Source organism: Mauremys mutica, chromosome 5, assembly GCF_020497125.1.
Source record: "Mauremys mutica isolate MM-2020 ecotype Southern chromosome 5, ASM2049712v1, whole genome shotgun sequence".
Taxonomy (NCBI): Eukaryota; Metazoa; Chordata; order Testudines; family Geoemydidae; genus Mauremys; species Mauremys mutica.
Window position 1 is genome coordinate 21,636,730 of NC_059076.1, and position 121,896 is coordinate 21,758,625.

Genomic DNA, 121,896 nt, shown 5'->3' on the forward strand with positions numbered 1-121,896 from the left:
GCTAAAACAATGGGGGCCTCCAACCAAAACAGAGGCACCATCCAAAACAAAGGCACATGGGAGGCTGCTCAGGAATGTGAGCTGTATGAGTGAAGGGGCTTTGCTGGGTATTGTTTTGAATCGAGGTGTTCGCCTGCATCAGAGAGGAGACCAAGACCATGATCACAGATGCTGAGAGAAAAGCAGCTGAAAGCAAAGGACACAACCTGGGCAAGCCCTGGCAGCATGGCCCTGAGGAAAATCCTAGAGGAAGAGCTTTTGAGGCGGAGAGCTGAGGCTTGGAGCTCTGAGCAAAGATACAATTTCCTCTTTGATTCCTGCTGCTTTGTTCAGGAAACCAGGACTTAATATGTTCTAAATAAACAGGATTGTGCCAAAGACATACCCAATTCAATCACCAATTTCTTTTTCTGCCTGGAACAACTCACAAGACCCCAAATTTCTGCCTAACTGCTCGGGTCAAAAGCAGGATTAATACATTTAAAGTGGAGGGGGCAGGTGACAATTCCAGGCTGCTCTTGCTTCACCCCAATGCCCTTTTGCTGCTAGCAGAACACTGTCTTTAGGGGGTCTCCTCTTCAATTATTTTAACAAGGTTATGGCCTCCGGACCCCCACTTTACATAATCTGGTACCTGTCCACATTAGCCCTGCCCTCTGCAAATATTTATAGCATTAGCACAGCTCTGGCTCTCCATATCCCTGCTGTAGGTCACCAGCCACAGAGCCTATCTGCCATAGCACGCACATGAGGTTCTCCAGCACCTGCTCTTCATTCCTGTCAGGCAGTCGCATGGTGTGTGTGCTGCTCCACCTATGTGTGCAAGAAAAGGATGCAGCTACCAGTGCCGCTGGTGATGGATCCTACCAAAAAGTGCAGGGCCTGGTTAGCTCTCCAGCCCTCAACAGCAGGGCAATAGAGCAGTATTGCTGTTGTAGGCAGTGCCGCAAGGCTCACTCTTACTAAACTCTTCCTCCCTCTCCACATTTTTCTTCTTTCATTTTCCTGACCCCTCATTGATCCCTAAGTGATGGAACTACCACATCGCTCCTTGCCAGGGAGGCTTGGGAGAGGGGTTGTGATACACTCCCATACGACCCATTATGGGGTTGGCTACCAGGGGATCTCTCAGCGGTTGCTGTGGCTGCAGGCGCCACGAGCTTTCCATGCTCAGAACTGGAAGGGACCTTGAGAGGTCATCTAGTCCAGTCCCTTACACTCATGGCAGGACTACGTATTCTCTAGACCATCCCTGACAGGTGTTTGCTTCTTATCCTAACCTCAGAGGTTAAGAACAACAATTTTTCTCCCTCCTTCTAACAACCTTTATGTACTTGAAACCTGTTATGTCCCCTCTCAGTCTTCTCTTCGCCAGACTAAACAAACCCAATTTTTTCAATCTTCCTCCATAGGTCATGTTCTCTAGACCTTTAATCATTTTTGTTGCTCTTCTCTGGACTTTCTCCAATTTGTCCACATTTTTCCTGAAATGTGGCACAATACTCCAGTTGATGCCTAATCAGTACGGAGTAAAGAGGAAGAATTACTGCTCGTGTCTTGCTTACTATACTCCTGCTAATACATCCCAAAATGATGTTCACTTTTTTTTTTTGCAACAGTGTTACATTGTTGACTCATATTTAGCTTGTGATCCACTATGACCCCCAGATCCCTTTCCGCAGTACTCCTGCCTATGCAGTCATTTCCCATTTTGTATGTGTGCAACTGATTGTTCCTTCCTAAGTGGAGTACTTTGCATTTGTCCTTATTGAATTTCATGCTATTTACTTCAGACTATTTCTCCAGTTTGTCCAGATCATTTTGAATTTTAATCCAATCCTCCAAAGCACTTGCAACCCCTCCCAGATAGGTATCGTCCGCAAACTTTAAAAGTGTACTCTCTATGCCATTATCTAAATTATTGATGAAGATATTGAACAGAACTGGACCCAGAACTGATCCCTGTGGGACCCCACTCTTTTGCCCTTCCAGCATGATTGTGAACCACTGATAACTACTCTCTGGGAATGATTTTCCAACCAGTTATGCACCCACCTTATAGTAGCTCCATCTAGGTTGCATTTCCCTAGTTTATGAGAAGGTCATGTAAGACAGTATCAAAAGCCTTACTAAAGTCAAGATGTACCACATCTACTGCTTTCCCCCTATCCACAAGGCTTGTTACCCTGTCAAAGAAAGCTATCAGGTTGGTTTGACACGATTTGTTCTTGACAAATCCATGCTGACTATTACTTATCACCTCATTATCTTCTAGGTGTTTGCAAATTGATTTCTTAATTATTTGCTCCATTATCTTTCATCAACATCATCATCATCTATCAGTCAGTCAGTCTTCCTCACGATCATGGCACGTACCAGTTGTCTCCACTTATTGTTGAATACGTACAGGCCACTTTGAGCCCAGCTTAGCCAGGGGAACAGTAGCCAGTTTGTTGTGCTTTCGTTGTGGTGAAGCAGTTCAGGGGCCGTCCGCCTGTGATTGCATTTCAAAGGCACGGTAGCCCATTTCAACCAATTAAAATGAGCACTTTTATGCTGAGAGGCGAGACTGCAGGCTCTGTGCAAACAGCTCTTTGCTCTGGAGTGTTTAAACGGTGTGATCTAGTGCTGCCTTTGTTTGGTTTTCTTTCAGTCTCGATTTTCAGAGCGGAAAAACGACCGTGAATATAAGCTGCTAGGACTGCAGTTTCAGTTGGAATCCTCGGGCCCTCTATTTATGTTATTTCCTCTCTTTTTTTGAGGAATCGCGACAGCTCTTTCCTCTTAGACAGGGATGTTGGGCTAGGTCCACACATAGTTTTAGATACCTACCTGCCAGTTTAGACACCTACGTTCAAAATTTAGATCCTCAAAACCCCCGCGAAGTTGCCACCTAACACTAAATTCTCTAGGCTCCTAAATTTCCACTAGTTAAGTCCCCCAAGTGCCTACATTTCTGCTAGTGGGCCTGTGTCCTCAGCCGCTCCGCACCTCACACCTAAACCCCAGGGGGATTCTCAAACTAGGCACCCTCCCACCTAATTTACCCGCAGGGCCTGATCCGGTAGGCGTGCTCCAAGCATGCCTAACCCACACAAAAGACAGCCCCTTGCACCCCGGTGGTTACAGCACCTGAGATGTGGGAAACACAAACACTCTGCCTAAGCAGGTACCCAAACCCAGGTCTCCCACCTGAGTGCCCTAATCATTGGGCTATAGGGCGAGTCTCTCTCCAGTTCTCCCACTTTATATAAGCTACTTAAACATTTCTTGGAGCAGGGACTGGAACCTGGGTTTCCCCCAGGAGTGCAAGTGCACGAACCACTGGGCTATGGAGTAAATCTCACCTCGCTCGCTAGCCCAAAGTTGGTGACTAAGCCCTTTGAGGGGCAGGGCCTAAGCATTTCCTACTGGCTAGTTTAGGGAGATTCCTGCTCAGCATGCTGGCGTCTGAGTTAGGCACCTAACTCACCCAATGCATCGTACAGGAACCTGAGTGCCTCAAGTTCCACTGGATTCCACTGGCACCTAAGCCGATCAGACACTGCAATGCTGAGCCTACGTTCTCTTTGTGGATTTAGCCCTGTGTCTTTCCACAGCACTGTTTCAATGCTACTATAGTACACGGACTTGATGCTAATGGAAGAAATTGGTGCTAGATTATGGCAGTGGGGCTTTGGGCTACAGTCCTGCCATGTTGTCCTTGCGGGATGGAGCCTTATACCCACATGGGTATAAGTCAATGCACAAGTACAGTGACAAATTGCAGGATTTCAAACCAATTGCAGGATCACATAGGGTTGCCCTAGATGGCTTCCGGACCAAAAGTCCGGTTATGATGGGATGGGAGGAAGCGCCAGATCATGAACCCACACCAGCCGCTGCTCAGCCGGGGCAGCCTCCTAGAGAGGATCCAGGGAGCAACAGTGGAGGGTGGGAAGAGGTGCAAGCAACAGGGGTGGAGCCTTGGGGCAGGGCGCTGGAGGGAGGAAGAGATGGGGCAGGGGGAGGGACCTTGGGGGGGTCCCGTTACCAGCAATTAGAAAGGCGGCAACACTAGGATCACAGCCTTAGTGTGTAGAGTGTATTGTATACAAAATGCCTTTATATGGTAGCAGAGGGAGAGGCTTCCTTAAGGGACATACCAAGAGGGGAGATCTGAAGACAGGGGAGCTGCTGAGAGGGAGAGATGTCAGCCAGCTGTTACACATGGCAGAAGCTGAGAGAACGTTCTTGCACCAACAGTAGTGACACTGTGCAAAGGGCAAAGCGGAGAACAGTGGTACACAAGGAAAGGGAAGTGGGAGAGGACGAGAGAGAGAGAGTTTAAATTTCCAGGATCTTTCCTAATATGCAAACCAGAAGCCAGTGACTTGCCAGGCTCTGAGTTATGTTGTGCATGTGTGCAGATGCTAGTTATGGGAATATTCCACAATCAATAGACAGAGTGTTTTTGTTTTAACATCTTTGTTAACAATCTAGAACAAAATTAAATGACATACAAATTATAAACTACAGAAGATGCTAAATTTGGAGGTGTTTTAACAGCAGGGAGGACAGAGAAATGCGAAGGGACTTGGGCAGGATAGGAACATAGATAATGAAGAATAAAATGAGATTTAGTCTGAAAACAAAAAGCAAGGTAATGCATCGGGGAAAATAACCCCAGACAGGGATATTCAATGGGGAAAAGAAACCTGGGAAGCAGCAGCCTGGAAGAAGGCTGAGGGATGATCATTGACAGCAACTAAAATATTCTGAGCTTGCCATGTGATATGGCAACCAAAAACATCCATGCAATTTCGAGCTGCAGACATAGGGCTATCATGTCACACACCTGGAGAAGCAGCATAAACCAGATCAGCTGAGTCCTTTAAAAATGGAGTGGATTGGAGGTGAACAGCCTAAAACATTAGGGCCATATATTTCAGGGGGCTGAGCGCCCATGATCAAGGCCTGATTTTCAAATGAGCTCAGTACATTGGGCATGGGGCTCTTAGAGTCATAGATTCATAGAAGTGGAAGGGACCTCGAGAGGCCACCTAGTCCAGTCCCCTGCACTCAAGGCAGGACTAAGTAATCTGGTGTTGTGTCCACTGGGTTGGGTGCCAAGCATTTGCGAAAACCTGGGGTGAAATCCAGGTTCCACTGAAGTCCAGAGCAAAATTCCTACTGACTCCAGTGGGCCCAAGATTTTACCTCTGGCCCTTAAGTAGTTGCCTGAATGGAAGCGGGGCTCTTTTGAGACAAATCTGGCCTCTTTAGTGGGTACTGATCTCCTAAACTTCTGACCCTGGACTCTTCTGAAAAATCTGTCCCCACCGTGTCCAGTTAATAGGCATTTACTATTGGCTGAACCTGAACATTACATAATGAATGTAATGAACATTACACATCAATTGGGATCGTTACCTAGTTCTAAAATAAAGCTAGATAAAAATGTTAGTGCTTTCACCATTCTACCCTGTGCCAAAATGGACAAGTATCAACTCTGCTGGCTCCTGAAACAGATGAAATACCTGAACATCCTTCTTAACGGAGGATTACAAAACACTGTAACAGATAACATCAGTCCACACACTGCCAAGAATCAAACATAACCTAGTTACATGGAGGAAACTGTAATTCTCTCTCCAAGGGGCGAAAGACAAAAGTTATAAAAATAGGAGTTGTGAGACAACTCAATTACGCATTCACAATGTTGCCATTGATAATCTGTAAAACATGTTTTAAAATAATGAGTAATGTCATGTGATCGTTCCTGTGGGATGGTAAGAAGCCAAGGCTGCATTAACTATACATCAATTGCCTGCAAACTCCCTCTTCTGCTGAAAAATACAAGCTTGCAGATGCTACAGTAGGAAGATACGGAATATCAGTACAGGAAAACAGTGTCAGAACCGGCTCACCCACTCCCATGACACTCTTTGATAATGTTTTAACAGCTAGATCAGTGGTCCCCAACCTTTTCCGGGTGGCGGGCACCAGATGACAAGCCACCGAGGACTGTGGCTGGCGGACAAGCATCCGCCGAAATGCTGCCGAGAAGCGGCAACGTCGAGAGGCGTTGCCGCCGAAAATCAGCGGCATTTCAGCGGCGACGCCTCTTGGTAATGCCGCATTTTGGCAGCATTTCGGCGGATGCTTGTCCGCTGGCCAGTACGTGGGTGCACATAGATGTCCCGGCGGGCGCCAGGGTGCTCACGGGCACCGTGTTGGGGAACACTGAGCTAGATAATAACCCTAATGTTGCAGTACTACAAAGGGAGTGGGTAATATTTTCAAAGCATCTAAGCCACAAGCAGGGGCGGCTCTAGAAAATAGGCTGCCCCAAGCAGCCGTGCGCAGCGCCGCCCCTTCCCCGGTCCCGCGGCCGGTCCCCTCTTCGCGCGGCTCCGGCTGAGCTCCCGCAGGCATGCCTGCTGCTTCTCGGCTGCGTTTCGGCGGATGCTTGTCCGCCGGCCACAGTCCTCGGTGGCTCGTCATCTGGTGCCCGCCACCCGGAAAAGGTTGGGGACCACTGATCTAGCTGTTAAAACATTATCAAAGAGCGTCATGGGAGTGGGTGAGCCGGTTCTGACACTGTTTTCCTGTACTGATATTCCGTATCTTCCTACTGTAGCATCTGGAGCCGCGGGAAGAGGGGACCTGCCGCAGTCATGCCTGCGGCAGGTCTGCTCGTCCCGGGCTCCGGTGGACCTCCCGCAGGCATGCCTGCGGCAGGTCCACCGGAGCCAAATGCCGCCCCCCAGGGAAAGGGCCGCCCCACGCGCCTGCTTGGCGCGCTGGGGTCTAGAGCCGGCCCTGGCCACAAGAGGCACCAGTCCCATTTTCAGCACTGACTTTGGCATTCAGCATTTCAACTCCTTAGTCCCAAGGAGTTGAACTGTGTGCTTGGAATTCAAAAGTGATTGCAGCACAGTCCCATTTTCAAAAGCAACTTAGGCACTTCTGAAAGTATTACCTGGTAAGTTTATATTAGGAAATTGAACAACTATCTTTTAGGCTCTGATTCAGTGAAGTACTTAAGCATATGCTTAGCTTTAAGCACATAAAATAAAGTCAAATTACTTTAAATCCTAGCTAGCCAGAGATTACATATTATTTATTATGGAAAAATGAAATAAACTCACTTTAATCAAATGGGAAGAAAGATTAGAGGAACAAAAACAAATAAAGGCTTATTAGAGAACTAGAGACCCTCCCTTCCTAACACTGCACACAATTAGCATCCAAAGCAGCAAAAGGTAGCAGAAAACAAATCAGTGCAGAGGCTAAGGATTAATTACTGAAGGCATTCACAGTAGCAAGGCAGACATTAGCTTTTCTGAATATGATAGTTATTTATAGGAGTAACTGAGCTGCATAATTTTAAAATGCCAAGCACATAGTTCAGCTCTTAAGAAAAAATGATGTTTCTTGACACAAATCCAGTTAAGTGAATCTTTAAAGCACTGGATTCTACCGTATAAAGAGTAGGGAGGTGGGAGAATTCTCTATGATCTTTCCTTCTGAGGTTGCTGGTTTATGGAGACAGGGAGCTATCTGTCCAAAGGAAAGTGTACTCAGGAGGCAGAGAATACTTTTAACATTGGAATCCACAGCACTGACATATATTTCATGCACAGGCACATGACAAATCTTTTGGAACATGCAGTATCATGAAATTGGACAGGAGTACAGCATGTCTGATGCACAGAGAAAAACTGACAGACAAACCATCGCTATATGGCATTAAGCTTGTGGCTAAAGCCAGGAGATGCAGAGGTTAGGCTCCCACTCTCATCCCTTTGAACCTTGTTACAACACAGACCGTACGCACATTGTGGGAAGGGCCTCAGATCAAAACACACCTGAAGCAGGCTCCGAGCTTTTGCACTAAAACCTCTGGCTTTTATCAGTGGGAGGGAATTTCTTTTTTTGATCAAAACCGCTTAAAATAAAATAAAAAATAAAGAGAGAATAATTCCTCACAAATGCTCTTGCCTTAGGAGCCATTGACAGTCTCTTGTTTCAATCATTACAATAGGCTTTAAAAACAAACCAAGGGCCAGGTCATACGCATGCGGGAGACTTAAAACCACACAGTCGGGACAGAGGAGCTGTTATGCCATCATAGAAGTCCAGTGGCTGCTGCACTCACCACTGTGGTTTGAAATACCCAAACCTACTGACCTGGAGGGTATGCTGCAAACCACGGGCTTATGGGACCTAGGCCACAATGCGGGGGGGCAAGTGTGGCAATTTGCCCCAGGCCCCCACGAGAATACAGTATTCTATAGTATTGCTTTTTTTTTTTTAATGGAAGGGGCCCCCAAAATTGCTTTGCCCCAGGCCCCCTGAATCCTCTGGGCGGCCCTGCCACAATGAGCATTGGTCGAGGTGGGGGTTTTTTCCCATTGATGAGTGTTCTTAAGGGTTAATTGTGATGGGGGAGGGGTGGAATTGGTGAGCTGGATTTGCTTCTGTTTAAAATACAATCCGTGTAAACACACTCACATTCCCCCTTTCCCTAAGGGGAGAGGCAGTGAATAATTTCGCCTGCCGCCCTTTGTCTGCCTTATCTCTTTAGCTTGTCATTTCTCTGGGGGCAGAAACTGTCTTTTACTATGGTGCCAATCACCACCTCGTTCATTGACTTCTCCCCACCCCCCAAGCCTTCACCTGCTTTTGTGCCTCTTTACGTCCCCATCCTTCAACAAGCTCCATGCAGGCAGAGCCCCGGTGGCAGCTTTGCCATTCACGTCAGTGGGAGCAGGATCTGGCCCATTTCCCACACATACCAGAGGGAGGGGCACACTCCTTACAAATCAATGTAAATTGTAAGGTGCCTGCTGCAGAGGCCCTTCTCAAGGGCAGCCGTGAAGATAAACATCAGTTCATTAGCTTGCTGCTGCAGACTGCAACACAGAATGCAGTTCTGTTACTGGGAATGAGAAATACACAGGGCCATCTACCACTGTCATCTGACCCAGTATATTACACCGCTCCATCCCTACGAGTCTGTCTCACGCATCCCCGCACAGGGCTGGAGTACCCGATAGGCAGACTAAGCACGTGCTTAGGGCACCAGCAAAGCAGGGGGCACCAAAAAAAGAGGTTGTTTTTTTTTAAAAAACAGTTATTGCGTTATTAGCGTTACAGCTAGCCTAACTCTTGCTAACATATACTGTTATGCATTAAAATCCTCTACAAATCCCTGTCAGTTCTTTCTCTACTTCCACAATGTGATATTTGATATTTCAAAAAAGCATGGAAGTAGTCATCATGGGAAAAATCAGAACGTTGTTAGACTTCCTTACACTCCACTACACACCCTTCCCCCGTTTTTCTGTTCTCTTTTTTATTACTTATCCCCACCTACACCAGGGGGGCGTCCTACTAGCGTAGATCGAAATAATGCAAAGAAATCAGATCCTGTCATGTGTTGCAATAAATCTATGTTTTATTATTGATATATTCTAGTATTGCTTTTATTATGAATTACATATGGGGATGCACCATAATCTTTTCAGTGCTTAGGGCCTCTAAAGGTCTTACTCCGGCCCTGCCACCGCACGCACCCCTCTACTCCATATAAAGCTTATCAGCTTTGAGACCCCGATTCTCCTTTACTCTAGTACCCTGGCACTGCTCTCGCAGCAGCGAGGGGGTCGTTCAAGTGGCCGTCAATGAGATCCTGATGCCCAGCTTCCCACTGAAGCACCGTTCACGCACTCCCCTCCCCGTGCAGCTCATGATCGGACACAAAACACGGCAATGCAGTCAGAGGACAGTGCTGTCTATGGTCAGGGCATAGGCACAGAAGTGAGGGCACCTGGGTTTACTCCCATCTTTACCACTGAATCTGTGACACCTTGGTCAAGTTACTGAACTCCACTGTCTCCGTTTCCCCACCTGTAAAATGGAGAGAGTAATGTTATATACACACCTACGTCGTGTTGGAGTTGCAAGGGTTAATTAATTAACGCTTCTGAAGTGCTTTGAGATCCCCCGGTTAAAAATAGAGACTATTTAATGAGCAGTTGGAATGCTTAGGTGGCTGTTCCTCAAACAGGATGTAAATACCGGCTCGTGTGGCGTTTTGTGCACCATTCAACACTAGGGGGAGCTACTGCACAGGTGCACAGTGTTAGTTTTAATTCCTGCTGGACAACTTTAGAAGAATGAAAGTGATGACTAGCAACACCTAACGTTTATACGGCACCGTTCATCCCAAATAGTACTCCTACCACCTAGTTCTTACAGAGCCCCTTTCCTCCATAGATCTCAAAGCACTTTACACAAAAGGTCAGTATCGTTATTCCCACTTCCCAGAGGGGGGAAACTGAGGCACAAAGTGATTTGCCCAAGGTCACCCAGCATGGCAGTGGCAAAGCTGTGAATAGAAGCCAGGTCTCTTGAGTCCCAGCCTAGTGCTCTATCCATCAGGCAACACTGCCCAAAAGGATCTCAACACACTGGAAAGCCTGGATGAGATTTTGTGCTGTATCACCTTCAAGGCCCAGTACAAAACTGGCAGCCTGAGCACATACCTGCCACGTTTTGTGCCACTCCATGGGACTTTTCATTCCAATGATTTGTAAATGTGCAAAATATCCCATGAAATAATCTGGATATTTGCACGTAATTTGTATGTGGCCATAAACTTAAAGGTCAATACTCTCTGCCCCAAACAGTTGCGGGGTCAGGGTACAGAGGTGCCACAAGCCTGGCAGCTGTAGCAGGTGGCTAGGGAGTGGGAGGGCACGGTCAGGGGAGCTGGGTTTGTGAAGGGTGTCCGGGCAAAAGATGGGTGTAGTTGGGGGGTTGCTGGATGGAGCGGGTGCATGGAGGTGGCTGGGGGGAGCTAGGTTTGTGGGGCGTACAGGATGCGTGGAGGGGAGGAGATTAAGCAAGCTCAGTGGCTGAGGGAAGCAACCAATAGCTCATGTGGGGGAAGGGCGGGGGGGGAGGCTAGGCAATACCTAGCGTTAGTAGTAGAGTAGCTTGGTGGAGAAAAGTGGGTCTGTGGAGGCTCCCAGGAGGCCGATGGGGGCAGGTGGGTGAAGTGTCTCTGGGCTGGGCACAGGCTAGCAGGTTTCTGGAGCCAGTAATGACCATGTCCCTATTGCCTCCCCCACTAGCTGCTGCTCGCTTACTCCTGCCAGCTGCATTTTCCCTGCTCAGGGCCGGCAGGGGGAGCAGGTGCTACAGTGACCGCTGGCAGCAGAGCCCCACAACTCTAGCAGCCCACTCAATGCGTGACATCGAGTCCGGGTGCTGGGAATGCAGGAGTGGTGGCCTGGACAGGTGACCCTGCCATGCCTGCAGGGATGGGGAGAACTAAGGCAGCTTTGGGCCCTCTCAACTCTGGGCTGCTTTATCGACCAAAATGGCCTCCAGACATCTTGGGGGTTGCTCTAAGTTACAGCAGCCCCACCCTGAGCGACCTATGGGCAGGAGCACCACCCAGAATCCCCACTGTGCCAGTCACCATGGCCCCCAATGCAATGCCTAAGCTTGGGAAATCTCCTCTTCCCCCCGCCTGCTGGTTGGCTTTGACAGCTCCCACATGTCACCACAGCAGCATATAGCCATCGGAGCACCAACACAGCTCTGCCAAGTCCCACTCATGGGCAACATGCAAAATTCCTCCCTCGCTTGGTAAGTCAGTTTATGAAAAAATATTCAATGTTTTTCCCCTAGGCAGCCATCCTGATAAAGGGCAGAGGAGTCATTTTTCTGGCTAGGTCACTACATTTTTGGAAGAGTTTCACAGGGCTGCAGCACCTGGGTTTTACTGGAAGTCTCATCTCCAAATGACAACAGGCTCAACTGTGCTTCGCTTATGAGATCTGGTGCGGTCACAGCCCCAGGCGATACAGCTGCAGGCATAGATTTCATAAAGGTGTTTACATTTTTGCCAACACTGTAGGACTCTAACCATTCATTTGAACTGCTAACGCCTCTAGTAGTTCAAGGATCAGGAGGTGAGATCCTATGGGTAAGAGACAGAGCAGCTATTTATTTTGCTTCTTATGAATGAAAAAGTTCTTGATACATATATGACCATGAAAGATTATCTTCCTGCTCTGAATGATGATTTGGAAAAAAAAAAAAGAAAAAAAAAAAGTCACATCCAGGGGTTACACTTCACCTGTAATGATAAAAGCAACATCTGTAACCTTTTACACGAGATGCCAACTGAACACAATGTTAGTGCTGTTCTAGGTAGAAATCATTCCTATGCTTTACTTTGTTTTGATGGACAGCTGCAATGGCAATTATAGGCATGATTTTAATAAGAAATTTTAATTTTTTTTCAGGTCTAGGAGCTGTGGATGGAACCACATATAGGGTGTCTTGAGTAAACCTCAGTACGATGAATCATTTCAAGAGATTTGTGCCTTCATCACAAGACCATCCTTCCCCACCATTTACGAGAAGCCTAAGTAGTTACATGTGTAAATGGTAGGGATAGGGATGCAATCATTTTAATTTGTAAACACCAGCGGGGGGTTGCGTGTACATCATTGTAGATTCACCTGTCGACATATTACCTCTACTCATAGAGCCAGAGAAAAATTGCTTGCCCATGAGTTTTGAAAATGTAATCTGTAAAGTTCTTGCTTTTGAGTCAGGCTAGAAGAGTTGTATTAAACAAGACTTTTCTAAGGACAAAACAACATCTCAAAGGTGATTGAGACAACCATATCTTCATTTTGAGCCTTCTTTTTCTAAATCAAAGGGCAGCGTAACCTGTATCCCCCTCAAAAATAAGCTTCTAGACAGATTTTTTTTGAGGGGTGGGGAGGGTTGAGTTTATGGCTCATGAAATGTACAAGATTATTTGACCCAGGTGGAGGCAAGAAGGGGCTTTCCAGAAGTGCTCAGTATTGGCCTGACTCTGCTCCCGCTGAAGACAATGGAGTATTTTACCATGGACTTTACTGACGGCAGAGTTAGGCGAACTGTGAATGCTTTTGAAGCTCTCCCTTGACTTCAGTGGGAGCAGAGTTAAGGCAGCATTTTTTAAAATCCACCCAAAATGTACAGACTGAGATCAAACACCAAGTTAATGGCAGAGCCAAGACTAGAACCTAGATCTTCTATACCCAAGTCTGATATACTACCTGCCCCACCAAGCTGCCTCCCTCCAGGCTTGTTCTGGCTGGGGAAGGAATTTTCCTCCAGGGCAGATTGGCAGAGGCTCTGGAGGTTTTTTGCCTTCCTCTGCAGCATGGGGCACGGGTCACTTGCTGGGGGATTCTCTGCAGCTTGAGGTCTTCAAACCACGATTTGAGGACTTCAGTGACTCGGACATGGATTGGGGGTTTGTTGCAGGAGTGGGTGGGTGAGATTCTGTGGCCTGCATTGTGCAGGAGGTTGGACTAGATGATCATGATGGTCCCTTCTGACCTTAAAGTCTATGAAACCCTCTACCTGAAGAACAGGTGGATGATGGGTAATATAGTGCAAGCTTCTTCACACTGTCCTACCAATAAGCCTCACCTGGAAGTAGCAGTTCTAGGGAGTATTGGGTAGTTCAGTCTCCAGGCCCCATTTAGTGTTTGGTTTGCTGTTGAGATTGCTGGGCAAAAAAAATCAAGTGAGTGCTAGTTAACATGGTGATTCTTGTGATGTACACATCTTGCTGCTAGCGAACGGATTGAGATGACTGACCTATTTCACATAGGCCACTGCACTGCCACTAAAGAACAGCAAACATTGACATCAAGGTGACTTTGGACTGAGTTCAGACTAGCAACCAAGAGGCAGAAGGCATCATTCTATCCTAGTAGCACCCACTCACTCCCACTTACTTCCCGTGTCTCAAAGGAAAAAGCATATTTGTTTGCAGGCCAAATACATGAAATCTCAGAATGAAATCGATTGAATCTAAAAGGAGATCTAAACATTCTTTGAACAGCTCTAAATTAAGCTCTGAGAGACAGTAGTCACAGCACATCAAAGCAAAATGGGAAGCAGAATTTCAGACAACAACAGAAGAGGATTCTACAGCAATTCCTGAATTCCAAAGAGAAGCAATCACACACTTCTTCTACCCCAGCAATCACCAGCTAAATGAAATCGAACAGTCCCGGTCTCTGCACACACATGCTTTCTGGGATGGTCCACAGATCAAAGCCTTTTGGTTGCACATACATAAAAGCTTATGGCAGCTCCCCAGGGCAGGAATAATAAGATGTCTTAAGCTGAAGACGAGACATGATTCTAAATTCATCAAGCCAAATGGGGAAATATCATGGGGACAGAATATTTTCAGTATCCATTGGTTCAGGTTCCTTCTCTACTTTGAAAGAAAATTTCAGGATCCGGGAACGTGACTCCTGCACTTACTTCTGCATTCCCTGCTGAAAGGACCGTATGGGGAAAATGGACACTGGTGCCAAGTTCTAGGGCCAACCCATGTCTTCCACTCGAGTCTCAGAGATTTTCATGGGAGTTGGGTGCCTAACTCCTTAGGCCCCTTTTAAAAGCTCAGCCTTAATAAATGCCTACATTTCACAACCCTCATGGAATAAACGCCACTGTCCCTAGGGAGGGATGATATTACTTCCCATTTTCCAGACAGGTCAACTTTGACACAGAGGGCCAGATTCTGATCTCAGTTACTCCAGTGTAAATCCAAATGAATTCCACTGAAGTCAGTGGGAGATGCTCCATATTTCCACCGGCATACCTGGCATCAGAAACTGGCCCAGATGCCATTAGCAACATACCAAAGGAAGCTAGGGACAGAGGCAGAAACAGAATCTTCCTGATTTTTTTATTATTATTATTATTATTTTTTAAGGCTAAAACACACTGACAACTAGAATTTGCTCCAAAAATGTTGAACAATGTAAGGATTTTTGAGGTTACGAAAAGCAAGGCATGAACATTTTCTAATTTCTCTGAAGTTTCCAATGTTTCCTTCTCTCAATTCAATAAAATAACACTCCCTCGCAACACCGAAAACACACAGGACACAGATTTTACTGATTGCTCAGCCTCACTTGTCCTTAATCAGTGCTAAAACACCACAGTGACAAGTGCTTTATAAATGTCGATAGGTAGGTGAATTAGGTCCTGATACTGGCTCACGCCACGAGCCGTTTTCAAAGGTAGAAGGAAAGACGGTCTTGTGGTTAAGGCATTAGACTGGGACTGTGCAGACCCGCATTTAATTCCCAGCTCTACTAAGGCCTCCGTTTGTGACCTTGGGCAAGTAACTTAATTCACCTGGTGATTTCAGGCGTAATTCTGTGTTGCCTTGCTCCATGTGAGGTATTTGTGAATGTCCTGCTTGCTTTGCGCAGGTGCAAATGACTGCATGAGGTGGAGAGCCCTGGAGAACCAGTTCCATATATGTAAACGTCATTACTTCTTACATCGGTTTTGTCTTTTTAGACTGTAAGCCTTCCTGGGCAGGGATTGGCGCTCACTCGGTCTATGTGCAGTGCCTAGCACTGGGCACTACCGTAATTGACAAGGGAAAAGTAGAGGTTGGTCTCCAGCCATTATTAGCTCGCCCAGTGTCCCTCGCTCCAGCCTATTAATTTAAAATACGTGTTTTTATACACAACATAACAAATGAAACTTGTAACAAAAACAAAAACAAAAAAAACCACCAAAACCAATCCTGGAAAATACACACACACACACACACACACACACACACACGCTCTTGAGGTTGCTAAGTAATGGCCATGTAGCCATCTACCGTATCATTTACAGAACCCAAACCCTTCACAGCGAGGAAGCGAATCATTAAAGGCATTATCAAGCTGACACTAGCCACATGATAAACAGAAACACAGTGGATAGATTCTGTGCTGCATCTTCTCACAGGCACAGCACAGAAGGCTAATGGGGGTGAGGCAGAGGGGTCGCTTTACGCCACCTTTGGGCCACATGGATTATGCCTGCACCAAGGATGAACATAGCCTGCCTCCTCCACCCCCCCCCCCCCCACACAAACGGCTGCTCTGATTTACAGAAGTTCCCGATGGCTGCCCATGGGCTGCCCTGCAGCCAAGAATGCCAGTAGTGCTGAATGCTACAGTTGCTCCTCCTTCCCTGCCCCCCAGTGCACTCCCTTCCACATCTGACTCCATCCCAGGCATATACCCTGGAGTGGACCATGCCAGGGCGTGTATGAGCCAAGGTGCGGTGCAGGATCTTCCCAGTCATGCTGAACTGTTGTCACTTAGCAACTTAACTGTTTGGGTTTTTTTTTGTTTTGTTTTTTTAATTCAGGGGGTTTAGGTTTTGAGCTATTTTTATATCTAACAATATAGCACCCAGGTCCTTCCCTCTGTGGGAGGACCGCACACCTAAAACCTGTAAGCCTACCTGTGTATTTTACATACATAGTGTATTTACCTCCCTCGGAAACAGAGCCAACAGATGAAAAAGGCAGCACTAAGCTGCTTATTTGTAAGATTTCCTATCATTGAGGAGAACTTCTGACACAAATGGGGTCTCCCACTTCTCCATCCTTTTGTTCTTTTATCCTAACAGACCAACTCAGCGCGATCTGGCTTATAAAAAATTGAAGCTGCAGCCTTTCACCCAGAGCTGAATGCGTATCAGGCAGGGCCTATGGTAAATTACACTGAGCCATGGCATGTAAGAAGATCAGAGAACAGAAGAACTCTTTTGTCTTAAGCATAAAGGCCAGCCCACAGAAGCCGAGCAAGCTGAAACAGTGAGTGCTGGAGTTAAGGTTGCAGCATGGTTTCAGATATAAAGCCATTGTCTCTTGCTCATAACTTTCTGAAGCACTCCCCTTTGAGCCGAAATTGTCAAAGCTTGGATCCTGATGCACTGCAGTGTGTTGTGCGTGGGTGCACAGCTCACTGCAGGATCAGGACCTCAGACTCCGCTAACGGATTTTATTTATTTGGGGGGTGTGGGGGGGGGGGAGAAAATTTGAGCATATGATGTTCAGCCACCTTTGTACACAGAATGCACGAATGGGCCCAGTTTTACATGTGTAGTAAAAGGCACCAGCCAGCCTATGACTGACTTAAGCACATGCTTGAGCCTATCAATAGTTTAGCAACGGTCTGATCCAAAGCCAAGTGCAGACAATGGGAGCCTTCAGTGGGCTTGGACCGGGCCCCAAAACACTCATGTACCTGCTTGACTTTAATTACATGCTGTAGTTCCATTCACTTGAATGGAGCAGGAGCAGGCCGATGATAAGAAATTCATCCTGCAGCGATTGCTACTAATTTAAACTTGTATTTAATTTTTTTTTAAAATATCGTATTTTTCCATACTGAGAGCCAAATGAGCACTTGGAAGAAGTTACGACAAATCTAGTAGAGCTGACTGAGTTCTTTTTTTTTCCCCTCAAAAATACAAGTTTTTCTACAGAACACATGGAAAGTTTCCCACAGATTTTTCCATGGGAAATTTTCCAACTTGTACTATCATCTAGGTACATAGATGGCTTTTATCACCAGCGTTTGGCAAACATTTGCATACTTATCCTCACATCACCCTGTGAGGTAGGAAATAGAGTGCTTGAACAATAGCAGTTAGTTTCTGTAGTAGGAAGAGAGCCTGAGACATAAGCTCTTGCATCAGAGGCCTGGTCTGAGGCAGGACCTGCTCTCACAATCTGGCAAGAATAGGGTTGATATTGCAGAAATACACATCCCTAAGAAGTGCTAGTCACAGAGTATGCACACAAACACATCCCAATATCAAGAAGTACCAGAACATCCCAATGCCAAGAATGGTACAGAAATATTCCCCAAGGATAACAGAAATACACTGACCCCTCCTAAAAGATAAGGTCAGGATGACAGTACGTAATAGAGATGTTCTGATTGAATCAAGGTGATAACTACCCACATCAGGGGGCAGTAACTAACTATGTCAGAGGCAGTACTAACTTGTTTGTATGGGTATAAAGATGTATCTCAGAGGGAGTATCTTTGTCCGGCCAAGGGGGGAAATGGAAAGTCCCCCCATTCACTGAGCTGGTCCATTGTCATGGGCATTCATGTCTTAGTATCCTCATAGAGTCTGCCAGATGCTATTACCATACTTCGTCAACAATAAACCTGACCTTCATACCTTAACAGATCTTGTGGTCATTGGGCGGTTCGCTCAAGGTTTGCTGTGCCGGCTGTCTCTGCAGAGCTGGGGCAGCACACAGGGAGAACACACACACGCAGCTGAACATCTAACTGCAGTTTCCATTAATAATTTCAAAGGAAAAGAAAACTTTATGGCATTTGAAAATTTTCATTGAATTTTTCAATGTTTTGTTTACATTTGAATCAAAACTAAAAGTGATGGGGTTTGGTTTTCTTTTTTTGTTTTTTCTCCCACTGCTTTCTTACCTCTTCTCTCCTCCTTTCCTCACGGGATATAACTGGAGGGCAGGGGGGGGGCAGGGAAAGAGACATGCCAGGAGAATGAAAACCCCAAATCTTTAATTTCAGTTTGAACACACAAACCAAACTTTTTCATTTCAAACTGAATAAAAAATGTTCGTTTCTGTGAAATACCAGAAATTTTCAAAGAATGCAAACTGTTTTCATGAATTTCAAGAAGCCATGTCAATGACTTTTGGCAGCAAAAAGTGTTATAATCTCCATTTCACAGATAGGCAAGAGAGACGAAGTGATTTGTCTTCTGCCACATAGTAGGTCTGTAGCAGAAGCAGGATTTGAACTCAAGTCTTCTGACTAGTGCTTTAATGACAAAACCACCCTCCCCCTTGTTAAATATACCCCCGCCTCCTACTTCAGTGAAATATTATAGCTGGGCCAATGTCTACACTTGGTGCTAGGGATGTGATTCCCAGGTCGCATACATCTACTCCCTGTCGCTCTCATGGAGCTAGCATGCTAAACATAGCAGTGTAGCCACAGTAAGAGAGACAGCAGCTAGCCGCCTTGAGTACAAACCCACCTTGACCCTGTAGGTTCATACGGCAGTTAGCTCATGCTGCTGCTCACGTTACCGTGGCTACACTACTATTTTTAGTGCACTAGGTGGATGAGAGCTAGAGGGAGTATGTCTATGCCAGGTGGGACTCACACCCCCAGCTCTGAAGTGTAGACATAACTTAAGAGTCCTACTTCAAAATGAATGACTCAAGCTAAAAAGTTACTATCCGGCTTCCACAGAGTTCATTGAATTCTCAGTCATAATTCTCAGATATGCTTTTTCTCATTCTATGGCGGCCTCAGTTACAAAACATACACATGGAAGAGGTGACGCATGTGTCTGTTAGAAAAGCAGGATTTTCCCTCTGCCTAGGAAAAGGCCCATAATTGCTGTATGTAGTTGACTACTGCCTGTGCAAGGAAAGGGAATGCAAGATTTTTCCAGTCCAAGGAACGGTCTTCTTAGTGGAGCTTCCAGGATTAATCAACAGACTATTCCCAGGTACGAGTCTTCATCTAAAACTATTAAATATTAGCACAGTCAGGCAAGCCTGCAATAGAATAAAACAACAAACCCAGACCTGTGAGCATGGTTGACATCATCTCCTTACCTTGGGAGGAGATTATAGCATTTAAGATGAAGATACAGTGTTATTGCTGCTTCTCATAATAATGGACCACATCTCCACCATGAGTTATGCCAGAGGTGAACTTATAAGCACCCATTATAAGTACAGCAGGCCAGCAGACTGGTCCAGTACCTCAGATGTCACAAGGATGGGTACTAGGGAAAAATCTGAGCTAGACCAGAACAAACAGGCAAACTGAAGGAGGAGAACAGAATACCAGCCTCTGTTGGTATTTGCACAATAAGATCAGGGTGCCAGCGTGCCAGGCACTGACAGTACATATTGTAATAGGCCGTCTCTGCCACAGAGATCTTACAGCCTAATAAATGAAGGGTGGGAGGTGTAGAAAGGCAAAATGACCTGCCCAACGTCACACAGCACGTTGTCGGCAGGGCCAGGATTGGAACTCATAGCTCCTAACCGTAAGCCATGGGTCTGGTGTGCTAGGCCCCATGGCAGGGCTTTGATACTAGTTCTCTTTGAGTACACATGTTTACTGCCAGTCCTGAGTGCTTAGAGAATGTGCCTCCACCGCTCCCTCCCTCGAAGCTGCTCTCCATGTAGAGTGCACCTCCTCCATCCCCAAAATGGCTTCCCTTCCCTTGAAGCAGCTCCTTTCATTGGCGAGGGATACCCCTTTCCCCTCAATGTGGCTCATCCTCTGAGACAACTTTATAAGTGGGGAGTGCAGGAGAGACACACTGCACATCCCAAAATGGCTTCCCAAATAGCTCGGCACATAGATGACTCTCTCCACTCCCATTCGACTCTCCTTTCCAAAAAATGGATAGATAAGAAAAACAGTCAGTCAGTCACCTAACTGTAAAAACCTCATGATTTTAAAGCAGGAGGCACTTCAACTCCTCACTCAATAACAGCTCACCTGAGCATTCACACCCCACTGATTCCAAGACTACTCTGAACTGCCTAATTCCTGAGAGAGACAAGGTGGGGAAGGGAATCTCTTTATTGAACCAGCTTCCTTTGGTGAGAGAGACAAGCCTTTCCATCCACACAGAGCTCTCCTTCTTTTTCTGTGTGGCTCACGAAAGCTTGTCTCTCACCAACAGAAGTTATTACTACGACACCCTGGCACCCCCTTATTCACCACTGTCATGTAATTAGGATATGTTTTGTACAAAGCGTGCCTTGTGAGGGACCATTCTGAAAGTCTTGATCTGCTAGACAGTAATATCTCGTTGGATGGTATGTGCTATCGGCGCATGTGAAGTTAGGCTATGTTTGCGTTACTGAAACATGTTGTAAGGTTAAAAACAGCCACAACCAGCCTTTCAGGTACAAGCGTAAAAAGGCCAAACAATGTTAACGGCTTACTGAAGAAATGCACACAAGCACCCGGATTACCCCAGGAACTATGTACACTAGAAACCTCTCAGAGCTAGCACTACACAATGGGAACTGTTTAACCCAGGTCACAGCAAAAGAGCTTTCCAGCAAGTGGGAAGAAGATATAAAAGGGAGAAAATGACATCATGATGATACTTCACTCTCCCTACAACCACACACCTGGAAACACCTGAGGAATAAAGACTGAACAGGGGTAAAAGTGATGGACCCAGGCCCAAGTATGAAACCTGGGAAACCCAAGCTACAAAACCAAGGCAGCTTGTGCCTTAAGAATCTGCCATCCTGTTTATCGCTCAGGGTGAGAATCTGAAAATTCATACCCTACCTATCTAGTATGTTAAGCTCAGTTTGCATTTTTTGTTTATTTACTAGGTAATCTGCATTGATCTATTTGCTACCACTTATAATCACTTAAAAATCTATCCTTTTGTAGTTAATAAACTTATTTTATGTTTTAATCCAAACCAGTGTGCGTTTGACTAAGGTGTCTGGGGAACATCTCAGCTTGGTACCCACAAGTGTATATGGTCCTCTTCACATTGAGGGAGAGGCAGACCGGGGTGTTAAACCCATATACTGGCCAGATTTGACCAGGGCAGGACGGTACTGTTCTAGGGCCCTAGGCTGGGAAGCTGGTGGTCAGAGAGCCTGCATGTAAGTGCAGCTGGGTGTGTCCCTACCTGTGTGAATGCTGGTGAAAGTGCAAGCTTGGAGGGCTTTGCAGCTTGTCACAGCAGCACAGAGAGAGGGGGAGCCCAGGCTGGTGGGTCAGAGGGCTCAGTGGTATCCCAGTTCCAGGTGGCACCCCAAGGGGAACCTGTCACAGTTACCTCACCCACCTTGTCTCTCTAATATCCCGGGATCGACATGGCTACAACTACAGTGTGTGGAAGGGCAGAGAGGCAGGTCTCTAAGTGCTGTGTAACCAGGATAGCTTTAGGGGCTGGGGTGTGGGCTCACAAGCTGACTCTGCAAGTGAAAACCCCTGACTAGGCAGCTGGCCAGTCATCCATTCAATTACTGACTCCATCTAATTCGATTCTGGTCCATTTGCAAGCAACATCTGCAAGGTCAGTCGTCTAAGGACGGATGGAAAGTGCCCCTTGTTCTAGGATTCCTTTTGTTATTAAGGGTGAGGTTCACTTGGAAAACGAAAATAGTATATCCGTTTCCTGATGCCAGCATCTGACAGATATGCTTCTCCTTCATATCCGCCCTGGCGCTGTAAAGCTCTCTGTGATATCTGCTCTGATGCTGTGCTTTGGCTCTCAGGCAGCTACATTAACTGTGTGTGTGCTGGCCAACATGCCTCGGACAGAACGCAGGTCAGGTGCTGCCTCGTGTAGCGGAGTCATATTGACGTGCCAACTTTCCAGTGGAGCAGGGCATTATACAGTTAGCCTGGATGGTAGAAAATAAAATCTACTGATTGCAACAAATTGCTCATCTTTAATTATGACATCAGTGTTAATTACAAGTGCAATTGTAATTGCAGGGAAGGAAGCTCCAGTGACGGGGACACATCCTGAATCCTATTGATTGAAGCAGACCTTTTGCATCCCAGTGCTTTGGTTGTAGTTGAGGGTAGGCAGCTATTCCTCCCCCTCCCCCCACCCCAGAGCATCTGCAAAGTCTAGAACAGCAGCACAGCTCCAAGCACCAGGCAGCCTGAATCCACACTGCCTCCACCTGGCGGAGGAGTCAAATATTGCTCCATTTATCGTTAGCTGCATGAGAATCTGCCTAATGCTGATAGAGCCAGGTACAAATATACCCTCTTCTCTGGCGGAGAGTCCCTTTCCAGTCTCACTGCTGGAGGTTCGAGGTACAGGGGATCAGCTTTGGTCAACTCGCCCTGCCCCTCATAGCTGGTCAAAGCCAGTGGGGAGAATTTGGGTCCATTATTGGTGGGGATTGTTCATGCCTCTTTCCATGAGAGCAACCTGCCTACCATCCTAAAGCAAAAGTGATGGTTAAACCCTTGCTTAAGGAACCACCTCTTGACAGTCCTGCCTATTTCCAGCCTCTCTGAATCTCTGCCTCTTTCAGGAAGGTTATTGGAAGTTGGTGGAGAAAAATAAAAATAAATATATATGGAGATATACCTATCTCACAGAACTGGAAGGGACCCTGAAAGGTCATTGAGTCCAGCCCCCTGCCTTCACTAGCAGGACCAAGTACTGATTTTGCCCCAGATTCCCTAAGTGGCCCCCTCAAGAACTGAACTCACAACCCTGCATTTAGCAGGCCAATGCTCAAACCACTGAGCTATCCCTCCCCCTGCACCTACTCTACTGTGTGATGCCTCTCACTCTGGTGTTAGCGCCTGTCGTGGTACGGAGATGGATAGAGGTCCAAGGCTGATATTATTAGATTTCTCAGCAGCCTTTGGGGCTGTTGACATTACTGACTCTCTCTCTTTGAGAGCATCTGCTTAATATCACCAAGAGAGAGAGGTGCTCTGGTGGTGTAAACACAGCCCTGGGAGCCAGGATCACCCCACCTGGGACACTGCTTCCCTCTCTGGCCTGAGACAACTCACGTAACCGTTTTGCCTCAGTTTCCCCATCTGTAAGATGGATTCTGAGAATATCTACTTACCCACTTTACAGTGGTATTGAAGCTTAAATAGCCCGTGTATGAAAAGCTTATGAAAGTGCCCAAAGATGGATATTCGTAGCTGGCTGAGGGCACATTTAACGTGCCTCAGGTTTCAATGGGTAGCAGCTAAGTTAAAACTGAGGGGACTCAAATGACACCCAGCCACCCCCAGATTCCATTTTGGATCAGCGAAAACATTTTAAAAACGACCAGTCTCCTTTTTAACTTTCAAAGAGGCGCTTTGTCTGGAAGGGTCTATCACAGAACCACATGCCACAGAGCTACCACCAGCTGAGCTCTGTCACACATCACTACAAGGCGCCAGTGCCGGGGAGGATTCTAAATGCTGCTTGCCGGGCATGAAGCACCGCCCATTGAGTGACTGAATTAGATAGGTGGGCAACAGCGGCTGGGGCACCTACATTTGTGAGAAGCAAGATTTAGAGGAGGAAAAAAGCAAAATGTCACCATCTCTTCTCTTGCTGTTATAACAAAGAGCTCTCCTCCCACCCTTCCTTTTCTTGCATCATGTAATTACCTTCCCTTGTTTCCCTGCAGGAGCACAGCATCTGGGGTCAGGGGATTTGTGGAGAGGAAAGGAGGGGGCAGGTCACTGACCTGCCAGGCTTGCAGACTAATTATCCCCTGCCCCCTCACCACACACCCCTACCTATTGCCCTGCTGCTGCTGCCCATCTTTTAGTGTCAATAAAGCCTGAAGTGTTGATTCACAACGGTGAGGTTCAATCCCACATCACCTGCAGCTCCCTGCACTTCTCTTTTTCTCAGGTCTCCTCTGCTGGATCTTTGGCAGGGAGAGGGAGAGCGAGAGAGAGAGCGTGCACGCTCTGTGGGAGGCCTAGAATGTTACCGTCCAGCTGCTGCTGCCATTGTCCCTACTTTCGAATGAGGGGGCATGTCTTTGAGAGATTGGTGTTTGGGCTCCAGGGGAAGGAGCTGAGATTCTCAGAACTGCAGCCAGCTCAGTGGGCACATGGTGGGCACTGGCCATGCCCACCTTCTCAGAACTGCTATAGAAAAATGGCAGCAATAATGAGCCCCATACAATGGGCTGATGTCCTTGCTGCAGGAGGACGTTTGCTGTCGGATCTGTGGGACTGCAGGGTTATTAGCAAACGTGTTCCTCCTGCTCATTACCCAGAGGATATGATCTTTAAAGGAGGCTTTCGAAGGAAAACAAATCATTGTGTGCCCTTTGGTGCCGCTTTATGACAGAGGAAAGCCTGAAAGGCTTGGCTGGGTTCTTTTGAAGTTATTTCTGCTCATTTTTACATTAGAAGCTCAGAGCTTGCCTGCCCGGTTTTTACTGCAAGAATCTGTGGATCACTAAAGAGCCAGGCAGACTGTGACCTCAGAGGGACCTTGTAAGTGAAAACTGATGAGGGGCATGATGCAAACCCCACAGAAATCAATGGCGAGATTCCTATCGACTTCGGTGGGCTTCGAATCAGGTACTAGCCGAGAGAGGGAGTGATTTCATTCATACTGTTGAAAACCCAGTTCTGACATCTGCCCGAGCTGCGCTTGGCACAGGACCAGAGGTCACGGGCAAAGATGGCTTTATGGTCTTAGCTCTGTTTTGTTTGATGTGTGGGGGTGGGTCCCAGTTGGATTGGGAGGTGGGCATTCCCGGATGAGAAAGGTTGAGGATCACTGGTCTAGATGGCCTATACTGTAGTACTAGATATTCCATCCCTAACTTTAGGGGTCTGATTTCCCCCAGCTCTCTCCGTAGGGCTAAAACCAATATGGAGACCCATGAAATTACACACACGGGGTTTGATCTTGCTCCTGTTCACAAAAGGAGCTTTGCTACTGATTACAGGGGGAGCAGGAGCAGGCCTTATATCCATGTGTATGTGTTAGGCAAAGAGTGGTCACATGGCCTTTTGAATTAGACAAAGGTTGAGAAAAGCCTAACTAATCCTAGCTGTGGGCAAAATTCAGTCCTGGCATAACAGACACTATGGAGTTGTGCCCACCTATCACAGGGGGGAATTTGGCCCCTTAGTTTTCAGGTTTCAGTTGGCTTCTCTGCTGAGCTCTAGTAGAGATAAGAACCTTGTTTGGCCCTGGGTCAGTTGAGTCTGTGACTAATGAGATTGGCCTTGCTATATGCTTGTAAGTGCACAGCCTCACTTCAGAGCACCCCTCATGCCTGAACACAGTATTGCAGGGGACTTCACCTCTCACACACCCCTTGGTAGCCAGCCCAGACCACATCTTCTCCCACCTCCTGCCCTGGCTCAGCTCTCTGGCCAAGTCCCATAACAGTTCCCTCCCCTTGCAGTGTAACTAACGGTCCCACATAAAGTTAACAAACAACGTCCACACTTACAGTTCTGCCCTTCTCAGGCTTGACTGAAATCCGCTGCTTCCTGGTCCCTGCAGAGATTTTCTTACACCACTTCTTCCACAGCAGGATTCCCCCCCTACTTCCCAACAACTCCAGTAGTTTAGCTCTGAGGAGCTCACTGCTCATTATGGGCCCTATCTCACAGCCCCCAGGAGCCTACCCTGCTCCCTGTGGGTGACACAGCCTGACTCCCCTTGTTTCTCTCTCCAGAGCTCTCTTCCTTCTACTGCCTTTGCAGCCCTGTTTCAGCAGTGTGCTTGCTGCTCCACTGCCACAGCTGGGCTCAGTCTTTCTAATTAAGCCCAATTACATCCAGCGGGGCTCACTAATTGACCCTTCTATTGCCAGCTCATCTTTGAGGCTGAGGGATACCTGCTAAATCATGGGCAAGACTGAGCCTAGCTTGGCTCAGAGGGCCAGTCTGCCAGCCCAGGACAATGCTGCACGATTATGGCTGCTTTTACTCAACACTGATTATTGCAGTGGTGTCAGTGACCCCTCTGGGACCTGACAGGAGAAGACCTGCACTGAGACTAAGGGCTGGTCTACACTGAATAGTTACATCAGTAGCACTACATCTATCAGGGGAGCGAAAAATCCACACCCCTCAGAGACACAGTTAAGCCGACATAACCTCTGGTGTGGACAGCACTAAGTTATCAAAAGAATTCTTCCATCCACCTAGCTGCCCCATCTTGGGATTAACTACACTGATGGGAGAACCCCTGCAGGGATGTGCTGGCCACAGCTTCCCGCAGCTCCCATTGGCCACTGGGAGCTGCAAGCGGCCATGCCTGCCGTTGGTCAACGTAAACTAAATGTCTTGCGGCCCGCCAGTGGATTACCCTGATGGGCCACATGCCAAAGGTTGCCAACCCCTGGTGCACACTGAAGTGCTGCAGCTCTGCTGCTGTAGCATTCTAAGTGTAGGTGTACCCTAAGTTTGATTAAACCCTCCTACTGTACATTTCTGGAGGGTGTGGATAAGTCCGTAAAGTACTATCAGCAGAAAGCATTTGTCACCAGTCTCCTGCCCTCGAGTGTGCCTGAAACCCAAAAGCCTGTACAATGGTCATTTGAATCATTTTGCACTGATGGAACCGTGGTCAGATCCTTTTTGCGGTGACAGTTAGGGTGTTGGAAGGGGAAAGGTTTAGCCAAGTGCCTGTTATATTGCCCTTCTTCACAGACAGGAAGGATGGTCTTGTGATTAAGGTCCTAGGTTAGGACTCAGGGGATCTGGGCTCAACTCTTGGTTCAGGCACAGGTCTTCTGTGACTTTGCACAAGTCAATTATCTCCCTAGACTTCAGATCCACATCTGTAAAATGGAAATATTTCTTCTCTCGTCCCCCATTGTGTGTCTTGTCTATTTAGACTGTAAACTCTAGGGGGATGGATAGTCTTTTACCCTGGATATGTTCAGCATCTAGTGTTGCAAGAGTGCTCAAAACACACATATACTATATAGTTGGTAGATTAAAATGCCAGTAGATGGCACTGAAGAATACACAGCATAGTTCCTGGGTTTTATCAGACCAATACAATTCAGCTCGTTGTTGTGTACGGCAAATTGTTTTGCATCTGCAGCTCTTTACACTGAGCTCTTAATTCCTGGTACCATCAGGGCCATATCTTGGTTATGGCCTCTAGGCACTATTGTAACACAAATAATAACGCTGCAGTTATTTTAATCTGTTTTATAAACAGATCCAAGCAACAGTTTGGCTCCAGACCTGAACTTTCTCGGAGTTCAACAGTGCTCAGCTGCTGGGTTTTAGCTCAGATGCTGTTGGGCATGTCCATCGGTCAGGGTGAACTCCCAGGCCTGGTCTGCAGGTCAACCTAGTTACATCACTCGGGGCTGTGAAGAACGTCACACTCTATGCAACGTAGTTAGGTCAAACCAGCCCCCACCGTAAACTCAGCTAGGTTGATGGACGAATTCTTCTGCCAACTAACTTCCGCTTCTGAAGGGGGTGGATTTACTACAGTGACAGAAAAATCCCCTGTGGTGTAGCGGCGCTGCAGCTGTAGCACTTGTAGTGTAGACTTGAAGTGCGTTGGGAGAGGTGGGTGGGAAGGCCTGGAATGGCACAGGCCCTGCTTAGAGCGAGTGCTATCCATCTATCCCTTTCAAGAGCACTAACATGCCTCCTAAATATGGTTAAAACAAAAGCAACCTCCCACCTGTACAGGCATTATTATAACAATGAGGTTATTCTAACGATTCTGGGGTCTAACAACAGAAATAATCACTTGGGCAGAAGTCCACTTGGCCAGGAAACATTCTTGTGCTGTAAGCTGTTAGGAGTCTGGCACATCCTTAATTGTGAGAAGGGTGCCTGTCTGCCTGCTAGAGCTGTGAGAGGATTGAAGAAGGAAGATTTTAGTATTGCTAACTCCAAGTGTTCAAAAATCATGAGTCAGTTGCTCACCCACCCGTGAGATTAACTTAATCATGAGATTTAAATAATAACAATAATAAATTTTGAGTTATCTTTACTAGCTTTCTGGTTTTTTAGGGTGCGCTTAGGTCACATTTTTAAGCTTCCCTCCCTAACTGTAGGGGCTAAAACTGACTGGTTAAAAAAAATAAAGCTGAGATTCTTATTAATCACATGACTCCAGGAGCTGGGGCTTTAAGTGAAACACCACACATTGTGAGTGTCCCCATAAAAATGTGTGTTGGCAACACTAGATTTTGGAGTGAGAGAGACACTCAGATCTCTCGCTTTCTTGGAGATTTTATATTTGTTCTTATTTTGTTGTTTTCCTTAAATTAAAATAAAAGGCACATAGATGGAACTGTATGGAAAACATAAAAGACAAGTGATTGCATACAACAAGGAGCTCAGGGAGAGAAGGACCAACCAAAAGGCCTATGGGTGAAGAGAATGACAATAGGAACCCTAGCCAGTAATAGAAATATGGGAAGGGATCCCATTTAATGAAGAGTTGCTTCCATACTCATGTTCAGAGACACACTGGTATTTTCCTGCCAATGGTAGTGCAAAGAAGTGGTTGGGGAGGGAGGTTTTCTGACCCTGGTGGGAAGCGTGGCATTTGCTGCACACAAAAGACAGAATCACAGCAGCGTGGTGCGTGTCTGGCTTTAAGGGGGGGTGGTTTACATGCACAGCTTTGAGCAGTGCTGAGACAGAACTAACAGCACACCAGCCTATTTCACACCAGGGGAGTCCCTCCTGTTCTCAGGAGCTGGCGCTGGGAATGGTCGGCTGGGTCCCTAGGCTGCTCCCTGTTTTCTGCTCCTGCTGGGAGAGTGAAGCTCCCTTCCCACCCTAATCTGCTTTATGGCTGCGTTTACTTTCCCATTCTTAGCTCCGCTGATCCACTTCACTGGGAGAGCTGGGCACGAATCCTCAAACTGAGAGTGCCCCCCCCGCCCCCATTACCTAGGGAAGTTCTCAGGAGATGGCACCGGGGAGGCTGGAGCTGTCTCCATCTGCATAGCCATTATCAGGTAGGCAAAACAGACCCACGAAGGTGCAGTTCAGAGGCCATGTGAAAGGTCAAACTCATACCAGAGCTGAGGATAAACTCGGTTTACAAGTTCTTCGGGTTGGAGCCCCCCTGGTTCCTGTATGCGTTACACACTGACTGTCACCGGCAGGATCCCATCTGGGCCTCCGGGCACTCTCCTAACACACATGTTAATAACAACCATGCTGCTTCTGTGGAGCGCCTCTTAGCTTGCATGCCAAGCAATCCTGCAGCGATCAGAAAGCAGTGGGAGCTGTTAGGGCACTGAGTGACAGCCGACAGCTAGTGCCAAGACACAGGAGGACGAGCTCTCTCCTACCTGCCGTCTGTGGAGACAGCGACCCAGACGGGCTGGCCGTGTGTGGGGAATGCAAGAGGACAAGAGGGTGCAGTCCCTGCACTTTGGCCCCAGCCCTCCCCGCACTAGACAGAGGCAGGAGGGGGCTGGTGGGGGCAGTGGCTTGCATGCTGCACCCCTTAAAAGGGTAGTGCTGCAGCTCCCCCTTGGTCAGTGCATTCCCTGGCTCCGTCACCCAGAATGCCTCTGGGTAGCCCTCCTGCATCCCCGCGCCTGCCCCTGTGAGCTGCGGTTTACGAGCCACAGCAAAGCTCTCGAGGTGCTGGTCAAAGCAGGGGAAGGGGAAGTATGGATGATCCAGAGTAAACAACTGACTCTGGCTTGTCCTTGGCCTAATTTTTCCATTGTCTATTATGTGCAGCTGCATGCATTTCAGTAAGTTACCAATGGAAACGAATCCTGCTGAGTGTTCATTTTGGCTGTAACTGCTGTTTTCTAGGTAGCATGGTGGCCCTCTTTCATCTCCGCTTAGCGTGAAGCGGTGACTCACTGATTAACAAGCTAATTGGGAGCAGTGGGAAGCTGATCGGTGGGGGGGCCCGCGGGAGGGAAACCCTGCCTGTGTGGGGAGGGAAGTGGCAGCCCCAGACCACGCAGGGAGAGACTGGCTGCATTTGGATGTTGCAGGGGAAGAGAACGTAGAAAACAAACAAACAAATGCTGTGGAGAACTCTCTGCTCATGAAACAGCATTAGGAACATGTCCCACATTAGTGCTGGCGACTGGAGAGTCACGGCTCTGCATACCTCTTACCGCAGTCGCTCCCTGGGGTGTTACATGCACTTTGGACATCATTTACAAAGTGCCTTGGGATGACTTCCTGGGGGCGGGGGGAGGGACACAGGGACCTCCCTGAGGTACACAGATTCCACTTGCCTGACTTATCCAGACACCGCTGCGGACTCCTCTGTCCCGGGATTTATACCACCAGAGTATCCAACCACCTCTCACTTAACCTGTTTGTCATCGCCACACCTGTGTGAGGCAGAACTGCCGTATTAGCCCCATGTTACAGATGGGGAACTGAGGCACAGAGAGACTCCTGGTCACATTTTCAAAGGAGCTCAGCGTCCAACATAAAAAAAAATCTGGCCACTTCTTTTGGTGCCTAACTGGGAGCTGAGCTCTTTCAAAACTCCAGCCTGAAGTGACTTGTCTCAGGTCACGTGTGAGGTCTGTGGCAGAGGAAGGAATTGAGCCCAGCTGTCCTGATAACCAGGAGAACCAGATCATCCTCCTGCTCAACCGCTCAGGGCTGCACTGTGGGTTGTAGGCTCCTTCTCTTTTAGGGGAAAGACAGGCCCTTAGAAAGAGTCCACAGAGGTGGCGACTGTCACCTCTTAATGACGCAAAAAGGTTTCAAGTAGAGTTGGGCCTGAGTTGCAAAGTTCACATCCAAATCCAGCTCCAAACTCTCCCAAAGCTTGGGGAAGTGGCAATTTGGTGCTGGCTCCTCTCTAGTTGCAATCATCTACAGCACAGCAGGGACAGTTTGTCCTGGAAAACTTAGTGTATGAGGTAGCTGGAGGGCCCTGTTCTGCCATCCTTGCTCCATGTGTCTGGAAGATGTTTGACCAGCACAACCCAGGGTCTCTCTCTTTAAGGAGTATGTTTGCTGCTGACATATTCTAGGAGAGCTCATTGTTCCACATGCGCCATGCGCCTGCTGCAGTTCTCTTGTAGCACCATGAATGCTAGACATATTTTGTTTAAGCAAACATGGCTACCTCAGGCCCAAAGAGAATGCTCTTGTCTCTTCTTCGCTTTTATAAAAACCCCGACACGTGAAGCCCCCCGAAGTATTCACTCAGTTATTCAGTGCAAATTTGTGTTCCTATTACTGTCACTATTGTCTTCCTCCCCGGCTCCCCACCGCAATCCAGATCCACTTGTCATGCCTTGCGTCTCTTTAGCGTGTAAGCTCTTTGGGTCAGGGTCTGTCTCCCTTTTTTAAAAAAGATACATTCGTACAGCACCTAGCACAAAGGGGGTTCAATCCTGAGTGGGATCTCTGGGTCCTACTATGATACAAATATTTACCTGTTCGTGATTCATTATTCATAATACGGAAGCAGGGCCGGCTCCAGGTTTTCTGCCACCCTAAGCGGCGGAAAAAAAATAATAAAAAAATAAAAAGCAGATCGGCGACACTTCAGTGGCAACTCAATCGCACCACTCCATTCTTCGGCGGCAGGTCCTTCACTCCCTGTCTTCCTCTTCAGCAGCAGCTCAAAGAGGAAGAGAGGGACTGAGGGACCCGCCGAATTTCCGCTGAAGACCCGGACGTGCTGCCCCAATAGCGGCCGGGTGACACCCCTTTGTATTGGCCACCCCAAGCACCTGCTTCCTTAGCTGGTGCCTGGAGCCGGCCCTGTACAGAAGAGATTCCTCTGAAGATGAGGGGAAAATGCTGGATGAACATAGTTCTTTTTTCACATGCTTCTGTCAGCTCTTGGCTCCAGTATTCTGCTCTCCCTACATCATTCTTTGTCAACATAAATGGGGATTCGATTTCCCTAAGGAGAGCAGAATTCCTTAAGTGAGATCTTAGTGCAGGGGTGACAGCAACATTTAGTCCTAGGGTTGCAAACTATGTTCGGAATTCAGATGGACGTGGAGATACGTCTATGTTGGATGGAGTCACTGGCTGGAAAAAAAGAGAGGTGGAGGAGTAGAAGAGGACTTCCCTCCACTTCTAAAACCCTTCCACATGCACCTTCCTACTACCCAGCTAAAACCCACTACCCACAGCCTTTCCTGTGCATAGCATATGCCCTGGGGCTTCATTTTAGCAGACTAGTCCCCATAAGGCACTAGCCCGTCATACCTTCCTCTGCATCAGAACAGAAAACCCACCCCCTCTCTAAACTGGTACAGCAGAATGGGGAGGATGCGACGGTCATATCCCAGTTCATTGAGAGGTTAATTATCTCACACCTGTACCGAGCATTGCTACCCTTCACCAGATGTCTAGCTGAGGCACTTGTATGGCCCCCATTACCCTAGTATCTGAGCATGTCACAGTCTTTACCCCCACAACATCCCTGTGAGGCAGGGCAGTGCTATTAGCCCATTGTACAGATGGGGAACGAAGACCTGGTGACTTGGCTGAGCTCCCACAGGAAGTGTGGCAGAGCAGGGACTTTAACCCAAGGTAGACCAGACTTGACATCTCTGATATTTCTAAGATTTGTGGGGGTGGGGAGTGGAAGAGAAGGAAAACAAAGCTTAAGAAGAAGAGCTTCCCAGCCCTTCTTTACACACCACAGAGCAACAAATGAAGGATGCAGCCAAAATCCATTTCAGGTCACCTTTAGCACTTTTGACAGCAAAGCAGGACACTTAGCTAGTCAGCTCTTTGGGACAGGGACCGTCCTTTGGTTCTGTGCTAGCACAAGGAGGTCCTGAATCCAGGACTGGGGCTCCTAGGTGCGCTCACAATACAAATTAATAATAATAAATTTCTCCCTTAGCTCAAAACTCCCCTACAGATGTGTAGCCCTTATGCCAAAGGAGACCTTCATTCAGCTGTCAGCAGTAGTGAGGATTTTATCTCCTTGACTAGCCCAGAGGCGGCCAAGCAGGCACTGACTCCACCCAGCAGAGGGGCAGTGGTAAACCCACATATATAAGGCAGATCCTCAAACACTCAATCTAGTCTTTTCATTTAGCATCGTCTCAGTGGAGGAGATGGGAGGGAGAAGATAAAGGCAGCTATAGGTTAGGTTCTCTTTCCTAGTGCAAATCTCTGCTTTCTCCTTCTCATCATGGCCAGCTACAGAACAGACAAGAGAAGCCATCCTGTCTCAGAGAGCATAGCTGTGCCGCCTCCTTCATTTTCTCATTGCTTGGCTCTTACAACTGTTGGCTTTCAAATCTCCTCTCCTGACGCTGTGCGCAGCAGTCCCAGAAAGATGCCACTGGGGGTGGTTTTCTAAACTCTCCCACAATGGAAAAGGTAGGTACCTAGATATCAGCTAAAGGGAGGGCCGGAGAGAAAACAAACCTGTTTTCCACATGGATTTTAACAGAGATCAGCCGTTTCGCTCATCATGTGTTTCGCTTAAAAAAGGGCAGAAAAAAGAAAAAGTTATCAAAGAAAGTAATGGATGTCACTGAAAAAAAGTGGCCCCGTTCTGTTTCTACAGCAACTGAAATACCAGGCATGATGCTAGCAGTGCTGTCTAAAGAACTATCACATTGTTACAGAACAAAAGACTGGGAGATTTATGAACAATTAGAGCAGATTCTTTTCCCTTTTGAACTTTCGACAGCTCTGCAAAGCCCAACCCTGAAACACGTTTGATTCCAAAAAGCTGATGGAACAGCTGAAATATCCCAGGCTGTCTTCGTTGTTTCCACTTGGGGAGAATGGAGAGGGCTAAGCAGTAGGCAGGGAACGCATGCTCTGGCTGTTTCACGGAAGGGTTTGATCTACTTCTGCAGCAGGCGAGATTGTCGGCTTTTGATTTAGATTTGATATATTCTCCAGTCTCAAAACACAACCACCTCTGAAAGAGTAGGGCCAGCCATGAAAATGCTCATTTAGGGACTTTGGAAATGTTGCAGAGGGAAGAATAATCTGACTAAACCCTCTGGGAATTATTAAAAGGATGTGGGGGGTGGGAGATTGCAATCAATGGTAATCAAGGCCACAGACAGCTGACTCAGCACAGAAACCGCAAACGGGTGGCCAAGGTAACAGAGACATAATGAGGCTTCTATGATTTGTGAGGGATACAGAATCTGTCTTTGAAAGACCAAGCATGGAGAACACCTTTATATGCCTCAGTGATGCTGTCCTCTGCTAGCAGCACTCAGTCTCAGCCTGGGATATAGGCCACCTCTTGTGAACGCTGGAGGGGAGGAGGCTGTTTCTTTTAAAAGACACAGGACTAACGAGGCCTCTTTGTTGTGTATCCTTTGAACCAATGCTCTGCCGATGGAGCTGGCAGTCCTAGTGGGCAGGTTTTGGAATAATGGATCTGAAGTAGAGAGGAGTTACACTGACCAAAAAAAAACCCAGGTCAGGTTCAGCACAGCCGAACCCTCCCCTGCCCCAGCCCTCTCTTCCCTATATTGAAATGGGTGGTTGGGGATGGGGAGGCCTCTACTGAGTGTCTACACTGCAGTTAGACACCTGCTGCTGGCCCGTGCCAGCGGACTTGGCTCACGGGGCTGTTTAATTGCGCTGTAGATGTTCAGACTGGAGCTCGGGCTCTAGGACCTGCAAGGGGGAGTGTCCCAGCGCTCGGGGGCTGCAGCCCAAGCCCAAACGTCTACACCACAGTTAAATGACAGCCCCTTAGCCCGAGCCTGCTGGCACAGGCCAGGCGTGGGCATCTAACTGTAATGTGGCCATACCGTGAGAGCCTTCAGATTGGGGGTGGGGGTGGCTTGCTCATCTTGCTGCCTGCCGGATGTGACCGTCGCTGGGATCCGAGTGGTTAGAGACAGAAAAGGGCTATCAGAGCATCAGATACTCACCCCTCCCCTACCTGCATATGAGGGGAGTGCAAGCACCCAGAAGGAGGTGCCAGACATGGAACACATTTAACATTTTTATTAAAGCTAATGTTTAAAATCAAATTTACACAGGTTAAGAGGGAAGGGGTCAGGCTTGAGTTATGAGAGATTACAGGTATCGGTTACAAGGTTCACAAGATACATAGCTAGTACATAACCAGCATAGACCCAGATTGGGGTGCAGGATTTTTAAAGAGTCAGTGAATAAGTGATCTCGGGTATCACCCATTGACTTGAGCTTTCATTCCCTTTTATTGTCCTGCCGGCCTGAATGCTCTCACCCGGCTGAGATCTCTCTACAACTGCTCTTAAAAGCAAACCTGGAATTCAGGAAGGAGACGGAGCAACTTCTGATGAACATGGTCTGGATCTAGAACCTTTATCGCCCCCTCTGTCTCCCTCCTGACTGTACCATTCTATGCCACTCCTGCTCTCACACTTGTGGCTTTCAAGTAGCACAATCATTTCTTTTAAGGCCGAAGAGTAAAAGGCTAGAGCTGGCAAGTGGGAGCCAGGAGACCTGTGTTCCACTCCCTACTCTACCACTCACTCACAGTGTGACAACCTCCCCGTGCCTCGGTTTCCCCTTCTGTAGCTCTGGGCTAACAATGTGCTTAGAGATGCTCTGATGAGCGGTCGGATAGAAGTGCAAAGAGCTCTTATAATTGTCATGAAGGAACACAGCGAGTACCAGTATAGTAGTGAATATATCAGGGGGGAGGTTGGAGAGGGGGAAGGGAGGAGGTTGGCAACCTGGGGGCCTTGGCATTAAGCACCATTCCCTGCATACCATGTGTTATGCAAACCCGTGTGTCAACACACAGCTCCCCCAAACCAAACAGGGAGTGGAAGGGCTCTTGAATAACTCTCCACATTCCCAGCATGCACTGACTCCATACGTCTTTACTTATGGGCCCTGTCCTGGGAGGCATCAAACCCCTTCAACTCCCATCAGATTCAGTGGCACTTGTGGGAAGCGTCAGAAGCAAGTCTTGTGTGTGTTGCAGGGGGCTGGACACTTGGCCGCAGCACAAGGCATTTGGGGATTGTGCTTCGGCCCCAGTGGGCTTTCTAAAAAAAACCCAGTGACATCCCGCCCACAGAGGGGTCGACCTGCACCCACTCACATAGCAGGGGCTGCGTCCTTTGTCTCCGCTAAACCCGGTGGAAAGGGGGTTGCTATGCTGATGTATCCATTGGAGCGCATGCAGTGAGGCCGGCTGTAAATCCTGACACCCATGAACAAAGCCTCAGGGTTTCCTGAGCTGCAGCCCTAAATCATGGCTGCCCCCCAAAGCCCCTGGTGCATGCCACAATGCCCCAGCCAGAGCTGGGGAAAAGAAGCGGGGAGCCCTATTCAGCGTATCTCCAGCAGGTTTGCTTTATGCCAGGGGCACACATGACAGCCTGGACTGTATATGAAGCAAGGAATTAGAGTGGGAAGCATTTTAGGCTGCTGGTGTCTGATCCTGCTAGGTTCTGAGTGCCCTCAACTCCCATTGACTTCCGTGCCCGTGAGGAGGTGCTCAGCCCCTCACAAGATCAGGCCCTTCGGTGAGATTTCATCTCCCCCTCTCCCTCCCATCCTCAGTCGTTTTATTAAGAGTGCTGTGAGCTATTGGTTCAGAAAGGAGTCAAACGTACCAGGATCTGGGAGACAGGGGCAGGGACTAGACAAGACCATCTCCTAGGGGAAGGTGCTTTAAAACAGCCAATTGATGTCCTCATCGATTGAGAGGGATGAAGTTTCTAATCTGACTGTTTCTGTTTTTCCCACCCCCCTCCAGCACGGGAACAATTCTGATCCTGTCGCTCGTGGGAAAAGTACCGGGTGGTTTATCATCCTTTTGCCCTAGGGTGAAAATCATGCAGCAGAGGAGCTGAATGGAATGATTCAAGCTGAAAGAGGACTTTGAAATATTAGGCTCCGATGTGCGACCTCCCCCACTTCCAGTTTTAAAGCACAGTTGTGAACACAGGACTAATCCAGCCTTCAGAAAACAGAAACAAGCCCGCCCGCACCCCCCACAGAAAGGAGATGTCTCCTACAAGGGGATAACAAAGCAGACCCCGATTGTCGGGGAACTCACCCCAGATCAAAGTAAGCAGCTGGGCCTTGGGGATGAGGCAGAGGGAGTAGACAGCGCCAATGTGAAGCAGTGTCATTAGGACAACATTCCTCCAGACAATCTGCTGGCGATATCTGGCACTCCCCTCGCTGCTCTCGGCTTTTGATCCTAACGGGCTTTCTTCTCTCCCATCAGCGAAGGGGCTCCTTTCGTCTCCATCCACTGCACAGCTGGCTCCCGGGCCTGACATGGCTAAGAAAGCGAGGTCTGCGTGTGCGATTGCGCCTGAGCTTGTGCGGTACCCCAGCTACCAGTCAGCCAGCGAAGGGGAGTAGTTGCTTGCTTGGAGGGTTGATGATTTATTGTAACAGATGACGATTGTTCTTCTTTTTAGGTTTGGGGATTTTTTTTCCCCCCTTCTTTCCCCTCCAGACCAGTTTTAAATAAACCCTACGAATGCAAGTCCTGGCGCGCAGCATCTGTTGCTAGCATCTCATCCATGATGCTCCTGCTTTGCCAGGGCTGAACTCCGCACAGCAACAGAGGGAAGAAAAAAAAAAGGCGGGGGGAGGGAAAGAGAAAAAGAGAGTGAAAGACAGACCTGCATAGCTACAGCCAATCAGAATTACATGTGGGGCTCTTCGAGAGAGAGTGAGTGAGAGCCGCTCTGGCCGCTGTTGCCACATATTGGCTAGACTGAATATTCCCCCCACACACACACACACATACATGCAAACAGAATACAAACACTGAGAGGGAGGGATTGAAGCACAAGCCATGGCCAGATGCAACTAGTCCTCTCCAAGCTTTTGTGAGGTGGCTGACCCTCGCTTGATGAGGAAAACCCCTCCTTGCACCAAATCAGCCTGCGCTCCTTCAGTACAACTGTGCCTGCTTAATAGCAATTGCTGGCAAAGGACATATCATTTAACGTCAATTGAAAATCCCTGCTCTGAACAGGATTGAGGGCCCAATCCGGCCCCCGCTGGAAAATCAGGCCCCTTCAGGGCCGGCTTTAGGGCGATTCCGATTCCTGGGAATTGGGCCCCGCCCCGAAGAGGGCCCCGCACTCTCTGCCGAAGTGCTGCCGGAAACAGCGGCAACCAATTGAGCTGCCGTCAAATTACCGCCGCTCTCTTCGACTGCAGCTCAATCACTGCTGCTGTCTTCGGCGGCATTTCAGCGGCAGCTCTTTCGAATTGGGCCCCGCCCGTCCTAAAGCCGGCCCTGGGCCCCTTGATGATAATTACTGCACGTGGTACCACAAGGAGAGGGCAGTTTTTCAATGGATTGAACTGTTGAGTGATCTATTTGCAGCCTTGGTGCCTGCTATGAATGTGCAATAACCAGACTGTTAACAATGTTATGGGCAAGCTGATAATAAATGGGCCTTCACCTTTACCCTCGTCGTGAGCTCGCTGTAAAAATGGTGGGAAAGTGGCGACAGGTGCGTAAGGTGTCACGCTAAGCTATAACAATGCACGCTGACGGGGAACGGAGCCACGGCTACTGGTAAGATCATGCCTGGTAAACAAGAGATGTGCGGGACCAGAAATCAGTGAACCAAAATTGGTGGTGAAAATTAGGTCTAATTGGTGAACCAATTAATGAGGGAATCCACAGCTCCCCTTGGGGCCCTCATGAAGAGACTTGGAGGGAAAGCAGGCTACCCCAGTGCTGGCTGACTGAAAGGTGACAGAAGGGGAAGAAGTGAGCTTCATTGTCACGGCTGCCACCCCCACTGTCTCCTGGGTCCCCAGCCCCCCTTCATCCTAATCTTGAGAGATGTTCTGAGCCGGCCGGGCCAGATGACATCACCATCTCCACTGGCTCCAACTAAGGGAGACTGTGTTATGGTTCCCTCCCACCCCACGTGCCCTTTTCCTTCCCACCTTATTACGTTTCTTTCTTAGCCCTCTCTTTTTAACTCGTGTCTATTAAGAGCCTGGCTTGGCCAGCCAAGCCTGTATATTTAGCAATGCTGTTGTGAGTGGTGACCAGAGAGGCAGCTAAATGCAATGCTCTAAACAGCCCACTGCTGGTATGAGTTTGCCAGGTCTCAGAGGTGCTGATCAGACCGTGTGCTGGGCCTGTGTTTTTTCAGCAATAAGAGTGAATACTGGAGACAAAAGCTGCATTTTCTGTCTTTGCTTTTTTTCTCCTTTGGTGTGTTTGTCCTCCAGCCTATCTCCGCTAACGTCTTCTCTTTTCCCCAAAAGGACAAGCTCTAATATCCTCTCAGGGGGGTTTCCTTCTAAAAACTCGCTCCAGCTACAGGGAAAGGGAACAAAGAACATTGTTCAAAAAGAAAAGCCTTATTTAATAGTGCGCATTTCAAACGCATTCAAACTGGCTTCTGTTTTCTTCGGGTATCTTTAATAAAAGGTGAAAGGGATTTTTAGTGGTGTCTTGGTGATGGTACCAAGCAGGCTGAGGTCTCTGTATAGCCAACCCTGAACCTTGTTTAATGTCGCAGGGTCATGCTAACACCTTTGACGTTTTGGGCCCATATATTCCATCAAAAGTAATATAACAGCAGCCAGTGATGACCGATTCCCTTTTTTTTTTTTTTAGTGGAGGTGGGAAGGTGTCTGTAAAAAACTGTCTCCACTTTGGTTTTATTGTCAGTGGGTGGCAAGTCGAATCCCTTATTGGGAAATCCCAGCATGCGCCATTAAGTGCTGGGGCAGAGAGAGACTCCCATGGGTGGGGCTGACTGCAGCTAGAGGGAGTGAGCCGCAATTGGTGGAAGTAAGTGTCGCCGCATTGGGGCTGCACCAGTCACACCACAGCCATCGTGTCTGGGTGGGTCCTGCTCCAAAGCGCAGTGACCCACAGCAGATTTAAGGTGCTGTCTTACTCCTTCCCCCAAATCCCCTTTTCTGCCAGGATTGGGCTCTACGCTTCGTAACTATTCACTGCTCCACAGAGAGGCAGAACAAAACCCAGCTCTCTGCACAGGGGTGAATTCCACCCTAAGGGCCCAAATCCCGCAGGGCCATGATGCCCCCTAGTTCCATGGATAAGCCAGCAGGAGCAGAGCAGAGGGGTAGGGAAACTCAGCGAGGTGGATCCATGGGCAATCCTGTAAATCTTCCCCTTGAAAGGCTTGGGGAGGGTGTGTGTGGGGGTGGTGTCTCCAAACCTCCTAGATCACACAGTTCTGCTGCAGCAATAGATTAGAACCATCCTGCAGGCACAGCTGACCCGCCTTGTGGTTCCACTGGCTGGGTCCCTCAGCTCTAAGCTGGCGTAACTCCACCCGTCTGGCGTTCACCAAATAAATCAGGCAGTTGAGTAGGGGAGGGTGCCACGAAGAGAGATCTCTTCTATGCCCCTCCCGCCGTCACACCCCTAAGGCCCTACTCAGCCACTCCCAAGGAGTCAAGAGTGGGAAGATAGACTGGCTCTACTAGGCTTTTCCAGCTCCAGAAGCCGCTAGGAGCCTGGCTCCTCCTGCCTCAGCCCTTAAACTTCTTGTCCTTGGTTGCCCAGGTAATTATGGTTCTTCACGATGCTTTGGGAGGCCATGCATTGAAAAGGGGGGCAGCTAATTCTGAGATGTAAGCTTTTAAATAGCTGTGTAGAGGGAGTGTGATGTGCTACCAGATTTCACATTGTGCAGTAGGGATTTCTGTTTATAGGTCCCCGTTTAGCTATGTGAATGCCTCTCTTTAAGCACATCCCACTGATAGATACATTCAGCCCAAATTAAGACTTGAATGAGAGTTGATTTTTTTTCTCTGTGTCTAGAGAAAATCCTCTTGAGTGATTGGCTGATTTGAGGATAAGCAACACCCCTATTAGAATGTGCTCCTGTTTCATTCCTCTTCTTAAAGTTTAGTTCTGCCTAGGGCCTTGATTCAACAAGGTACCTAAGTAGCTGCCTAGCTTTAAGTATGTGATTAGTCCAATTGACTTCAGATCAGTCAACTATCTAAGAGAGAATTTCCTCTAGATATGGACAGAAATCAAATCTTAATGTGGATTATAGCTATAAAAGCTGCATCCTTTTCTCCTCACAAGGTGTGTGTGTGTGGGGAGGCTAGCAACTACTTTTGTAAGCAACAACCTTTAATGGTGCTAGAAAAATGCCAAATATCTTCTCAGTTCTTAGTGTCTGAGCTATTCTTTCACTAAGTGACATAAGCACTTTATTAAGGCTGCTGACTTTCAGAGATCTTTGTTCTGTAAGCCAACTTCCGCCACCCAAAAAATGCCTCTTGAGCGTAGGCAGCAGCAGACATTCCGGACGGAATCAGCTAATAAAATTTACTCTCCTGAAAATAACAAAGAAGCTATTGAAGTAAAAAGAGCAATAAAGGGTACATCAGTATTCTCCAGTTTGTCCCCTCCCCCAAAACATTATTATTTTAGTTTTCACATGTGCATGCATCTAATCTTCCATCCATTTTTTTTTCAAACTCGGCCTTGGCCTTTGTTTCTTGCTGTATCTGCAGCCTCATTTTTGTGTGCCGTGTCACTTAGTGCAGGCTGCTGTTTGAAAGGCAGAATCCTGTGGTGTTCTAGATCCCAGAGTGGGATTTGTTAATAGAGTTCACCAATGTCCAGAGGATGATGACCCAGATTCATAGAGAACCGGGGGGAGGTGGGGGTGGGGGCGTGTAGTTGACTGTTAACTAGTGCATGGCTTCAGATGCTGTTGATACAGCGCAAGGGAAGAAAGTCCTGAACAATTTATGGTATTCTGAAGTTATTTAAAAATCAGATGTCAAGATCAAGTAAAATATTTGCCTGCAACTCATTCCTTAAATTCTTGAATGGTTCCCTCACTACAAATGAAAAATGGTCTCTGTTTGTTTGCAACACACGTCTTCAGTTAATTGTTTTGGGGTCACTGGGATTAGTAATTTAACTTGGATTGATGGGTTATTATATTTTATTCCTTCAGGGGCTCAAATATTTAGGATGTTCAAGGTCAGCCTTTAGGCTAAGTTCAAGTGTACTCAGTGTCAGTTTAATAGCAGATACATGCTTTCTGGTTGGGTTGTACTGCATCCTCAGAGGAGGACAGACTCCACCTCTAAGTCCTTTGATCTGAGGCTCCACATTGGTGCACTTACACAGTAATTGCTGCATGGCCACAACCCTCTAATGTAGATACACTCCACACACAGTGGAGTTTACAGAAATATAACTTCAGCTAGGGTGACCAGATGTCCCGATTTTATAGGGACAGTCCCAGTTTTGGGGTCTTTTTCTTATATAGGCTCTTATTACCCCCCACCCACTGTCCTGATTTTTCATGCTTGCTGTAGTAAGAGGAGGCCCTGAGATATATAACTTGGTATCAGAGGCCTGGTGTGAGGCCTAAGGCCTGAACTAAAGTAATGGTCAAGACTTTGCTAACATAAAGCAAAGTTAAGCTGTGAGCCAGAGGCAGGCCCTGCTCACAGAAGCTGGCAAGGAAAGGGCTGATGCTGCAAAAAGAGACATACCTAAAAGGTACTGGACACCAGATATCAGAACATTTGCATACTTGTACACTCCACAGATAACAAGGAACAAGCCGACCCATCCCAATAACAGGACCAAAAGGGTAATATAATGGATAGAATTGTTTTGTTCGAACCAACATGTACAAGGTGAGAGGCGGCATCTTACTGCATTGAGGGGTTGTACCTTGCTACGTAGAGAGGCTGCACCTCAATATTTCAGGAGTGATGTGTAACTTGTTTGTACCTCTGTATAAGAATGCACCTCTGAGTGGATGTCTTTGTCCAGCCTAGGGGGCAGTGGAAAGTCCCACCACTGACTGAGCTGAGTCCATTGTCAGGGAGCACATATGTACTAGCTAGCAGCACCTTAGCAGCACCTTGGACTTCTATGCCAGGGAGCTGGAGACTGTGTTTCTCTTCGACAATAAACCTGGCTCGATGTGCCTTTGTACCTTACTAGAGTCTGTGGTCATTGGGGGTTCTCTCGCGTCTGCTGTGCCGGCGATCTGCAGAGCCGGGGCAGCACACAGAGGGAACATGCACGCAGCCGACTGATTCAACACTGAACAGAGCAGAGCACCACACCAGTAGCGTCTGACGACACTTGCTCTCTGGTCACATTAACTTCAGCTGGTAAATCACAGAGTGAACTGTACTAGTGGAAGGCAATTTTGTGCTGATGCAGGGTCTCTGCATCAGGGGTTTGTGCCCCAGTGACTGCACTGATGCAGTTACACGACTACCAATGTCCTTAATGCAGACAGGATCTTCTAAAAATCAACTAGGTAAGCTTTTCAGCAATCAGAAACATACGGAGGCCAGGCGTATATCTTAATGAAAAAAATCTACAGCAAAACCATTCATCCAGACCTCAGTTTAGCAAGGTACTTAAGCACATGCCTAACTTTAAGCACATGACTTCAGATGGACGTCAAGTAGTCCTATTGACGTCCATCTGCTTAAGCAGATTAAAGTATATTTCTGTAGCATGACCTACAACACTAACTCTTTAAATGCCTTCTGGAACAAAATCACATAATACATGCAAAGGGAAAATTTTGAAAGATCACCCAGTAATTTTATTCATTACAAACTGCAATCCAGCTACATGGTCCTCACCTCCTTGTTTGTTTGTTCCGTATTCTGTCCTTTGATATGTTTCCCCCTTATACCACAAGCTCTTTGGAGCAAGAATTTTTACTAGTTTGTTACATTTTAGCCACTAAATAAGCACCACATACGTCAACTACACATACAGGAGGATTCTGCTTGTAACAAATGCTGTATTGTGATTTGACGCATTCTTTAACCTTGAGCTGCTTTAAAACTCACTGGGCTGAAGGGGGAGAGGGACGGGGGGACAACTTTCTGAGGACGACGACCACAAACTCTGAGTTTGCTTTTTTCCCAGTAAAACCTCCTAAACTGGTTAGTGCAGGAGTAAAATTGAAAGAGTGATGTCATGGCTTAGTGACCCACAGACAGCCTGCTTTCAGCTGTGGAGTTCTGTGTTAGCCCGAGTGGGGGAGGACTTGTGTTTTAGGAGCGCAAAGACCAGGAGTGACATACTGGCTTCAGTGAAGTCAAGGGGCCCAGGATTCCAATCCCAGCATTGGGTCTGATTTGTTGAGGGCCAGATTCCGATACTCTGGTTTTGTTGAAGAGTACCTTAGCTCCTTAAGTGACTGAAATCATGGCGCTAGGAGCTCCTCAACACCAGTAAAGGTGTCAGAATCTTTTCCATAGCTGTTATCTACAGCAATACATTTTGGGGGAAAATACAAGGGAAAGATTTAATCTCTTTTAAAAAAAAAAACCCCAAATAACCACCCTAAGTCATAACTGGATTTACACCAGACGCACAGCTGGCTCTGGGCCACTGGACTATAGGTGCCTGGTTTGTTGCATCACATGCTAGGGTGACCAGACAGCAAACGTGAAAAATCGGGACGGGGGTGGGTGGGGGGGAATAGGAGCCTGTATAAGAAAAAGACCCCAAAATTGGGACTGTCCCTGTAAAATTGGGGCATCTGGTCACCCTATCACATGCAGAGGAAGGCCAATAGCATGCAAAGCATCATGACTAGCCTGGAGGGGAAATTCAAAGACCTGATCATGCAAACATACAGAGACCTCCCTTAACAAACACCCCAGAAATATTTTTAGAAGTGAAGAGAATGAAACAAATGCAAAAAACAACAACGAAATAGCAACCCATTGAAGTCTGACATCACGATGGGCATGGCAATTAGAAACCGGGGACATGATGATCTACCTGGTGTGGCAGCTAGAAAAGAGATGCCAAATCTTATCGATTTAATGGTGACATTTTTAGTGACTGCATGGAATTGGGACATAGGAGGATTCAATTTTTGCAGAGGAAAGCTATAGCATTCTTCCTGCAAATGAAGATAAGGAGGGATGCCTGTGACATTGCAGTCTATATTATATAAAAATATGCTAATGAGTCAATATAATGCAACTGGAATATGCTTCACGCAAAAGGTCTCTTGTAAGGTATCATTACAAATCTTATAATCTGAGTGTGATCATCCTATTTGTATAAATGTACCACTCTTGTATCTGCAACTCAGTTAAGAACCCAGACAGGAGATGGATTTTGATGCAGGACACGGAGCATTCACTTCGGGCCAAATTCTGCCATCAGCTGTTCACGACCAACTCCCACTGGACTTCCTTGAAGATTGTGTGTATATCTGATGGCAGAGTGTGGCCCATTGTGCTTCAGTAGGTCTTTTACATGCAGGTTGAATAGTTACAGAACATATATATGTGGTGAGGGTGACCTGTAAGTTGCCACTGATATTATTTTTGCACTATGCTATTGTTTTTGAAGGCAGAAAGTTAAAAGCCAGTAAGCAACCGAATTTAAAGTAAAACTCAGGGGGCTTTTCCTCGTGTTTATGTCCACAGCACTTATGCATGGGCTCGAGTCCCACTGACATCAATGCTTAGCTGTCAGCATGTGCTTAAGTTCTTTCCTGCTCAGCAAGTCACTTAAGCACAGTCATAAGTTCCATGGATAAAGTGCCAAAGTGCCTTGCTGAATAGGAATGGATTTAAGCATGTGTAGGCAGTTAAGCACGTTTTGTTTAATCAGGGCCTATAGGAGAACACAGCCCACTTTACCAGCTGACCAACAAAAATGTACTTGTGAACTAACTGCACTGATAGAAGAAACAATATTCACTGAGTCTGGCCAGTCATCAGACATGTCACTAGATTATTTACGTGTTCTCCATCCAAGCAAATGGGAACATGAGAGGCCGTGTGCAACATGAGCACTTCCATCTTGCTGAAAGGGATGTGACAACATGGATCACGAGTGTGCGAACGAGGACCCATGCTGTCACTTGCTCATGACCAGCCTGACTACATGCACTATGAACAAAACCACAAGAGAGAGAAAATGAGACCAAAAGGCACTGGATTTTCCAGGTCTGCTTCCATTCAAGTCAGGGGGCGCTTTGCCAGAATCGGGCCCTCGGTTTGTAACTATACGCTCAATCAAAAGCAAATGTAAGTTGGTTTCTCTCTCTGAGCAGAGCAGTAGGGCATGATCTAATTAAAATGCCCTTGATTGCCCATTCCTACCTGCCCTGTACAATACAATGCCCCTTTGGAATAGTGATGCAGTCATTGTATACCCCACAATGAATAGCACTGTTCTCATGCAGCACAAGCGACATTGCTCTGGAAGATGCAAAGTCTCTTCCCAAATGAATGAATTGGGCAAAACAACTCAGTGTGAGGTGGGTAAACACTCTGTTTTTAATGTTCAAATGTTAGCTCAACAGTGCTTGAAAAGAGCAATTTTATGAGTTGTACTGGGGCAAAGCACAATAGCCTAGTGTGCTAATTAATTACCAGCTAGAGCTCTGGAGGCAACTGAATCAGCAGAGATTATATAATTAAGCCCAAGACTTTTATAGATGTATTTTAAATGTTCTTCTAGAATTCTCTCTCTGGAAAAATGCAGAGGAGAAGCAAGTACCTGTTAAAGAGAATGCAGGAAGGCTGCAGTACCCAGCCATCATGAAATCTCAGCACAGAGCTGTAAAAAAAAGTTTCAAAAGTGAATTATATTGATTTTTCTTTTTCTTTTTTTTTTTAAATGTAGCAGTTGTGATCCCAGCAAGTGATCTTAAAATATTGTTCAAAGACCTAGGAGCTCATTGAGTGACAGAGAAGGGAATGGAGACAAGCAAAGACCCTGATCTAGCAAAGCACTTAAGCATGTGATTAACTTTAAGCACGTGAATAGTCCCCTTTACTTCAAATGTGTCAATGGAACCATGTGTGTGATTTCACGTTAAGCACACACTCAAGTGTTCTGCTGGATTGGGGCCTAAATTCCCCTTTGATGCACTGCATATGATGTATAAGACAACTTTAAAATAAAATGTTTAAAATGAATATTTTCCTTTGTTGGGAGGTTGAGTACAACTTCCATTCTGACTCCTCTGTTTCTGTTGCTCATAACATTTTCAAGCAAATAAGTTTGGAATTGAAATTTGCTCAGAAAAGTATTGTGGTTTTTTTTTGTGAAAAGTCTGAGAGGAATTGATTTAGAGATTTTTGAATTATGGTTGCATGGAAAAAAAAGTATCTGTTCTGATCAGTAATTCTGTGAAGAGATAACAGAATTGGCTGAATAGAAAAACAAACAGCTTGCTTTGTAGATTTCACTAAGATCTAACAAAATTAGTAAGTGGGAAATTTTGTGCATGAACATTGGAATTATGCTCTCTGTTTTTCTTAATAACCTGGGCTTGGAGTATCTCAAAGATGAGAATGGCAGAGTTAAAAAGACACCCTGTCAAATACCTAATGTTCAGAGATATCACAAGCTTTAAGGCAATTTTTATTGGATCAGGTCAGAGGTCGATCTGGCCAGTATCCTCTTTTTAACAGTGGCCAGAACCAATGCTTCAGAGAAAGGTGCAAGAAACATATTAATTAACATTAATTAATTAATAATATTAACTACGGGATAACCAGTCCTCAGTTTGTTCCTAACTCAAATAGTCAGAGAATGGCTTATGCCCTGAAGATTCAGGGCTTATGCCCTGAAGATTCAGGGTTTATCCCCCTACCAAACTCTCTCTTTTAAAATGTTTACTATTCCAAAACTGGATAGTCTTGTTATCTATATAAATGTCCAATTTTTTTTAAAAAACCATCAAAAATCTGATAAGCTTTTGGCCTTAATGATATATTGTGGCAATGAGTTCCAGAGGGTAATTGAAAGAGAAATTAGAAAAAAACTAAAAGAGCATAGAGCCTTAGAACTACCTAAAAAAGAGAGTGGACGATGAGTTAAGGTTGGAAGCTCAACATTAATGTCGTGCGCTCACATATAGAATGTTACATGGTAAAACTGTTCTTTGTATCAATATATTATTTGTGAAAATAATACAACATATAATGAAAAGCAACTTCACTTTAGTCCAATTCTAGGGCTTAGGCCTGCTCCAAAAGCCTAGGCCAGCCTGAAAGCTTGTCTCTTTCACTAACACAAATGGTCCAGTAAACAGTATTACCTCACCAATCTTGTCTCTCTAATATCCTGGGACTGACACAGCTACAACACTGCACAGTCCTGCACCAGTAAAGTTTTGTCACTGACTTCAGTGGAAGCAGAATCTCACTGCTATGGAGGGAAAGCAAGAGAGATGCAGTAATCATCCTATTTTAGCATTTAGGCTTGAATACGGTCTGCCCTTGCCTAACCTCTGTCTCTAATCGATGCTTAATGTGGTTTTGAATTGCTAATCCACATTAAATTTCTTTTATGCAGAGTCATCCAGGACCAACATATGGTTGAGGAGCAGGGAGGGGGAAAATAACTGATGGAAGAGGAACTGTTTTCCTGCTAAATGCTAGCACATCAGCCAGACTAATCAAATGGAATCACCTTACCGCTTGGGTCATCTGAAGTGAGGATCAAAGCCCCTCAAGGGAGTTGAGGCTTGCTAGACACATTTTTTAGACACATCCAAGGACTTTAGCAACCATCCAAATACCAGGAGCCCCTGAGCTGAGGAGGCAAGAACCTGACTGCTCCACGTTCTAGAACAGGAGCAGGAGTACGTCACCACCAGGATTAAATGGTTCCTCTCCCCTTTTTTCTTCCAGGGGTCCAGTTTAGAATCTGTTCTTCTGACAGCAGGACCATTGTTACTAAGCAGCATGTGACAAAACCCACATTCCCAGTATGTACATCAGGGAGCTCTGTTATCCCAAAATTTAATATCTTATATAAATAGTGCACAGGACGGAAAAGCCATCGTGATTAAAAGATGACCCGAAACATTCCTTTGTAGGCTAGTCTTAGAAATTCCCCAGGTAAAACATGGTAAACTCATGACAAGGATTTACAAGCAATAAAGGTTTTTTTGCTGAAGTATCCATTATTTCTATAGAACTGAAAAAGACTCTGAAGTAACCTCCACCTTGCATCCCCGTCTGCTGCAAGGTGGTACTACAAAATTCTATTAAAACTGCACGTGCCAGTGAATGTTTCCCTCCATATGTATATAAAGATTTTCCACTGGCTAGAGAACTCTTTTCTCCAGGACGGGCTCCTCTTTTTACAAGACACATCCAGCTATCATAGGACAAGACTCCTCTTGCCAAAGTTTAAATGTTTTATTATTTTTTTCCCACAGCCTCTGGGACTTACTCTGATCTGACCAGGCTGGTGTAAATCAGAAGTAACTCCAGTGATATCAATGAGGTTCCACTGAAATGTGGTTTCAGTAAGAAACAGGCAGTGCATTATTGACTTCCTTACATGAAAATGGTCCTTTGTGTTTATAATGTCAGAGAGTGGTTTACTTGCTTGACATTCTTTGAAGATGCTACCAGAAGGTAACTGATCTATCACCATTTTGTTCCCAACTGTTCTCATTGATAAAGTAGCACATTTTCTCATTAAGTACATTTCTGTTCTATTTTTAGAAAGCTTGGGTCTCAGCTTTGAGATCTTGAGGACAGCCTAAGTAGAGGCAGGCTACTGACAAAGCCAGGATAGCTGTGCTGCTGCTATGACGACAGGCTAGCAGTGTGATTTCACAACACCCACAACCACAACTACAGCCTAAGAAACAGAGCCTGTAAAATGGGCTAGCCAGACCGGATCTGTGAGACTGTTCCTCACAAGAGGAAATGCCACATGATGCTGACCTGGGACACATCTAATCAGTCCATTTACAGAGCCGATGGGAAATACTTACTAGACCATATGGTCCAAGAATCCATGGGTGCACTACTGACAAGCTTATTTTTCTCACTGAGACAAGAAAAAGGATTCCTCAACCTCATTACTCAGTTCTGGCAGTGCTGCTGTATTTCACCTTTTTGCCACTACTCAACCAACACAATAGCCCACTACAGAAGAATAGGAGGATTATTTAGGTGCCTAGTTATGGATTTAGGAACCTAACTTTTGTTGTCTATATTTAAAAGTCTCAGCATCTGGTGGAGTGAAACTGTTCTCTACTACAGCGCCTCAAGAACAGTTTTGATAGCTCCTATGGGTCTATAGTCTCACAAACACAGGCTGTTGCAGGCAATATCTTTTAATGAGAGATTCCAGTAATTATGGAATTGTCCTTACCACACTTATTTGCCACTCGTGACATGTTTTTCAAATTTTAAAAACTCAAGCACAACTTTAAACAAAGCAGAAAATGGCATCAGTAAATAACAAACACACAAGAAACGTACCTGACTCGATATGGGGCCAGTGGCATGGTAGTGGTTATGTCATAGCATAGTGCACTTCAGAGCACTGCAAATATGAAAATGGCCACCTATAACTTCTAACTTCAGGGGAATGCAAGAAAAGGTTTGCCTTTATGTGCTGAATGCCCACCTCTCTCTACTGGTTGCCGTAGCAACTTGTAATGATTTCAGATCTTTCAATGCTCTGCTAAGCCCTTCCTTGACATGTGAACACCCTGATGTAAACTTGGAATAGAATTGTCTTAATCCTTATGTATCAGGACCTCCGCAGTGCGCTCAGCACTGAGAAAACACGTCCACGTCTCCCCAGAGTGATGGATAGCTCTCTCCATGGCTCCAGTTCAAATCTTCAAAGCTTCATGTCATACAAACACATTTTAATAAATTAACCTTTATGGAAAAGATCACCTCAGCCTTTATTTTTCTTATTTGGCCCAGTGCAAAATTAAACTATTTAACATCTAATTGGAATAAACTGAATTGCAGGTAGCTTTAAAAACAAATGACAAAATACACTTGAAAAAGAGGATCAGACACTTTAATCTGGTGGATATGGAGGAATGGGAGGGGAAGTGGAAAGAATGTTATAAGGTCTGTTGATACACAACCTACCATCAGCTTTTCCCACACACTTCTGTATTAAAAACCACTGTCTGGTGTACAACATGCACTTAAAATTGACAACACGAGGTGTAATCCATTAAATATACTGTCTGTAGACAGGAATCATTAGGGATGATAAAAGATTAAAATAAAAAAGCACCAGGGCTCAAAGGCCATTCTAAGATGATGTATATCTGTAGGGATAGTGTCATGCCATTGATCAGAGATCTACTGCAACATGCTATAAGGTCTGGTATTTGGTCCCCTTCTTGCACACGTTTTGCAGAATGTACTACTTTGGAAAAGTGACATCGCAAGCTCTGCATGGGCGAGGGAGAGGGGTAACATCAGACCCCCAGCTTATTGGCTTGGGTGAGGACGACTTTCAGCACTGGCATGAAGGCAGACGTCTCGCTGAAGTTGCTGGTGCTGACTATGTGGGTGTGGATGTTCAGTCCCTCTGTGTAGTTGCGCGTTTCGATGCTCTTCGCAATGCTGTGCAAGCCGTTGATGATTGCTGGGGAGAGCTGAAATGAAGCCGAGGACACAGAAGGAAGTTCAGCAGAAGGAAATACATCCAGTATGCCAAAGCCAGAAGACTGAATAGCCCGGGTCAAGCATCAAACCACAGTGCTGCTGTGGCACCTGGGTCATCCCTTGGAAAGAGCTAAAGCATTTTGGACCTAAAATGAAGCCTAATGAACTCATTGGCAGTCTTCTCATTGACCTCAACTGACTTTGGTCAGGCCCTATTACACCAGTGTTTACAGGCTGTTCAGAGGGGAAGAATATTAACTGAATCATCAAAATACAAGAAGAAGAAAAAAATGCCTGCAGAGCTCTTCTGGGATGAGGCAGGGGCTCAAGGCAAGCTTGTATTCTGGGACATACAGCCAATTCCACACATGGCTTTACACCACTATTACACCAGCATCTCCCTGAGTCCAGAGCACCTGTGTTAGTGATGACTATGAACAAGACACATTAATGGTTTTATTGTTATTTATTTACTGACTTTAAGGTCTATCTCCTCTTCTGGAAGCATCCCACGAGCAAGTGTCAACAACAAAAAGATTTATCACTAAGGAAAGAGGGTCTTGTGGTTATGCCACTGGGGATGGTACCAGGGGCGGCTCTAGCTTTTTTGCCACCCCAAGCACGGCAGGCAGGCTGCCTTTGGTGGTGCAACTGCGGGAGGTCCCCGGTCCCGCGGATTCGGCGGCTTCCCTGCTGGAAGTCCCCGGTCCCGTGGATTCGGCGGCTTCCCTGCTGGAAGTCCCCGGTCCCGCGGATTCGGCGGCTTCCCTGCTGGAAGTCCCCGGTCCCGCGGATTCGGCGTACCCACCACCGAATTGCCGCCGAATCCGCGGGACCGGGAACCTCCCGCAGGCAAGCTGCTGAAGGCTGCCTGACTGCCACCCTCGCAGGGACTGCTTGGAACGCTGGTGCCGCCGCTGGCTGGTTCTCAGCAGAGCTGAGTTCAGTAGTTGGCTATGCCACAAAACTTCCTGTGTGACCTTCGACCACTCACTTAGTTCCCCATCTGTAAAATGGGGATGATACTTCCTCTGTCTGATTTGTCTATTTAGATGGTAAGCTCTTTGGACCAGGGACTCCTATTGTTTGCTTTTAGCACAATGGGACCCTGATGTCAGTCAGGGGCTCGAGGCACTACCACAATACAATGCCATAATTCCACCACATGCATGAGAAGTCTGCACACGCTCACAGTGCCAATCATTCTAGGTAATGATTAATATATGAGCATTAAACCTGGATCAACGCCATCTTTTCAAGAAAGTCTCAGAAATGCCTACAGCATAGGAACAGACCTGTGCAATAATATTCTACTGAAATGTCATGCGACTAACCAATGATATAATATATATAAATGCAACATCATATGGAAAAAATATTTGAAGACAAAGTAATAAAAGAACAAAACTACTTACTGTCTGTTCCCTAAGTTTGTCATACAGAAACTCCAGGCGTTTGTTGGCATCATCTAATTTCCTCTTCGTTTGCTGCAGCGGAAAAAGGAAGTGGAGTGGTACTAAGAACACAGTTCTGATTTGATAGTGAGACTATGATTTAGTCACAAAGGGAACCATATAACAAATGAACAGCAGCAACTGAGATTCCCTGATTAGCACTGTTTTCATTAGGACTTTAAGCTATTTGCCGAGTACCTTTTCCCACTGATTTTACTACGAAAGATGAAGACTAGATGATAGTAGAGAGTAGCCAACCCCCACACCTAAGGTTCTGCCTACCTACTGCACTGCAGTAGTACAGCACACATGTAGTTTGTGAAACATCCTGCGATGTTTTTGGGATTTAAAAAGGTGTGACATAAATATATAGTATACATTTTGTTTTGCAGCTAACTGGAAAAACATGAGTTCTGTTGAATAAAAATAACGCTAAGATCAAAATAGCCGGCTGCTGAAGGAATAATTTTGTCCTGAGAGTTCAAGGACTGACAGTAATAAAAGACAAAAACAAGACATGAAATTCACTAGTTTAAAACCTATTCTGATTCTGTTTTAATGGCAAGGCTATTAAGAGTAAAAACAGGAACATGTAAATAAATTCTTACTGCAAGCAGGAAAAAACAAACAAACCCAGGCTACAAAACATCTTTTGTGCCCATTGAGGGTTCTGATTCTGCAGAGACAGAATTTTCTGGGTGCAGTGTGATCTTTTCTGCCACAAAAATGATGATATTTCTCTTAGAATAGCAAGTTTTCACCTGTGATAGTTTCATGATTCCTGCCCAGGGTGTGGGGTGGAATTTCACCATGTTCCACCAAAAGTGCCATTCATTAGTGAGATGGTGAATTTTCATCCCATGTCATGTTTGTGAACCGCTGTGAACATTAACTTTTGCACATGACTAATCAAAGTAAAAACAGAGTCCTCCAGCTGTAAATGGGACAGTGAAACATAGATTCATAGATTCTAGGATTGGAAGGGACCTCCAGAGGTCATCAAGTCCAGTCCCCTGCCCTCATGGCAGGACCAACTACTGTCTAGACCATCCCGGATAGACATTTATCTAACCTACTCTTAAATATCTCCAGAGATGGAGATTCCACAACCTCCCTAGGCAATATATTCCAGTGTTTAACCACCCTGACAGTTAGGAACTTTTTCCTAATGTCCAACCTAAACCTCCCTTGCTGCAGTTTAAGCCCATTGCTTCTTGTTCTATCCTTAGAGGCTAAGATAAACAAGTTTTCTCCCTCCTCCTTATGACACCCTTTTAGATACCTGAAAACTGCTATCATGTCCCCTCTCAGTCTTCTCTTTTCCAAACTAAACAAACCCAATTCTTTCAGCCTTCCTTCATAGGTCATGTTCTCAAGACCTTTTATCATTCTTGCTGCTCTTCTCTGGATCTTCTCCAATTTCTTCACATCTTTCTTGAAATGCGGTGCCCAGAACTGGACACAATTCTCCAGCTGAGGACTGACCAGTGCAGAGTAGAGCGGAAGAATGACTTCTCGTGTCTTGCTCACAACACACCTGTTAATGCATCCCAGAATCACGTTTGCTTTTTTTGCAACAGCATCACACTGTTGACTCATATTTAGCTTGTGGTCCACTATAACCCCTAGATCCCTTTCTCCGTACTCCTTCCTAGACAGTCTCTTCCCATTCTGTATGTGTGTAACTGATTGTTCCTTCCTAAGTGGAGCACTTTGCATTTGTCTTTATTAAACTTCATCCTGTTTACCTCAGACCATTTCTCCAGATCATTTTGAATTATGACCCTATTTTCCAAAGCAGTTGCAATCCCTCCCTGTTTGGTATCATCTGCAAACTTAATAAGCGTACTTTCTATGCCAATATCTAAGTCATTGATGAAGATATTGAACAGAGCCGGTCCCAAAACAGACCCCTGCGGAACCCCACTTGTTATACCTTTTCCAGCAGGATTGGGAACCATTAATAACTACTCTCTGAGTACTGTTATCCAGCCAGTTATGCACCCACCTTATAGTAGCCCCATCTAAGTTGTATTTGCCTAGTTTGTTTATGAGAATATCATGCGAGACCATATCAAATTCCTTACTAAAGTCTAGGTATACCACATCCACAGCTTCTCCCTTATCCACAAGACTCGTTATCATATCAAAGAAAGCTATCAGATTGGTTTGACATGATTTGTTCTTTACAAATCCATGCTGGCTATTCCCTATCACTGTACCAGCTTCCAAGTGTTTACAGATGATTTCCGTAATTACTTGCTCCATTATCTTCCCTGGCACAGAAGTTAAACTAACTGGTCTGTAGTTTCCTGGGTTGTTTTTATTTCCCTTTTTATAGATGGGCACTATATTTGCCCTTTTCCAATCTTCTGGAATCTCTCCTGTCTCCCATGATTTTCCAAAGATAATAGCTAGAGGCTCAGATACCTCCTCTATTAGCTCCTTGAGTATTCTAAGATGCATTTCATCAGGCCCTGGTGACTTGCAGGCATCTAAATTTTCTAAGTGATTTTTAATTTGTTCTTTTTTTTATTTTATCTTCTAAACCTACCATTAGCATTCACTATGTTAGTCATTCCTTCAGACTTCTCAGTGAAGACCGAAACAAAGAAGTCATTAAGCATCTCTGCTATTTCCAAGTTTCCTGTTACTGTTTCATGAATGAGGAGAGGCCAGCAACATTGGAGACACCCTAGTTTGATGAAGATCTTGGGATTCCTTCTCCCAACGCAGTCTTAGGACCTTCTAGAATCAATAACTTCATTTACCAGAGAGCATTTCACTGACTTATTGTACTCAGTAAATCACTAACAGAGAGAGAGAGAGAGAGAGAATGAATGAATGAAAAGTTATATGGCTGTATTTCAGTAGAGATTTGAAGCGTGATGGATGGTTGATATGGGAGAAATAAAGGAAGGTTATTACAGATGGCAAAAGCTTCAAGGAGAATGTCATTCCACAATCACATTCTAGAGTTAGCTTGGCATAACCCTGCGTGGTATCCAGGGATTTAAAGAAGAAAATGATTTCCCAAAATGACAGGGTGAGAAAAGAGCATCTTCGTGTGACCTCCCACATATAAGATTTTGTACCATTTGTCTCAAATCACTTGACAGCCTGGGTACTATCCTCTTTTTACAGATGGAGGAATTGACGCATAGAAGGATTAAGTGATAACAACAACATCTGTGTTCAGCAAATGGCACAAAGTGACAACACAAATCAGCAGCAGAGCTGCAAGTAGTTCTACTGACTCCCAGTTCCCTGTTTTAACCACTAGACAACACTTTCTTTCATACCGAGTCCTGTATTTGTACACAGCCTGGCAGAGACTGCCCATGTGCTAATGATAAATATTCCTCAAATATACGGAAGGAATCATGAAAGCTTTTCCAACTACTGTATCCAAGGAATGTTTGCTCTGCCCAAGAAAATCTGAGAGATTTTTTTTAAAAAGAATTAAATGATTGGGCTGATGCCCCAGAAAAAGTGACCTTTTCATACGGAGAAAACAAGAAAAAGTAAAGCGGTGTTAGAACATGAACTGAATTTTCTTCAGGCCAGTCTTACGTTTGCGGCCCAGAAGAGAGAAGGTATAATTATGGGAGCAAAGGGCCAGACTTCTTTATTGTATTTGACTTTTGCTTCCATCCCACTACAGAGAAAAGCACTGGCCAATCAACTGCTACTGACTAGTCACAGACAGTATTCTGGAGACTATCAAAAGGAAAAGGAAGGGATTCTTTCCCACCTCCCATGAAGACAACGTGTACAAGAAATTGTTGGGATGAGAAACAAGGGGAGGAGGAAACAGCCTATAATACAAGTAGGTATCAAACCAAAACTACATCTCTAGTTTAAATGTTAGATAGCAGTGCAGTAAATATGACACAACGCCAATTTGTGAACAGTCCACTGAATGCTTACTACATTGACAAAGCCATTATTGTATTCCAGCACCAAGATGTCAGCTGACATTAATAATGGAAACCTGTGTCTCTGTCACTGGTTAAACATATTCAGCATACAGGAGCCCAATAGCCAGTCAATCTCCCTTTCATAACCTACTTACTGTTGGCACAAGCTGAGGAGTAAAAATTATTCTTTACAGCTGCAGTGTTATTGACTCAATGCAAATCTCTCTCTCTCGGAGTCCCTCCGATATTTCCATTGTTTACTTAGAAATGTTTGTTTTCTCTGGACTTGGAGTGACAACTCAGGAAATGCACTGAAGTAGTTAAAAAGATAATGGACTTGCACTTACAGGAAATGAGCCAGGCACAGCTGTTGTACTTTACCAGTGATAACCCACAATAAAATGCTTCTGCAATAGTAGTAAGCCTCTAGTCTAGTCTCTGTACGTTGCCACTAAAGGGCAGCATGATTAAATGCTTGAGCAGATCTGAAATCCCATCCTTTAGAACAGGGGTTCTCAAACTATTTTTGCTGGGCCTCCCTTTGAAAATATTTCAGGCTGTGATGACCACCCCCATACCATGCCACCCTTACTTCTGTGCTGCTGCTGGCAGTGGCACTGCCATCAGAGCTGGGCATCCAGACAGCAGCTGCCGTTTTCCAGCCGGCCAGTTCCGATGGTAGTGCAGAGGTAAAGGTGGCAATATCTCGACCTCCCCACCCCCCTTCAATAGGCTTGCAGCCCCCTTTTGGGTCAGGATCCCCAGTTTGAGAAACGCTGCTTTAGATGGCAGTGGTCACATGGTGTGGGAGGACATAGGCACCACTACAGAGACAAGAGACACTGAATAAACCCAATTATTAAAAACTGGTTACCTAACCACTTAATACTTTTCCCCCTCTCCCCGTCTTGTGAAGCCTGTTTGCTATCATGAAGCACATGTCACCTTGTGACACAGAGACCATTGGTGCCAATAGGTAAAGGGTTCTCTACACTGGGTCAGGAACTCCTAACAGGCCTGACAAACTCACTACACCCAACACGTTGCTGCTATATAGAATACCACATGCGATCTTAAACGAAAGCCAGGATCATGCTGGCCAAAAATATCATTGTGAAATGTGTGTACTCATTATATTTAACAAGTTATGTCAATATACTGAAAATGTGTCCTTACAAGTTTGTGTCCAGATGTTACTCCCCAGCAAAGGTGAAAAACTGGTTTAGCCAGACAAAGGGATGTATATTTGCATGACTGCTTAGGTTCATCTATAGATTAAGCATGGTAAGCCAAACACAATGGGTGCTACGCCTGCCTTTCAAGTCAATATATGGATGTGAAATAAACAGACGTATGGGAAGACACCTTGGAGCCAGCTCCCCAGGAAGGGAATCACAGGGGTCTCCCCATCTTTGGGGACAAAAATCATGAGTTTTTGGAAATACAAGGAACAACAAAAAGACTTTCTGTCATCTATTGACTGAGGAAACCGCTTAAAGGACAGGGGTATTCATGAAAACCAGTATCCTAGCTATGACTAAAACAGCTCTGTTAAAGCCTGAATCCTTAGGAGAGAACATTCTTTCAAACAGGAAAAGGTGACCATCCATAAGTGTAGACCTGGGATGGCATTTTATGTTTTGTTTTATTTGAAATCTACTCTAATTATCCTTGCTCACTAGCTCTTAAAATCTTAACCTTCGTTTCTAAGTTTGTATTTGTTTTCGCTATAAAGAGATTGCAGTGCTGCCTTGCTATAAAGGATCTGATCCCGAGTTGTTCTAGTCAAGCTGTCCCCTTCAGGGACAGCTTAGCTGGTAATGCCCGTGAGTGCCCAGTGACAAGGGCTGGATATTCCAGAGGAGGACGCTGGCAGATGGAACTCGGGGGCTGGAGTGTGTCTGTCACTAGCCCGCAGAGAGAGGGTGGGGTTGTGGACTTCTGGAAGTCAGGGCTTGTCTGGGGCCACAGGCTGTTGCTTTCAGGGAGCTGAGCTACAGCAGGCATCAGGCAAAGCTGCTTCATGCTGTGAGCAGGTGGTGATGAGGCACCTCATACCCTGAATCCCGCTGGGGAGTGTCACACACCTATCAAAAATGGAGGCTTACAATGATCCTTCTGCCCTATCTCTCAGCTCGGATGCACAATAGCCTCAGCTAATACCCAACTTGGCATATGAGATTTCTTGCTCCAGTTAAAGGAATGGGCTAAACAGACAAACAATGACATGCCAAAACAGCTTAGCGTTGCTCCAACCTTAAGGGGGTGGGTTTGGTGTGAAGAGAGGCAGAGGAATCCCTTTTCCCCTAAACAGAAATAGAGCAGAGACCCCATTGCTCTCCACCCCCCAACCCAGACCAGAGCTCCAGTTCTTCTAGCCAGAAGAGAGCCCAACGATGCCACTAATACAATGGAAGGAGTTTGCCCTTGTGGACAGAAGGAATTCCTCCTTCCTTTCTCCCAGTAGCAGTGCTCTACCTAGGCCTACTTATCCAGAGACAAAGTGACACAGACCTGGAGCCATGTCTCCCGTGTGGTGGGGCAGATCATTAGCAGTAGGCCACAGCACTAGTAAAGATTTGAGGTGGAATCCTGCTCCCATTGAAGTCAATGGGAGTTTTGCCATTAACATCTATGCGGCCAGGATTTCACCACCCTTGATTCTTTGTTTCCCATTTGGACCGCCTGTGGTGCTTTGCTGTGCTGCTGCTGAACGGCTGCCATGTTCCGTCCCCAATGTGGCTGCCTCTCAGTGGTGAGTGGGTTTCTATCTACAATCTGTGTCTGATTTATGTTTGTAAAGTGCCTAGGGATCCTTTGGGCCAGAAAGAGTTAAAACGAATGAGAGAGTTATCACTAGTTAATGCAGTCACCACCGTGTATGTCTAATTAAAATACTTCTGCATTATACAGTGCCACTCCACTAATGGATCACCCAATGCAAAGACCTACTGGATCTGTGGCAGATGACAGGCATCTCTGGATGAGAGCTTCAAATGTTGTCTTCAGAATAAGGTGCTCATCAGGAATAGGCTTCTTTGTAATCTTCTCCGCTGGCAACGACTGCACATGCTAAAGAAGAGAAGATGGGGTATTAAAGTCACTTTGGAAACTCCTCAGGAATTGTAGGTGCTGTGATAGACCCAGGCCAGTTGGGTACAGCAGAATAGCAGAAGGCAGATATACTGGCCACTGGATTAACAGTTTTCTGTTCCCTGACTGACCAGAGCAGGGGCTGCTCCAGGCTAATGAGAACACCTGACTCTAATTAACCTGCAACGAGTCAGGTGAGGCCATTCAGTTAATGTGACCACCTGACTCTAATTAAGGCCCTGCTGATACTATAAAAAGGGCTCACTTCAGTCAGGCAGGGGAGCCAGAGGAGAGGAAGTGAGGCTGAAGGGCTGGTTACTGAAGACACCCTAAAACCATCGTTAAAGGAGCCCTAAGGTAAGGGTGAAGAAGGGAGAAGCAGGAGAGGTGTGGGGAAGTGGCCCAGGGAAATGTAGCAACTCTGGCAATGAAAGGTTGGCTGCCAACAGCTGCTACCATTAGGGTCCCTGGGCTGGAACCCGGAGTAGAGGGCGGGCCCGGGTTCCCCCCAACCCACCACTACAGGAACATCTCCTGGAAGGGGAAGTCAGGTCCTTGTCAGGACAGGAGGCTGAACAGAGACTGTGGGAGTTCTCTTACCAACCTCCTTGCAGCCTATGATGAAAAGGGCTCAGTAGACTGTAACCCTGGCCCTAGAGAGAGAGAGAAGAGCTACGTGGAGGGTCACAGTGAGCCACTGAGGCTAGCATAAACCGCCTAGAAGCGCAGGACCCACGGGAGCAAGGTCAGAGCTCTGCCACAGTACTCTATCATTGTTTCTTAAACTCGTCCCAAGTTACTAACAATCTGAGCACGCTCACTCGCTCCTCCCCTCCATGCCTGCGGAGCTGAGATCACTGAAGAGGCAACATTAGCAGTGTCTCAGCTGGAGAGTGCATTCGATGTCTCTTCTTCAGCAGCATCTGTGCAAAGCAGGGTAGTCGCAGGGAGAAGCTACTCGATTAGCCTGACTGCCTGGTTTGGGGTAGTAGCAAGTGCAAAGCAGCAGCAACTAGGTGGTTATGGTTATAAAGTGACAACCCTGAATGAACATGGTGGATACAAACCCCACTGATGCTCTTTCAGCTGTGTAAGATCCTGCTACTCATAGTGAGATGGACACCTCCTGGCATTAGTCTTGTTCTGGTTTGGGGAAAGGGGACGAATGCTCTGAGGTTGGGGTTGGTCGATATAAACAAAGGATGGGTGGGAGAAGGACACAGGAGATGCCTGTAATAACTGATATATAATCTATGTCCAACTGTTTGCCATTGCATTGTTTGTTATGATTACCAGGGGTTAATTCCAGCAGGAGTTCCTGGGATCTCTGCAGGAAAGGGGACGATGGCTTCAGGTTGCCCCATTCACAGATACCTAACGGGACAGGCATCGCTACCTATGACCAGGCTGAGATCAACCATCAGGAGGGGACCCAGTATGGGAGGTACTAATCTGTAAGCCCATGGAGGGTCTGTCAGGCAGGAAGCTGGAAACACAGAACCTTGAGACTGACAAACAGAGAGAGTCTAAAGTGGGGGTGAGGAGGGACGGGGGACACAGGGACCATGGAAAGCAAACTGAACTCCAGCCCCCAGAAGTGGGGGTGCCCGGGAGAATCTAGGTCAGACAGATATGCCCCTTAGATTGTTGTTAACCCTCCCATTTCCTTGCTATGCTTGGCCATACTGTTAAAGTCACACAGTACTTTGGTTTGTCAAAGCTGAACTGGGTCTCTACATTCACACTGGTCACAGCTGTGAAAGAAAGGCTGCTGGCCGCCAAATTTAGTCAGGCTGCTCAGCCATCACGGTTGGTGCACAGGAGGCTGCAGCCCACCCTCTTGGCTGAGAGTGGGAGAATCATGAGATTCCACCCTGGAGACGTAAAGCCTTGAGGCCTGAAGTCTGAAGGGGGTGCATTCAGAGAGATCACTGAAGGGGGCAGAGATGCAGATAGCTTTGAACCATGAGACGGTTTACTCGATTTTGCCTTCTCTCTCAGCCTCTCTCTGGATTTGTCTACATGAGAAAGTTGTACTGGTTCAACTTGAACTGGTTTTTATACCCATTTAAACTGTGCAAACCCTCATGTGGACATTCTTACTTCAGCTTAAGAGTGGCTTATTTCAGTTTAACGGAAACCAATTCCCACTCGACTTTTGCTAAACCAAAATAAGAGTGTGCACACAGACTTTTGAATCAGTTTAGTTAAACCGGTGCCACTTTCTCGTGTAGTTGAGGCCTAAGATGAACAGAGAACGTTCTCATTTTGTGTCTGTTCTGTGCCTAGCACAATGAGTCCCCAACCCTGGATGGAGTGGTTAGGTACTACCGGAATACAAAACAACATCTTCTAAATTACCGTTACCTGTATGGTATTGCCAATTGGAGCTCCTGGTGCCCCCTCTGTACTAGTTTTTGAGATAGCCGGAGGCATGACTGACTGCCCCAGAGGCTGCTGAATAGGCTGGAAAGGGTTTTGTAAAATGGGCTGCCCTGATGGAAGATGCGAGGGCTGAAACGTAGCCTGGGCTGCAGGTGGCAGTGAAGTTGGCGGCTGCTGCATCTGGGATTGTGGATCCAGGAGAGGATTCATTATTGGGGATGTGATGGGAACAGGAGGCATGAAGTTATCAGGTATCTAAAGAAAATCAAACAAAAAGTTTACCATGCCTTCTCTGCTCATTATTTCCACAAAAAGGGCTGTATTGTACTAACCCTGTCTTTCAAACACGATGTACCTGTAATACAGAAATGTAGAAAACAATCCCTCTCTGCCAGCTCCTTGTACATTTTTACTTATGACATATAAATTGGCACTGTTGTACAAGTGATAGATAACAAGTACATAAAAGGTCTCTGTTCCAAAGATCTTACAATCTAAAACCCCGATCCAGCAAATACTTACACACATGCTTAACTTCAAGCCAAAAGGCTAGTCACTAACTTAAAAAGCATGTGATTAAGCATTTACAGGATTGGGATCTACAGGCAGTAGCGGGTACAACGTAGTAGAATACACTACAGAACTCACAGAGTGGCATACAGTCATTAGAACATGGCATTTTTCTTTCAAGAAAACAAAAGTGTAAGTGAGAATGAATCTCAGTTAATAGAAAATGAACTCCCAAATATCCAGATTACTTAATGATAGCATTACTCAGATGGGAAATAGTCTATGAATACTTCATTTCTTATTGTTTTTTAATCTGTATTGATATTTTAAGATCTTCTTTGCAAGAACAGTTTTTTATTCTCATCTGTAAAGTGCCTAGCCCACAGCTGACACTATACAAACAATACATCTTTCAAATGAGAATCAAGCCTCTGGCAGACAGATTTCTATTAAGTCCAATTATTAGTGCATTTCAGAACTAGTGCCTAAATGTTTGTATGTACATACTCACAAAAGGCCACAAACGTGAGAGTGTGTGTTTGGGAAAGGAAAGAATCAATGACTAAATGGGATGCTGGCTTCTGTTACAACTACAATAATGTGAAAAACAAACCCCAGTTAGACTTTCCACACTTTTTAAGGGTATTAAAGGAAACAACAAGGAAGTCCAAGATGCTAAGTGTAGTTCTGGTTGAATGAAGCTGTAATTATGGCTGGTTGCTTGTCATGGCATGTTTTGGTCACAGCAAAAAAAGCAAAACTCACAGTTTTAGCTATAAAAAAGAAAAATCATGGCCCTCAATGTTTTCATTAATAAATATTAAGTCATTAGTCAAGGGAAATTATTTTTAAAAACGCCTTGTTGGTGGGGGGGGGGAGAAATGCAAAATATCCTTTATTTTACAATAAAAAAATGCTTTAAAACCATTTAATAGTTTAAAAACCATTATGAAACCCATACTCTATTATAGTGAAAATACACAGTAAATAAATCAGTGCGTAAATATTCATGATGGAAGCTTGGCTGGCAGGGTGACAAAGATCATGACGTTTTATTGAAATAACTCCCCAAACCCAAAGATCAGGTTGTGTTACAGAAGCCATGGCTCTATCCAAAACATTCCACGACAACTAATCCAATTAAAAAGTATTTTCTAACCAATTTTTTATTAATTTATCATCAAGGCGTTATCCATACTGGTATGCTTCCTCCTCTTTGACAGTATTAACCCTCTCTAAAAGGTACCCCAGACTGCCAGCTTTGGAGACCAAAGCCCTGAATTTGTCATGTACAGGAACAGTGTAAGCTTCCCCAACTCCATCCTGCCAGTGATGTTTGGTAATCCTGACCTGGACAGACAAACTCCAGGGATTACTAGTTACTGTAGTTTTGTCTCTGTGCACATTCACAACCTTATTCTGTGTGCTCAGACTGCCATGAAGAAATGGACAGATCACCACTCTCTCATTTCACATGGGCCAGTATGACAGCTGGCAGATGCAAGAATTTATCACTGCAAAATGTTCCACCATGAACCCAGACACTAGAATTGAAAGGCTCATTCTACTCTAATAAAAGTGTCATGTGCTCCTCCCTCCCGCTATCTACGCTGGCCATGCTGCATTTTCCCACCCAGACTCTTTGATAAAGGTAAAGTTTCACATCATGGTCTCTCATCGTGACACCTCTCATACCATTAGTAAATACCAGGGGCCGGATCCTCAACTTGTGGACATTGTTGTAGCTGAGAGAAGTCAATGGAGCTATGACAACATACACCGATTCAGGGTCTGGCCCTAGGCAAACACATTCACGATTCACCTGCTTTTCTGCAAATAACAATGGTCCATAGTATTTTTGCCCCAAAATGTGACCATACTGATTAACAACAACAATTTCCCCAAGAACTCAGTCTCCTTTGAATGCATATTTCAGGGTGTTTACGAATGTATTTCAGGAGATAATATATGCTGAAAATTTACATTTCTTCCTTCCCTTTAAATGCAACTTTTATTCGTGATGCTATTAAATTGCTGTTTGACGATAACACTTCGTTTTTCTTCTTCCAGCAATGGTTTTCATACCATTTAGTTAAGAGACTGCTTTTTAAAATGCATCATACAGTACCTTCTTCTTCTTTGTCATTCTGCTCAATGCAGGAGGATCGTTCCAACCATTTTGAGGTCCTATACCAAAAAAAGGCAACGTTAATCATGTGTTAGAATCCTAGAAGATGGGGAATAGACCTATTTGCCCCACTACACCTCCAAATTACTGCTCTACTAACATCTAAAACTCTTAAGCAAGGCTGGCTCTGCCAAAGTTGTAAAACTGGTGGTTACGTGACCTGCTAACCAAAGTCTGGGTTCTCAAATCTGCTACTGCACCACTAATTGTGCTAAGCAGCAAGCCCTGCAGTTCATCACACCGAAAGCCATTATGCTCTATCTGCCTTAGAGAGGTTACTTTCTTTATAGCTAAGCTGGAGTTTGACCTACTCATCTTGAGCTTCCCCTCCTGTACATCATATAAATCCCCTGAATGCACTAAATTAAACTCCTAGTAGTCAACATAAAAAGCAAACTACCAACCTCCGATCTCCCAAGAGAGCAATGTTGCACTGCCAAACCCTCTGAATTTTGGCAATGTTGCTAGCAGAAACACAGTTAGGACCGCACAGCTAAAATATGTTAACATAGTCTCTCAGTTATCAGTTTTGCTATATCTGTTTGTAACAAAACAAATCAGACCATTTGCTGGGCAATTTCGTTTGCACAACCACGTTAACGTTATGATAAAAGTTAATCAATAGTTGGTACCTCAAAGAAGTTTCGAAAAAAGCAGTTAATGGGCACCGAATTCTGCTTAAGACATTTTCTGAATGTTGCTGCTCTGTGTTTTTTGTGAAGGATGTTTACATAGCAACAAGATGTGTTCTCCAACAACAACAAAAGGAAAACAGAGAGGATACTCCAAGTGAAGAATAAACATCAGAAGGGCTCCTAAAATCCTAGGTCGCATTCACCTGTGCACTCTAGAGAGCGAAGGCGGTCATAAACCAGGTTTACCCAGCCAGTTAAATCAGGTTTATGGCTGTGTTGGGTCACAAAAGCAGAGTACGGCTGTCTGAGCAGACTGGTGATTCTGACCCCTTGCATTCAGGCCAATGTCAGTAGTAATGAGGACAGAGAAATACAGAATATAGGCTAACTGTTTCTAAATCAATTTTTCAGTGGTTTTCATGAGAAATCAGGTCATTAAAAGAAAGCGTTTTTTGTGTACTTGCAAAATTTGCAGTACAAAGCTTAGATTAGTGAATTAAAAATTGTTCCAGTATTTCGTTATGCACGTTTAATAGGGACCACTGTATTAAAACTCAACATTAATGCTGCTTAAACTGGGGTAATGAGGATTTATTGTACAAAGCCACAAAAAGCCAAAAGAAAAAAATTCAATGGACTTTTTCACCACAGTGTTTTTCTTTTAGTAAACTATGAATTCATGTTCACACAGTGCTTTGTGTTACTTCAGTACAGACTTAACTGGACTCTGAATTTAACAAGCACTTGAGAGTTTTGTTAAACACGTTCCATAGCCATCATGCCCATAAGACCTTAAAGAGGCCTATTAAACAATTAATTAAAAACCTTTTATCTGACTTCTTGTTAACCAAAACTCAAGTCACATCCCCTGACCAACAAGATCATCAGGTATTATTTCCTCTACCTATCTGACACATCAGTTGTCATAAGATTTCAGATATGGAGAGCCTGGCTTTTGTAGCACAGACTATGACATCAAATTTTTTTAGCATTACTAATACTGCTAATAATTGTATAGAATTCAGTTAAAATGCATCAACTCATTTCTGTGGTTAAAAATTCCAGTTCTGGTAGTATTTATGTTCATTGGGGTATTATAAAATTTGATTCAATTAAAAATGTATTGACAAAGAGCATTGAATTTAGTGTACTATGAGGGTCACATGCATTCCATGAATTTCGCCTTGTGGCTTAATGATTTCCATGTTATACTGTAGCTAGTTCACCTTGCAGGGTAGAGGCCTGGTCTTGAGAAGACTGATTTTCTGTAGATAAAATGCAAAAATAACTAAGGCGTTTTAAAAAAGGTAAACATCGCCTAACCTGTAATTATTTTTCTCATTAGCTATTTCATTTCAGCAAGTGTGCAAAGCTTGAATTTTTAATCACCTGACAAAAATATCTCATCTAATTAAATAGGCAGTTTAATGATAACATGAATTAGTGCTATATGCTGCCCCGTCAACCCTGCAGAATGACTTTCCTCTGCCCTCCCGAAACAGGAGTCTGACTCCTTTCCCATTTAGAATGTCATCATTTCAAGTGGCTCCTAATAACTGTTGCAGAATCCTGATTCGCTTTGTCATCAGGCCAACTGAACCAAGAGACTACTCATCAGAGACAAAATTCCCTCATCACAATGGCTTCCGCTCAGTAAAGCATTTAAGTATGTGCTCAAAGTGCTAGACTTCAGTAGGACTTAAGCACATGCTTAAGTGCTTTCGTGAATCAAGACCTATATGATTATTTTGTATTTATACTGCTTGTCAATATCATGTTTGTGATGATACCAGGTTTGCACAGAAATATAAAACAAGTTCCCTGCCCTAACTGAGCTGACAATCCAAATAACATGACACAGCAAGATACTTTGCATCATCCAGAAGGGAAAAGGGGAGCACTAGACAGCTATTCTATTTGTTAGGCACATCTGTCATTAACCCTGGTTTTTAGAGATTGCACAAACTTCTCACTGGACTGAGACGTGCACTGTCAGAACCCCAAAAAAGAAGGAATACTGTGCAACAAAAAAAAATTACTTCATGCTTAAGATGGATGCCACAGATAGGTTCCTTAAACATCTGCTGTTGTAGAAGTCCAGACGGTTTAAAATGAAATTTGAAAGCACTTAGTTTCTAATATGATCTTATTCATATTGCTTAGCCAACTAATTTTTATATTTTTCTGTATTAAAAAAAAAAACAAATGGAAAAAACTGCCCACAGAGTTCTAGCTTTTATACCTGCATCTTTGAAGGATGCTGGTTTACTGCATACATCCTTTAATCTTAAAGCATTAGATTTTTATTTTTGAATGAATAAAGTTTAAAAAGAAAAACCAGCCACATCAAAATTGTATTAAGATCCTGGATTACAACATATGAACGCACAGAAATTCAAAGTCAAGGATCAGACCTCCATTACTAGGCATAACCACCCTGTTTGCTTAAATTCATAAACTCTGATAGACATTAAACATCATAGATTGAATACAGACACTGGATTAATGGTTTATTACAACAATCTATAATCCACTAACAACCCTCCACCCTGCCTCCCTCCTCCTTTCCTCCCTATGACTGGAGGGGTGTTAACAGGCCACTTCACCTTGAATGGTCCCTTGAAATGTGTGTTAATTACTTATGCTAAACGATCTGTTCCACCTTGTATTTAGCTGTGACACTGATAAACGGCAGGTCTCCATACACATAAAATGCTACATCGGTGCAGCTGCGCTGCTAAAGTAAAGATGCTCTTTACTAGGCCAATAGGAGAGCTTTTCACACAGCGCTGTATACAGGGAGTGGGGAGGGGGGTTAGGTCGGTGTAACTACGTCGCTCAGTACTGAAGCAGAGCTCTGTGTAAACTTGTCTCTCTCACCAACAGAATTTGGCCCCGTAAAAGATATTACCCCATGCACCTCATCTCTCTGTTTGCACCTAGACATTTGGAGGTACAGCTCTGAGCTTAACGTTGGCTTTATGTTTTCATGTATTTAATATAATAGTCCCTTACTGAGTGGCCTTTTTCACTATGCGGCACAGCTTCTGTGAATAACGTTGGTGCTAAGGCACGGTAAGCAGTCTATTTATCAAGAGGACTCTGAGGGGATGGAGTTTGAAGAGAATATATATTGTACTTTCAGCACTAAAAACATTTTAAAAAGCAAGTTTCCCCTCTCTGGTTGGTACAGTTTTCTGAGAGAAATGATCTAACAACTTGAACAGAACAGTCTGTTGAAGGTTCCCTGAAACATCTTTTTTAGAAAGTTCCCTCAGCTGCAGCCAGATGGTTCCAACTCAGCTGCCCAACCCTGTGCAATAGAGCAATTCAGCCCTTAAGATGCAATGGGACTAAGCACGTGACTAAAGTTAAGTATGTGCTCAAATGCTCTGGTGAATAGGGATGGACTTACATACATACTTAAAGGCTTTGCGGCACTGTGGTCTCAGTGCTGAAATCTGCTAATAATCAATTAAAAGAATTTTCAGTACCCAAGTTTAAAAGATTTAAACTTTACACCAGATCTCCCCCCAGGACACATTCAGCCCATATTGCTAATGTTGACAGAACTTGATAAAAAGAAGTGTAGGTCACCTTTGAGCAAAAAGTGGAAACTGAAAGTGACGTACATTACAGTGCTTGTTACTATGGTTGGAAGCTTCTACAGTGAGAGCTGTACCCTACTTTGAAAGAGCCATATGGACTATATTGCTTACACTTTTAACACAAGAAATTTAACAGGTGACAGATCTCCCAGCTGCATTCTAGTGACCTATATCTAATAGTAAAATGGATTAGAGAGAAAACTGTTAAAGCGGTTTCCTGCTACCGGCATTTTTTGGAAGATACAGGAGCAATGTTGTCTCCATTACAGTGCACAGCTTTGCTTCTGCAAGGCTAGGAAACTTGGAAGCAACTCCCACTCCACCCGTTTTACTAATACCTCCTCCTGGTGGTGTACACCATCCTCACACAAAGATGGGGAAGGGTATCCAACTGCCTCATCATGAAGAGGAAAGGAGAAGGTATTCTGTCCGTTTGTAGAACAGATAGGATATTAACAGTCTCAGCAAGATGCACCCTTTGGGAAGATACATCCCTACAATGTTAAACAACGCTGCCCAGGCTGACAGGCCTCCAAAACGGAGCCCACTCTTCCCTGGACAGAGTGGACATTTTCCTCCTCACGTGTGTGTGTAAATGTAATACCCATGAAAGGAACTGGAGCCAAAGCCTGGGAGACAGCAGTCCTGTTTATCCAGAGAACAGGCACAGTCAGGGTAGGGGCAGAACCAGCTTCAGATAAATGCAAGTAACATCAGTGTGCCCTGAGCCACCCTTTGGAGCTCCTCCTGGTCAAGGGTGCCTCATTCCTGATCCAGATTGATTGCTCAGGCTGGTCAGAGAACAGATCAGCTTCCACTCCCATTCAAGCCATGATATCTCTGATGAGATGGACAATAATGTTGCCAATTAGTACCAAGTGGGTCTGTGCTTTTTGTGTTGGGGATGCTTGTTCATTGGGAATGGACCGAGACCAAATACATTTCACATCGACCAACAAACATCATCAGCCTTTCAGTCACTACCAACTTGGGCCGGATTCCAGCTGGCAACCTAGAAGCTCTATATCCCATTAGCAACGCCTTGAGCAAACCATTTCCCCACCAGAAAGGACATTTAAAAGAAAGTTCAATGGTTTGATCTCAGAGCCCATTAGCAGGACGCTGTCCCTTTAAACAATGGAATCCTTGCCCAAACACAGCCCTGTTTTCAGTCTGCTGCATTACTCTCTTATCCCCTTTGAGTTAACAGAGCGGATCTAAAACGATGTTTAAATCAGAATTGCTCACGCTCATGTATACATCAGGACTGGAAACGCTGTTTAAAAGTTAGCTGAGAAATAAGCGACATTAATAAAGAGATAGGTCGGTCATCATGCAACGGTCACTAAAGCAGCTCAAACCGAAAACAACAGTAAAGGAGGCTTGGGTCACTCTGTTATCACACTCAAACATGCTCTTGTGTTCTAGCAACAGACACATGCTATTTTTGTTTTATTTGTTTATCTTATAGAAAAAACATGCCATTGAAGTGTTTCTAAATAATTTGTGACCCTCTTTCAGGGCATTCATAAGCACAGTAATCCCATCACAGCTGATGATTAGGAAAACAGAGCTAATGACTGCATCTCCGTGAGGCTATTCAGTAGAAAGGGCTTCTTAAATTAAATTTGATCCAACACTGGGCTTGACCCTTCTTTCATTTATAGATGTGTGTGACTTGGGGATGACACTACTGAGAAATTATGCTAGTAAAAATGGTGCGAGTAAGAAGAGAACCAGGCTCACTGCATCCACAATGGTTTGATATTTGCTCATTTTTAGGTACTGGTTCACCAACCACATTTTGGCTCCGTTCACACGATGCTTAAAATTGTGCCAGCATCAATTGCATATGAACGCTGTTCTAGCATGGTTCCTCTGACCAGGGCAGACAGAGATTCTTTTTCTATAGCACAGCGTGACTCTCAGAAGATCTCAGTACATATTGATCAGGGAATCAGAGCTATTATGCTAGCATGGTTTCAGCTGTGGTAGACAGGGTGTTACAGCTATACTATGCACAGAGAGGACAATGCCATTTTTAGAAACACTGTGCATTAACCCTAAAACGCAGCCAAATTTTATATTAATAATTCACCAGAACACACAAACTACAACAACAAAAATCCACATAAGCAAAATAACTCCTTTCAAGCACAGACCTGTTCTTTGGGATGCAGGAAGCTCATTGGTTGCAGGCAGAGTACCTGTTGGTCCAGTAGACAGTGCATAAGCCACAGAAGTTGCTGGAGCTCCTGGTCTGCCATGCTGGAAGGATGCACCAGAAGGAGGGGCGGGGAAAGAAGAGCCAGGATTCAAGCTTGTTGGAGAGGGTTGAGGTTGTCCTGGGTATAACTGAGAGGGCGCAGAATGGGGAGAAGCAGAAGGCATATAGGGAGGGTTAGCGTAGGAGGTTGAAGTAGGAGGAGCAATAGGTTGTTGAGGCTGATAGAGTGCTGGTCCCCCCGTTCCAAAAGAATACTGCTGTGGTGGCTGATAAGCTACATAGGGGGAGAAAAGGGAGAGGTTTTGTTAGTAACATTATTAGACTAGGAGAAAGCTACTATCCTCTCCAGTTTTGATGCCCCATTCCCTCTTCCTAGCTACCAAGGATCACAACTTTCCTCCTGATTTCAGTTGAGCAGAACACTTACATTTTAGACTTGTTCAATGGCTTAATAAGTAGAAAAATGTGCCGTCATGTAGGACACCTAACTTGAATAACAAGCTCAGGCCTCAGATGTTGTGGGCCTTTCTCCAAAAGCCAGCTATGGGGGAGAGTCTTGCTACTGGTAGGTAATGAGCTAATACCCTGCTAGCGCAGGTTAAAGGTGCCAGCTTGTCCCTCTCTGTAGTGCAGGGTCAGATTTCATATCAGCCTCCCTTAGTGGCAATGCCCACCTCCTCCCTTCTCAACCCACTTGAAATGGCTTCCTGGCTACCCAGTTCCCACTCCCACAATGCGGTGCCTGGACTCAGAGGGCCAGGTCACCTCACCCTGTTGCTGGAGCCTGGTAGGGAGGCAATGGGAATTATGTCCTTTTTCACAAAGACCTTGATTATCGGCAGCTCTCTGCTTCTCTCCCAAAACTCATAAGTGTCAGGCCATTATACAACCCATACACTCAAAATTAACAGGTGAGGAAAATTAACAGGTTTTAGAAAGACTGGTGGCTACTTCTGTGGGAGCCTTCTAGATTTGGAAAGTTAGGAGCAACATAATCCACACGATAGCCCGGTCACGTAGGAAAGTAGGGTCTCCACTTGACAGACGGGGAAACCCATACAGAGGAGATAAATGACATGCACACAGTCACAGTTAGTAGCAGAACCAAGGCCAGGACTCAGGTCTCCTCACTGCAAGGCCCCGATCTCATCACTAGATGACAGAACTCAAACACTGTGCCTGGTCTAAATTTGGTGTTTGTCATTTTTCCTCTGCTCCCATAGGATCCTTTCTCCATATTCTCTCTCCCTCCCCTCGGCCCCCCCGGTTACTCTTCCACATCCTGTGTTTCTTTTGTTATTATTTCTTTTAAACGGGTTACTGCAGCTTCCCCTTCCTTGTTAATCTCCATCTTTGCCCTTATCTATGGTCTCTTCCCTGTCCCCTTTTTCTCTGTCTCTCTCTCTCTCTCACTTTGAGCCGACTCTGCAATAGCTGAATTAGGTTAAATTCCTTCTCAACAAGTAGGCATGCTGCTTGAGAAATACCTGGCTCTGGAGTACTCGTAGGGATCTTTGGCTCTCTGAGCTTTTAGGAAGGGCCAGTCTAGGCCTCAATCTAAGATTTGTTGGTAGCCACCCGCTTAATTATAATTTAGCTGTTCAATAGGCAGTGCCACATCATCCCTGACAAAATACCCCTCGGTATGGTGAGTGAACGGTAACAGTAGCAGGAGCTTTCTGTGGATTGTTCCCTCACCCAAAGAGTGGCATTGGTTTTCCCATTGGTCTGAACCTCCCAAACAAACTCACTCATGCAAATGCTGTGTAAATAAGCCATTGCTACTTACTCTGTGGGTACGGCTGTCGTGCCCCCGCCGACGAGTACATGTTGTAGCCGGGAGAGGCGGCCTGATGTGGCGACACATTTGGATGAGCAGCCCCTGGTGGCATAATAAAACCTGGGGGTGGAGGATTATCTCCCTGGGAAACAAGAATGCAGTAAAGAGAAAAGAGATTAGATGTAGTCGGTGCTGCTAACTAGTCGACAGAGGAGAAGTTGAATGGGATTTCACAATTTCATATTTAAAGGCCTTGAACTGACATGAACAGAAAATAGCCATCGCCACTGACATAACTGTGCTGATCATTTCACCACCTCCGTGAGCCAGGCTTTTTGAACAATATAAAGGTGAACCACAGCCACATTTACACAGGAAATGAAGAAGCAGACATCCTTAGAACACAAACCCTTCGATATAATGAAGAGATGATGTGTAGCAAGTCACAAAAAATTGCCATCTAGATATTTTAAGACACTTTTTAAAGGTTAAACCTGATATTTCCAACATTAGGGGGAAAGAGAGAGAGAGAGAAAAAGACTACTCTTGCAACACTTGCATGATTCCACAGCCAAAAGGAAGCTGTGCAAGTTCTCACTTGAGCTTAAATTTTGATTAAAACACCAGCTAATGCTTTTTCAAGGCTAGCCGTCCCGGTAATATCTGGCAATGTAACAAGAGCTGAATGGAAACAAAAAAATCAGATTGACCTGAACACCTGTTGCTGTCTCCCAAATGCACTGGAATGCATCAAGCATACAAACTGTATAGGAGGGTATTTGTTTAAAGGGAGCAGGAACTGCTCAAAGAGGAATAATGAATGTTATACCTGTGTGTCAGAGGGAGAGGCTGCAGGAGGATGGCTGGGAAGGGCAGTAGGAGTTTTGTTACTCCAGGTAGTGACAGTAGGGGCAATTCTAACCTGAATTGAACAAAGAAATACCAATCACGGAAAATAAAATTAAAAAAAACAAAACAAAAACACCCTAAAAGGTATCACATTACCAGATGCAATGCAGGTTATAGGAACTCTGTGAACACACAAAATCAGGCATCCCAGAGCTTCAAAGCAGCCATGAAATCAAGATAATAAAATAAAAATAAAGACAGAGCCTAAATCATTGCACATTCAAAAGCAAACAGAGAAGACAAGAGGTCAAGAGTTCTGGTATCTAAAGGGAACCATAGCAGGAAGATGGAGCATAGAGAAGGTACTAACAGTTAGAAAGCGGACTGGTGTTTGAATGGCATTATACATGCCCCTAAAGCCAGCTCTGTCAGAGTGTCATTATTACAAAACTCCCTTTTGTCACATTTTTGTAACTGCTGCAAAAATTCACCCCATGCTGAGGGCTCACACCAAGCAGCACTTACACAATAGCCTGTAAGTTACAAGGCTTCAATGAAATGGAAGTTGACTGCCTCCATGTAAGTGAACTTGGGTTCAGATGACTCTCTCAGGTGTCTTATTTTAAAAAGACAAATTTGAAATCCAGCTGTAGCACATGCACAATAAGCTTCTTCCTCAGTGTTAGTCTCTTCCCACAACTGGGTCCTCAGAGTGCCCCCGGGATACCAGATATCTCCTATGCCCATGTTTTCTGTACTTTCCCAAGGCCTTAGCCCTACATTGTAATCACTATCTTCCTGACCAAGGATGAATGAGCAGGACTCTGTTGGCTCATCTATACCACATCTTTAACTGGCAAGAAATGGCGCTGTTGAGGAACGGGAGATACTGGCGTACACTGAATTCATAGTGCCTACGTTGCATGTCAGAGGAAGGAGACAGGAGGTGAGCCTTAAATCCAGGTCTTTGCATAGTTAGAGTAAAAGCAACATTAAGTTACCATCCCGCTCAGGAATGACTTTAATACACCTACTTCTAATAACAGCAGTGGTTTGTTTAGTCTGGAGAAGAGAAGACTGAGAGGGGAAATGATAACAGTTTTCAAGTACATAAAAGGTTGTTACAAGGAGGAGGGAGAAAAATTGTTGTTCTTAACCTCTGAGGACAGGACAAGAAGCAATGGGCTTACATTGCAGCAAGGGCGGTTTAGGTTGGACATTAGAAAAAACGTCCTAACTGTCAGGGTGGCTAAGCACTGGAATAAATTGCCTAGGGAGGTTGTGGAATCTCCATCATTGGGGATTTTTAAGAGCAGGTTAGACAAACACCTGTCAGGGGTGGTCTGGATAATACCTAGTCCTGCCACGAGTGCAGGGGACTGGACTAGATGACCTCTCGAGGTCCCTTCCAGTTGTATGATTCTATGTATTTTTTGATATAATGAGCCATTACAACAACAAATATGAACATTTTAATAACTTCCCAAATATGTATGTGCATGATTTGATCAAAAATCAGTTTGCAATTTTAAAAAGTTAATTAGATGCTTTTCGCCTTCCGAAAAAAAGAATATTATAATAACACAGACGGAGGCCCATAATTAAGTACATGCTTAAAGTTAATCACATGCTTAAGTGCTGGCCTGAACAGGAATGATGGACTTACACACGTGTTTAAGTGCTCTCCTAAGTTGGGGTGAATGGCAAGTAAACGAAAAGTGAAGGCTCATATACTACGTTTTACTTTGCTCTGTCCAATCTACATACTGGTGCATGTCCGTTTGTAACACCCCGTTAATATCAAATCCCTGCAGTGCCTAAATGTGGAATTGTGTTTTTAACACAAGGAACCTGCAAGTCAAAAATTTCTTTGCACAGTTCACTTGGAACATACTTGTTGGTTTGTGTTTAAACCAGGGATTGGCAACCTTTCAGAAGTGCTGTGCCGAGTCTTCATTTATTCACTCTGATTTAAGGTTTCGCGTGCCAGTCATACATATTAATGTTTTTAAAAGGTCTGTTTCTCTAAGTCTATAATGTATAACTAAACTATTGTTGTATGTAAAGTAAATAAGGTTTTTTAAATGTTTAAGAAGCTTCATTTAAAATTAAATTAAAATGCAGAGCCCCCTGGACCGGTGGCCAGGACCCAGGCAGTGTGAGTGCCACTGAAAATCAGCTCGCTTGCCGCCTTCGGCACCCGTGCCATAGGTTGCCTATCCCTGGTTTAAACCATAATTTTACCTGTATGTAAGTTTTGTTGTTTTTTATTAAATAAGCAGAGGCAGTTCTCCCATCCCCTTCCTAGCATTTAACTCTAAGGTAATAAAAAAAGGTAATAATTGGAGATATACCAATCTCCTAGAACTGGAAGGGACCTTGAAAGGTCATTGAGTCCAGCCCCCTGCCTTCACTAGCAGGACCAATTTTTTCCCCAGATCCCTAAGTGGCCTCCTCAAGGATTGAACTCACAACCCTGTGTTTGGCAGGCCAAACTTCAGTTTGTAGCATTACCAAGACCATCTGGTATCTAGGAAAGCTAACATTTTCCATAACAGAACATGAAGGTTATTGCGACTGCAGAATCACCTTTAAATACAATTCATTGGTTACAGGAAGGAAGGTGAGAGAGAAACAGAAAGGAAAAGCTGGTTTAATTATTTGTAATAATGTATCTGAAAACAAGCACAGTGATGTTTGCACAAATCTAATGAAGTCTTTTGCCCGCTCTGAAAGTTACTTTTTGTAAGTTCTACATCCAGGATATCATCTGGGGGTAACTCTGCAGTAAGGCATTCAAAGCCACCGATATACAAAGGAAGACAACAATGCCAAACACCCTGACCCTTCAGCCTTTCCTCTTCATTCTGCCCTCAAAAAGGCAAATAATTTTGTTTCCCTGATGCGATGCGATGCATCATAACCCCCTCCAGAATCCAAAAAAGCTGGGAAGATACAACTACTTGATTTACTTGAAGCATCAGATGCCTCAAGGCCAGAAAGTGTGAGCATTCCAGTAAATCCACATTATCAGCACCCAGCATGTGAAGGGAAACCCAAAGCGCAGACCTAGTTTCTCGTTTCCACTTTCTCCATTTAAAAACAGTTCCTATACCTCTAATACACGCCTTCCGTTCTCAAGGAATTAGCTGAAAGCAGCTAGTGGCAAAAGGGCCAGCCAATCAACAATGGCTTGCTAAGGGACTGGCGATCACACTTAAACTAGGAGAACAGCTGAGATGGCGTGTCTCACACCATCCCATGGCAGTAATGGCAAGCCTGTTTCCCCCCATTCTGCCATGTAGTCTGATTTGGTACAGCCTTGAGTCCAATCTAGCAGAAAGGTCCCCACTTCCCCATTTGCCTTCCCACTCAACGCCCCCCAAAACAACGTCCTCCTCTACCCCAGACTCACTCACTCACTCATTCTTCCAGCACATCTCACGCTCCGGTCTTCCAGGCCTCCCGCACCAGCACCTCAACCCTGTCCAGGGTTCAGATGTTCTCCATACACAGCTCCTACTCCACCTGCCTAAGCATGAGGCTGTACTGGCCACCCAATCTGTCCATCACTGGACTCACAGCATGGGCCAGCAGAATCAGCATCACCTGCCATGAGTTTGCTATTGCAACTGTGCAGCAATTTCTCTGGACGATTACAGAGCAATGGGCTGCAGAGCGAATAGCCAGCTCGACCTTAGCTGAAGAGATGGTAACTGCATGACATGACTGCATCTCAAAGGCTGCATGTGGGAGGGGAAAATAAAAATAAAAATAAAAAATCCCTGAAGCTATAGTGCTTTGCACTGAAATACATTTGAAATTAAGGAAAAAAATATCTCCAACCCCAGGCTGCTTGATAAGATATGTGAGAGGTGTTTCCAAAAGCCGAGTAAAGGAGGCATCTACAGAGATGGCAAGAAAGCACAATGGAATTGCTGTCCAGAGGGTTTGTAGGCACATCACACACACTTCAGATTCATGAAAGAAAAAGTGCACAAGCCATCATCTTCAAACGCCACGCAGTGCAAGCACTGCTTCAGCTTGACAGCTGTAAATCATTTACCTGCTGATAATACTGCTGGGCCGAGCCTTGGGGCATCTGCATTTGTCCAGCCACAGGTCCAGATCTTCCCTTGGGCACGGGTTCTCTCTCATACGGGGACTTTGGTGTCTCCTGTCCCACTGGAAGTTCTCCCTGAGCTCTGCAAAGTCTGTCCCGCAACAGCACGATCTTTGGCTACAAATAGTAAACCAAAGCAAACACATAATTACACCAAGTGGAATCTGTGGCCTAAAATCAGCAGATGGATGGCCACTTACTGACCAGTTAAACTTCAAATGACTGTTCAGAAGAGGACAGGATACTCCACTGAACAGTGTTCTGGTTGGCTGAAGCAAATCTGTTCGTCAGCCAGAAAACAGGCATTCCAGCTGGATCACAGTGCAGGTGACTCTACTGGAAGTGTGAGTTGAATCCCAAGTTTGGAATTCTCATTCCCAGGCCGGCAGTGGTGGGAATGCCAAAGAAATGTGGAGAGAGGGGAAAAATGGGGCATGGGGGGTGATTGCAGCTACAACCACTGGAGAGCTCTTCTCAAATCCGCACTGGCCAGGAGAATGGCACGCCATGAGCCAAGAAGGGAGAAGAATGAAATGCAATTCTCACAGCTCAGAGTGACAAGAAGAAGAACTTCAGTATATATACAGGAATTAACTGATAGTCCAATAGCCACCCTGCAAAACCTATGGAATTCACAGGAAGTGGTTAGCAGGAGAGGAATGAAACCATTCATTGTAAGAGAGCATTGTCACTTGGGGACCACAAAGCAAAGTCTTGGCTTCACCTTGATTTATTTTCCAGCCCCCTCCCCTCTAACTTCTGAGGCACCAGGAGACGATAATACTGAGACCATGTTCCATGCGTGTGACTGTTCCCACCTACGCACAATACTAATCCCTGTCAATGCCGTTCTGAGCGAGAAGAAGAACCCCAAACCACATTGGAACATGTCTTCAAGTGACAGTTTTATACACTGTATGTGCCACGCAAAGGTCTTCAGTTAAAGCTTGTTCATCTAGAAGGGGGCAGAAGGAAAGTTAAGGCCACTTACCTGGTTGGTGTCTGCAGGAAGGAAAGCCAATGCAGTAGCAATGCTGCCCTGTGCAGCCAACAGATTGGCATACTGACTCATTTTCTCAGCCAGAAGAGCCCCGACAGCATCAGCGTCCATAGATCGTGTAAACTGCACAGCCTTACGCAGGATCACTACTTTCTCAATGAGGTCCTGGAGGATTATGACAGAAGGAAAAACAGCAAGTTCATGGGATCAAGTGAGAGAAAACAGCCACTAACTACAGCATGTCAGTAATAGACTCAAGATCAACCTTGCATACTACACAGTTCTCATTACATTGTTTTAAACAGAGTGAAAATAAAGGTTTTCCCAACCATTATTAGCTCGTGTTCTGTGTAACATTCAGAGAGAGCAAGATAATAGAACAGTAATCCGTGATCATCAATTTCAGTGCATTTTAAAATGTACTGACATTAAATAAACCAGTAGTAATCTGGTTACTCCATAAAGAAAAGCTTTTTAAAATTCTTATTTTATGAGATCTAAGGTACCTGTAGATTATCAGCAGCCATTTTTTCTAGTATTAGTCAACAAAAGAATGTTATTTACTGTGGTTACAAAATTTTTCTAGAAACATAAAGCAGCAATGGGAAAGACCAGTTAGGTCATCTAATCCATCTTCTCGCAAATGCAGGATTGTTCCCTAACGTACCATTAATAGTGTTTTGGCAACTCTAGTTTTAATCGTCTTAAGCCAAGAGGATTCAACCACTCCCTCTGAGAGACTATTCCACAGTCTAATAGTTCCTACTGACAAGAAATTGTTCTTGATATTCATCATAAATTTTCCATTTCTTGATTCCATTCCATGACTCCTAGTTAAACCCATGTACCATTCAAAATAATTCTCCTCGTCGCTTGCACAACCCTTTAACAACTGTGCCTCTGTATATGTAGCCCAAAACTGCATTGGCCCTTTTTTTTCAAAATTTTTAACTACCAAACAGCACTGCAAACTCCATGTTCAATGAAATGTCTACTATCGACCCTTGCTCTCTTTCTGAAACCTATTCCCCAGTTTCCTCCTTCCCATTGAACTGCTGTGTTTTAGATTATTTTTCTCTTCAATGTCACTAGTACTTTTTTCCCCAGTTGCATCTCACCTAGGATGACCAGATGTCTCGATTTTATAGGGCCAGTCCCAATATTCGGGGCTTTGTCTTCTACAGTATAGGTGCCTATTATCCCCCACTACCCAGCCCCGTCCCGATTTTTCATACTTGCTATCTGGTCATCCTAATCTCATTGGGTTATTTTCTGTTCACATTTCTTATCTCTCTCTTATTCCTCCACCTTCACTGGTGTTTGCAATAGCTCCCAGTTTAGTATAATTTTTAATTTCATTCATGTACAGTTTACTCCCTCTTCTAGACCATTAATGAAGGTACAGTGTTTAAAAAATCCAGACCCACACATGAATCGCAATAGTAAACCACTAGTATTGTGTGTTTATTGACTGTTCTCTAGTTCAGTCATGTTTTTCCTCAGTTAGTGAATATCTTAATAAATAGGTAAGCTTTTATCCCCCCCAGGATTAAAATAATAGTTTCTGGGATTTCCAGCTCTCCCATATCACAGTTCGCTTTGAAATCCAAAGCAATTTCATAGGACAGCATCATAAAAAGAAAAAAAAATCCAAGAATTCCCTTATAGTGGGGAAATAGATATTGACTTTGTCTTAAAAGGAACACAACACACATATACAAGTCCAAAAAATAAATACATCCATGTCCACCTTTCAAAAACACCTGTGACTAACTATTCTGGGTTTTACTTTTAGGTACTTCGTCCCCAATGTTTCTAAACCATCTATTCCAAAAGCAAGAATTACAAAACAAATCAAGGTCTCTAATGAACTTAAATGATGTATCAACCCTTGCAAAAAAAGTATATAAATTAAAAAATGCAACAGCCTTATTTTTACAAGCTGAGATAAAAACTGAACATGTTTTGCAATATAGTGTCAGCACAGGCCATTTATAAATAATCTTATTTTACTCTTAAAGTAACACATCACTTTCATGCTCAAAGATATGCAAGTATCAGAGGGTCTGTCAAAATCCTGTATAAAAATAAACTTATTTAAAAGCCAAACTCACACACTTACCAAAAGTACACCACCAAATTATTACAGCATGTCACTCAACACCTTTCTTCACAAAGACACTAACCTGAAGGGACAAGGGGCTGTTTCCATCTTGAGCTTTAGTCCAACACGCAACTAGTTTCTCTACATTCCCAGCACAAATATAACACAGACAAGCCTGTGTCTGCAGGAGATTGTCCCCTTCGTTTTCAAGTCTAGTACCCAACAGATCTAAGAATTATGAACAAAAAGCTTTTGAGTCATCTCATAAAATACTTGATAATTAAAACAAAGTACCATTCAGGATGCTTGGACTAGCTCTGGGTAAGACAATGAAAATCCCGGTGATACTCAAATATATGCCCAAACTCTAAATTTAGCAAAACGTAGAAGAGAAACATTACAATTGTCATTGTTTTGTGCATACCCACACAGTCATTTAGGGTGCTGTGGAAAATGTTACCCCCCCCCTTGCACAGAGGGAATGCAGACATTGTGACACATTCCTGATACTGCTTGGCCAACGTGGCTCAGTGTTTATCTGCAAAGTCATAGGAACCCAAAGTGTGGGAACCCTCTTCCCTGACACTCACGCTGAAAATAGACTAATTGTGCAACATGTTCATGTGTCCAAAGGGGACAAATGATGGGGGCTAGTCTGAGCTTGTCTCACATTTTGCTGTTATTTGCATGTACCTGGCAATCTGATTTGCTAGCACAATATATTTTGTCTTGTAGCTGTGACAGTATCCATCACGTGAGTAATGTTAATAAGGTTTAGAACATAAGGCTGGTGTAACCATGGCTGGCCTTTGGTTTATTATGCTAATAAGGCGAGGTGAGACAGTGTGGTATGCAGGAGTGAACACATGGTGTGGGTGACTGGATTTCCTCCACATTCATCCTGGATTTCCTACTGACTTGCTGTGTGGTCTTTGGTGAGTCTCAAGGATCTGTTCCTTCATCCACTGACTTCAACAGAAGCAAGAGCAAGCCTTTAACTCCTCTCTGCCTCGGTGTGGGCCTCTGTGGAAAGGAGACAGCACTTCCCTCCTCCTAGCCGTGGTGGGAGAATTAATTTTTCCAAGGTGCTTTAACAACTTAAAGTGCTAACACGGTTGTACACAAAAACAGCTACACTCAGTCAGATCAATATTCCATCAAGCCAGTATCCTGTCTTCTGACACTGACCAATGCCACATGTTTCAAAGGGAATGAACAGAATGGGGCAATTATCAAGTGATCAATCCCATCATCCAGGCCCAGCCTCTGGCAGTCAGAGGTTTAGGGACACCCACAGCATGGGGTTGCATCCCTGACCATCTTGGCAAACAGCCACTGATGGACTTGTCCTCCAGGAATTTATCTGAGGGTATGGCTACACTTGCAGCTGTACAACGCAACAGTTTCTGTCTTATTATCTAATCCTTTCCTAATGGTTCCGAACAGTGTTAGATGTTTTGACTGCCGCTGCACATTAAGCAGATGTTTTCAGAGAACTGTTTTCATGATGACTCCAAGAACACTTTCTTAAGTAGTAACAGCTAATATAGACCTTACCATTCTGTATGTACAGTTGGGATTACATTTTCTAAAGTGCATTACTTTGCATTTTTCAACATTGAAATTCATCTGCCATATCACTTTTGAGATCCCTTTGTAATTCTTCAAAGGCAGCTTTGGACTTAACTATCTTGAGTAATGTTGGATCATCTGCAAGCTTTGCCATCTCACTTTTTATCCCTTTTTCCAGATCATTATTAATATGTTGAACTGCACTGGTCCCAGTACAGATCCTTGGGGGACCCTTTTATTTACTTCTGCACTGTGAAAATTGACCATTTATTCCTACCCTTTATTTCCTCTTTTAACCAGTTACTGATCCATAAGAGAACCTTCCCTCTTGTCCCATGACTGCTTACTATGCTTAAGAGCCTTTGCTGAGGGACCCTGTCAAAGACTTTCTGAAAGCCCAACTACACTATGTACACCGAATCACCCTTGTCTACATGTTTGTTGATGCCCTCAAAGAATTCTAATAACATGATTTCCCTTTACAAAAGCCATGTTGACTCTTCCCCAACAAATCGTGTTAATCTATCTGCCTGATAATTCTGCCTCATCTAGTCATGTTTCTGAAACATTTTAATTGGCATCCCATAAGAAAAGAATATTATATACTGTTTTCTTAGCAGAGGCAGCTCTCATATTAATGGTCATCACTGCTGGCTTATAGGAAAAGATAACAGTGGTTGTGCTTTGCTTTGGCCGTGAAGAGGCATACCTGTTCTTTCCACGTACAAACACCTTTGAACTATACAATGATTTAGGAATGGATCACTTTGAGGGGTATGTTTCTTTTATTACAAAAAATTAAAACAATGAATTTAATGCCTTATGAAAAAAAGAGTTGGACTGACATCCCTGGAGACTGAAGAGCTGTCTGTTCACGGAACAAATACAGTAGGGGGAGCTGCATGTTGAACCAGGAACAGAGACAGATTTGGTTGGGTAGGAGATGAAAGATAATAGAGTATTGATTTCAAGTTGATTGTATTCCTTTAAAATTCCAATGAGTTCCCATAATCCAAAATAAAGGAATTATCCAATGAATGAACAAATTATGAATAAATTAATTCATTTGAAGGAAAATAACTTTGGAGTATTTAAAAGCATAGTTTCACTAAAGTTGAGTAAAATAAATTACATCCATTCTTAAGTTTTCTTACCACAGAGAGCTGCAAATTCATCTGGCCTAGCATAAGTCAACACAGCAGCCAGCGCCTCTCTCCAGTTTTGCAAATCACATGACTGAACTATCTCCTTCCAATTCTTTGTCACAACGGCAGTGATGAGCTGGGAAGCAAAGAGAAAGACCAAATGATGTCTTTGTAGAATCCCCACTCCTGACACCATATCATTTATATCTATGCTGTGTGCACAACCCCAGGGTATTTGGGACAGACACTTCACCATGACTCAACTAATCTGAAAGATTATGTAAATTCATGTTTAGATGGATCCAGTGAAACTTAGAAACCAGGGCAAAGGCAACAGAGGACAGCAAGTATCCTTATGATAAAATTCACACCACATAATGTGACGATCAGGGCAAGGCTGCCCGGGGGCGGGGAGGGGCAGCCCCGCAGGGGCCCCCACGAGAATATAGTATTCTGTAGTATTGCAACTTTTTTTTGAATGGAAGGGACCCCTGAAATTGCTTTGCCCCAGACCCCCTGAATCCTCTGGGTGGCCCTGGATCAGGGTGCAGATGTCCCAGGGGGAAAAAAAGAGGGTCTGAACCACAAAGAATAAAGAATTGAATCAACTTATTGAATACAATATTATTATACTATAAACGTGTATTGAATAAGATGTTTTCTGAAAGTTGGTAACACAGTGGTGATTTGCATTACTGAGTGAGGTACGCATGGGTAGCGTGAAAAGTGTTACGTGTGTGTGCTGGAAATCTGTTCCTAAAATGTGTTCAGACAAAGCAATCTGAGTAGAGCAGATAAACAGGTTTGTCCTAGACAAAGAAATGTGGATTCACCAGTCTGCCAGGGTCAAGCTTTGCAAGCAAAGTACAACAGAAGTACATTTGCATCGAAGGTAAATAAAGTGATCAAACTAATTAAAAAAGCAAATTGACCAGAGGGTGAAAAAAGGGGCTTGGTGCCTTCAGCCTGAAGAACAAGCAGCAGGGGAGAGGAACTTCTTCTGTGCTTACTTTTCAAATAATACGTTTCAGGGGTTATTGTCTATAACAAGAAAGGGAGAGAACTCCTTAGGTGCCCATCACTGAGAGGACATAGGTACAACACGCTTTGAGCCTGTAAAAGTTGGATCCCCTAGTCTGAAACGCTATGAATGCTGGTAATTTGATGTACATACAAAAACTGCTTAGGCAAAGAAAGATTAAGTTTTAGTCACTTTTATTTTATAGTATGTTTTCTTTTGTTTTATTTGTAACCATACCTGTCTCTTTCTCTTGGTTAGTGTCACTTCAATGTCTGTTCTTTGTTCATAAACTTATTCTTGTTTTATTACAAAGCCATCTCAGTGCTGTTGTATGGAAGTGTGAGTCTTAGCTAACCTAACATGCTGGTGTGTGTATTGTCTCTCTGGAGGCAGGGAACTTAATTTCTGAGTGCGCCCAGTGACAGGGCCTGGACACTGCAGGGAGACATCTCTGGGGAACTCCAGAACTGGGGTTCACTGATTGTCACCTACAAGGCAAGGTTTAGGCTGGCGGAGTCCTGAAGAGTTTGCTGGCAAGGCAGACAGGCTGATGTGTCAGAAAGCTGACACATACCTTAGCAGCAGCAAACTCTCACTCTTGCTAAGGCAGAGTGGGAACATGGTGGCTCACAGCTCTGGGAGTCCTGAGTGCAACGTCACACGGGTACAGTAATCAGCAAGTTAGGGACACTGCAGGTGCTTAAAAAAATTATTTTACAGTACAAGGTTAGCTTTGTTTGGTTAAGAATTTAGTTATAAAACTTATGCATAACACAGGGTAAAGTGAGGGGCATCACTGATTTTGTTACTAAACTGCATGCCAATCAAACCTTTTAATTCCATTTTATTAAACTCTACGCCCCTGGCAGCCTACTTCACTGCAGTTAAAAGAGATTGCCCTAAGCAGCGGCAACCCAGACTTGCATCAACAATACTTTGTCCACTAACTGAACAACCCCGCCCTTTGTCCTGTGAGCCAAAGTGCCAGGATCTTGATAGTATTCAGTTTTTTCTTCCCTGCCTCCGGCTCTGCCCTCCAGTTACTCATCCACTTCAGATGGAATACTGATTTACTCTGAAGCTGTGTTGATATTTAGTGAACAAGGGCCTTGTAAGTAACACAATTGGGCATAACAAACAGTTTGTATGACTTTAGAAGAAAAACAAAGGCAAGTAACTAATAAAAAAAAATGTGCAATGACAAATGTATCACTTATTTGCTAACACAACGCATAGGTAAGGGATTGGTGTTCCACCGAATTGTCTTTCCCCAAAGGATGGATTGCCAAAAGGAGTATTAGAAATACCGGTACGTCTGTTCTTTAAGCCTACTAAAGATATCTAAAAGGTCTCAGAGAGATGGACAGATTTTCCCTCTTTACTCTTTCCCCAGACAAAAGAAATTGGAACTGCCCTTGCCCCAATCGGATCATAGGGAATGGCCAGTAAAGGCCCACTTAGAGACTGCAGATGGTGTGTTAGTCCTGGTCATGCTTTGCAGCCTTACGCCCTGAGCCAGAAAATCACTTGAGCAACCTGCTCAACTTTAAGCACAGGAGCAGTCCCATTTGAAGCCACTGCTCCCTGTTAAGCGTGTGATTAAGTGCTTTGCTAATTCAGGACCTTAGCATGAGGATACAAACCTGCTCTTTTCAATTTTGCCTCCTCCTGCTACACCGTTAAATGCCTTTCCCTGTCCAAGGAACAGTGAGAAGCAAGAACTGAAATAAGCTGTCGGTTTCAAAATGCCAACTTTGGCAACAGTATGTCTTGATGGCTGCTCCTCTCACCTTCTGCTGACACTCTGACACAAGTGAGCAGTAAGAAGCAAAGAACTGAAGGAGCATTGCCAGCAAGGCAGAAGCTGCAGAGCACAAATAACCAGATGTCCATATCACACTGTCTCATAGATGTTATGTGATTAGATTAGATCTGCTATTCTTAGATAACCTTTGTACACAGTAAAGCAAAACATCAGCAAAAATCTCTCCTCCAACTGACTGGACAGAAATTAACATAGTAAGTGCTGCAGCTGGAGTAAGTACAGTACTTGCTAAAGATGGCCAGATAAGAGACTGCACATACACTAAACACTGTTTAAACTAAATATTTATCCTTGTTCATCAGCGAGGATTCTTTTTACTCAATGTGATCAACAAATTTTAAAAGGACGAGGAGAGAGAGTAGAAATAAGAGTAAAAGCTGCTCTTCATCCTAGCTAATAAGCCTGTTCTCTGCTTAACAATACACAAATCAGAAAAACACCCTTTCACTCACAGATCCAATGAATGAATTTACCCTACATTCAATTCTCCTAGAAACAAATGTATATAGACAGCAAGGAAAGCCGTATGTCACCAGAACATTAACAGTTTCAGGACTCTGCTGAAAGCCTATGCGCACAGATTTTGTTTTAGTTTTCAGTTGTAAAGCTACATACCCTGGTAATTTTGCTTTGCATCTTAGCAAAGTACTTTTTCTGCGTCCTCGACAGCAGCTCTTGTCCACCTGCTATGGCCAATATGATGGCATCAGCCATGCGATTATCATGTAGGCAGAGATCAACTGCACTTTCGAAGTTACCAGTCAGCAAAGCCTGGGTAATCAAACCATCAACATCTGCAACAGGAGGGATAATTTAGTTTTAAAAATTTCACTGCTTCAAAATAAAATAAGTGTTAAACATACAGTTATATAGGTGAGTCAAGTAGCAGCTTCTCTCTCACTCTGTGATGCTGGGCTGTTTTCTTCTTAAAGACCTTGATTCAGGAAAAAAGTTAAGCACATGTTTAAGCTCATTGCTATTCAAGACAACACTTTCGTATATGCTTAAGTGCTGTCCTCAATAGGGTGGATTTCCTGAATCAAGGCCAAAGAGCCTGCAGCCTTATCACTTTGTGCTATGATCCCAAGAGATCTCAAACGCACTTGGTCAGGCCATACCAGTACTAGGAGAAGAGATCTCCAAGAATCACGTACTTCAGTGTCATAGGAAGTACTGCTAGTATTTCACTAAGCAGCACTCTTTCTTCTGAGTCAGTACTGAAACTATGACCCAGTGTATTTCGTCAGGGCTTCTTGAAGTGCTATCTTGTGGATGAGATGTACAAGAAAGGCCTTGAACTTCGGTGGTCACTAAAGATCCCCTGGGAGTGTTGGTAAGAATGAGGTGTTAACACCCATCTCCTGACCAAATCTGAACTCTGCTAACAACAGTCTGTCTACTAAACCCTTCTTCTAGTTTCAGTGTCAACTGGTACAGGATCCTTCCTAACAATCTGTCTAAAAGTAGAGTTGCAATATGCAGTTAAAAAGGTGTCAAACTACCCAGAGGTGGATGCATTTCAGTGATGGGGGATGCAATCCCTGTGTAATTCCTTACTTTTCCTAACACAGGTGTTGTAGTACTTTGAGACTGTTGGGTGAAAGCTAATATAGAAGTGAAAATAATTGAAATGCGGGTAAATAACAGACTCTCTGACATTCCCTAGGCAGAAGACTCCATATAAAGAGAATTTAGGTAATACTACAGTTGTATCTCAATAATTAAAAATATTTGCAAGTATCATGAAATCAATATGAACAGGTTTTTACCTCCACTGACAGAGATGTTAAACGTTTCTTTTCCAGATGTCAGATCTTCAATCTCCTCTTTTGTTCTCTAATAGAGAGGAAAAGTGCAGTTTTTCAGTCTATGCAAAGAATTAGGCTAAATAAATCCATGTTTGAAGACATACACCGTACATTGGAGGGCATGGTATGCTTTCTTAAAGCCGTTCCCCAAGGAGCCACTAACTTAGAGTGAAAGAGCATTGTTATGCTCAGTGTTTCTAGTCAATGTCATTAACTTCCCCTGGCACCCGTACAAAGCAAATCTCTGAGCACTGTGGAAAAGCCCTGAACATACCCAGGAATCTACCTAGCTATGTACATGTACAAACATAAGAGCACACTGCTGACAGATCACTGGTGAGCATTATTAAAATGAGATGCAATTAGGGAAAAACACTTCAAAAACGTCAGGGTTCACTTCACTGGGAAGAGGTTCATTTAAGTACATGGGTGAGTATTTAGACATTGTGAGCAATTACTTGGACAACAAGGTACAGCCTTGGGATTTCCATGCATGAATGCACAGAATAATAGTAATAAAAAACCCCTCCAGAAGCTTTAGCTAATTAATCCTCACAGCCCACTGTGAGGAGCACAGATGATAACATCCTCATTTTACAGAGAGGGAAACCAAAAAGTTAAGTCACCTGCTCAAGGTGTCAGGGTGAGTCAATGTCCAAGCATCTAATTGCTCCAGCATGATGCATCAGATTGGTAGGTACTGCTTTTTAAATAAGCATATATTTTTCCCCGCAAAAAGGCTGATCTGTATGTTAATGCTACCTACCTAACACTTAACTTTACTGCACAGAGATCTGGTGCTTGATCCTGCAAGGTCCTGGGCACCTTGGCTCAATCCAGCAAAGCATTTAAGCACATGCTTAGCTTTGGACATTGAAATGAGACCACTCACGTGCTGAAAATTAAGCACATGCTTAAAAATGCTTTACTGGATAAGGGCCAGAGCATTCAGCAGCCTCTACAATAGAACCGTGTATGATCTTTCAGTTAAAAAACAAAACAAAACCCAAAAACAACAACAATCTCAAATCCGATGTGAAAATCTATGCACAACATGTTAATTTTGGAATTTAAAATGAAATTCATATAGAAATGCATACTACCCAGTGGAAGTCTCCTTCACACATTAGTTCTCAACCTTTTCATAGTGTGGACCAAACCTGAACAGAGAAACTGTTGATTGACCATGTCCCCTCTCATTTGCCATTGTGCAATACGCGCAGGTACAATACACACACAGAGAGAACATTAGAAAGACGCACTAGAAAGGAAATGAGCTGTTAAGGTGGTGGGTAAGCGCGTGACAACCCAACATAGTTAATACAGAAGCCAACACTTACCTCTCCCAAGAACAGCTCTTCAGTAGATTGGCTATCTTCACCATCACTTTGTACTGATTGGTCAGATTCTTTAAGAGCCTTTTGTAGAGAATGGAAGATGGCATTTGGAAAAAGTTTGCAGGGGAGAGAGAGAGAGAGAGAGAGAGAGAGAGAGAGAAAGACACTCAGCACTGAAGAACACAGATTAAAAGGAACATGAGCCAACAATATACAGAGCGAGTCTGCCAAGAGCAGAACTCCATTTGCAAAAATGTAAATGTCTTCACTTCCTCCGTTTTCCCCACTAACTAGAGCCATACTTAGGCCACATCTACGCTACAACAGCGCAGCTACAGTGCTGCAGGTTCTCCATTGTAGCCGCTGTAGCGTAGATGCTTCCTACGTCTACAGAAAGGGTTTTTTCCACCGATGTAGACAATCCACCTCTCTGAGAGATGGTAGCTATGTTGATGGAAGAATTCCGTCAACCTAACTACTCTGAACAGGGCATGGAGTTTTTCACAGCCCTGAGCAATGTAGCTAGGTCAATATAATTTTTAGGTGTAGACCAGGCCAGTTTTCCAATTAGCCATCTGAACACATGTAGCCACTTTTTTAAAATTTGACACTTATTGATGGTAGCCAAAAGAGCATGTGCACGATAATGATATGAAGGGTGTTTGTAACAGACTCTGACAAAGAAGAGAGTGTGAAGCAGAGAACGTATGGCGAGGGTATATTCCATTACCGCTTTAGATCACTAAGAAAAAAAGATGCATATTCAATGCAAGCCATTCTTACAAGAAAGCAGTGGGAATCTCAGATTCAGTCCCACATGCTGAAAATTAAACCATTAGACCAAATCCTTCTCTGTAATGCAGACAGGTATGCTAGGGGAGAAGTGTAGCCAGGTGCTGCAGGGGAAACCTTAATTAATTCCTGCCACCCCAGCCCCAATCAGAGGAAATGGGTTGGGGCTGGGTCACTAGCTAGGCCTGTCCTGGAAAATGGCCACACCTGTCCACCTCATTAACAGGGGCTAAAAGCTTGGGGAGGAGGAGTACGCTCAGAAGGAGCCTGTTGCCACTGAGGCCTGTGCTAGGCCAACCCTTTAAATAATCTATTTACAGATAGTTGGAGCTGGTTGTGGGGGAGAGAATGGACACAGGAATAAAGAGCATGGGTGTTGCACCAGCTTGAAGCGGTCCTGATTTATTAGGAAGCAGGGCCAGGAGGCTGAACCCAGCGGGGCGCGGTGAGCACCCCGTTACAAGAAGGGCCTAGCTTCAGGCCTGCTGATGCATCATATTCACTCTGGGAAGAGTAGGCAGCCAGGGCTGGTGCAACCATTTAGGTGACCTAGGCAGTCGCCTAGGTCGCTGGCATTTGGGGGGCGCCATTTTCTTCAGCAGTGACCTCGGCAGCCGGATCTTCGGCCACCCCAGTTGCCGCCGGCATTTAGGCGGAGGGAGCTGGGGCAGGGGGGCGCGGGGAGGGCCGCCTGCAGCAAGTAAGGGGAGGAAGGGAGGTGCGGCACGCAGGGGAACTCCTCACCCCAGCTCACCGCTGCCCCGCCTCCTCCCCGAGCATGCCATGGCCGCTTCACTTTCCTGCCTCCCAGGATTGCAGCACCTAAGCTGATTGGCTTAGGCGCCGCAAGCCTGGGAGGCAGAAGTGAAGCAGCGATGGCGTGCTCGGGGTGCTCGTGCGCAGAGCAGGGGTGAGCTGGGGTGGGAGGGGGTGCCTCGGGGCGGAGGGTGGGGAGCTGCCATGGGGGGGCGCCTCAGGGCAGAGGGGGAGCTGCCGTGGGGTGGGGGGCACCTCAGGACGGGGGCGCAAGGAGGATGTTTCGCGCCCTAGGAGAAACTTCCATGCACCGGCCCTGTAGGCAGCCCCCTCTATCGGAATCCTGCAATGTACAGCACACACTAGCCAGGGCCACAAACTGCTCCTCTTGACAGGAGCAAAGCACGCTGCCTACTGCCTTCTCCCACCCCTGCCTTCTCCCACCCCTACAATCCTGGGCCTGGACGGTCCCTAGATCACTGTTGTGGTGAGAGCTCCCTTCCCCAGCTCCCTCATTCCGTATGATAAGGGCAGGATTCCCCTACTGTCTGTCTCCAGAGTGATGAGCACTTAGATGCCACAGATTATATTTCCCTCTGCAACTCCTGTTAGAGTTCACAACATTTTGTTTTAGCAGATGTTTAAGGGAAGGTAGAAATTGCAATATAAGTAGCGATTGCGTACAACAACCATGACTTGCTGAGAATGTGGGTCTGCAGAGAGAAAGAGAGAAGAGGAGCTGTTTATTTCTGAGCTAGCTACGAAGGTTGTTATTTACTCTGTGCTTTTCAGGGTGGTTCTTCCCCCAACACGTTGCAATTCTTTTTGTTAATGATCCGGAGGCTGCAGAGATTGCCTGACAACAGGAAGGATATGACACCTTTCTACACCCACAGACAACATAAACATTGTAATGGACAGTACAAAAGCATTAAAAAAGCAACCAATATGGAGAAGCAAAGAAACCCCACAAAACTCATGTCAAGATTAACTTCTCTCCCTGCAGACAGAGATCCTAAAACAAAACACACCAGTAACTGTTAACTGGGTGATAAGAAATAAACTAACTAATGATATTCACACAGTTCTAGTGCCAGAAATGTCAGGGACTTTTTAAAATATGAACTTTCATATTTTATGTGGAAATTGTAAATTTACAACATGCTCATAATCTGAGTCATTCATATGATCTGGTATAACTATTGAGTTAAAAGAGAAATGATTCTTACCTGGCACATTTTTGTTACATTAATGTGACAAAAAAGATTTTTGTTGTTTTTGTTTGCTTACCTCCTCTAGTTTGCCATCTACAAGATTCTCTTTATTCAGAGCTGAAGTAATCTACAAAACAAATAAGATTTATTAGAGAAGTGGTTTTCTCTCTTACTTTAGGGTATGTAGCAAGTGTTAACATGTCACAGGTCACCATAAGTTGGAGATGAGATAAGGCCCTGATTGCACGCTAGAACGTTTCCCTGATCATTGTGCAGAGGAATTTACTTTGAGACCCATGCTAACCAAACCGTGATGGAACTGACCACTTCTAAAGGTTAAAATCTTCTTGGATTTTAGCTTTCTGGGGGGCAGAGACTGTCTTCCCTTGTGTTGCACAATAGGGCCCCAAACCTGATTGGGACTTCTGAGTTCTACTGTAGTAATAAAATAATAAAAATAATGTTATAACACAGCTCTCAGGGGGAAAAGATCCCTATCTATAGTGATTAGGGAAACTGGATTTTGTTAGGATTACTTGAACCACAGCACGATAATGTGTCAGGGTAGGATTTTCAAACAGGCGGAAGAGTTCAGACACCTACCTCTCATTGACTTTCAATGTGAAGTGAGTGTCTGACTCCTTTAGATCCCTTTGAAAATCCCAACCTAATGTATAGATAAAGAGTTAAAATACAGACTGGAAAAGCATTAGTCTAGCAGCTGGACAGGATGGCTTTTCTAATACCACTAATCTCATCTGATTACTTCTAGTTCTACAGGTTGAATAGTATCCATAGAGGCTGTTCTAGTCCGTAAATTTAGCTTAATGCACAGGTTTTTTTCTAGACTCTCATTTTTATTTACATTACTGTAAATACAGCAATGAAAAGTGATATTCCAGAAGTTCCCTTGGTTTGGCCAGAGTGCCAGACCAAAAAAATAATAAAATAAAGCCACATGCTACTAGAAGCTCATTCTGGCAAACTGACACCAATTGCTCTTTTTATATTAGTGATAAAGTAAGGAACCTAAAAATGTTAAAGAATAAATTGTTTTTTGTTGTCAAGATGTCACTAACTCTAAGATGAGTCAGTCACTCTGTATTGTTTCAACTCACTAGATAACATGAATTCAGTTTACAGTGCAATTCTTTGCTGAAAACTGGCTATTTTTCAGACACACTTAAGTTTGGAGGTGCTACAGATTACAAAAATGAGTAAAGTGTTTGTACCAACTTAGTTAAAATTAAAGGAAGACAAACTGGAGATTTCAAGGAGGCAACACTGTTCTACTGAAAAAGGTGAAGAATGAAGCATTGAGAAATAAAGGTGATGGCTTGAAAAGCAAGCTCAGAAAAGCATGCCAGATAGGGTGACCAGGTATCTGGTTCTCAACTGGAAACCCGATTGAAAAGTGAACCTGGTGATTCCGGTCCGGACCGCTGCCTGAGCTGTTGACTGTCTGGTTGGTGGCGCCAGGGCTGACAGGGCAGCACCCTGTCCCTCTTAGCCTCCATGCCATGTGGTTCCCAGGAAGCAGCCGGCATGTCCCCCCTCCGGCTCCTACATGTAGGGGTCTCTCTCTGCGCGCTGCTCCTGCCTGCAAGCACTGCTCCTGCAGCTCCCATTGGCCAGAAGAGCTGCAGGGGCGGTGCTTGCAGAGAGGGGCAGAGCGCGGAGCCACGTGCCTCCCTTCTCCCTGGGGCGCATTGGCCTCTTCTGGGAGTGGTGTGGGGCCAGGGTAGGCAGGGAGCCTGCCTTAGCCTCGCTGCACCGGCCGCCAACTGGGAGCCGCCAGAGGTAAGTGCTGCCCGGCAGGACGCCACACTCCAACCCCATCCCAGAGCCAGCGCCCCATATCCCCTCCTGTACCCCAAGCCCCTGCCCCACCCCTGCCCCTCTTCCCAGAGCCAGCACCCTGTACCCCCTCCTGCATCCAAACTCCCTCCTAGAGCTTGCACCCCCACCCCTCCTGCACCCCAACCCTCTGCCCCAGGCTCAGTCCAGAGCCCCCTCCCACACTGCGAACCCATCGGCCCCAGCTCAGAGCACGCACCCCCTCTCAAACCCCAACCCCCTACCCCAGTCCGGTGACAGTGAGTGATGGGGGGTGGGGCGCAGAGGGAGGGGGCGGAGCCTCAGGGAAGGGGCGGGGTAGATCCTGGATTGCCCTTAGATTAAAAAAAGTGATCTTGGGCGTAAAAAGATTGGAGACCACTAGTTTATAGGATAGTAATTGTAATATAGTAGTTATCACAGGGTCATAACTGCATCCTGGGATAATACAGCTTTAACTGAGTTATCAGGAAGCACCCTCAAGATACTACTACACAGAAAAATGTTATATCCTCTCACGTGCTCTGTTTTGTTACTGCCATTCCAACTTTCCATCCATATGCCAAATAATATAAGCACCTCAACTTCTGACCATCTCTAACATTTTATATTTCAATATATTCCTCAGTATAAATACTTAATACATACACAACTTTCAAGCAGATTTACCTTTTGCCCTAAGTCATCTTTCCTGTACCCCAAAAGTTCAAGGTATTTGCCACGAGAATCTTCTTCAAAATTCACCTTTAAAAAACCAAAAAACTATTAGTCAAAAGAAGCATGTTTTCATTTTCCCCATTGTAATTTCAACTGACATGTGTAACCATGTATTGGATATCAATGATTAAGCAAAATGTGTTAAAAAGGAAGAACATAATTGTGGACTCTGAGGATCAGGGCCTCTGAGTATAGCTATGTCTAGTAACTGGACCTCTTCGATTTCCATTCAGTTCTTATTCTGAAAACACAAAATGTCATAACTAATAACAGGAAGAGTATTTTACCTTACCAAATACTAAACCTGAAATCTCTCATTACCTGACCTAGTATAAAGATGTACCAATACTAGGCTAATGGTTAAATTATGTCAAACCTTCCCCAGAATCTGTAGCTCTTTGCTTCTGCTAGAACATCTTTTAAGAGCAGACCCTAAAGCATACCTATTTCAAAGATTTCTTGTCCTGCCACCAGTCATCTCTTTTGATCAAGTATATGGATTAATTGATGCCATTTTCAGAATCTAATCTCATTCTACTGTACAAACTAGAAATTGCCTCATTATCTTTACATGGTGTTTTCTGTCTATGCACTGAGAACCACTTTTAATATTGGTTTTAAGAGGCTGGGGAATCCTTTAATAATTCAGAAATGTCTGAAAAACATTACCTTTAAGAAAGACCACACATTTTTCTCAAAATCAGTCTGGGCAGCTTCTATTTTTTTCTGACAGTAGTTGATGAAGCCTTCGGACTGCACAGCTTCTTGCAGCTGATCTGAGCGGTTCAGAAACTCTTTCTCTGTGACAACTTGACTCACATACACGTGGTGCTGCAGCTGCTGCTGCTCAGATCCTTGTTGATGAGACTTTATATTCTCAAATGTAACTAGCTTCCCTCCAAACTGTAATTTAATAAATAATGTACCAAATATTACAACGTATTTATACAATGCACACACATTTATACACACACACGTTATATATTACTTACACACACATTTTCTCTCGATTCGTTGCCCCAATCCTGCACTTACACATGTGAGTAGTCCCATTGAACTCATTGTGGCTACTAAGAGTAGTAAAATTGCTCATTTGCATAAACGTTTGTAGGATCACAGCCTCAGACCGAAAGCTCTTAGGAACAGGGTCAGTGTATTTGCACATTTAACACAATGGGGCTCTAATCTTGACTGGGGCTTCTGGTGCTGCTACAATTAATTGTTAAATAATAAAATTATGCATACACATATGGCATGATAAGTGCTACCTGAAAACAATCATAAAAATGTGCAATGCTACCTTAGACAGCACACAACTGGTAGATTAGAAAGACAGAAATAAAAGTGGCAGAGCAGAGAAAGAACCAAGATTTGGATAACAGGGAAAGAAGAAGAAGAAGAAAAAAAAAAGGTAACTGATTTGTCTTTAAATGAAGCCAGTATAATATAAAGCAAAAAACCCACACACACACATCCAAATTTCTCAGTTAGCTCATAGAGAACTAGGATGAGCTAATGGGAATCAACATCCCAAAGTACAGTTAGAAGGATATATTAATTGTTTCCAAAACAACATGAATTATACCCTAATGGAGATGTCAAATTTCACTTTAACCTATGAATCAGAGAACACTATGTTGAGACTAGATCAGTATTTTGGCAGATATCTATTCTGAGTCAGGGTTCAACACTGAGAGAACAAACACCTAGTATATTCTAGTTATCAGTTAAAAAACCTGTAACTTAGAAGTAAGTGAACAATGAAGTTATAGAACAGATGGCTCTGCTCTCAGTGGAACCTTGCTAAAACTCACTTGGCTAATCTGTGACTGATAATCCTAATATATATATATATATAAAAACAACAAAATTTGGCACTCTCACCCTTCTTCTCAGCAAAGACTTAACAGCAGAGAGGTCTCACACACTTCAAAGCTGTTACTAAATACACAGTGTATTTACTATGCAGTGTAGTTCATAACTGGAAACTAAAGTACACATAGCAAAGTAAATTAACAAAGTGTATAGTGATGCAGCACCCATAAAAATTATTTTGTAACGTATTTATTCACTTGGCTGCCAAATGCAAAACGTGGTACTCCACAGAGGACTTTCCAGTCATCATTGCAAATGAGTGGAGCTGTGTTGTAATGCAATATGGCACCCCTTCTACACTGCTTGCAGAGAATATATCAGAAATGTTATCGCCAAGACAATTTTGCCCACTCAGTAGCCTACAAAGGGGCTCTCACTTACTGAAAACGATGCACCCACAGGCCGTCGGACCCATTTGGGTGGCTTCTTTAATGGTAGAACAGTGCTCTGAGGAGTTGTCTGCTGTGGAAGCTGCAACGGAGGGAGGGGCTGCCCCGTGCCAAATGGATCAAGATTCCCAAAGGAGGATGAAAGCTTTAAAGAGAAAGAAACTGATTGCACATTTCCTGCAGTATTCAACGTAAGATACATATTTGTACATGATAATTATTTAACAGTCTAGTGCACTACTTTGGTAGTCAATGCTTCCGCCATTTTCAAATACTGTCACACGGAACAAACTATTTTCTTCTCCAACTTCACATTATGTTTTTCAATACCTTGTCTACCTGTTTCTGCCTCAAACCATCTGTGCTCCCTCCCATGATGGAGTAAATGCTGATCCGTCCATCAAAAGAAGCAGCTGAAAGGATAGCGGGGTTCCTGGGACACCACTGAACATCAAAGCACCATTGGGTATTTGTGGGAAGTTCATACAACACCTGTGCCAAAACAGAGTTTGATGAAACAGTATTAACATAACAAACGACATTGTAGACCCTAATGTGTCACTAGGATGAGCAACCACACTCTGAAACAGGATTATGGACTCCTGCTTTAAAATCATCTCCATGGGACAAGAGAAAGGAGGCGCTAAAAACTGTGGCTAAAGGCTTTCAAGAGAAGAATGATGGCTTTGTGGTTAAGGTGCTGGAAAGCTACTCAGGAGATCTGGCCTCTGTGCCCACCTCTGCCACAGACATCCTGCACGACCCTGGGCTAGTCACTTAGGGTAAGTTTTTCAAAACCTAAGGGATTTAGGAGCCTAAATCCCATTGAAAATGATGCTGTGTTTCTCAGCTGAGAACCGTTGGCTGCCCACTTTGATTCAACAGAGCCATGGCCTGCTGCTGATCAGGGCACAGCATAAGGCTGATTGCTTTGGAACGAGGCCATGTTTGGAAGAATGAGAGAAGCTTGTTTGGAAGAATGAGAGAAGGGAGAAGCCTGTTTACTTATGCTAACTTTCACCAATGTTCTGTGCACAGTTTTGGGTCTTTTTGCATTATGGCAACATCCATAGGAAGGTGTTAGGGCACATTTCAAATAGCCAAAGAGAATGTAGTCATATTTTAAAACTATGTTTCCATGACTCAGTGAGTTTCCTTGTATTATATAGTAACTATGGGAGCCCTCTACTGGGCGAAAAACTACCTGCTTACTTCCTATAGATTTTAATCAAAGATTCAAGTCTACTGAATAAAGAATCCGCACCGTTTTAAACATTTGTTCAGTTAAAAACCTGCAAGGAATGTAATTATTAAAGCTTCTATTAATTTCCCATCAATACAATCAGACATTAATTCTTATCACTTCTACAGCAAATACAAAATAGTGTCTGGTTGAAAATGCCTTGTAGCTTTTAAAAAAAAAGGGGGGGGGAAGGGACATATAAATTCTCATCCAACAAAGCTGAAACATGCTTAACTTCAGTGGGACTACGCACCTGCTTAACATTAAGCTTGTGCTTAAGTGCTTTGCCAAATCAAAGCCATAAAGATGTAGGTACAAAAACATCTGTATTAGAGTAGGGTACTGCCATTTAAATGGTGGAGTAAGAAATGACACAATCAATACTAATTTGATTTCTCCCCCAAATCAGAGTTCTCATGCGTTGCTTTGAAGGGATGCAATCAAGTCAAAAACCCATGGCCAGGAAGCCCCAACACCTTCAAAACCTCCTTCCTCGGAGTAGGAGCAAAGAAAGCAGGTCCTTTCAAATACCCCGCTCCATGGGGACCAAAGGAGGTAGTGAGCAGGTGTTTGGCCTACAAGGCTTTCACATGTGCAAGGAAAAGGGTTCAGGGTTCTCATATGCAGGGCTGAAAGTAGGCTGGTATGGCATACCGGTAAGAAGCAGCTGCCGGTACTGGCTCATACAAGGCTGACATTACCGTCGCTGCCCCTTTTGTACCCCCCCAAGGGCCGCCGACGGTGGGGGGCAAAAGGGGCAGCTGCCCTGTGGCCCGGCAATTTAAAAGGGCCCAGGGCTCCTGGCCACCGCTGCTGCTACCACAGCACTGGCCAGAGCCCCGGGCCCTTTAAATTGCCACCGGAGCCCCAGGTGGCGCTGGGCAGCATGGAAGGGCTGGCTGGGGAGGCTGACCCTCAGCCCCGCCCTGTTCCCCCGAGGCCCTGCCCCTTCTGGGGGCCTGGAGCCGGGCCCCTGTACCAGTATTTTTATCTTACTTTCTCCCCGCCCATATAGATCACCAGACCCCAGATTTTTAGCTCATGGTTTCTTTGGATTGCAAAGAACAGCAGGTGTGTCAAAAACCACCCCTCAAGGAAACCACGGACAAAAAAAACAAGAGCTCATAGACAGGTGCACTTCACAACGCTACTTTTAGCAGAGGCAGATTAAATGGATAAAACTGAACTGACAGTGTCCCTTCAGTGAACCATAAGAGTGAGCAGGGTACAAGTCTTGTCCTGTTCTGGTTTATAATATATATGGCTGACAGTAGCAGCTAACACTTCCAGGTTTTAAAGAGGTCAGCTTTGTATAAGACTGACCCATTTTTTCTCAGTTGGGTTGTGTGTACAAAACGTTTGGGGTCAAAGAACACAGTGTTGGTATGAACGGCACAGTGTAAAACAAATATGAACTACTTTTAAAAAAATATTTTGCTCACAACACTGTGTCACCTATGTACAAAGTCAGTATGTTCTCCACTACTCTCCACAACAAATGTAATGCAAAGAATCTTTCTCTATTTATGACCTTTAAAAGTGGTTTGCATACAATACCTCCCCTGTATTAGGGTTAGAGCAGAGAATCTTAGCATCCTTTCCACAGCTGAGTAACAGCTCAGAATCTGCCATACTCCAAGCAATGGTCAAAATACCCCTGTGTGAAAAGCCATAGTAAGAAAATATTAATATAAATGCATGATGATTAATGAGGCACCCTCATTAGCACACATCTAGATTACCTGGCCACTTCATCTTTAAATGCCACGTTCCCCACCACCCCCATTATGTTGAGAGAGTAGAGAAGGTGCTGCCAACATTTGTTTTATTGGAATAGATTTTTTCCACTTTCTGCACAAGGAGTAATGACAGCGTAGCCACAGGCTAAGGGCACAATCCAGAAAGGTACCTGAAAGCCAAAGACTATATCCACTGATAAAAACATGGCTATCAAAGGTAGATTGTGTAATAAAAAGTCACACTAATACCTGACTCGGAAAATTGCAGGATAAGAACTGTGACTAATACTTGTGGCAATCTTCTTTTTATTATCAAAGGGTTAACATTAGCACAGTCAACATCAGCATTTTCAGGGAGTGCTTGCAACACAGTTTTTTGCTGCCCTCCATCCTTGAATGCAGTAAACTCCTGTCCACCATTTTCACACCACTGTACACCAGGTCAGCCAAAGGTTTAGGGGAGAGTTAGTGAAAGGATTCATTAGAATACACCCCAAATTTCAGCAACTCATTTTGGATTAGAAAGCGCGTAGGATGGGGGCTAATTTAGCTGCAGCTAATCAAGAAAAAGATCTTGGAGTCATCGTGGATAGTTCTCTGAAGATGTCCACCCAGTGTGCAGAGGCGGTCAAAAAAGCAAACAGGATGTTAGGAATCATTAAAAAGGGGACAGAGAATAAGACTGAGAATATATTATTGCCCTTATATAAATCCATGGTACGCCCACATCTCAAATACTGTGTACAGATGTGGTCTCCTCACCTCAAAAAAGATATACTGGCACTAGAAAAGGTTCAGAAAAGGGCAACTAAAATGATTAGGGGTTTGGAGAGGGTCCCATATGAGGAAAGATTAAAGAAGCTAGGACTCTTCAGCTTGGAAAAGAGGAGACTAAGGGGGGATATGATAGAGGTATATAAAATCAAGGTATATAAAATCATGAGTGATGTGGAGAAAGTGGATAAGGAAAAGTTATTTACTTATTCCCATAATCCAAGAACTAAGGGTCACCAAATGAAATTAATAGGCAAATAAAAGGAAGTTCTTCTTCACGCAGCGCACAGTCAACTTGTGGAACTCCTTACCTGACGAGGTTGTGAAGGCTAGGACTATAACAATGTTTAAAAGATTAAATTCGTGGTGGTTAAGTCCATAAATAGCCATTAGCCAGGATGGGCAAGGAATGGTGTCCCTAGCCTCTGTTTGTCAGAGGATGGAGATGGATGGCAGGAGAGAGATCACTTGATCATTGCCTGTTAGGTTCACTCTCTCAGGGGCACCTGGCATTGGCCACTGTCGGTAGACAGATACTGGGCTAGATGGACCTTTGGTCTGACCCGGTACGGCCGTTCTTATCTTCTTATGAGTGTTTGTATGGGTGTGGGATCTTTAGATTCCCCAACCCCTCGTGCAGAAGTGGAGCCCAGCTGCTTCTTCTTTTGCACCCTTGCAATCGGTTTACATACATTTATGTTTTTGAGACTTTCTTCTCAAAGGAAACAGCTAGAAATGTACTTTTTAAAATTAAAGCTGGGATCCTTCTTCACAGTTCCAGCTCCTTAAAACCAGTGTGGCCCATTGGCACAGGTTTGCTGGGCCCAAAGGCTAGCTGTATCACTAAAAGTCTAGATTAAGGATTACAGTAGCTGCTAAAGCATCTGCCTTAGAGCTTAAAATTGGGATGGCATTAATACTAACTGATAGAGAGTTGTGTACAAACCAAGTTTAGAATGGGGAAAATGGCTAAACAAACAAAACTCAAGATTTACAGACTAGCCGACATAAATACCTTGTATGGTTTTCCAAAACACGAAGAGGAGAAGAAGCAAACCTAAGATCCCACATCTGAATTACAGGCAACCTGTCATCTTCAGAAGCCAGGACCATCTGTGTAGCCACATCAGGGTGCCAAGCCAAGTCTGAACAGTGCATCTGATAGATAAAGTAGTGTTAGACCACAAGATAATTAAGCAGAGCTATAAAAAAAAAGAACCCTCTAAAACAGAAGCATGGAGAATGCTGGCTGGAGCGTGGCCCCGTTTATTCTCATTTTGTGACTGTATTCTTCTGTAACTAGACCAGTGGCTCTCAACCTTTGCAGAGTACTGTACCCCTTTCAAGAGTCTGATTTGTCTTGCGTACCCCCAAGCTTCACCTCACTTAAAAACTACTTGCTTACAAAATCAGACACAAAAATACAAAAGTGTTCCAGCATGTTATTACTGAAAAATTACTCTCTCATTTTACCACATAATTATAAAATAAATCAATTGGAATATAAATATTGTGCTTACGCGTCAGTGTATAGTATATAGAGCAGTATAAACACGTCATTGTCTATATGAAATTGTAGTTTGTACTGACTTCGCTAGTGGTTTTTATGAAGCCTGTTGTAAAACTAGGCAAATATCTAGATGAGTTGATGTACCTCTGCATACCCTTACAGGCACAGAGTCTAGTTTAGTGGTTCATAATCAGGAGTATTGGCCAGGTTACACCATGATTAGATCAAAATTCTCTCCTCTTTTTCAAAGCAAAGAACTGACAAATGGAATAAGCCCCCAATCGAGCTCTCAGAATGTTGATTTAATAACATCGGGAATGCTACTTGAGTTTAGGGTTTCAAAGGCTAGCTCAAAAGGACACTCATGTGGTTTGTGTCCAAAACATATGTTTTAATACAACAAATACAGAAAACCCTTACATAAATATTTTAATGAAATTAAAAATATACAGATTTTAATGAAAACCACTTGTTAGCATGCAACTAGTCCCTTGCAAACACTACTGCATTGTGCTGGATTCCAAAGGTGAAACAAGCTATGCTGAGAAACTGGCAAAATACAGATTGTGAAAAGTAAATTAGATGAAGACTGGAGGTCTAAGATGTTATTAGTAACTCAGATAAGCAATAACTTGTTTGCTAAGTATATTTTTAAACTGCTAGTTCCTCTTAAAAGTTATAGAGGCTTTAAATCATTTATCAATATAAATATTTGCAATCACTGATTAATAATTTCCTTTAATAAATTTGTTCATAAATGTAAGATGCCTAACTATAAACACGAATAATTATTTAACCAGAGACCACAACTGTGACCCGTATGACCGAAGAAGAGCCCTGTGGAGCTAGAAAGGTTGTCTCTCTCACCAACAAGAATTGGTCCAATGAAAGATATTACCTCATCCCTCGCCCCTTGTTTTTCTCATACCCTGGAACTAACATGGCTACAAAAACGCTGCAAACAACCAGGGTGTAGTCAGCCTTATGTGGAATATTCACTTGTGCTACTGAGACACAGCCGAAGCATCAGGGTGAGCCCTGGAAGGAATTCTGCTTCGGGGAGCTCTCCATGGGACAAAGAGGATGTTCCCATTTCTACAACCCCAATATCATGCGCCTTCCACAGCAAGGCAGCCTGGTCTCCTGTCCAGTGCACCGGGGATGTGGACCATTGCCTCTGGAGTGTCTTGCCAGGGAGCAGTCCCAGCACCTGTGCCTGGCTGCTGTACAGAAGAGTAACGGAGCTGGAGTTCTTCGCACCCTCCATCTGAGCTGTAAGGCACAAGGTCAACCTCAAGGAGTAGCTTCACTGTGGAAGTAAAACTATTTAAACCTATTCGTAAATTCACCAGCTGCTTTATTCTCTCTCAGACACACACTGTTCCAGATGACAGCACTTCAGCCTATTTTAATAAAATCTTCCCACTGCAGCCATGAATGGGTCAATACTGAATTTATCAGCATAGTCCGCATCATTTAACCAGTCTGACTTCTCACTGCTGAGTAATACATAATATCCCCTTCTCTTGCCTGAACCCTAAACTCCCTACCAAATTCCTTCCCTGACAAATATTAATTGAATCATTTGCAAAAAATAATTATTTAAAATAATAATCCATCTTTGGCATATAATTATAGCCCTTTAAAAAATTAACAGATCCTACAGCAGGTAGTATAAAATGGGGACATGTTCCTGTGTCACTTAAGAGTCTAATGAGAATCCATGCAGTCACTTGTCTTACTATGGCAAGAATAAGTCTAATAGTTAACCATTCATGATTATTAATACAGGCTCTTGATAGTTTAACATCATAAATTACCCGGTTGCTGTGGTCGCTGACTTTGATGATAGGCTCATTCTTCCTCAGATCCCACACGGTAGCACGACCACTAGGACTGGCAGACGCCAAGATGTGCTGGACTTGCCTGTTCCATGCAATGCAGCTGATGTCTTCTGGAGGCTATTGCAAACAAAACACGTCCCAACATTCTCTTTTTTTCAACAGAGCGCTCAATTTTTGTGATTAGATAAGTTGGCTAAAAGAACAAGTTTTCAAAGCTAATCCTCATAGCCCATGTGTTCATTTTACCTTCCTGAATAAATAAAATTGACACTAGGAAATTTTAAAACCCATGCATTTAAATATACAGTAGCTTTGTCTATGGGCTGGCTATCTGCAGCCCTCCTTCCTTTCTGCCTGTGATAAATTTGCCAGCTATGGAGGAAGACGGAGCAAGTTTGTTGTCTCCAAGAACTTAATAATGACCCGCAAAAAAGTATTTAAAAATTGGACTTGTGCCCTTCATTGGTCTTTTGTGATGTATAGAAAAATGAAAGGTGGTGTTTTTTGTTTTTGTTTGGAGGGGCAAGTGGTAAAGTTTTTTTCTGCTTACTTTTTTTTTTTTTTTTTTTTTTAAACCTTATTGGGGGAGGGATAGCTCAGTGGTTTGAGCATTGGCCTGCTAAATCCAGGGTTGTGAGTTCAATCCTTGAAGAGCCATTTAGGGATCTGGGGCAAAAATCTGTCTGGGGATTGGTCCTGATTTGAGCAGGGGGTTGGCCTAGATGATCTCCTGAGGTCCCTTCCAACCCTGATATTCTATGATTAAGTCTGGTCTTCCCTGATTATGTTAGAAATTTCTTGGGTGTCTCAGAGCATCTACATTACAAGCTCTCACATCTTAACTCAAAGGGCATGGAACTTTAACATGTCTCCAAAATGTTCATTGGTCATTGGACTAATTTGATAACCTTACTGGGAGGTTTGGGTGTGCAAAAGAATTCAGAACTAGACACAAACTGCACTACAGCCACAATTAACATCATTATAAATAGAGTCATTGTTGGTTACTTGGAATGCAATTTAAGTCTCCAGTAAATTCAGAGTCAATTTTCACAAAGGTGGTGTTCACTACAACCTGTCTGTATTGTTTTATAAAGGTTGAAGCTATTAATGGATCACATTCAAAACAAAAACAGAGAAATCTCCACTTTTAGCCTTAACGGTCAATAAATTTACAATCAGAAAAACAAACATCCACTGGGGATTAATTTTATTGTTTGGGAGCAAAATATATACAATATATGTAATGTAAGAACATATTTGTACATAATTATTTTAAGGAATGTATCTCACAACAACAGATGTTTTTCGAGGGCTTAACTACATTCAAGGTAATATTTGCAATATTTAAATTAAGTTTTTGAAAACAGAGATTGGTGCTTAGAACTACTCCAATACTGTATGTCTGTATGAGATGTCAAGTAAATTAAATAATCTGCATATTTTTCAGAGTTCTTCAAATCATTTGACAAACATAACTCCAGTACCTGGGTCTTAGCTCCTGGTGTCATCGGTGTGGCAAAGTTGTTCAAGTCCCAGATATAGATTTCAGACTCATTAGCACCTGATGCTACAAGGTTTGTCTGTAATAGAAAGATGCCAATAGACATTGAGAGTATTTCTGGCATCAGCCTTCACCTTCCCAAATGCTATGGGCCCAATCCCTGGAGCTGTGCCAATTGACATTAGCTCAGAACATAGACCTTGTCACACAACAAGAGCACTTTAGAGGAGGTACAAGAATCCTTAATATTTCTAATACTATTTATTAGCCAAGACCCATATACTCTGCTGCAAGTTGGACTTAAATTCCCAGGGCAGTGTTCTTGGTTTCTGCAGTACTCATATGCAGAAAATGGACACAAAGAACGGGGTTGCACAAAATGACTCCATTGTACTAATGCCCCAAACCTGTAAACAATTAAGCTTGTGCTTACCTCTATTTGTGTTACTAATCCCACTGACTTCAATGGGATCTCAAATGTGTGTAAAGTTAAACATATGAGTAAGCACTCACAAGATCAAGGCCTATAAGAACATTTCCTAGATTAAGAGAAGCATTTGAAGCAGTTTTACAGGTGGAAGAGGAATGCCAAGATAATAGCAATGGGATCTGAGGAGAATGAACAAGAGGGAAAATAACTATTGCATCAATGCATTTTGCTCATACTCTAATGCTGGTTGCAAAACAAGTTCCAACGTCATAATAAACAAGGACAGAAACCATGCAATTTAAACACAGTTCACTGAACTAACTACTGCCTTAGTAAAAACATGTGCCAAAAGAAAAAATGCTACTTAGTAAATCAAAACAAACTGAGTTCTCAGAGAACAGTCATGAATGAGAAAAGATGCTCTATCTTGAGGAGGTAAATCCTCATTAGTGATGGAATTAAATTAGCTCTGTGATTAAGTCCTTACTACTTTTAAGAATTGTGTCAAGCCAATGAGTTTTAGGCCCCAACATTTTCATCTTTATTTTGGAACAACATACAAAAATGGAAGAGTTACAAAACCTAAAAACTAATATTTAGTTGTTATTTTTTAAATTTCAGTGAAAACAGTTTTTGGGAGGAATTTCAACATGACAACACTGAGTAGTGCATGAGAACTGAAAAGTGAAACTGACTAGAAAACAAATAAAAAACAATTTTATTTCAGTGTCTAAACAGAAAAATACACAAAGTAAATAGCCTAAATGGTGAAAAGCAGATCAGATTTTTAAAATTATTTCGGGTCAAATAATGATTAGTATCAAAGATTGTTTTCTTTTTTAAAATATGCAAAAATATTTATACAACTTTCGCCAAAAAAATCACAAGAGAAGAACATTTCCTATAGCATTTTACTAATCCATGTTAGTAATCCATGACAGTGTATACTGAAGAAAAAAAATCTAACCTGGAAAATATTCACGTCCAGAGCTCTTACTGGCCCAGTGTGCTTGTCTTTTTGTGCAATTATAACTTCACTCTCTCCAGCCATAATTTTAGATGGATCATACAGAATAATATTTCCATTTTCACCACCTGCAATTAGAACTCCAGAAAGACTATCATCTGAAGCCATTGTATGAGGTCCCCATATCAATTTATGGTACCTACAAGATAAAAAATAAATAATTTAAGAAAATCCATTGCCATACCATTATAAGTGCCAGAACATCATAATGTTTTTCCCTGATAAAAAACACTAACACTTTATGGGAGGAAGTGCAGGCTGGTGGTAAGATCAAAGGCATGATGAGTCTGAGAACTGCTAGGTTCTATTCCTGGCTCTCCCAATCTGTCAAAAGTGTGACAGTGGACAGGTCACAACCTATATGTGCCTCAGTTCAAGGCTCTAAAGTCAGAATACTTACTTACCTCATAGGGTTTTTTGAGATAATGTTTGCAAAGGACTGTGAGATGATCCCTGAATGAGAATTATAAGCATAGCCAACTACAAGCAATCACAGAAATCTGATATTGGTGTACACTGCTTGGTGAATCTGAAAGTATCCAGATTTCCCTTTTTTAAACGAATTGGTTTTATAACAAAACAATATTTCTGTATGTTCAGCCATGCAGAGAGGGTACATTTCTTCGGCATAATGACCCACACCCTCTTGTGGCATTGCTCTTACAAAGTGGCCTTAATGCATTTGGAAAGCAAACTAACAAGTTTCTACCAAAAAAAAAAAAAAAAAAACCCAAGAGGTAGGGCTTTTAAAAAAAATTACATCAGCACTAACAATGCCACCATTAATCAGTATTATATGCTGAATGCTCCAAGTAGCAAGATGCAGCACAACTAACTTAAATTTTATATCTCTAACCTGGTGTTGAGCAGTTCCCAGTTATTATCTACATCAGAGGTCGGCAACCTTTCAGAAGTGGTGTGCTGAGTCTTCATTTATTCACTCTAATTTAAGGTTCCGTGTGCCAGTAATACATGTTTTTAGAAGGTCTCTTTCTATAAGTCTATAATATATAACTAAACTATTGTTGTCTGTAAAGTAAATAAGGTTTTTAAAATGTTTAAGAAGCTTCATCTAAAATTAAATTAAAATGCAGAGCCCCCGGGACCAGTGGCCAGAACCGTGAGTGCCACCGAAAATCAGCTCGCGTGCTGCCTTCGGCACACGTGCCATAGGTTGCCTACCCCTGGTCTATATTAAGATAGCAGCCGAGGGCCCTAATCAAATTCAGGGCCCCATCTTGTTAGATACTGTACAAGGAAGACATCGTTTCTGTTTTGAACAGATTACAATTTAATCAATTTATAATTTCTAAAAGTTCAGGCAACTGTGTTTGGTGTAAATCTTTGGAAGACAGTCTTAGACTTGTGCATCATTATTTAAAAATGGACTGTAGAGAATGAAATGGAATTAACTTCTATCTACAGAATGAAGTGGTGTAAAACATGATCATCCCCCCTCAGTGGATTTAGATGTTTATATATCTCAGTGTAGCCGAGCTACCACTGTATTTCGGTCATACATATCTTTGATAAAAAGACATTAATGCTGACACTACAGCTTATTCACTGATGAACACTGACAATCTGTAAGTGTTGCACACACCTCCACAGAGTACTAGGGGTCAATGGATGGACTAATGTTTGTGCTGACATTGTATCTAGTATGAAAGATTAATGGACCTAATCCAGTGTCAATGGAAAGTTTTCAGATCCTTCTCTATCTCCAAGAAGAGCATCTCACACTTTCATTGACATTGTTATGGCCAATGTACAATGAACAGAAGCCACTATAATGCTACTGCAAGTGCCACTAAGATGCCAATAGGATGGCTTTTTGGATTTTTAATGCTAATTATATAAGTTATAGCTAAATACACAGCATGAAGTTAGAAGTAATATGCGTCTAAATGAAGCAAAACAATCAGGAACGTTTTTTCCCCAATAGCTAGGTGTAAGTATTGAACTACATATGGAATGCAAAAATAAAACACGGAGGTACATCAAATGAGTCCCCCGCAATAACTAAACACAATAAGATGACACAACATGTGGAAGCTATACCCGCCTTTTCCTGTTTTTAAGAGCACACTTAACACTTTCCCTCTGCTCTCTGGAAATTCTTCAGGGCTCTGACCGTTATCTTCCTTTACATCAAAAACAAAACAAATCATATCAAACCAACCTAATATCCTTCTTTGACAGGGTAACAAGCCTTGTGGATTGGGGGAAGAAATAGATGTGATATAGCTCAGCTTTAGTGAGGCTTTTGATACTGTCTCACATGCCTCATAAACAAGCTAGAAAAATACAGACAAACCTGCTACAAAGTGGGTGCACAACTGGCGGGAAAACGGTACTCAGAGAGTAGTTATCTGTGGTTCACAATCAACCTGGAAGAGTATATTGTGTGGGGTCCTGCAAGGATGTGTCCTGGGTCTAGTCCTATTCAGTATCTTTATACATGATTTAGATAACGGCATAGAGAGTACACTAAAGATCATGCAAATCTTGGATTGGACTATTTAGTCACATGAGACATTGCAAACCATCTACATCGTAGCCTGCAATTCCCACTGTCTCTCGCAGATGAAAGGATGCCTACAAAAAAAGAGCACACAAATTTTGTGGACAATACCAAGCTAGGAGGGGTTTCAAGCACTCTAGAGGACAGGATTAGAATTATGCACAATGATCTTGACAAACTGGAAAAATGGTCTGAATTACATAGGATGAAATTCAATAAGGACAAATGCAAAGTATCACACTGAGGAAGGAACGACCAACTGCACAAATGAAAAATGGGAAACGACTGTCTAGGAAGGAGAACTGAAGAAAAGGATTGCAGGTAGTAGTGGATCACAATCTAAGTATGAGTCAACAATGTAATACTGTTGCAAAAGAAGTAAATATAATTCTGGGATGTATTAGCAGGAACACTGTAAGCAAGACACGAGAAGTAATTATTCCACTCTACTCAGAACTGATAAGGCCTCAACTAGAGTACTGTGTCCAGTTCTGGGTGCCACGCTTTGGGAAATGTGAACAAATTGGAGCCAGTCCAGAGGAGATCAACAAAAAAAAGTCTAGGAAACATGACCTACAAGGAAAGATGGAAAAAAAATCGGTTTGTTTAGTCTGGAGAAGAGAAAGCTGAGGGGGGACGTGATAATCTTCAAATATGTAAAATGTTATAGAGAGGAGGGTGATAAATTCTTCTCCTTAACCACTGAGGACAGGACAAGTAGTAATGGACTAAAATTGCAGCAAAGAAGATTTAAGCTAGACATTAGAAAAACAAACTTCCTAACTATAAGGGTAGTTAAGCACCGGAACAAGTTACTGAAAGAGACTGTGGAATCTCTGTCATTGGGAGTTTTTAAGAACAGGCTAGACAAACACCTGTCAGGTCCAGATAATACTTAGTCCTGCCATGAGTGCAGGAGACTGGACTAGGTGACCTATCAAGTTCCTTTCCAGTCCCACATTTCTATGACTATCACCCAACGGATACCAGCCCAAGATATTTGTGACAGAACAGGAACTGAAACCAGGTCTCCAGAGTCCAAGTCTACAACTTTAACCACAAGCCCACCCTTCTTACCTTTCCTAATAAGACTGACACAGGGCTAAAGCTTCATACACGGTCCTTGAAGCCCATATCATGGACTGAAGTTGCCACCAAAAATGCATTTTTATAAAGCAGTCCATGAATTTGGAACCCCAATTCATACCTGTGCGAGGAGGAGAAAGTCGCACAGGATTTCATATCCAACGAAGGGTCAGACAAGTCCAGTTCAAATATTTCCAGAGAAGCATTGGTACTGAAAGTTGCATCCAACTGTTGAGCGGATGTACCTACGCAGAAACACACAATTGTATCAGAATGACATAATACAAAATATGGAATTTCAAATTACTAAAGCATCAAATCATACAAAGGAAATAAAATCTTCAGTGTCTCAGAGGTACACTGAACACAAAACATAGTACATTTTTCAAAAAGGGAGTTGAAAGTAGTTTCAGGTATTTCACCTGCCCCTAAATCCCCTTTCTGGTTTTACAACCAAAATTTCCCATTAAAATAAAATTAAAAAATAAAAATAAAAGGTGTGTGATTTTTCCTCTCCCCTGCTGCTGTGTAAAAATCCCACACAAATAACAGAAGAAACTCAGAAATAGACTGAAAGGCAGTAGTTTTAGCAGCCAAAACTAATGAGAAACTGCAAGCCATTGGTAAAGACTGGGTCATGAAATCCTATGATTTAGGAGAGAGAAGCCTTGAAATTAAGTTACTAACGCTGCCGTACACTTAGGGCAAACATGCACGTTTACAAGGTATATGTGGGCTGGGGTTTTGATTTCTAAGGAAAGCTGATACTCCAGAGGTTGAAAAGTGATTTCAGGTGGGTACTGTATTGCATTCTCAATTACTATTTCAGCCTTCGGGACATTAATTTTCTATTATAAAATACAAGTATAGTGAGTATATTATAATCTACATCATATGCATACAAAGCCCCATGGGTAGGGACCATACCCTTCAACAAGTTACCTGTAGCCAGGTAAATGGGATGTTGTTGGGCAGGGCTCCATGCCTGCATAGCAGTACGATCAATCTCCTTTAACTTCATCCTGCTAAAAGAAGATAACTTTTGTAATACAGAAAATCAGGAGGAAATGACACCAGTACAACAGAGGGGAAATGGGCTGTACGTGGAACTGTGGGTATGATGTGGCGTTTGTAGGGAGGAGGGCAATGGTGAAATATTATTGAAGTTTACAGGAAATTAATACTTGCTAAACATGTTGAATGAAACTAAATAAACCTGGGGAACACAGCAACTGCTGTGAGATTCTGTTCTTAGACCAAATGCCTTTGATAATAAGAGTTTACATGATATAACTTGATATCTTCCAGCAGCTATTACATTTAAATTAAAATACTGTCCATGTTTCTAAATGCCCAAACTGACATTCATAAACTGTCATCAGAGCTGAAACTTACCACAAAGTCACTACTGAAAACCACCACATTGGTTTCTAAAACCGTGTCAAAGAATTTACTAATCCTGTTCCTTAGTGATATTTTAGGGACATAGTTAACTTGCATTCTAGCAATCTCAAGAAATTAATGTAAAGGAGTTTCAGGTTCAATACCTATCCTTGAATCTGTCTGCCAATTTTTGTGGTCTTACAACAACATTTTCCTATTTTTAATTTTTGTGCAAAACCCACACAAACAACAATCCCGACTGATTATACAGAGAAAACAATGAAATTGACTCTATGTAAAGGCTTATCAAATGTACAAAGCAAGCAAGCAAGCAAAAAAGACAAAAATATGCTTTTTCTAATCTCTTTAAATTCTAGTAACTTTAGGTGTTATTTTGAACAATAGTAAGTACAAAGAAAGTTAAAAGTATCCCTTTAGGTATGTCCCTCTTCCCATACAGGCTGAGGAAGCATGTGTATATAAAAAGATAAGTAACGCGAAATACTCATTTCAGACATCAACAGTTTTTCAGTCACGATCTTCTACCAATCACCCATGAAAAGGTTATATGGTCCTCATAATAATGACATTCTGAAATGCCAAGAATTTTCTCCTTATTGTGGTTTCGTTAATGGTTTAAAAGGAAGTGAAAGTTTAAGTGAAAGCCTGAAATGCTCAACAACTTTGAGTCACACAGTCCTCACAAGCGGATTTATGCAGCTTTTGTGCATGAACAAAAAGTTGTGTGAAGAAGTGCAAAGGTTAATTGTCATGTGATGCAAGATAATTCAGAAAAAAAAAAAGCAACTGATAAAACTGGTCTTCCAGCTAAAAGTTTCCTGAAAAATGCTCAATTTTTTCATCAAATGCCTCCTAAGCAGAGCCCAGAACATAATAATCTAAAAGACTTTGCAACACACAGACATTTTAAACAAAATATAATAATTCAGGCTTGCAAAAATTTACTTACTCAAGGCAGGGATGACATGGTAATTACCAGAGCTGGTTGTTACCAAGTAAAATCAAGGTTTTTACCACCCCGGGATAAAACTAGTTAGTCCCAATTTAAGGCATTTGCTATTTTAAAAATTGTTTCAAATTCATGCATATCGCATTATCTAGTTTAAGTTACATATTCAAACTGTGGTTACATAAGGCAGTAGCTACACAGATTAATTTAGGATTGTACAAATAAGAAGTAAAACTGCATTGGGATGTAATAATAATATAGTCATTATGATGCTGAACATGGGAATGTCTGTATATATTTGAGTTTGTATTTTCTCAAGGAAGTTATACATGTCATGACTCATATTTCGATACTATATAAACTAAAGTCAAAAACATTTGATTATATAAAAACAACAATAATGCACAGTTGCATTAAGCAATCAGAAGCATGAAGAGTTGCAGATGACCAGTTGTACTATTACTATAACTACAACAGCTAAAACAACGACCTTAACCCATTTGGCCTACAACATTCTGTAGCAGAAGACCAGTTTTGATGTAGTGGATAGACTGAGTCTATTCCTTAGTTCTGAATGGATGTATTCAAAGTTTGAAAAGATTTGTCTTATGCTTGCTGAACTTGCTGGACACTGAAGCAAATATTTTCCCCACTTTCCTGGTTTAAACCGTATTTAGCAGTGCTCCATCCTACACTTGTTTTTCCTGGAAAACTGCCAGCCCTGACCAAAGGGTGTATAAAATATAACTTTTTGCACTAGCTGGATTAGTGAGTTTTGCAAGGTTGCAATGGTAATTTGAAAATTACTTCCAACAGGAAAAAGTTTATTCAACCTTTGCAAAATGCTTATAATAATTAATCTGTTACACTGACCCTAAAATAGACTTTAATATCCTAGGGCAAATTAACATTAAGGCACAACATATCTTGTCCTCTAATTTTTATTTAATGAGGAACATTTTCTTAAAGAAGGGAGTAGTGGGAATACTCAAAATTTAAATGTCTTTATTGGCCACACTTATTCTGTGATAATGGGAAGGTTTCAATTAATTCTTTTCTGTACTTGATTTCAATCTTGACACTGCAGAAGTTCATTCTGACAACACATACCCAGATAATTATACTGTGAATAGGGCCCACCAAATTCACATCCATTTCGGTCAATTTCACGATCATAGGATTTTAAAAATAATAAATTTCATGTTTTCAGCTATTTAAATCTGAAATTTCACAGTGTTAGAATCATAGAATCATAGAATCTCAGGGTTGGAAGGGACCTCAGGAGGTCATCTAGTCCAACCCCCTGCTCAAAGCAGGACCAAACCCAACTAAATCATCCCAGCCAGGGCTTTGTCAAGCCTGACCTTAAAAACCTCTAAGGATGGAAATTCCACCCCCTCCCTAGGTAACCCATTCCAGAGCTTCACCACACTCCTAGTGAAAAAGTTTTTCCTAATATCCAACCTAAACCTCCCCCTCTGCAACTTGAGACCATTACTCCTTGTTCTGTCATCTTCTACCACTGAGAACAGTGTTGTAACTGTAAGGGTCCTGACCCAAAAAGGAGTTGTGGAGGGGTTGCAAGGTTATTGGGGGGGGGGGGGAGTTTGCAATACTGCTACCCTTACTTCTGCGCTGCTGCTAGCAGTGGCACTGCCTTCAGACCTGGGCAGCTGGAGAACGGTGGCTGCTGGCCAGGAACCCAGCTCTGCAGGCAGAGCCACCGCCAGCAGCAGCAAGGATAGCATGGTACAGTATTGCCACCCTTACTTTTGCTCTGCTGCCGGCAGAGTTGGGCCCCCCTCAAGCCGCCAAGCTCTGAAGGCAGCAGCGCAGAAGTAAGGGTGGCATGGTACGGTGTTGCCACCCTTACTTCTGCGCTGCTTGCTGCTGGCAGGGTGCTGACTTCAGAGCTGGGCGCCTGGCCAACAGCCACCCCTCTCTGGCCACCCACTCTGAAGGCAGCACAGAAGCAAGGGTAGCAATACTGCACCCTCTTAAAATAACCTTGTGACCACCCTGCAACTCCCTTTTGGGTCAGGACCCCTAATTTGAGAAAGGCTGGTCTCCCCCAATGCGTATATGGTAAATGCACACAAAAGACCAGATTTCATGGTCCATGATGCGTTTTTCATGGTGGTGAATTTGGTAGGGCCCTAACTGTGAACCCTGCATCTTACATCAAATATGCACATCATAATCAATATCAGGAGTTCTTAGACTGTTGCTAGACAAAGGTCTTTTCAACAGAGCTCTTGATAATTTAACAGACAACACACAGTTTGTCTTACTCATCTGAATTTTGTATCCTTTAGGGGGATATTTTATAAAGTTAGTTTGTAGCAGACCTCAAAAATCATATATAAAGAGATCTAATTTTTTTAAAACTAAATTAAAAACCATTGTAGTAGGGCACCTCACACTGAAAGTACCATGTGTATCCTCATTCTACTTTTAAAACTAAGGAATAGTTTCAAATACCTGTCCCAGAAATGCTTTTCCCAAACTTGAGTGAGGTTTAGTTGGGAGTTGGCTCTAGGCCAAGCAGGTGTGTGCTCCACTGGGCTGAAGAACGCTGTTGTGTGGAAAGATCCTGACTGGACTTCAAACCCTTAAATAAAAAAGGGCAATTGCACAATCCCTCTCTGAAACTGCTCATGGAAGAGATGATTACTGGGTGTCCTCATCAAGTGTGCAGACACCCATGAAGCACCTGGGGAATCACAAAGATGCATATTACTGTGTCTAGTTCAATTTTAGATAAGGAATCTCTTGCATTTGCTCATAACAAGGTTTGCTTTTGCAGAGTTTTTTTCTGGATATTAAAAGTGATTTCTACAGTGTATGTACACATAAATCCTACTCTTGTTTTCACATAGCCTATACTTTTGCTGTTAAAAACAGCAATACATGCAGGGTACTCTGCTGCCTACTCTCTGCCAGGACCAACTGGGACCCCTCCCTCATAGGAGAGATCACTGCCAGGTGGACACTGAGTGACATTATTTAAATGACTTTGATGAACCAAACACCATTTTAAAAGAGAACATAAAACAGACGGGCTCCCCTCCTCTTTATAACATAACAGTAAATTTCATAAATTCTTTACCACCACAAGATTGGTTGGACGTCAATCTAAGGAATACAGCTGTTTAGCAGTGTCTATTTTATACCATGGTAATAACATAGCTTCACTTTGAGTCACAAGGGTACTGGCAAAAGAAAATTTGTAGGTTGGAAGTCTTGCTGTTGCCATGTTGGCACGATAGCCCCATCTATACCGTCCAGGAAAAACATGTTACTGCACTCTTCTAGTGAACCACTCATAAATATAGTTCATTAGAGAAGTTCTAGCATGTGGCCTGATATCCTGAGTGATTCAGCACCTTTAAGGCTCATGGTTTTTCCAGATATTTTCTTATACTTTTTACTTATAGCATGGTATGGTCAATATATTACAGTACAGAAAAGCTATAAAAGATGCATATATTTTACAAATGAAAATAAAAATTCTCACTAACAATACTAAATTCACTGACTAAAACAGTGAAGAAACATTTTCTTGTATGCACATTTATAATTACAAGTATTTTTACAATACCCATTAACAACATCTGGGAGCTGCAAATCAAAGATTCAGGATTATATTTGAGCTACTCACTAAAAATATTCTGTATTTCCATGTAACTGTGGTAGGGTAATATTTACATATCTACTAACTTGGATAATACAGGCAAGACGAAAATCTCAAAATGGTTATTAATATGTGAACCTACAGCAATCGTGCAATCTTTCTTCATCTTTCTAGAATCTCTTTTCCTAAAGAGCTTTAAGGCTCCATCTATACTCTGGTTTCCCTTGCGGTTGGATACTGTGTTTAAAGATGGCTTATATAGAAGGTTTTTGCAAACATGGTGTAGATGGGGCATAACATTTTTTTAATTAAGATTAGGTTATAAACCCTAGAAGTGTCAAACCCATATTACATGTGTTTTGGAGAAAGTTATGAAATAGAGATTAGTAAAATATATTAAACAACCTCAGAGGCTACTATGACAAAGCTAGGTCTAATCACTCTTCCCACAACAGTGATATCCACAGGACCCTGCCACTGCTCCGGGTAGAGGGGCTGGGGGCAGAGTTTGTCACTTCTCAGCTGCCAGCAAGGCGGCTTCCAGCAGTGCTTAATTTGTAATGAAAGAGGAGCCAGGACACAAATAACGCTGCTACTTTAGTAGCTGACGAGGCAAGCCCAGCGGTGCCGGGGCTATTAAGTGCCAAGCCTGGGGGTGGCGGGGCTTAGCCCTGGCACGAATTAAGCCCTGGCTTTTAGGGACTGGCCCTGCGGCAGGGAAAGCGCCCGATCCCAGTCCCAGAGCGGCAGAGCTAGAAGCAAAGGCCGGCCCAGGCCAGGCCAGCGAGCGGGAAGCCCCGGGGAAGCGAGGCTGCTCTGCCCGGGGGGACCCTGCGAGACAGGGCCGCTCTGCCCCCAGAGACCCCAGGCGGCAACCCCGCGCCCTAGGAACGGAGAGACCCGGCGGCGCCCCGCGTCCCCTCACCTGGCGGGGCCGAGCTCTCCGCTGCGCCCCACGTCCCGCTGCGGCGGCTCAGCTGCCTGCCCCCGGCCCGAGGCTCCTCCGCGTCCCGCTCCAACGTGGCAGCCGGAGCGCCGCCCTCGTCAGCCCCGGCTTCCGGCACCGAGACCCCGCCCGGCCCCGGGCCTTCCGGGCCGCGCAGCTCCCAGCGAGAGGGGCCTAGGCCGTGCCCGCCCCGGCAGGCGGCCTGCCGCGCTTTCCCAACAGCCCGGCCAGACGCTGCTGCGGCGGCTCGCCGGGGAGTTTTCATGGAGCTCTAATGGCGGAGCAGCTGGATGGCTGCCCCCGCCCCACTGGTACAGGGTTGCTTGGCAGCATTGCCCTGATTCAGCGGTGCTGGAAGTAAGGGCCGGGGGGCACCGCGTCCCCGGGCTGGAAGTGGTGTCCATCATACCGAGGGGTTAGGTTGGTTCAGTGGCTGTCAGTACCACTAAACCCTGGTTCTAGCACCCCTGCCCAGCCTCAGAGAGTCCTGAAGGAATGAGACATTTGTCCCTTCTCCTTTCCTTGGGAAGGGCCCCAAAACACTGTAGAGGAGGTTCCAACATACTTACCAAGTACAGTTCTGCACCCTCAGCTTTGTTTCTGATCTGTAACCAAATTCCACTGCCAAACTGTTCTGCTATTCAGTACAAGATACAAGAGCCTAGCAGTGAAGGCAAAAAGGAAGTTGTGGGCAGCTGGCCCCCTTCACCATAGTTTGCCTCTCCAAAGCACTGTGGCCCAAGGGCTAGACAAGCCCCAGCAAGAGTAAAGCATTTTGATCACCTTTACTGAGGTTTTGCCATTTTCATGGAAAAGGTCACATTTCTCCCTTCATGCTGAATATGATGTGAGACTGCTACTAGTATAATTCCCTGGGTGAAAATAGGGATGGTTTCCTAACTAACTAACAGCACTGTTATGAGGCTTAGAGCTCATACATGTTTAAGGCACTTATTCTACAGCAGTGAGAACAGAGAATTAAAAGAAATAAAGCCAAGGCACCACATAATTAAATCAAGGGCAACATATCATGTTTATTACCAATACAAATGAAGAGGATTTTACAACAGTCTCCAAAAGCAATCTCCCAAGATTCACAGGTTGTATTCGAAACAAATGCTTTGAGACATATTTCTTGCCTTCACCACTACTTTTTCCACTATAAAAAGCATTACATCAGCAACTAGATTCCTCTTTTTCATTGAGGGGGTTAAAGTAAACAAACAATTTTCAAGCATCTTCCTTAAAGATGAAAGAAGAAATTCAGATGGAACATAGAAACTCTTCACAATTACCTGAAAAGTAAAAAAGCATATTACATTTTTGACAATATAGATACAGGTCTAATTTAGTGCAGATTAACTTCTACTTCAACATTCTTAGGAGTCTTTGCTCAATAAGCCCACAATTTCAGTAAATGTTCCTAAGTTCCCCAGACCTGAAGAACGGCTCTGTGTAAGCTTGTCTCTTTCCCCAACAGTAATTGGTTGAATAAAAAAGTTACCTCACCCATCTTGTCTCTGCATGTTACCAAGCTCAGTAACAGTTCAGTAAAGCCCACAGTCTATTACAACCACAATTAGGATGTCCTCCCAGTAGCGTTTAAACAATTTTTTTGTATTTCTAGAAACATACTCATTCAATTTTTACACATTTATTTTAGAAAGAATGCTCATTACTGTCTGGTTCAGCTTATTTTAAATTATCCCCTTGTCATCTCCAAGACCTGGAGTCTGAATATACGAAATAAACACCTAACAAACATGATGGGTCTAACAAAAATAAAAAAATTCAGAATCAGAAACAAGGTCAGACCCAAACTAGTTGCACTGAGGTACTGTAGTACACACTAATATGCTGTAATACACTGTTCTGAGATACAATACCAGGCACAAACTGAATCAGCAAACAAATTAACAAAAGTGTTAATGCTTACCCACATGTCAACAAGTGCACCCAAAAAATCTTAGTTCACCTTTCACAAGTAGACAGCAATAATTTAATGCTGGGGAGGGAAAGGAGAAATTCTTTTGTTATATATTCAAACCGAATGAATTCCAGAAGTGTATTTTATGTTTTTCTTAATCTGCAAACTGAACTGACTACCAATGTTTTTAGATCCAGTTTTGAATTTTTTACCCCATGTCCTCATCCAGTCAAATACTAATCACAGCGAGTCATGATGTGAACAGCAGTGAAAGGTTTTAATCATTGGACACTAGGCAAAACAAATTAACACAATATATTAAAAAAAACTTACCACATTCATCTTGCAAATCTTTAAGCCTAGCTTACTATACATGGTTTGCCAATTCCCAATCAAGTTCTAAAGTTGATAAAAATAGTTCTCTTCAAAAAAGTGTAAGTTAATTATTCTAACTGCATTTAAAATTTGGGAGGCTCTCTAAACCTAAGGTTATTTGAGGCTTTTATTTCAATAGTTTTAAATATTCTATTTTCACCTTTTATTCGCTTTTCTTCTCCCCTCCCGCCCAAGAACTTGCTGAACCATGATGTAAGCAACTTTATCTGCTCAGGACAGGAAACAGGCCAGTAAGGGGGACAGGCCTGGGAGGAAAATATTTTTCAGGTAGGACACAAGGGATTCTACTACTGCAGCTACTGTTACAGGTCAAAAGAAATAAAAAAAAAAGAGAGGTCCCCTTTTCTTTGATGTTTAGTACTTGATCTACACTTTAGTTATTTTGCCAGTCAGGGTGTGAAAAAAAAACCACATCAGAGAAGGGGACTACTTACACCTAACATTGGCAAGTTACGACTTCTTGCAATTCACTGCTATGTTGCCAAACCCTCCTCTCTTCTACAGTCAGTTTAGACTTTTTTGGGAAGCGATACCCCTTCCTAAAGAATGTAGGTAAAATAAAATATTTAGTTCCCATTTTTGAACATCCTTAAATTATTGTTGGATTCCCCAATTAGGGAAATCAGCTATACTTCAAAATCACTTAATGAAACCCTCACCTGAACAATAGTTAAGTAATATGAACTTCCAGATTCCAAGCTTGCCTGGCAGATCTTGTCAGTAGAAAAATCCCTAAAGGAGTAAGAACATACATTTAAAAAGTGATTTTTCTTCCCAAAATTACATCAGTGCAAAAAGGATCAAAAATTAGCAGCAACAGTTATTTGCATTAGTAATATTTATTGGCTTTACCCAGCCTTCCACTTAAGTTATGTCAGCACATTATGTCGGTTTTTAAACCACATATCCTCATCCAAACAGATACTAATCACAGCACATCATGATGTGAACAGCAGTGAAAAGGTTTTAATCATTGGACATGTGTCAAGTAAATATTAAGTGAACAGTAGCACTTAACCACCCCTTAAACCAACACTTTACTTGGCTCTAAGAAGAAAGTAGTAGATGGCTGTCACATGTGATAATGGTTTCACTATC

The 121,896-nt window shown here is 43.9% G+C and overlaps 2 protein-coding genes across 9 annotated transcripts in view; both read right to left on the reverse strand.

Annotated features, from left to right (window-relative positions):
• SCD5 (stearoyl-CoA desaturase 5) overlaps positions 1–37,864 on the reverse strand; it is a 71,771-nt gene extending 33,907 nt beyond the window's left edge. The window contains exon 1 of the mRNA XM_045017671.1: positions 37,351–37,864. Coding sequence (XP_044873606.1) covers positions 37,351–37,579 — 229 coding nt within the window. The 5' untranslated portion in view covers positions 37,580–37,864. The remainder of the gene's footprint in view (positions 1–37,350) is intronic.
• Positions 37,865–51,069: 13,205 nt separating this feature from the next.
• SEC31A (SEC31 homolog A, COPII coat complex component) lies at positions 51,070–118,620 on the reverse strand. Of its 8 annotated transcripts, none has more exons than XM_045017728.1 (29): positions 118,455–118,617; positions 112,485–112,564; positions 111,664–111,787; positions 107,873–108,071; positions 106,459–106,554; positions 104,948–105,088; positions 102,633–102,775; positions 100,662–100,761; positions 98,192–98,353; positions 97,854–98,006; positions 96,267–96,500; positions 95,550–95,624; positions 93,121–93,171; positions 90,286–90,363; positions 88,907–88,973; positions 87,753–87,931; positions 84,301–84,427; positions 81,657–81,802; positions 79,462–79,635; positions 78,414–78,587; positions 74,328–74,420; positions 73,508–73,640; positions 71,654–71,992; positions 67,110–67,148; positions 65,189–65,247; positions 62,533–62,805; positions 60,025–60,144; positions 53,114–53,185; positions 51,070–51,688 (listed from the first exon to the last, which is right to left on the reverse strand). In XM_045017728.1, the coding sequence occupies exons 2-29, from the start codon at positions 112,561–112,563 to the stop codon at positions 51,509–51,511; spliced, it is 3,810 nt and encodes a 1,269-aa protein (XP_044873663.1). In that variant the 5' UTR covers position 112,564; positions 118,455–118,617; the 3' UTR covers positions 51,070–51,508. The 8 variants fall into 8 exon arrangements, with proteins under 8 accessions (XP_044873663.1, XP_044873661.1, XP_044873662.1 ...); XM_045017726.1 differs by having other exon boundaries at positions 112,485–112,567; XM_045017727.1 differs by lacking the exon at positions 118,455–118,617 and adding an exon at positions 116,377–116,580 and having other exon boundaries at positions 112,485–112,567.
• Positions 118,621–121,896: the final 3,276 nt, after the last annotated feature.

Excerpts from the sequence above, each read along its gene's own strand:
- SEC31A (XM_045017728.1), bottom strand. The coding sequence starts at position 112,563 with ATGAAGTTAAAGGAGATTGATCGTACTGCTATGCAGGCATGGAGCCCT. Across the intron at positions 98,354-100,661 it reads CTAACCCTAATACAGGGGAG|GTGTTGTATGAACTTCCCAC; the intron begins GTATTGTATGCA and ends GTTTTGGCACAG. Across the intron at positions 74,421-78,413 it reads CCCAGCAGTATTATCAGCAG|GTTAGAATTGCCCCTACTGT; the intron begins GTAAATGATTTA and ends TGTTCAATTCAG.